Source organism: Ornithodoros turicata, chromosome 1 (genome assembly GCF_037126465.1).
Source record: "Ornithodoros turicata isolate Travis chromosome 1, ASM3712646v1, whole genome shotgun sequence".
Lineage (NCBI taxonomy): Eukaryota > Metazoa > Arthropoda > Arachnida > Ixodida > Argasidae > Ornithodoros > Ornithodoros turicata.
In genome coordinates, this window is record NC_088201.1 from 76,032,247 (window position 1) to 76,176,425 (window position 144,179).

Genomic DNA, 144,179 nt, shown 5'->3' on the forward strand with positions numbered 1-144,179 from the left:
CAATAAATAACACAGACAAGACAACAAGTTGACACCAGGGCTGCTTACTCACAACTAACGGAAGTATTTATTCACCACACACAAGGAAAACAACACCTGTGATGAACAGGTTTAAAAACGGAAAACAACACCTGTGATGAACAGGTCTAAAAACCAGAATCGGCTACACCGTTCCCGTTACTGATATCGCCCATACTTAACAGATAAACCCGCCACAATCAAACATGTGCTTGATTAGATACCAAACGTACTGGTCCGCTTCCGGAGACTATATCATATGCAGATATGCTATCTCATCCAAAGACAGGTCAGTGAAGGCCTGCTTACGTATCCTCGTTTTTTATTAATGTATGTACGTAGTAATTTTTGTTTTGTTTTTATTATTAACTAACTCGGTTGTAAAAATAAACGACGAAAAGGACACAGCACACACATCACCAGATGCACTACGTAATTGTGTATTAACGTATATGTAGGGTGTGATTTTTCGGGTTAAACCCGATTCTCCCGATTATTCCCTCACGAATCAATAAAGGATCAATTCTGGTTAAACTCCATTTATTCCCGAAATCCAATCACGCATCAGGGTTTACCACGTATCACATGCGCTATTTACTGGCAATCTATACGAATGTGTGATGTAGATATTATTTGAATGCAACATTAAGTATGGGAAGCACAGTTGATGCTAGAACATGTGGTGTGTCTCCGTCCCCGACGATTGGTGGCGGCAGCCACTGAACCACTACAGACCAATGGGATTTTCTTATTACTTGCACCATGGTCATTGGATGGCCTCTGCATAGTGATAATGAGGGCGCATCAAACGCGAGCTTGCGAAGCTAGTGGCAGGGACCGCGCTCACGGAGCGCAGCCTATGATACGCGGGGCGACGCACAGGTTGGTTACGAGCTCGCGTGGGTCAGTGATTAGTGTGCTGAGCATGTCACGTCGAGACTGGGAGGTACCCGGTTCGAATCCGGGTGTGCTGTCTGGGGTTTTTCCTGATTTTTCCTCAGACGCGTTCAGACATATGTCGGCACAGTTCCCTTAGAAGTCGGCGCAGGACGCACTTTTCCCAAGGGCGTCAGTCGTGACGTTGCCCACCTCTGTGAGGCAGACAACGGCGAGACCTTTCACCGTCATCACCACCACCAGATTGCGAAGCTAAGTAGTGGTAGGGAACACGCTCCTGGAGCGCGGTCTACGAACGGGGAGCGACGCACAGGTTGGTTACCATGGCAACCCGCACACGCACGCATTGGAACGCAATAGTGTGACCAGGCTTTAACCACTCCGTCGTCCGTTGTTACGCATGCAGTTATTATGGGGTCATCGTACGCGCTACTCCAACCGTCAAGGCTGAGATTTACCATTTTCCCCTGAAATTTGGCCGCACACTTTTCTTCTTCAGTCTCATCTACTTTGTTCAATAACTTCTCGCCGATGTCGTGGACGGTGGTGTGTGTTATGTGACCTGGCCTCGACCACGTGCACGAATTGCAAATTTTCGACAACTCGCAATGACGAGTTCGTGGCAAAAATAAAGCGACCCACTTTCTCGTCCAATGGCTCCTTTTCATTTTTGCTTGTTTTTACCACAAATGAACCTGTTGCGTTGTTAGCCCCAATGGTTCGTGGCTTCTTAGTGGCACATGGCGTGGCATAAAACAACGTCATGGCAGGCGCTCCTTTGCAGACCCTGCAACAGGAAAGTGAAGTGGTACCAGTTCAAGCCGGGCTCTTGGCAACCGGACACTGCGTGATCAAGGTGGACTGGCCATAACTGGACACTGAAATGGTGCCAGTTCAAGCTCGACCAGCTGACATGTTTGGGAGAAGTTTGGGTTACATTCCAGTTGAGCTTGTGCCAGGTGAACTGTGTTCATCGAACCCTACCATTTCGAATGAAACCACTCCAAGTGGCCGAGCTCAATAGTTCGGTTTGCAACGGTCCTGGACCAGTTGCAAACTGGGTTATTGAGCTGGGATCAGTTGAATGGGTTCCATTCGAAGTGGTCCTGTTTGATAATTCAGTTCACCTGGTACCAGTTGCAATCAGTCCCAGTCTCAACTGGTATCGGTTAAAACTGGGACCGGCTGCAAACCTGATTATTGAGCAGGGATCGGTTGAAGTGGTTCCACTTGAAGTGGTCTCTGTTCTGTAACACAGTTCAGCTACACCATTTCATAAAAATTTTGTTTTTCCTCGGATTATATGAGGTAGTGCAAATGAGCTACCAACGAAAGGGAAGTATGAAAGGACAATCGCCTCATTCTTGTCTTTCTCCTGCCCGCTGTCTTTGCCCTGCCCTCCTCCTACTGTATTTTCCTGTCTGATATTTTATCATGGTATATACAGGGTGTTTCACCTAGGGTGATAAAAAATTATAACTGGCTACGTACACGCCGGAGGATTGTCGGACTTTCGACAATTACCTTCGGGAAACTTTTGCCACCATTGAGGAAGGCTTTGGAGAATTTTTAATTGCGGGAAATTTATTTTTTCAATTGAACTTTGAAAATTGTCAAGCGAACCTCACTTTTTTTTACAGAAATATGAAGTCCTCCACAGATAACCACACACCCAACCGAAACTATGCATAGTATCGCAACAGAGATAGTCTTTAAAAAAATTAAAAATTCGGCTTTAGAACCGCCTGCTTGATTGACGCAAAGAAAAGCGCACGGTATTTGCGGGGAGAGGAGGAAATGTTCCCGCCTTTTGTTTTAGCTTTCTTTGCGTCGCGTTGACCTTGATGCTGGTGACAACCGACTTATCACAAAGAAAACAAAACAACCGTCTTATCACAAAGAAGCCAAGACAAATGAAGGCGGAGACACTTTCTCGTCCAGACGCAGATTTCGCGCGCGCTTCTCTGCGAAAATCAAGCAGGCGGGGCTAAAGCGTAATTTTTACCTTTTTTTTTTTTACTATTTCTGTTGCGATACTGGCATAGGTTTTGTTGGGTGGTTCTCCGTGGAGGACATCGTATTTCTGGAAAAAATAAGTGAGGTTCGCTTGGCAATTTTCAAAGTTCAATTGAAAAAAATAAATTTACCGCAATTAAAAATTGTCCAAAGCCTTCCTCAATGATGACAAAAGTTTCCAGAAGGTAAATGCCGAAAGTCCGACAATCCTCCGGCGAGTACGTCGCCAGTTATAATTTTTTATCACCTTAGGTGAAACACTCTGTACATACAGGGTGTCCCAGCTAAATCTGACCATATTTTTCAAAAATATATATCTCACTTTTTCTGAGATGAAATCAATTGCAATATAGCATATGCTGAAGGGCACTCACTAGGAGGGCATTAGCAGACTCCAAAGGCAATGTCTTAATTAACTTTTAATAATTAACTTTTTAATTATAAAAGCTACGAAGTTGTTCCAATGAGAACTTCTGATCTCTTCGGTCACCAGATACCAAAGCCGTTTTCAGAAAGCCGTTCGATAGATCGTCCGCAAAAATTCGTGAAGGAACACCTTTTTTTCTTTATTTTGTTCACTGCGCATCTTCGAAGAAGCGTCTTTCCTTCACCCCCGGTGTGAGAGAGTGAAAGGGCACAGTGCCACCTCATGCGTCGAAGATTAGGTACGTTCAATTAGGCCTGCACTGCCTGAACCAGTTCCGGTGGTGCTGCACTCGCCCGTTCGTTTCGCCAGTGCAGCCAAGCGCCCCCTGCACCGTCTCGTTCGTTTCAAACCAGTGCACGCCAAGTGTAGCCCTAGTGTAAGGAAAGTCTGCACTCCCGCAGGTGTCAGTTCAACGGTAGTGCAGAATAATGGCGGCAATGGCAGCAGACGACACAAGGCAAATACTAGTTAATGTAAATTCTCGAACGTATCCCGAGAGAGCCAGAAGAGACGTTTCGAATTCGAAGTCGAAATAACGATTCACTACAGTTTCGGTGTGCAGTGGTGCACGGTTCCTGTCAGTTCGCAGAAGATTCAACGCTATCACGGTTACCAGGTCGTCGAATTCTTCGTCGTCGCTGTCAGAATCCACAATTTCCATGGCTGTTTGCACAATTGTTGAACAGTTCATTGCGTTCGAAATTAAAATGCAGCAATGCACATGTGATTGAAATGTCACACGCGTTCTTACAATCCGTAGTGGTGTTAAGACTCGCGGAGAGCAGAAGGCCTGCACTAGCGCTGCACTTCGATATTCGCTTCGCGGAGGCACTATAGTGTTGCACCGTTGAACTGGAGCTGGCCCTGTGCTGCGCTAGCTCAGAACTGGCCCTGCACTGCCCGGAACTGGTTATGGGATTGCAGGCCTAATCGAACGTACCTACTCGCTTTAACTTGCGGAAACAAAACAAAAACAAATGTATCGGTTGTCTCTATCGCAACTACATTTATCTTGGGCTGCATTTTCTGTTTTCTTTTAATCTTTTTCTAGGACACAAGAGGCGATAGTGTGCTCTTTCATCCTCTCGTATTGGGGATGAAGGAAAGACGCGTCTCTAGAGATGCGCAATGAATAAAGTAAAGAAAAAAATTGTGTTCCTTCACGATTTTTTTGTGAACGATCTATCGAACGGAATTTTGTTCTGAAAACGGCTTTGGTATCTGGTGACCGAAGAGATCAGATGTTCTCATTGGAACAACTTCGTAGCTTTTATAATTAAAAAGTTAATTATTGAAAGTTAATTAAGACATTGACTTAGGAGTCTGCTAGTGCCCTCCTAGGGAGTGCCCTTCAGCATATGCTATATTGCAATTGATTTCATCTCGTAAAAAGTGATAGATATACCTTTAAAAACATGGTCACATTTAGCTGGGACACCCTGTATACCTGCGTATTTATTCATGGATTGTCATCGTACTTCATGGTCGAATACGTGAGGCTGGTTTAAATCACTTCCATCCCTATTGTGAATGGGTTCATTATTTCACTCCCCACATCACCACCAGCAATGGGGTAGAGTATCTCAAAATAAAGATGTTGTTGTTCGATACCCAAAAACGTAGACAAACAAGAATCTCCAACCTGCGACGTTAGACACAGAAACAAGGTAGTTGAATGTACTGAAGAGGTAGTTTACTCTATTCCGCTTCCATGTAGGAGGGCATATACAGCACTCTTAAAAATGAACTTCACAACATAGCACACTCCTATCCAACCGTCAAACCCAGGAACATTGTTCTTTCCCCAGATTTGTTGAAAACGGGAGGCGTACGCCTTTTTTGTGACACCTATGCAGTTCATAATTGTCACAGAGATAGGGTACGCCCCCTTTTTCATCAAATGAAGGGAGGGAACGTTTTCATTCGGGATGATGATTGGCTAGGAACGTGTTATGCGGTGAAGCTCTGTTTTTAGAGTGAGGAGCAACGGGGAGGTGCTTGAATGAGGGACTGAGAGAGCACCAGGGAAAGCTTCAAAACGGAGATGTGCTCGGTTCCCATTTAGTGGCGGATGTACACTTCTGTCCGGTTGCGAACCAATGCACAAAAACACGGAAACTGTGCGCAGATGGAAAGGCTTACACTTGAGCCACACGTACACGTACGCGTTGTTGAAACGACGATGATAAAACAGCAAGAACAAGAATGTATCAGCAAGGCTACGGCAGCTCTCACTGAAAAATAGGTGTCTCTTACCGCCAATTCAGGGTGGTCCGGATAACGCGTTGAAAAATTAAAATTTATACCAGCCAATAGAAAGGAGGGAAGATAATTACATTGCAGTGTACGTGGAAGGACTGTATTGTGTATTATTCATCATTTCTGTGTGATGTTAAGGAAATCAAGTTTGAAGGATACGGTAGTCCTTGTGTCTGTTCTTTTGCTTCATGTCACCGCCTTCGCAAAAGTATAAGAAAGAGCGTTTGACGTCACGTCGCAGGTAATCCTAAAGTATTCAGTGGGAGTCCATCGTCTTCTTTCTGAAACATGTCAGTTCTCTCTAGTTGGAGAACAGCATCCTCAACTTGGTGGTAGTTCCAAGGTGATGCTGAAACTGGACAGTGGTAACGTTGAATCTTACTACCGGATGGGCTGCCTGAGATTTTCCAGGGTCTTGCGATTTTCCAGACGGATGTCGATACAGCTAGTACCCAGTGAAGTCAACCCAGGACGCATACTATCCCACGCCGCTCTCCCACTTTTTCAGTTTTCTTTTCTACATCTGTCCACGTCGGCATACTGCCCATAGCCACAGACGCTGTTTGATGCTAACATCGAATGAAAAAAAAAAAAAAAAGTCGTTTTACACGAAAACAACTGGTATTACAGTCCTAAACGGAGCAAGATGTGCACCTCAATGCCGTGTTCAGTGTCTAGACGCTCTTTAAACACATATTGAAGTATCCCACCGGTCTCGATCCCGGTTTTCTTTAGGTTCTGTCGACGTGCGATGTGACAGCAATCGTTTCGCGAAAGCTCTATCGCCGACTTCATGTCGACACACAAGGCACACGTTGGAGTCATGAGGTTGCATAATCGTTCCGGCAAGCAGTACTTGCGCGAAACGTGAAAATTTTGTGTTCGATAGGTGACTAGGGACACTTTCCTGCCTCTACGCCGCTCGCCAAGAACACGGCGGCAATTTGTCGGTAGTTGACGTGCTTAGACGATGGTGTCTGTTTCTTGACTCTGTCGTGTGGTCACCACAGGATGCACTTATGCTTTGGATTCATCGGGGAATCTTCGGGGCAGTTGAATGCCTTGGCGAACTCCCCAAAATTTGCCACGGGAACATTCACTCTGCGGGAGGAAACAAAGCAGAGAAAATTAAATAAGAGGAAGGAGGGAAAGCAGGAGCTTAACGATCTCGAGGTTCTCGTGAAAACTAACCAACCTCTTGCAGTCTAACGAGGGGCGCGGCTCACGTCAAGAAGGGCACGTGATACCGAACGTGCACGGCGCTTTTCGCGTGATACGTGAAGGGCGCGCAACTTATACATCACGAGCACTGTGTCACCTGCCAGTTTTCATGAATTTCCCTTCCTCGTTAGACCTGTAAGCGATTAACCCCCTGAGGCTAATTACCTCAACGTCATGAACGATGGGCTGGAAGTGGCTTCTTGGGGTATCTACGTGTATTCCTATGTTCCGCAGTGCATGTACTGCCATCGACCAGTAATTGAAATAAATCGTGCGCATGATGCAATGGTTTGGTATCAGTGAGATTCGTGTTCCTTTTCTTTGTATATATCGTATACATTTAAATATGGTATTAACGAAACCGACCCACGTCCTTGGGGAATGTTGCGCATCCGTGCATATCAATGGTAACAAGGGAGGGGGGGATGTAGGGGAAAGGTGCGGTCAGCCTTCTCTGTACTGGTGGCTCGGTGCACCCAGGCGGGGGAGAAGAGGCGAGGGTGAAAGAGGGGGGGGGAGAGGTGATAGTGGTACTGGACAGGGAGGGGTGTGCTTACCCTCTTACTCTAAGATTGGGTAGTCCGAGAGAAATACCCACCACAGAAAACATTCGAGCATCCCTCAGAAGTCTTCATTCGGATGCTCCCTGTACCACGGTAACCACCAGGATTATTGGCGAAGTTACCCCAAGATGGTAACAAGAATTGGCTTTTGGAATACCTTAGAGTTCCAAGAGGGAGTTGTAGAGGAGATTGTACTACAAAGGAAACTGGTACGAAAAGAAAGGGCTCGAAAATCACTATAATGCTGTGGACGTACTCCTACTCCATAGGCGAGACGCATGTTTTACGCACGAGAACCTGCACGTGAAATACTGAACACCGATTATTCCCACTGTTCCGTGCCTTAGCAGCGGCTTCGCTTCATTGCAAGTAATGGGGGTTTCGTTTGCGATATCCTCTCGTGGTTAACTGCATGGTTACGTGGTGTTAGGAGCCGTCACTAACGTTTATTCTTGGAAGAGCAACTTTTGCTCTGTAAAAGGAAGACAAATTTGTTGGCGTTAACGCAGTATGATATGGCTCTCAGTCAAAACTACGACAGAAGGTCAGTTCATTGAATACTTTGTACGTATTCAATGAATGAATTCAATTCAATTCAATTCAATGAATCAATTTTGCTCCGCTGCAGTTTCGCACCGGTGGCTATTCTTCCTGATGGCAGTCGGAAGTCGTTGGTGGCTGAGCAAATATGAACCTAACAAAATACTTTCGCAATCAATTTTCCAGAAGGCTCATATGGAACGTCATTCTTGTGCCACCTGTCACGCGTTCGGCTGCTTTGCACAATAAGCAATAGCCTACCCTGATGATAGGCGTTTCGTTTGAGCGATTACTGAACGTTTCAATATGGTTTTATTTCCAGTGAAATTGATCATATTAGTTTAGAATCTAGGTCTGCCATTTTCTTAGCACTACGTCAAGCTTCAGGACGAAAGCCTTCCTTGGTGAACATCACTATACAGGGTGCCCCACCGAAAAAGGGCCAGGGGCTAAAAAAAAGACGGAGTGCTGGACACAAATGGAACCAATTGTACGTGTTGAGCAGTAGTGTGGTCTATCCAAAAATATTTTTTCATCGCCCCTTGTTAATTAATTAGCGGTAGTTAATTTTCTAACTTTTCAATTATAAAAGCTACGAAGTTGTCTCAATGAGAACATCTGATCTCTTCGGTCGCCTGATACCAAAGCCGTTTTCAGAACAAAAATCCGTTCGATAGATCGTTCACAAAAAAATCGTGAAGGAACTGTTACACTGTAACCCCAGGGTTCAGCAACAAGAGAGCAGGCAAGTCGAAGCTGACGGTAAAGGCCGCCGAGGTTTAATGATAAGAGAATGTGAACACGAGACGTGCGGTGGTATGCGGTAGAAGCGCGTGAACACAAAACGAAACTGAAAGTAGACAACATATTGTCCATCTTTAACACTCCCCCTCGAGATGATGTCTACACGCCTTTTCGAAGGCCCAGGGAGTCGCATAGTCTACGAGTCCTCTCCCCGTTTAAAGCCTTCGTCGGAATATCTGCTGTATTCTCCGATGTCCTGACGTACTGCAACTGTATTTTCCCTTCTTCGACCTTTTCCCGAAGGAAGAAATGCCGCAGCTCGATGTGTTTGTTCCGCTCAGACGTTACCTGATTGGTCGCTACTGCGATGGCGCCTTGATTGTCAACGTGTAGTAGATGCGGTTCCTGGACGAATTGAAGTGCACCGAGCTCCTGAGCAAAATGTTGAAGCCACAACACTTCTTTGGCCGCTTCGCACATCGCCAGATACTCGGCCTCCACAGTGGATAGTGCAGTTGATTTTTGCTTCCTGCTGCTCCAGGAGATCGCCGCGCCCGCAAAAATGAACGTGTAGCCACTAAAAGAGCGCCTATCAACCTTGTTGCTCGCCCAATCTGAGTCACTGAAGGCCTGCACGACTTTCCCTGTCTTCGTGTACGTCAAGGCATACTCTTTTTCTGCTTGACGTACCGTAGGACGTGCTTTGCTCCATTCCAGTGCTCTGTTGTAGGGTGTTCGCTAAATTGACTTAAGTAGGAAGCAGAGGAAGCCAGGTCCGGTCTCGTGCCTCCCGCAAGGTAAAGCAAGCCACCTACTGCTTGACGGTACTTGAGGGACAAGTCTTCTGAAGGATGGGCCTCTTGAGATGCTCTCTGTAACTTCATCCCTGGATCCAGTGGTGTGGAGGCTCCCCTTGAGTCTCTCATTCCAAAGAGGTCCACAATCTCTTCGGCATACCTAGTCTCATCCAGAGTCAAGCTCCCATCACCATGACGTCGGATCCCCATAGAGAGAATATGATGCGCTTCCCCGAGATCCTTGACCTCGAATTCAGCTCCTATGCTTCCCTTGAACGTGTTTATGCCCTCTTCACTTTTCGCAGCAATAAGGATGTCGTCCACGTAGACACCAACGATGATGCCTCTTTCGTTGTCGAAATAGACGCACGGGTCTGCCTTCGACCTCGTCAAACCATCCCTCTTTAGAAATTCGTCAAGCCTCACGTTCCATTGTCTTCCGGACTGCCGCAGACCGTAGAGGCTCTTCTTTAATAGGCAGACGTCATCCCTGCTTCCCTCATGGAACAAAGCTGGTTGTTCCATGAAGATAGTTTCTTCTAGTGACCCATTGAGATAAGCAGCTGTGATGTCGATTTGATGAACCGGCCAGCTTCTCTCGACAGCAAGTGCCAGTACTATACGAAGTGACTTCAGCTTTATCACCGGCGAGAAAGTCTCCTTGAAGTCAATCCCTTCCACCTGGGAATACCCTCAAGCAACCAAACGGGCCTTGTACCTCTCTAGATCGCCGTTTTGCTTTTACTTCTTGCGGAGTACCCATTTGCATTTCACAACACGGCGACCTGCGGGCCGAGGAACTATCTCCCAAGTGCCATTTCTCTTCAAGTTGGTCAGCTCCTCCTGTATTGCCTCTCGCCATTTGTGTCCGTCTGGCGCTGAATGCGCTTCTTCTACAGTCTTGGGGTCGGGGGGAAAATCTGTCCTTTTAACGACACAACACGGGTAGTTCGGCCTTGGCTTGGAGGCTAACCTCTCGGAACGCCTGAGTAGGGGTGCGGCATCCTGCACTGGCTGTTCACGTCCGGAACTTACTGCTTCGGGGTAGTCATCCGAGGGATCCACGTCGCCCCCTTTTGGCGTGTCCTCCGGTTCGTTTTCGTCGACCAGGTCGTCAAAGCTCAATGCGATACCTTGGTCATGCTGTCCGGAACCCTTCCGTGCGTAGTTTCCAGCTTGTCGACTGGGTGGGCGTTTCGGTATGGAAAGCTGTTCTCGTCAAAAACTACGTCGCGACTGACGAAGAACCTGTTGTTTTCCTTATCCCAGAGCTTATAACCTTTTACACCCTCTGGGTACCCGACGAAAACGCACTCCACAGGTTATGGGCCCAGGACGTCACGACGACTAGCACTGCATCAGCAAGGCAAGTACCCGTGGTTACGCCGTCAGCCAGTAAGACATTTGTACTCGAACGCAGTGGAAGCGTGCTGGGCCCATAACCTGTTACACTGTAACCCCAGGGTTCAGCAACAAGAGAGCAGGCAAGTCGAAGCTGACAGTAAAGGCCGCCGAGGTTTAATGATAAGAGAATGTGAACACGAGACGTTTTTTTTTTTTTTTTTGTTCATTGCGCATCCTCGAAGACGCGTATTTCCTTCATTCCCAACGGGAGAGGGGGAAGGAGCACAGTGCCGCCTCATGCGTCGAAGATGAGTTTTAACTTGCGGAAACAAAACAAAAAGAAATGTATGGGGTGACTCTATCGCAACTGCCCTTATCTTGGGTTGCTATTTCTGTTTTCTTTTAATCTTTTTCCAGGACGCAAGAGGCGATAGTGTGCTCTTTCGTCGTCTCGTTTTTTGGGGGTGAAGGAAAGACGCGCCTCTAGAGATGCGCAACGAACAAAATAAAGAAAAAAATGGTGTTCCTTCACGAATTTTTTGTGAACGATCTATCGAACGGATTTTTGTTCTGAAAACGGCTTTGGTATCAGGCGACCGAAGAGATCAGATGTTCTCATTGAGACAACTTCGTAGCTTTCATAATTGAAAAGTTAGAAAATTAATTACCGCTAATTAATTAACAAGGGGCGATGAAAAAAATATTTTTGGATAGACCACACAACTGCCAAACACGTTCAATTGGTTCCGTTTGTGTCCAGCACTCCGTCTTTTTTTTAGCCCCTGGCCCTTTTTCGGTGGGACACCCTGTATGTATTGTCGTATTGGCATGCCGAACTTACAAAGGTTTCGCTTAGCTCCTTACTCTCGAGTATATTGTTGCCTCTTGTGCTCCATTGATAAGTCATATAAAAGAACCGTGTAAATTGCCATCTTGGTGAATTTCCACGAGAATAGCACCTCTAATGGTAAAAATTATCGGCTGCACTGCCTTGTGGCGCATGTCGCCAAATACAAATGTCTTGTTGCTTACATATAAAACTAGACCATATTATAAGCGGCCAAGGCAAAACATGTACAAACTGTAGCATGATGATAGATCATCGCTCCTGACAGTCACAATATGACAGAATGACAAAGCAGTAGCGAAGACGGACAAGGCGTAGAATACTCTACCGATATTTGGCAGGACTGTGATCGTCGTACTGTATCAGCTCCCTCAGCTTTTCGGTTCGTGTGTTCGTACACCACGTCTGAAATGCACATGGAATACAAGTGAAAAAGGACAGAAATAAAAGAGACTGTCCCTCTCTCTCTCTCTAGCTGAGCTCTGAGCTCTCTCTCTATCTGCCATGAGCACATACAGGGTGCTACACCGAAAAAGGGTCAGGGGCTAAAAAAAAACGGGGTGCTCTACACAAATGGAACCAACTGTACGTGCTTGGCAGTTGTGTGGTCTATCCAAAATATTTTTTTCATTGCCCCTTGTCAATTAATTAGAGATAATTAATTTTCTAACTTTTTAATTATCGATTTTAGCTCTCAGATGTCAATGAGGAAGTTGTAGTACATGTCGAAAAAGACAAAACTGAAGGGGTTCGAGGTCGCTGTGGCTTGTGGTTTCGTTTTTTCCCGGGTTTAAAAGTTGGTTTCAGATGCCGGGCGGACCGCAGATCGCTACCCACAATCTGGCACCCGCACGCGACGATTCCAACGCCCACCGGCGTACATTGACCTTGAGATTGGCGCTTGGAGACCATCCTTGGGCCACGTCACACAAGAGGAAGATATTTCACCTGTTTCACGGCACACCTATCAGAGCGCACCGCAATCGTCCCGCGCGGGCGCCGAATTATGGGGAGCGCTCTGTGGTGCGCGCGGCTACTAAAACCAATTTTTAAACCCAGGAGAAAACGAAACCACAAGCCATAGCAACCTCGAACCCTTCAGTTGCGTCTTTTTCGGCATGTACTACAACTTCCTCATTGACATCTGAGAGCTAAAACCGATAATGAAAAAGTTAGAAAATTAATTACCGCTAATTAATTGACAAGGAGCGATGAAAAAAATATTTTTGGATAAACCACACAACTGCCAAGCACGTACAGTTGGTTGCATTTGTGTAGAGCACTCCGTTTTTTCTTTAACCCCTGACCCTTTTTCGGTGGGGCACCCTGTATACGTATCAAGCAGAGGACGCTGGGCGCTCCTGAACTACTGAGCTCCTCAACTCCTCTCACTTCATACCGTTCTAACCAGGCACCCGTATGAATTCATGGAGCTATTACACTCATCCAGAACGACACCTCCCCCATTACACATACCTTTCTACAATGACCCACGCGTGAATGTACATGAATAATAGAACAGAAAGAGCGAAACAGGGGGGTTCTGTTGAATTAAAAACTGCAGCCACTTTGTATTCCAGGAACGGTTGGCAAGTTGTGGACCTTATGATGTTAGGTGGCGGCTTGTCACGGGCTCCAAAGGGTTGGGATTAATTGCGACATACACGTAGTGGTCTTATTTATGTATGTACGAAACGTCCTCCGAATTCCGTGTGCCGTCGAAAGACGGAAGTAGGCAGCACCGCGACCCAACCAAAACAGCAGACCCTTATCAACATATCCCGCACATTACCTGGGCCATAGCAATGAAGAACATCTGTTCAGCGGAGTATTTCTTCAGGCCTGGCAATGTCCTAACTGGCTTGTTTTCTTTATGCCGCTGGGCAATCTGGTGAGCCTACAAATATAGAACTGTTCCTCTTAATGCTAAATAAACGTAATGTTCTGCCGGACCAACGGTGCCGAACGAATCGGAACTGTTCATTTATGTACCCAATGGACACCTATAGCGTAGAATCTGTTCACGGTGTTCTCCACCATGTGCGAGAGATATCATTGGGCACACACAGTAAAAATAATAAACGAAAAGTATGACTACAAATAGCTTTTAAAGCAATAACTGTGTCCAAGTTACAAACTTAGAGGGGTTGTGACATTTGCATAGATGTGGTTCATTACATCGTGTACGCATTGTGCTACACTACAGAATACTGAGGTAAAAGCAGGGAAGGGTAACGGACGTACTTTCGTTACCGTTTCCATTTTGCGTTACTGCTATATTTTTGTTTCTGTTATCCGTTTCTGATACCAGCTTTTCAATTTCGTTTCTGTTACGTTTCCCTTACCGTTTCCGGTACTGTAAAAACTGTTACAGAGCTGCGGGAGGACTGCTCGTTCGGCTCTGTCAGCAGCCTGTTTTGCTCAAGTGTTGCTTCGGTGTCACGCGTACACACTACAAAAGTAATTTTACGTCATTGGGATGCGTGCATCTTTTCATACCTAAGACACACGGCACGCTCTAAGGGCCTTTCTGCAAAACGGGTGCTGAAAATCGCACGTGGCTCTAGTTATCGTTTGATAAGCGAACCATGAAAACAGCATTCCATTTTGCCGTTATCAGAGGGTTCGCTTGCCAGACGATAACGGGCGCAACGAGCGATTTTCGGCACTCCTTTTGTGAAGAGGCCTTTGGAGCGGCCGTGTGTCTTAGGTATAAGATATTCTTAAAAATGTAGGAAGATGTCTTCCGTCATCAGCCACTCCGGGTCCAGCAACTCAAAATGGGCGTAACCTGCATCCAATGTTACATTCATTGGCCGACACTCTAGTTGTAACCAATACTGTCAGAGCCACGGTCAAATGAAACAAAGTAAAAAAACGAGAAATAAATAAATACAAATCGTAGACTGTCATCCTCGTACTATGGTGGAGTAGAGTGGGTGGGGCCTGTTTCTCACGTGTTGATGTCATGAAGTTATGAGGGCTGCAACGAGTAGGTAAGCGAGGGATGCACTCTCGAGATTCAATATTGCGCTTTGTTTCCATGCTCACGCATAGTATTTAGAGCGTGTGGCAACCACATCGCACTGGTTCCACCGACTGATAGCGACACCGGAGGGAACCGGTCGGGATTGTGGGGGCGTTCCCTGATGGATTAAAAAGCGGGGCGAAAAGGGAAGAGGGGCAGTTGGTTTTGCTGGATGGAAGCCGAAGGTCTGGTTATGTCAAAAGCACAATAAACCTAAACCATGTTGCTTGTTTGAATCTCTGTTGTGCTGCTTGTTCCTTCGCGTGCGGAACGGACGGGCTGATGCCCCGAAGTTGTGGGAACTGAGGTTTCCACAACTGGCGCCCAACGTTTGGAGTCCGAGCTCGTCTGTTCCGTGCGGGGAACACGCGGCACTGTTTGTAGTTCTTGCGTAGTGTACAGTAGTTGTTGTACTTTGTAGTTCATTGCTGTCTGTTTTTGTGTGTGCTTGCATGTGTGTTTTTGTGTTTTTGTTTGAGTTTTTCCAGCTCCCACACGGTGGACGAGCCCTCGGAGCTGATGGCTGACAAGGCGAAGGCGCCCACGCCGCAGTCTGACGCCATTGCAACGGCAGAACTCCTGTCACGCATGACGGAGTTGTGTGCGTTAGTGGTGCAACGCCTGGATGCAGGGTCGGTTTCACCGCCGCAGGCACAAGCGCCTCTACGACTCAACTTACCGGTGTCTACCTTCTCCGGTTACACCGATAAGAAGTCTGTTGCCGATTTCCTGGACGACCTTACCGCCTATCAGACGGGTATGGGAATTTCGGACGAAGTTCTAATCCAACGCATCCTGCAGGTTGCGTTGGTCGGAGATGCCGCCCGCTGGCTTCGGTTGCAATCGGAGTTTAAGTCCCATCAGGACTTCCAGAAGGGGTTCAAAAACGAATTTCTTCCCCCGGATTACGAATACCGTGTCCTAGAGGAATAACACCAGCGAACTCAACATCCTGAGGAAAGCTTATCTGAATTCGTTCGGGCATAGCAAGATCTGTATAGCAGAGCGGATCCCACTGCTACGGAAGAGCAACGCGTCGCACGGGCTATCCGTCAGTGCCACTCGCGCTTCCGGCCCTACTTAAGAGCCCATCGCGTCACTACCCTTGAGGTGTTGGCCCAGGAGGCTCGTTCAATACAAGGCGACCTCCTGGCACAGCTCGAATACCGGTCCCCTCCACCCCCGGAGCTAGCATTGGAACCGCGCTGCGCGTGGTCGGGAGCCGCCTCGGTCGAACGCCTGCATGCAACAGGTTTGGGTGACAATCCCCGTAATTCCTACAATGCGGAGTCATCCCACCGAGCCCTAGATCCATTAGTCTATGACCAGAGGACGATCCCTGCAGGAACGAGCCTTAAAAACCCGTCCCGCTCCGAAGTCGCGGTCAACCTGGCCTTTCAGCTAGCGAAACCCCACGGCAGCGGGAGCGGCATCATCCTGCGCCCCCGCAGCCACGAGCGCCCAACGGCTGTTGGAATTGCGGCAGCCCTGACCATTTTCGTCGGGAATGCCCGCGACAACGACCAAACACCCGTAATGTGCCATCGGGAAACGGTCGCAGCCGGCGTCCATGAATGCTCGCTCAACGACGTCGGCAAGTTGCGAAGAAAACGAGCAAACAGTTACTATCCGTGGCCTTGATCAGTCAAAAACTAGCTTTCCAAGCGGTAAGATAACGCGAAGAGATGCTTTGGCTCCATCCCAAGCAGCACAATGTACTGAAAGTCGAGTGCAATAGGGGTGGACGGGTAGGTGGAAGGCCTTGAACACGCTCTTGCAACTAAAGAACATTGATAAGACACATACCGTCCACCCCTATTGCACTCGACTTTCGGTACATTGTGCTGCTTGGGATGCTTTTTCTGTCAGAGGATAAGGAACCAAACACCGCCGTCCGAATTTTGGGTAGAGATTACATCGCCCTTATCGACACGGGAGCTATACGCTTTCCCTTATCGGGGACAGTGTTTATGAACATTGCGTATCACGGCATGTGGAATTGCAATCTACAGATGTCACTCTTCGTCTTGCTTCCAATGACTCCGTTCCAGCACAGGCTGCAGTTGTGCACTGGATACGTTTTGATGGGAGAGGACGAAGGCAGCGCTTCGTGCACCTTCCTGGCCTGGCAGTTCCTGTTATCCTGAGCAGAGACTTCATCATCCGGCAGAAGTTGGTGCTGGACCTGCCCAATGGAGGATAAGTGTACCACGGCTCGTCAGGATTTTTCCGCTTCGCCGCAGCACGGGAACACAGCACAGCAAGCTGTGGCAGCGTCCGTTGAAATGTCTGGGCTGCGGTCTGTCCTGGGGTCATTCCATGGTCCCGAGGAGCAACGCAGTCAGCTTGAACAAGTACTGCGGCAGTTTGACGGAATCTTTACAGAAAAACCGGCTAAGTCGTCTGTGTTACAGCATAGCATAGACACCGGTAACGCTAGACCATGGCGTTGTAATCCACGACAATGAGTGTTCATAAGCGTGCCTTGTTAGACGCTGCACTTGACGAAATGCTCCAAACCGGTGCACTTCAAAGGTCCCAGAGCCCTTGGGCCTTTCCTGTTGTTCTGGCTCCGAACCGTGATGGTATGTACGGCATGGTTATGCGTCAACTACCGTCGACTTAACGCAGTAACTGTAAGGGACTCTTACCCCTTCCCGTCCATTGAGTCAATCTTGTATTCCCTGGGCAACGCAACTGTGTTTTCAACGCTTGATTGTAGTAGAAGATTTTTGCAAATCCAAGTTGCACCGGAGGTTGTCCCAAAAATAGCCTTTACGTGTCATAGAGGTTTGTTCGAATTTGTACGAATGCCTATCGGTCTGTCCAATTCACCCGCCAGTTTCCAGCGGTTGATGGATACAGTGTTGGGAGATGCGAAGTACAATTTCGCAATGGCATACATGGATGATGTCGTAGTGTTTTCTAGAAATTTTCAGGAGCACTTGGATCACCTTTCAATCGTCCTTGCAAGGATGAACGAAGTGGGCATAACGATCAACCCCCGCAAGGTGCAGTTGGCATCGTCTAGGATCAGCCTTCTCGGCTTCGTGGTGGACGGAGGTACCCTTCGTCCTAACGACGACAAGCTAGAGGCGATCACGGAGTTTCCGGTTCCCGGTAACGTCAAAGTCTTGCAACGCTTCCTAGCTATGGTTGGTTTTTACAGACAATTCATTCCTAATTGTGCCGAGCTAACGCAGCCGCTTAACCAGTTGTTGCGCAAGGACACGCGCTAGAATTGGGGAGAAGAGCAGGAACGATCATTTCGAGCTCTATCACGAGCAATCGCTGATACGGCTAGGCTTTATCTGCCCGACCTCAACAAACCATTTGTTGTGCAAACAGATGCAAGCGATTATGGTGTTGACGCAGTTCTCTTGCAGGAGCATGACGCTATTCTTTGTTCAGTGGCTTTTGCAAGTCGCACGCTGAATCCGGCAGAACGGAATTACTCCGTCACGGAAAATGAATGCTTATCGATCATATTCGCTTTCAGGAAGTTCGACCTCTACCTGGACGGCAGTACCTTCACTGTCCAGACTGACCACCAGGCACTTTTTTGGCTGCAGCGACTCGATAACCCGCCTGGACGACTTGCCAGGTGGACCCTGACGCTACAAGGGTACTCCTTCAACGTGGAGTACAGGCGGGGCTCGACGAACGTCGTAGCAGACACGCTCTCCCGTGCGCCTCTACCGGAGGGGGAAGAGAGAGGCACCGAGGCGCCTTCTCAACTTCTGGAAACAGCACTGGTGGCACGACACGTATCTTCGTCTTGGGGCACGGTCGTGAGCAGAGAGCAGCTCCTAGACGCTCAGAGAGCGGACGGACTTTGTCAGCGGGTGTCGCAGTGGATAGCTGAGCAAGACTCTGCGGACACCGGAACGACTGACGGACAGCACGACTCCTATCTGCTGTGCGAGGATGGCATCCTGTTCAGATACAGTTACGGTACTCCAGGCGGATGAGGACGAAGGCTCATCCCCGTTCAGAGTCGTGGTGGCACGGAAGTTACGCAAGTCTTTCATACGTTACTTTCATGACTCTGCCTCGGCAGGTCACAGCAGCGGCAGGAAAACTTATGAAAAGTTGTGTCGTGTTGCGACATGGCCAGGAAGGAGGCAGGATGCAACAAAGTATGTTCGTACTTGTTTCCTATGCCAGAGAGCAAAACCTCGTGGTGGTTTACCCCCTGGGCGCTTACAGCCTGTTCAAAGCAATAGACCCTGGTAGATAGTGGCTTGTGATGTGATGGGACCATTTCCCCGTAGTCCTAGAGGTAACCAGTATTTGTTGGTGGTTACTGATCATATCACTAAATGGGTTGTGCTGTTTCCTCTCAGGACACTGACATCCCAGAGAGTCTGGGAAAGACTACTCGACACCTTTTGCCGGTTTGGGTTTCCCGCACAGCTAATCACCGACACCGCAACCTACTTTACAAATAAGGTGTTCTCAGATTCTTGCGCTGTCTTAGGCATTGAGCATAAGAAGACTTCCCTGTATCACCCTCAGGCTAACAGTAACGAACGTGTTAATCGGAACGTGAAAATGATGTTGGTTGCTTTTACTGGTCAGCACCACCGTGATTGGGATCTTCGCCTGGCTGAGCTGGCGTTCGCTACACGGACGACGGTCAACAGATCAACAGGCTTCACCCCGGCGTTCCTGAACTTGGGACGAGAGGTTCCTTTTCCAGTGGAGAATGCTCTGGGCCTCCGGGATGGTGCTACCCGACCTCCTTATTCAAGGATTGCTGAGGACCCCTTCATCAAGCTCGTACCGGGGCCGCCCGCACCGCTGGTGATCTAAATTCTGCCCTGGCCACAATCAGGCGTCTCAAACCAGAACTTCTTGCTGAGTCGGGGCCCTCCCGACCACCCGTCCCACCTCAGACAGCGCAGGCACCTCTTACCACTGGAGACATCCTACTTGACTTCCCCGAGGACCTGATGTCTGTGTAAGCTAGAGGGGGGGAGTGTGGCAACCACATCGCACTGGTTCCACCGACTGATAGCGACACCGGAGGGAACCGGTCGGGACTGTGGGAGCGTTCCCTGATGGATTAAAAAGCGGGGCGAAAAGGGAAGTGGGGCAGTTGGTTTTGCTGGATGCAAGCCGAAGGTCTGGTTCTGTCAAAAGTACAATAAACCATGTTGTTTGTTTGAATAGCTGTTGTGCTGCTTGTTCCTTCGCGTGCGGAACGGACGGGCTGACGCCCCGAGGCTGGGAACTGAGGTTTCCACAAGCATTAATGGGAATGGAGTCAACAAAATACAAAAACTAAATCAGACGTCACTCAAGTGTCCTCGTACACCAGGAATAGCCATTACCCGAATTCAATACCGGACGATAATTTTCGTTTCCGTTTCTGTTTCCGGTAATAGAGGGCCGTGGTATGCGTTTCCGCTTCCGTTATAGTTACCATCTCCCGTTTCGGTAATGTACCGTTTCTGTTTCCGTCAGTGGTTTATCCAAAATCCCAAGCATGGAGGGCTGTGGAAAGAAATGGGTGGGGGGGTCACTATTATAGTTATGTCATTACAGCTTAACATATCATTATCGACATATGTCTAAAGCTCATATCGCAAGGGCACCCCCTGTAGGGGGTACACAGCTGAAAAAGTTAGGGGGTGTCACTGAGCATTTCGGGGTGTTACAGGGGTGTAGGGGAGTCTGGATAAATCACTGGTTTCCGTCACCATTACCGTTACCCTTTCCTGGGTAAAAGGATTATCTATTCATTTACGTGTCGTATGTCGCGAGATACAAAGCCTCGAACACACGCTCGAGTGAAGCACAGACGTCAGAGGCATCAGCGCTCCCATTGGTGTGCCGTTAGCACGTGACCTTTCTCGCGCTACGTCACTGGCGGTGACACGTGCTGTGGTGGCGGAGTTTCGATTTTCGCGGTGCCGATTTTCTGCGCCTCTGTCACCATCTTCGTTGTAAAACTTGGAACGCAACTTCGCATCGTTCAAAAAAAAAAAAAAAAGGAAGAAAAAAAAACGTCTTTTATTTTTACGTGAGATGACGTGTCGCGACGCCTCCAAAGCTTCTGCTTCTACACTGTAAAACACAGAACACCGGCCTCGGTGGCTCAGTCGGTAGCGTGTTCGCCTTCTGATCCCGAGATCGCGGGCTCGAACCCGGCCGAGGACGCCAGCAACTTGGTAGCAGTGTACAAGTTGCTTAGACACGCCGTCTTCCGCGAGGGACGTTAAATACTGGGTGCCGTGTGATGAGCTTTCATCGTACGTTAAAGAACCCTCAGGTGGGCAAATGCAATCCACAGACCGACTTCTGTGGCGTCGCTCATGATCTCAGTTGTCTTGCGACGTAAACACCCAATTATTATTCAACCACAGAACTTCACCACATAACACTACCATTAATGAATCGTCCTTCAGAAAGATATCATCCGGTCTCCGGTCTTGTTCCAAATGAGATGGGAGTTACGGAAGCCTGCACAATAGCAACTGAGCTAGAGCTACTCCTTTTTAGATGTAACTACTTACAGCTAGAGTTACCACATTAAAGTAACTAAGTTATTTGCACTTCTAAAAACCTGAATAAACCTAAGTAAAAAAAAAGCGTTCTTTTAGCACTTGTACAGCGCAAGCGTTAGTTATAACACCGTACTATAAACAAAGGATATCCTATGGGCCAGTCTCAGACCAAGGGAGATAGTCTAAGATCATCCTGGCCACGTATGAGAGAAGAAAATTCCTGGATTTCCTGGTTGGCAAAAATGGCAGAGCAAGGACTCGCGAAAATGACGCTAGAGAACTGACAGGAGGAACGTATTACAGTTCCTGACCGCAGTTACAGATACGTTTCACAGTTATACCCAGAGTTCGAGGTAACTCGTTACAAGTAACTCGTTACTGTAACTAAGTTCCTTTTTTTGGTAACTTGTAACTTAACTCGGTACTTTTGCGCCGTGGTAACTTTCAGAGGAACTCGTTGCTTTTTCAGGTAACTTTGCCAAAGTAACTTAAGTTAAGTTCCAAGTTACTTTTAACACGCTTTTCACTCACGTCCACATATTTTCTTGCTGTCTCTCCGGTTCCCTCATGGCATTTTTTGCCATAAAACGTGACATTGAATCACTCAATGGCAGTATTTGTTCAGGAAGTAAGAACCGCTGCCATTGAAATGAAGCTGAACCATTGTGCGCCCACGGGGAGTAAGATGCAAAGCGTTCGAATAGACCTCTACCAGAGAAACGTCATTGGTAGGCACACTGAAACCGAAACAAATCCGAAGGAGAGGGCTGGTTTCCACGAACGGGCACTTGTTCGCTGCCTTCCATTGAAAGAAAAGCAGGACCGAGGGTCGCGTCCCTTTAAGGGACCATATCGTAATCCCCTCAAGACCGTGGCTTTCAGGGGCGACCTTGTTCACCTCTAGCGTCGAGCGTAGTTCAATTCTACCAAATTTGTGGCGCCGTCGAACACTATGACGTTATTTGTTTACAAACAGGGAGATGCCTATTGTTGGACATAAACGAAAACGATCTAAGCGTGTTGCACTCCTCCGCAGGCAACTCAAGGTCTAACACAAATGCTCACGCACGCTGCCCCTGCGTAATGTTATTTTGTGTCCGAAGTAACTTGGAAGTAACTCGTTCTTTTTGTTAAGTAACTCAGTAACTACGAGTTACATTTCAGGCTGAGGAACTTCGTTATTAACTTAGTTACATTTTGCACACGGTAACTTAACTTGTAACGAGTTCTTTTTGACGGGTAACTACTCAATCTATGGTTATACCCTAGTCAGATGTCAAACCTACACTGTTAAAAGACAACTTCACCACATAGCACGCTCCTAGCCAGCCGTCATTCCGAATGATATCCTTCTGTGTCCTCATTTGCTGAAAATGGGAGGAGGTGCCTATCTGGGGCGCATAATGCTTGTCCCAGATAGGCTCCTCCCCTGTTTTGAACGAATCATGACACATAATGATATAATTCGGAACGACGGTTGGCTAGGAGCGTGCTATGTCGCGAAGTTCAGTTTTAACAGTGTAAGGCCTTTAGCAGAACGGCGGCTATTTCATCTATTGTCTAACCATCAGTTCGAATGACATCGTTCTCTGCCCTGACTTGTTGAAAAGCAGGAGGCGTACGCCTTTTTGTGGCAATTATGAACTGCATAATTGCCCCATTTTCAACAAATCAATGCAGAGAACGATGTCATTCGAAATGACGGTTGGACAACAGGTGAAGTAACCGCCGTTCCGCTAACGGCCTTAGCTTTGCCGTCTGACTCGATTCCGAACGATATCATTCAGTGTCCTGGTTTGTCGAAAGTGGGAGGAGGCGCCTATCTGGAACACATTATGCATGTCTCAGATAGGCGCCTGCCCCTGTTTTGAACAAATCAGGGCAGAATGATATCATCCGGCTAGGAGTGTGCTATGTGGTGCAGTTCTGTTTTAACGGTGTAGGTGCAGTTCTGTTTTAACGGTGTAGTTACAGTTACAGGTTCCTTGTAACTTCGTTACTACCCAAGGCTGGGTGGATCCGCCTTGTTTGGACACTTTTCATTTTGTATAACGTGCCCAAAATAGGCGGATTGGGCTGATATTTAACAAATCGGGAGAGAGAATGGTGGCATTCGGTGATGGTGCCTACACTCTGAGGGAAAAAAAAAAGGAGTAGCTGGGGGGTAGCTCCCCATTGTTACTCCGTTTTCACTCCCCCCTCAGTCGCTTATTCCGTCTTTCCTTCTGCATTTGCCGTGTAACTCCATCTTGTCGTCCAAATTTTAACCAACAACCGTTATGTGGCGTCATCCTCCACCTCGTACGCTGACTTTCCAGTTATAAACTTGTGTACTACAGCGCAGTCATCCATGTGTTGCATCATTTTTGTTATATGTTTTGTATGTCAAGGGTTTTTGTATGTCATGGTTTTGTATTAACACTCTCAGTTGGCTAAGCTTTCACCCTCACGTGCGTGCATATCGTGAAATGCGACCTTTTGAGACATTATGTCGAATACTTATCCCGTACTTTACCGCATTCGCGGGCGTTTCTCAATGAAGGTTGCTGAGGGAGGCTCGGATGTCTTTTCTTGAGAGTAGTTCCGTGGGACTACCCAAATCTCTTAGAAGGCATCGCACCCCCCCCCCCCTTACCTCTTGTAAAGCACCACAACACTTCCCTTCCTCTTTTTCTGCGACGACTTTGACGACGGAGCAGTTGACCTTCGGCTTCGAATTGCTTACAAGCGGATACGGACATATTTCAAAGTCGAAAATTCCATAAAAGATTTCGAAGCATCTGCAGAGGTACTGGCATAAACCTGTCTCATGGCGTCAGCATGATTCCTGTAACTGGTGTTATGATTACTCTTGCGAAATGGAGTAAAGTGGAACTCCCTTTCAGAGGGTGTAAGGTTTACTACGAAAGGGAGTGTTCTAAGGTTCAAGTTACTTATTCCCCCAAGTGAGTTGTGGCGGCCCCATTTTTTCTCCGAGTGTAGGCTAACGGCGTGGCGTGTTATGCGGTGAATTCGTGTTTTGCAAACAGTGGGCAGAATACCCCTGACGGATCCATCATCATCATCACCACCACCAACAACAATAACAACAACATCATCATCAAACCATCTTCTCATTTCCCCTCTCATACTGAGATCCCATGTCGAACCTTTTTCACTGTTTTGCAAAAAAACATATCATATGTGACGATAGTGACAACTACGGGGGCGTTCCTTGATATCGACAGACGGTAACGGCTGTCGACGATAACGGCTAGCCTGATGACATTAACTGTATTGCTTACATGCTTTAAAGTGGTGAGCCTATGGCTGCGACGTCGTGCGTGACTTGTCGAAGGATCGATGGATGGAAGTATCAGAGAACGAAGGTAAATATTACGCCACCCGGTAAACACTACAAGTTGTTCAAGCGTTGTCTGACGGTCTCTTATTTAGTAGGAAGCGCCGATACATTTCAAATATAGTTATATTCAATAGTCATCTCACACACCTTGAATGCCACTCTGATCCCGACGCAATCAGCTACGTTGTCATCCAGTGTGTTTATGCCTTCTAACTGTAAAAACAAGTCTTCCCTTAGACGATCAAATCCACACACACACAAAGGAAAAAAAAAACGACGACATGGACATTTCGAGCTTACCGTCATATTGGTCTCCTCGTCCCTTATATCGCTGTATTGATGGATGAAGCATTGAGCCTTTTCCTCATAGTGTGCCCGCGTTGCATTGGTCCACCAATTACGAAGGTTCCCTTCCGAGTCCAAGCGCGAACCTAGTGGTGAAAGCCATTCCATGAAGTAGTTGGCGAATATCGTGGGAATAGCGGCTTAACACCAGAAGCGAACAACGCAAATGTCTGAGCGTTTTAGAGAATCGTAAGCGTAACCCGACTAGGACTAGGTTCCTTCGTTTTAGTGCGAAAGACGCCGACTATGCGACGATTTATGCGACGATGTCTATGGTACGAGTTCGGCTGTGCCGTCGTGGCCTACCGCGTCACGCGTGTGGCTGCCGTCGTTGTGGTGTAACTGCTTGCCGTAGTCGGCCTCGCAAGGCGGGCAACGTCACGACTAACGCAAGTTCGAAAAAAAAAACGAAAATAGAGATTCTATATCGCGATCTGCTTTACCTCGTATCTACGCGTTTAGCTTCTATCAACTTGTAGCGCACCGTCGACAACGACGATGATGGACACGCGCCTGGAGCACCCGCTCCTCAGTTCTACCGGCACTGTCCTAGTGTAAGGCCACGCACATCTGCCCGCTGGGACATTCCATCATCGCCGGTCAGGACCCGTGTGATGACCAAGATGACCAGGATGACCATCGTCCTCTACATTTGGCGACCCGAACTATGAACGCCACGTTCGGTGTAATTCAGCCTCTTCAACCATCCCAAATTTTGCAACACCTTCACCGGCATGGTGCCCAGCATCATATCCTGGACGCCTCCCAACCCAAAGACGCCCTTGCGTTCACGCAACGACCCGACCATTCAGCTGCGACTCAACTCCTTCGAAACGTCTCATTCACATGCCACGACCTGGTCACATTTCGAAAGGCTTCCTCTGCTCGGCAAGACCACAGCGGTACTGTAGACGCCATATTGCGAAGCACATTCCTCCGGCACACATGTGCTTCACAGCTGCATCCGCCTTCACTCCTGCCGCGCCCCGGCACTCTTCACCGCACTCTTTGGCTCTTTCACGGCCGGCCGCGACACGCGAGCCTCGCGCTAACCTGCCGGTTGCAGCAGTAGCGGCACCGGACGCCACGGCACGTTTCAGCCGGCATCTTGGTATCTCACCACGGCTTTCGGCATCTCTCAGCGTCGCCTCAATCACTTAGCCTTGGACTCTTAGAGCTTCGGCTCCCGTGCTGGTCGCGGCACCCCAGGACAACGACAACGACAGCGCCTCACTCTGTTCTCCGCTCTTCTCGGGCTAACGCATCGTTGTTCCCGTTCGTCACCAGCTGTGATTGTTCGCCAACGTGTGCCGTACCATGCACCTGTTCAACCGTGCACGTCATCCACGGTCGGCCTCGCTGTCCTCCGCCAGTAAACTCGTGGGTTTCTCTCATTTATCGCCGCTCCGCGTCTGAGGGAGGGGGGGGGGGGGGGGGAGTGATGTAGCGCACCGTCGACAACGACGATGACGGACACGCGCCTGGAGCACCCGTCTCCTCAGTTCTACCGGCACCGTTCTAGTGTGAGGCCAAGCACATCTGCCGCCAGTGAAGATTACGCATTTCCACGAATTCTCGCAAAGGCCCGCAAAACTTCATATAGTTTCAGAGTCGCCATGAGTAGTTGACGTCATCGAGAGCTCGAACGTGCATCTCATAGCGACAGCGCCCGTATCTTCCAGGTCTGTGCTATCCGTCCAACGTTGGAATCCTGCCAGCAGCTGTGGTGCAGAAACGAAACTCGAACTTCGAGTAGCAATGTTGCCTGATGCGCGTTGCAGAATGCGCATCTCATGATGTCATACTTCTCAAACGCTCAAAATTAATGGGCCGCCTTCACAATGCTTCTGCGCGTGCTCTGTGTCGTCACTGGGTGCTAATGCACCGCAGAGCGCTATTCAAAGATACCGTGAGGTCTATACCCCTATGGAAGCCATGCAATGGGAGAGTTTGCCCTATTCAGATACTTTTCAAGCAGTCTATGAATATCCTATTACTCTAATTGCTGTTTGCGGGTATCTGAATATGTTTGCGAGTATATAAAGGCACCAACTAAACGAACGAGAGAACGAGGTACTAAACATAAAGAATTGAGAGCGCTGCAGTCGCCTGCCTCGTGTAAACATAGGCAACGGTTAATTTTCTTCCCCATGGATCACTGTCCAAGTGGTCGCTTGGTTGAGCTTGTTTATTTGGATGGGCGTGTGAGGAACAAAGGGAAAGAGGAAGAACTAGCAATCTGTGTGGGAGATAGATATGACAATACATTCTCACCCATGTCGTCGAAACCGTGTGTGATCTCATGTCCGATGACGACACCAATCGCACCCATGTTTACTGCACTGTTGAAAAGAAAATGAACTGTAAACGTCAGCATCTGTAAACGTGGTCCAGTGTGCAAAATGTACACTTGTCGGTTGCTGTGTAGTTAGGGGTGGTCATGCGCCGATTAGGACGCATCGCATATACTTTTGTTTTACGCTTTTAACAAGAAGGTACGGCATCCACGTATATATATATATAATATATTTTTACAGTTGTGGCGCTGGAATGTTTTCAGATTGAATTGGTTCCTACAACATTATGCTACCAGCTCCCGTGGTATAGTGGTTAGGATGATCGCTTTCCACGCCGAGACTGCGAGGTGACACGGGTTCGAATCCTGTCACCGGCTGTGCTGTCTGAGGTTTCCCTGGCTTTTCCGAAGACTTTCCAGCGCAGAGTTCCCCCTGAAGTCGGCCCAGGAAGCATACTAACCCCACTCCCTGCTGTGCTCTCTCCATCTGTCCGCGTCTTTACGCCGCTCATAGCCACAGTTGCTTCGCGGCGCTAACACGGAATTAAAAAAAAAACATTATGCTACACTCTATGTTCTTTTGAACGTCACAAATATCCGTCTCTCAATTTTTAATCACTGTGCTCTTAAGTACTCCACTGGATAGAAGGTCCTCATTTCATGGTCATGTGACAATGTGGCAAAAAATTTCAATAAAAGAGCACGGAACTGTGCTGTCTGAAATTACTAATCCAACGAGGGACACTTACATGGGTAAACCTAGTGCATAGAATGGAATCTGCAATATTCCTGCTGGAAAATCTGTGGGAAATACAAAATTGCATTAATACGAACTCATTTCAGGTCAGTCGTAGTAAGAGACGACTGCTTGCTGTTACAGTACGAGCTCGTAGCAGTTTATTGCTAGCACGTATGAAGCAGGCAGAGATTCATTCCAATAATATTTAGAGATTAGAACGTTCAGCTGCACAAAGACACTTCTGGTTTTTACTTGTGTCATGAAGTATTATTATTATTCATCTACCGTTCCGCAAAGTATATCACCGGAACCCTGTCAGTTTAAATTGTTGCTGTGACCTACACGGACACTACCTCTGGCGAGAGGGGAGCATACGTCTGCCGATTTTAAGGAGCCGGAAACTGTAACTTAGAGGCTTTTGAACTTGCCCAAATAGTGGTCCTCCGAGATTACAACCACTCCCCTTATTACAAAATGCACCTCTTGAACTTAACACCCCAAATTGACAAAGAGAGACACTGCGAGCCTCTAGAGTATTTTATAAGCTAGACATTTGAGTATCTGGTTTACCGTTTTGCTATACTTCAGTTGACGTTGTTTCAGCGCAGCCTTGTATAATACCCGCTTACCGTCAGTACGGCGTTGATGGGGGACCATAACGTACAGGGTTCGTGTAAAGAAAGTATAATGTCGCATATGACGCTTCTTTGCAAGCAGATGAACACGTCTCTGGAGGGCGGCACACGGGCTCGCGCAAATTTTGAAAATAGTTGACGCTTCAGATAAGATGCTGCAATCGGAATTTGTATTTTCAGAACTGGTTCTACAGGTTAACAGCATAGGGTCATTCCACATGAAACGATTCAATCGCGTTGCTCAACCACCACGGGCCTTGCTTTTTGTTTGTTTGTTTTTTGTTGTTGTTTTTTTACTGGTCGACGCCGTAGAGAAACCATTGTGAATTATGCAGAATTTGAGAAATTAGCTAGATTGTTAGCCGAAAAAACTCGATGTGCCCAAATAGATACAAGCATTCTGTGAACGCTAAAAGGATGGTGAATGTGTCCTCTTGAACATACAAAAAATGGGAGGGTACTTCCTCATTTTTAGCCAATATGTTTTGAAAGTGTGTTAGTATTTCATTCGTCACTTTTCCGTTCCGCATGCCGGTTTATGGCACCAATAGCGCGACAACGCTCAACAAATCAACATTACATCTCATACATCGCGTTTAAGGTGTCCTATGGACTTCCTGGAGGTAAATTTCAGTACCTGTTTGCAACAAATAGACTCAGTATACAGGGTGTCCCACCGAAAAAGGGCCAAGGGTTAAAAAAAAAACGGAGTGATCTATACAAATGGGACCAACTGTACGTGCTTGGCAGTTGTGTGGCCTATCCAAAAATATTTTTTATTCGCCACTTGTCAATTAATTAGCGGTAATTAATTTTCTAACTGTTTAATTATCGGTTTGAGCTCTGAGATGTCAATGAGGAAGTTGTAGTACTTGTCAAAAAAGACACAGCGGAAGTGGTTCGAGGACGCTAGGGCTTGTGGTTTCGTTTTTTTTTCCGAGTTCACAAATTGGTTTCAGAAACCGCACGCACCGCATAGCGCTCCCCATAATTCGGCGCCCGCGCGCGACGACTGCAGTGCACTCTGATAGATGTACCGTGAAGCAGGTGAAATATCTTCCTCTTGTGTGACGTGGCCCAAGGATGGTCTCGAAGCGCTAACCTCAAGGTCAATGTAAACATGCCATGGTCATGGAGTCATGGAGGCAACATGCCCCCCATCTGATCACGATAAGCGGCGAACGAAAGCAGACACATGAAGATATGTTTATTTTTTTACAAAGAAGCGCTGTCTTTGCAACCAAGAAAGACGAGGCAAACAATAAAAACGTTGCGACAGAAAAACTCTCTTGTGCGGAGTTTCCCAAACAAAGACAAACTCTCGGGCTCCACGACTGTTCGTTGTTCGGGTTACTTGTTGAAAACCTTGATTTATTTTCTTTCTCTTCCTTGTGACTACAAGGTGTGCTCGAACACGTCACCCGCCGCCGCGATGCAATACTGACATCTTTTCACTGTTGCCCGTCTGATCACGAACTCAGGAACATCGCTGCAGACCTGGGTTATTTTCTCTTTTAGCTCGTCTGGTGTTGTGGTCTCCCTGTCGTACACACGGTCTTTTATGTATCCCCACAGAAAGAAATCAAGTGGGGTCAGGTCAGGGGACCTTGCGGGCCATGGTACTGGTCCGTGCCTCCCAATCCACTGTTCCTTGAAAATCCTGTTGAGCCAGGCGCTGGACCGACCGCTGCTATGTGCTGAAGCGCCGTCGTGCTGGTACCAGACACGAGGAAGACGAGCCAGTGGAACATCACAAGTGAACTGGTCCACAGGGCCTTCCAATATGCTGTTCAAATATCGATCCGCTGTCAGCGTCTGGTCATAAAAAACTGGACCAATGATGCGACCATCAAAAATGCCGCACCAGACGCTAAACGCCCACTGATACTGGTGCCTTGACCAGGCAGCCCAGTGTGGATTTTTCTCGCTCCAGTAATGGGCGTTCTCTCCCATTCTCTAAAAATTAGCTTCGTCTGTCCAGAGTACGTTGCTGAGAAAGTCCTTCTCTTCATCACATTTTATCAGAAGCCAGTTTGCAAAGTCAAGTCTTTGAGCCCTGAGCACTCACGTCACGAGTGCTTGCGTGAGGGTTAGCTACCATGAACGCCAGGACGTCTGTCTCCACGTCTTCATTTATCTTGGTGGCTGAGTGCCGCTTCCTCTTGAAGGCGCCCGTCTCACGCAGATTGCTGTACAGTCTTATTATTGTACTTGGTGACAGCTTTTTCCCAGGATGCCATTGTCGAAATATTCTGGCAGCTTTTCTTCTGTTGCCATTGGCCGCGCCCAAGGCGAGGATCATATCCGCCTTTTCCTCGTTGGTAAAGGCCATCCTTAGACCAATAGTCAAGTCAAGGTCAACACCGAGGGCGATATCCGTCGGCGGCTGAGTCGAAATTAAAAATGTAAATTTGCAAGGAATATCGAGAAGTCAGGCTGACTTCCCAAGCAGCACAATGTACTGAAAGTCGAGTGCAATAGGGGTGGACGGTATGTGTCTTATCGATGTTCCTTAGTTTAACGAGTCTGTTCAAGGCCTTCCACCTACCCGTCCACCCCTATTGCACCCTATTTTCAGTACATTTTGCTGCTTGGGAATTGGTATGGAAGCTAGTGTTCACAACAAACGAAGAAAGTCTGCACACTTCCCGGCGAGCAGCACTGCCTCTCACTCTTTTTTTTTTTTTTTTTTGAACAAAACAAATGAAATCGCAACCAATCTGATACTGTTATCGCGCAAGGAATTCCACCGCTCTTTCCATGCTCGATGAACAATTCGTGTACACGACCGGAATAACCTTGGATAACCCCGGCATCATTCGTCCAGAGTACGCCGGAGGGCGCTGGAACCTTTGCGCGCGGGTGCCGGATCGTGCGCAGCGATCTGCGCTCCGCCGAGCATCTAAAACCAACTTTTAAACCCGAGAAAAAACGAAACCACAAGGCCTAGCGACCTCGAACCACTTCAGCTGTGTCTTTTTCGACAAGTACTACAACTTCCTCATTGACATCTCAGAGCTCAAACCGATAATTAAAAAGTTAGAAAATTACTTACCGCTAATTAATTGACAAGTGGCGAATAAAAGATATTTTTGGATAGGCCACACAACTGCCAAGCACGTGCAGTTGGTCCCATTTGTGTAGATCACTCCTTTTTTTTTTTTTTAACCCTTGGCCCTTTTTCGGTGGGACACCCTGTAGATACCGGCGGTTTAATGCAGTTATGACTGCATTTGGGCTAACCCCCATATCAGGAAGCTGCATTATATTTTCCATGATGGTGCTCCACAATACATCCGGTCTACATCCGTTCAAAATTGGCTCGCATATTGTTCACGTGATCAGACGTAACATAGTCGAGGACTCTGGTGTATCCTCCTCCTGCGCCTTGGCTACACGGAGTGCAGGGCAGGAGAACAAACTGGCCGGAGGGAGGAACAAGCTCCCAGTCGATAAGAATTATCTCGAGTAAACAGACGAAGGGTCAAGGTTCAATAACAACGGAGTGGAAGACTGGTATAACAAGTAAGTGTTAGAATGCATCATATTAATGTTACATTATATAACATAGTGCCATTTCATTTGCCAGGTCATAATTATTTGGGTCCCGGTACAGAGGATTTCAACGCGACTCCAATCGATGAAGACGATCGCATTGCATTCGTAGAATTCGCGGTCACCCCCCCGTCGGCACGCTCCACCGCTATACCAAACTGCTTTGCGGGAAGCGACCTTACAGGACAGGAATACAATAAGAAATTGCGTTTATGCCAATTAACACCAAAACTGAATACAAATTTGAAGATGTCATCGTCTAAGAAGTAAGAACAACATGTAAAGAACTCCTGGAAACAAGAATGGCAGTAGCAGAATGCATATCTAGTGCACCCAGGTCAAATGAATTTTAATGCATTGCGCCTATGGGGATTTCGTCGATTTTTGCACAGGGCCCATTTTTGGACTATAATTTTTCGACAAAGAAAGTAAAATTTTTGAAATGTCATCGCCTATTTTGAATCAGTACATCCTCCAGGCCACATATCAACCACCGCACGGTGTGTGAGTGTTAACTCTGATGCACCCTGGGCTTTTAAAGATGCGTCCCAGACAAAAATCCGTTCTTAGGCGTCCCGCGCACTAAGTTGCGTTACTTACTCACAAACTTACTCACACATTATCGTAATACGTCTGCATAGGTAATACGTAATACGCATGCGTCTAAACTCGGAAAGAGTTCGAACGGCGAAGGGCTATTCCTTCCGGATATCCAAAGGGCACACCCGGGGTGCAACAGGGGAACGAGACCCGGGTGCGATACTCTGGGATATTAATTAATAATATCACGGTCCCTCAATACCCTTTCTGGTCAGGAAACTCCCGCGAAAAGTTCGCTTAGGGCGCCCCGACGACACGTGGCGGCGCATCGTCGCTCGGGAGGAGACTTTCGTGTCCGCCGCTGCCTGCGCGTATCGATTGCATGTGTTTCTGCGGGTGTTTGGAAGTGAGAACTTTTTTCTTTTTTGGTGATTGCATTTTGCGTGCGTAAACAGAGGTTCATTTTTTTTAAATATCCTTGAAATTTACTGCAATCTTTGCACTCTGTTCGTGTGTAAGAATGATCTACACAGATGAAGGAGACTGATACGAGCACGCATCATTTTGGAATGACTATATTCCTCGGAGCCTTAACTTTACGAGAAGTGAATGAAAGTATTTTTTCTTTGTCTACTAAACAGCGATGACTTGGTATACGGGAATAAATACAAACCATTCGCTAATAGCCTTATTGGAGGTGTACTGCGATGAGCGTGATTTGTGGAGCATCACACACTATAAGAACCGTAAAATTTTCAAATGATAGGTCTTTCAACATGATGTCAATACAATAACATTTCTTATGGTACAACTTGCGAGGAAAGATGCAGCAGTAAACGAAGTTAGCCAATACCCGTTTACTCGTTTACGCACCCGTTTACATACCAGCTTATATATTCGTTTTTGCTGAATCGGAAGCGGAGAGAGGGAGGGATGATGTTTTCAGCCCCCCCCCCTTTTTACCTTTTCATTTTTCTTTTTCCTTTCTGATCTGCAATACGTGAAATTTTTCTGCGGCCTATACACTACAGACGCTAAAGCTCATTCATGGCCGTGTATCGTGCTACAAAATATCGTTTCTTTGGCTTCATCATTGCTTTCAAGCGAAAGACTGACTCATTAAATTTTCTGCATTTCTCCTTACTTATCTCTTTCCGGTATATTTATTTGTCACCAGATACCGCAACGTTCTTCTTGTAAATATAGTTCTTGGCCAGTCCTAAAATTTATTTCCGAGCTATGAGAACAGTGGCCGCTCCCACATAAAACTTCATTCTGTAGCAGCACACGCCGCTACAATTTTATCATTTTAAATAGTTTGTTCATTGGAACGTCCTGGAACTGACCTGACTGATACACCGAGGCTATCTCCAACGCGATGAATTTGACACCTGAATCTCGTCAGCCAATTTCTATAGCTGAAAAGTGCTATTAGGGCCACACTTCAGTAAGCAGAAATTATATCATGTTAATTTAGTAACCCAGCTTCAATCATGTTGGAATCTCCTTATTACAACTGGTTGGTCAGTTAGTCCAAGCCGCAAAAATAGTAGGAATACTTCAGAAATATTATCATGGGATGATCATGTGCGTTATGTTTAAAGGGAACGCATGAGAGCCATTGCTACCTTAAGTCGATACATTTTCCCAAAGTGTGTAATAAGATATCTACAATACGTTAATAGTGTAATATAGATCAGTTATTGTCAACCACATCGAAAAACAACATAAGTTCATTTCTTCTGAAGTCTTATCTGTCTTCTCTGAAATAGAATCACCTCGTAATTTTATCTCTGCTGAGATTACAACAAACTGCATGCTACGAGGAAACCACGCGTTTGGAAAGTTTCGCCCTCACGAAATAACTACCGAAAGCGGCATTACTTTATAACACATCACTAGTTTGTGTGATTGTGTAACAGAATGAATTAATATGTTTCTCAACCTTCATTGAGAGATATGAGTGAGAGTAAAATCAATACTTTCCGTGTCAGAAAAAGACAACAACGAAAGTTGCAATCTACGCGGAAGAGATCTGCAAATTTACGCTAACTGAACTAAAATGTGCGGGCTGAACTCATGAACCTATTCGAGAATTATTTCTGCTCTAAACCCGAAATGAACTTTAAAAAGTAGCTGATCAAATCTTCCCTAAAAACACGCAGCGCTATGGAAACGTCGTCTGCTCCACGAGGGTGTCTCCTCCCGAACGACGCGATCGCCCCATGCGGGAGCAATTGTCCCTAAGTGACCTTGTCTATTGTATTCGAGCGGAGTTTCCAGACCAGAAAGAGTATTGAGGGACCGCAATAATATACAGACTAAATAATTAGATTATGACATCTCTGAGATCAATTTTATATCAAGTGTTATTATCAATCAAAGTTGATCAAAATGTCCTTTTGGCGTCTGGGACGGCCGTCTGGACGAGGATTTGAGCAAACGCGCCGACTGTGGGTGCAACAGGGGAACGAGACCCGGGTCCGATACTCTGGGATATTAATTAATAATACACAGACTAAATAATTAGATGATGACATCTCTGACATCAATTTTATATCAAGTGTTATTATCAATCAAAGTTGATCAAAATGTCCTTTTGGCGTCTGGGACCTCCGTCTGGACGAAGATTTGAGCAAACGCGCCGACCGTGGGTGCAACAGGGGAACGAGACCCGGTTCCGATACTCTGGGATATTAATTAATAATATACAGACTAAATAATTAGATTATGACATCTCTGATATCAATTTTATATCAAGTGCTATTATCAATCAAAGTTGATCAAAATGTCCTTTTGGCGTCTGGGACGGCCGTCTGGACGAGGATTTGAGCAAACGCGCCGACTGTGGGTGCAACAGGGGAACGAGACCCGGTTCCGATACTCTGGGATATTAATTAATAATATACAGACTAAATAATTAGATGATGACATCTCTGATATCAATTTTATATCAACTGTTATTACAGTCTACCCCGTTTATCCGGACGGTGCCGTTCCCGGCGAAATCGTCCGGATACCGGGGCATCCGGATAAATGAAACGGCCGAATAGAAACGTCCTACAGAGCAAGGTTTAATTAAAACACAGAAATCTCGTCAATGACAGCTGTTCCATAGTAGTGTAGGCACTCTATCCCTGCAAACTTTCGCAAATTGCATGGAGTTGAGCCACGCTGTTGCGCTGCTCGAAGAATGTCAGTGCGGACGCAAAGTGTCAATGCCGGAGCCTTGTTTCTCACTGGCGTCACCGGCACCGTCTTGCTGCACATCATCGGAGGCAACAGCAGCAATCACACCGTCATCAGTCATAGCTGCACACGCGTCATCATCCTTATCAACGTCAACGTAGTCAGAAACCGCAGCACCATCTACGGCAGTCGCAGTGAGCCTCTGCATCAGGGATCGCAGCTCAGCTAGGGGAATGTCTTCATCGGCCAACGGGCCGTAAGCAGCAGGCCCTCGTGTTGGAGTTTTCCCCTCTAGAACCGGAGAGTTGCTTGAGATATTTCCAAATGACTCGACTGGTCAACGTGACCCAACGCACAAAAATAGAAAAGGGGGTCATCGTGCACGGTTGTCTCCCCTACGGAGGAATGTAGGTCCCTGACGTGTGACGGGAATAACCCCAACACAGCGAAAAGGGTGACGAAGTGGGGTCAGCGTCTCCTCTTACTCACGGTAGTCCGGATAACTGAAGCTGGATTACAAGAATTTTCGACTTTCGTTCCCTGGAATTCTTGTCCGAGTCCGGAAGCTGAAGTCCGGATAAACGAGAACAAAATACATGGAGGAAAATCCGTTCCCGTGCCTTTTGTCCGGATACCGCGGGATCCGGATAAATGAAGTCCAGATAAACGGGGGTCAACTGTATCAATCAAAGTAGATCAAAATGTCATTTTGGCGTCTCGGACGGCCGTCTGGACGAGGATTTGAGCAAACGCGCCGACCATGGGTGCAACAGGGGAACGAGACCCGGGTCCGATACTCTGGGATATTAATTAATAATATACAGACTAAATAATTAGATCATGACATATCTGATATCGATTTTATATCAACTGTTACTATCAATCAAAGTTGATCAAAATGTCATTTTGGCGTCTCAGACGTAATCTCTTGCAAGAGATTACGATATTTCATATAGCAACGCAAAAACAGAAGAAGATACTCGTGGAGCTGATCGATCTGCTATAAGGAGCTTCTATAAAGAAGGCTCTTTACATTCTGGAATTGGAGCACTGAGACTTGGTATCAAGTACGGAATTGGAAGTGTAATAGGAGTGCAATATCCAAAGACGCCACCACTAACAACTCCCGCAAAAAAAGAAACGAAATGTTGATGGACTTTATTGATATGATCAATCTCCAAGCATTTAAGCGAGTGAAGTTCAACAACCTCAACCTGGATCATCTATGCCTGGAGGGACTGGTGCGGATGTGATGGCAACTATAATTGGTGATCCACGTATAAGCAAAGCTACTTTAACGCTTCGTAAAACATTTCGAGTATACGTGTACTGCAGGTCCACCTGCGGATGCAGTGTCATGCGAGTATGCGAGGAGAAGTTACGAAAGAAGGATGCAATGTAGAGTAGGACCCGCTGATTGTGGCAAAATGTGAGTCTTCGATCCCTTATGAAAAAAAAACTATTGACAGTCTATAAAAATTCTGTTGACAAATGTCAATAAGTGTATAGAGAAACACGGTAGGTTGTCTATAGAAATTCTATTGACTTCCTATTCCAAATTGGCCACCGTGTATGCATTGAGAAGTGTCAATAGACATTAAAGACTCCATTCAAAGATGCGAAAAAGCCCTTTAGGCAGCTGCCATTCGCTAGACCCTAGCATGGTTTGGTTTATGTGTGTGCGATCATGCAAGACACGTAAGCTACAGGTATATAGGGACTCTTAGTTTGCTTTATGGCACGTTCCACGATGCAGCGTAGCTGCAGATCAGTTTCAGAACATACCCTCTACGGCGAACGGGATGTCCGCGGGAGCAAGACATTTCTGCATTGTTTTGATCATAGGACATCACATGTCCTTTTCTGTTTCTCTACGTTTGTTTCCGGCACTTCCCGTATCGAACAATAAGCACGGCAGCTGAAAAACGAAACAGAGAAATATAGAGACAACCAAGAATCCCAAAATGCTCACTGCGAAAGAAATTCTTTCCCAGGGCCACTAGTACAAGCAGTACTGCTCCGCGACTTCAAAAGGTACTGGCACTCCCTTCCTATTAGAAAACAGGTGCTATATATAAGGTTTTTCCCGCAAGCTTCTGCAAATTCGAGAGTCCTGCTCGCCTATGACTCATAAAGAAGGGTGAGCTGTCTGTGTCTAATTCGATTAAGCACAACAACAGCAGTCAAGCGAGGAATTGTTTGGAGTATTAACTCTCAATCAGCGTAACGTCTGTGTTTCTCAGTCTGTGGCACGTACAGGTACGTGCCACGGGAAGACTGAATGACATTTGTCAGAAGCAAAGGGCGATCCTGTGTAAGATTTCCCTCCCCCAAAATGGTGACTGCCTATGTTACATGCGACAGAAATGCGCGATTGTAGCACTGCTTAAGTTTGGGTTTCGATGGACCTACTCAATGAAAACCTACAAACGAAAGGCAATAAGAAACACAGACGTTATAGGTTGATTGAGAGTTAATACTCCCAACAATTTTTCGCTTGAATGTTGTTGGTGTGCGTAATCGAATTCGACTTACACAGCTCACCCTTCTTTTCGAGTCAGAGGCGAGCAAGACTCTGAAATTAGCGGATCGAAACTCGCGTGACAGATGGGGTAGCTTCGCCGATGATCCTTGTGGTTACCGTGGTAGAGGGAGCATCCCAACGAAGACTACTGAGGGATGCTCGCATGTTATCTCTCCCCTCCCTCTTTCACCCTCCCCTGGGTGCACCGAGCCGCCACTCCAGAGCAGGCTGACAGCACCTTCCCCCTATATCACTCCCCCTCGCGTGGCAAATAATACGTAGTACCCGTTTTCTCTTAGGAAGGGCAGTACTGGGAAGAATTTTAATAATCTTTCGAAGTGGCTTTTTCGGACATGTTGGTTCTCTCTATATGTCTCGCACTATATTTTTCTCTGTTTAGTTTTTAAGCTTCCGTAAACCATGTGCCCTCATTGTGCATTATGAGAAGTGCAGGAAACGAACAAAGAGAAGCACAAAAGCAAATGTGTGGTGGACGAGGTTCAAAACAATGACGAAATGTCTTACTTCCACGGACCCCCGTTCACCGTGGCGGGTACGTCCTGAAAGTGCTCTGCGGCTACGCTGCATTGTGGAACGTGCAATAAGACAAAGTAAAAATAACTATACAGCTGTAGCTTTTGTGTTTTGCATCACACACACACAAGATAAATCATGCCAGGGTGTAGCGAATGGAAGCTGCCGAACCCGCTTTTTGGTATTTTTGTATAGAGTCTCTATTGCGTAGTGTCTATTGACACTTAACACATACACGGTGGCCATTTGGAATAGGGTGTCAATAGAATTTCAATGGCCCATGTATATACAATAGTACATACATAGAAAATCAATATGAATGACATCAACATTCTATTTACAGAAGTCAATAAACTGATAAATGCAATAGGATGTCAATATATAATACACAGACTTAAAATAAAGAGTCAATACGGAGTCAATGCTCATTTCTGTAAGGGTGGTTTGAGCCTTTTATATAAATGTGGGACGTGCTGCAAATATGATTCGTGTAGAACATTTTCCGCTTAATGATTGTATACCACGTATAATTATTATGTGGAATGAACTCAGTATAATGCCATCAGCGCACGATAGCGTTAAGATGCTCGCAGGTGGTGATCCGTGTCCGGCCAATGTGAAGTATCGAGACTATTCTGTTATCATCCGTACTACTGTCATATTTACTGGAAATAGGTTCGTGTTTCCCGGGATAAGCATATGGACAACAAGAATGTACAAAGAATGTTGAAACGTTGCTTCTTTATTGAAAGACATTCAACAATATCCAGCTCCTCGTTGCCTTCCCTTTCTGTGCAATAATTATGTAACCAAGGTATGAGCAAAACGTTGTTTATGTCCTTTTCGTCTTCTTCATATTGTCAGTCTCAGCTGCAACGTTACGTCTTATTGGTCTTAACTTATATATTTGTCCAAGTTAATTCTTGTCTGAAGACTTTCCAGTACTACAAGAACTTCCATCGGAATGAGGTTTGGTCCAAGCGACTGCTTGAGTGATGGGATTATTAAAATTAGTCGACCAACCCGATTTACGTCTTCCGCAAATGTATGGCATGCTACGTTGTGCATTAAGTAAATCATTATTTAAAGGAATAGAACAGTAACTAGGATCGAACCCTTGTACAACAGGAATTTAAAATCCTGGATAGACGCTATTTAAGTTATTTTCGAAAATCATTTATATTTCGATTTGCCATTGAACAATTACGTTCACGAATGTACGAATTGGTACTAATGCAGCCTTACTTTGCCCTGGGATAACTTCGAAACATATATTGGAGGCGCATCGGTCGTAAATGAATTACACTTATTTCTTTGCATGATGTTGGACTTCTCAACGCAAGTATCATAAATAAATTTATTACTTTGGTATGATGCGCGGACGATGTACCAGATATACTGCTAAATTAGGCACTGTACCTTTTGTTTCATTTGTGCCGTATGCACTAGTGCGTTCTGACCAATGAACATTAGTAAAACCTTCAACAATTGGCCTCTGAGTCATATCTCGCATAGCAGCTTGTGGTTATTTTATAATTCCACATTTATAATGGCATTCATAATTAATAACAGGTACTCCTTTACAATCATTCACATTACGAACTGTACAATATTTCATACACTAAATTACTACATACAATAAATTAGGCGTGCAACGAATTTCACGCGGGGAGAGGAGGGGAGTAAGGGACAATGTGGGGTTATATGTGCTCTATGTGCGTTTAATTATTTTGTCAAATTAAATTATGTGTGTTAAATCATCTCAAGGTAGAGATCAATGTGCATGCTGGATACGAGAAGGAACATAAATATTGACAGAATCTAGACACATTCGTCAACCTATGCCTGAGGCAAGGTGTTGCCTATAGAGAATGGTACGGTAGCGGAAAAGTACTTACGTTACTTTTATTTGGTAGCGGTAGTGGTATCGCGTTACTCTAGCGAGGTAGTAGCGATGACTTTTTAAGTTATAGCGACGCTAGTATTGCGCTACATCTTTCTGGAGTAGCAAGTAGCAGTATTTCATTACTTCGTTTTAGTAGCGGGTTCAACACTGGTACACACATGGCTTCTGGCCGAAACCTTTCTTCGTGGTCTGTACCTCTTGGTACTTGGTATGTCTTTTTTACTTTGGGTTATTTCGGCAACACTAGTTAATGGGAATCTAGAAATTCATTCTATGCGTCAATGGCACACGCTCTGTGCAGAAGCCTTGTGATCACAACATAGCATGGAACACAAGATTATACACCTGTCTGGCTTCTCTAGAGCAGCACAACAACCACCATGCCATAGTATATACAATATACTACTACTACTACTACTACTACACTATACTATACTATGCTATATATGTCACTTCCATGCTCCTTTAACCTCATGATGATAAAGTACTGTAAACGTATTTTTATTCGCGATGTATTAATTTTCGCGAATCGCGCATTTCATCACTTGCGAAGTTATTCGCGAGTATTTAATTTCGCGATTCGAGAGTTGTTTCCTTTCGCGGGATAAACGTCAAGCTGTGTTCCCGAGTACAGTTTTTTGCGATTTTTCAGCGGTCGCGAAATTCGCGAAAATCGCGCATAAAAATACGTTTACAGTATTCCACAGAAATGCTGGTAACGGTCACCATAGTGACCCTGACTTACTAACTGTGTTCCCTTCTCTGCTGTAGAAAGCATCTGCAACGGCAGCTTGCATGGGGTCTCTGTAAAAGACAGGCACTCACTCAGCCGTCCGCAATGGTATGGTGTCAAACGTGAGGGCGCTATTCAGAAGTCCACTATTCACATGTTCACTAGAAGTCCACTATTCACAAGTCAACGTAAAAAGTGTTTGACTAAATACTATAGGGTCAATGATATTTATCTTTGGCGAACTTTTGCAATGGCAGGTGAGCATTTTGACCAATCTTCACTCGTGATGGATCAGATTTTCTGAATTGGAATCCAATATCTGCAAACGTAACGCATTTTTTGCCATAAACAAAAAAGCGAATTGGGATTTACCCTAAACTAACCGCAAAATACGTCACCTGCACTCCTGAAAATAATGGTGGTGGTGGTGGTGATGATGGTAATAGGGCTCGCCGTTGTCGCCTTCACATATGTGGGCAACGTCACAACTGACGACCTGGGCCGACTTCTACAGGAACTGTGCCGACATATGTCTGAAAGCGTCTGAGGAAGTTCACCACGTAACACGCTTCTAGCCAACCATCAGCCCGAGTGATGTCGTTCTTTCAACTGATTTGCAGAAAACGGGAGACGTACGTCGTTTTTGTGACATTATACAATTCATAATTGCCGCAAATATGCCGTACGCCCACCGTTTTCATCACATCAAGGGAGAGAACGTTGTCATTCGGGATGACGGGTGGTTAGGAGCGTGCTATGCGGTGAAGCTCTGTTTTGTGCAGTGCAATGTAGAGTGCAGTGGTAGCAATGCACTGTTAAATATAACTTTACCACATATCACGCTTCTAGCCAATTATAATTCCAAGCGATATCATTCTGTGTGACGATTTGTTGAAAATGGGAGTAGGCAACTATATCTGGGACATATTATGCATGTGTTAGATAGGCGCCTCATCCTGTTTTGAACAAATCAGGACACAGAATGATATCATTTGGAATGCTGGCTGGCTGGGAGCATGCTATGTGGTGAAGTTCTCTTTTACAGCGTATGAAAAAATATGCGAAAGCGGGTACACTGACAAGCGGAATCGTTGAGCGCTGCTGCTCAGTTCTCCTTCAAGGGGCGACGCATGGAGGACACGGACATACCCTATAGGCCTCTCGCGTTACTCTCAAATCACTAGTCTCCGTGCGCTCCTTAGCCTCGTTCCCAGCGACGATACAACATCAGGGGCGGACTGCCAAAATCACTCTTCATTGGGATGAATACTGGTAGTCGCCGTCTTCAATGAGCATGAATGACGTAATAACGTAACATTCCATATAACTAGTCACCCGCTAAACACATGAGCAGCGTATCGACGTTCGAAAAATCAAGGAAAAAAACTATTGCTTGCTTCCGCGTACAGTTGTTCACGTGAGGAGTGTCGGCCGATGCGATATCTTTCCTGCACCGGTTACCGAGCGGGAGAAGATGAACGGCCACGAAATGTACACGAACGAACACGAAAATGAACGAAAAACACGTGGGAAAATTAAGGAACTCGGCAAACGGCAGTCCACGCGTGCACAGTTCCTGTGACTACCACGGGATGGCAGCACCAATGGCAGCGCCAATTCCTTGAATCGCGTTTTTGTGTAGAGCGTCATTTTCGATTATTCTGCTTATAACGACAGAAGGTTACAACGCTAGCCTGTGGCCGTTTCCGTGCAGCGCAGTTGAGTGCACCAGTGGCTGTGGACCTAAATAACAGCATCCCAAAACAGCTTCCCAAAATCCCAACTGCAATATAGTCGATTTGGAAATAACATGGCTGACATCTCCTTTTGTGTGAATAAACATATACCCCCGCCCCCCTTCTTTATCTTTATGCTCGCGCGGTAATGACACGTCTTGCAGGTTTCATGGACGTTACAGATCAATATATACGAGTATCAATAGCCACACAATATCCTTCCTAACTTTGTTGGACCCCTCGCTTGTACTTTGTGGCCCTACGTGTGACCTATATCGCTGTCGCACAGCTGCTGTTAACTAGTTCCATCTAGTATTCTATGCATACACTACATGGCTATCCTAGGTTAACCCTACATAACGAATTGATTCCCTTCATACCCACCATAGTCTTCGTCCTGCCCCCATATCATCGAGGACTGTGACCAGTACACGTGGGAACGCCGGGTGTTTCGACACCAATTTGAGCTCCTTGACCATAGACCATTCAGCTTGTCCAAAGTACTTGGCCCATGGAGCTCCCCTGCGCATTAATGCCGGGCTCTTCGCCCCTCTTTGCTTTCATGCAAGTCACTGGACTCCTCGAAGTGCTCTAAAGAGATATCTGACCTGTTGTCGCTTCGCGTTCATCATAATTCGTCCTTATTAACTTCTCTGAAGTGGGGTCCCACCTTGGATCGGACGGGCCCATGAAGAGGCCCGGGGCTCCTCCCTCGGCTGATGCCACCCCCTCCCGCCGGCCCTTGCCATATGCAAGGGAATGACAGAACCAGGTACTTAAAGCGTAGTATAAAACGAAATTTTGGGAAATGTGTTACTTCGCCACAAGGGTTTAGGGAGTTTATTTCGGTACCGTCTTATCTTTAGCATTGTGTCTTTCCAATTCATGTTCAACTGAGACGTTGTTCAAAAACGAGCGGGAATCTGCTATTCCGGTACAGTCGTTTAAGGAATTTATTTTGGAACCGTGTTATTTCGGCACCCACCCTTACCAGTGTCTATTCAGCCTAGAAACGAACGAAAAGCGAACTGAAACACCAATGAAACGCGACGCACGTTGGATTGAAGCGGCCGTGTGACAGACACCCTCGAGCAAGGGCTACTTTTTCTGCACGAAAACAACAAGAAGCCCTATTCTCGTCAAAGTAATCGACCTCGATTACGTTGTGTCTCTCCTGTCATTGGTTGTTACGTGAAGAACGCGTGACGACCAATGACATGCGTGAAACAAAGTTATCGAGGCCGATTACTTTGACGAGAATAGGGCCCCAGCTGAATACGCTATGAAATAATAATGAAAGGGACACAGGGGACGTGTCGAAACCAACGGTTTTTGTTGAGCTATTACCATTGTAGTAGGGAGCGTATTTTGTAATGCAGTGGGGATAAATCCGACATAGCATTTTCCTAAATATACTGAAATCCTCAGAATCTCCTCTGGTTATATCTCTGAGAATTCCATCGAAAACGTATAATGAAAATCAGTGATGGCCAGTAGTTAACTACATGTAGTTAAACTACTAGTTAAACTACCTAATTGTAGTTAAAAAGTAGTTATCAACTACTTGCAGAAATGTAGTGGCAACTACTAGTTAAACTACTATTTTAAGTAGTTAACTACAGTAGTTAGGTTACTGAAGGCGCCAACTACTTCCGATTTTGCCGTAACCTTTACGGCACGATTGTGCTTCCGACTTTTACTTTGTGCTACTTGTTTGACGAGAACGGAGGTGCAGAGCAGTTGTGTCGTGCATGTGTACTAAATCTTCACTTTTAATGCTTTAAAACAGGTTGCTTGAAAAACAATGTTTAAAACTCTGTTCGAAATATCGGCGGCTTCAGTCCTGAGGCAACTCCCTTCCTAATGTTTAAAACAGGTTGTTGAACGTACACCATAACTGATCCGTTCTGTTTCCCACCACTGTACTATCGCACATGCTTTATCTGTTTTTTGTTTTTTTGTCACGTCCGCAGTTTGATTCCAAAACGTAAGGATTTGTGTAGTTTGTTGCAATCCTGTGAATGTGACCCTGTTGCACTTACTGAAACTTGGTTATCGCCAGATATAAGAGAGAGTGAGCTGTTACCAGAGTGTCCTGGCTTTACCTTCTATCGCTGTGATCGCGTAAATAGACGAGGAGGTGGTGTTTGACTCGTCGTTAAAAACTGTTTTAAATCATATGCTGTTCATTGTACATTTCCTATCGAAGTAACGTGGGTATTGATTGACTGTGTCACGTGTAGATTAGTAGTTGGTGCATGCTATCGACCTCCCTCAAGCAATGCATTCATCTCAGAATTACACAAATCACTACATCATATATTTCACAAATTCCCAAATTCAAAGCTATTCTTCTTGGTGATTTCAACTACCCCTCAATTAATTGGAGATCCACCTCAGCCTTTGGCAGTGAAGAACGTTCTTTCATTGATTTGTGTCATGTGTTTGACCTTCATCAGGTGGTTCATGAACCCACCCGTGTAACTCCCACCACGTCAAACATCCTAGACCTAATCCTCACTAACGACCCAGATATAGTAGGTTCTGTATTTTCTCCATGCGCCTTTTGCGATCACAAAGTACTACACTTTACAATATCTGTCCCCAGCGTGCCCCGTCGTTCCTCGTGCAAACGCATAAGATTATACGATAAGGGTAACTACGACCAAATAAATTCTGAATTATCCAATTACTTGGCTAACTTTCTCGCTAATTTTGAAGTACGGACAGTCGAGGAAAACTGGTATTTATACAAATCCAAGATTAATGCACTTATTGAAGCCTATAATACCCTCCATTATCATCAAGACACATTGTCATGCCCCATGGTGCAATCATGAAATCAAACTGCTCGCCCGTAGAAAGAAATGTCTGTACAGGCTTGCTAAGCGCTGTAAGTCTGCATCATCACTGCTAAAATATCAATAGTGCGCCCGGAAATAAAAATCATTGGTGACTTCTTCAAAACGCATGTTCTATAGCGAGGGCCTCGTTAACCTCTTGAAGCACAACCCCAAAGCATTCTACAAAGCTATAAACCCAAAATCTCCATCGGCAAACATCCAACTGAAAGATCGTGATGGTAATTTTGTTAGAGATAACCAATGTTCTCTTATCTTCAATAACGCATTTGCAAGCGTGTTCACCAACGACGACACAACTCCCCCTGCCGCGCCTCCCATATCCATCTTCAATAGCATGTCACCGATAGCGATATCTCCTGCTGGCATTGAAAAGATTATCTCTTCCATCAAGGTTTCCTCCTCTGCTGGTTTCGATAGAATAAACAGCAAAATTCTTAAAAACACAAAGGCTCACTCGAGCAGATTTCTTGCTGCAAAATTCCAACAATCACTTAATAGTTCATAGATTGGTAGAAATCCAGCGAACCGGTACAGATGTAGGAAGGGAGTTGCCTCAGGGCAGAAGCCGCCGATATTCCGAACAGAGACTGTTCTTCTTCAGGGCACCGTCCTCATCATTAGCATGGTTTAAAGGGACAATTCGCATGAACCTTCAAACACGTCACACCTAACCCTTTATATACCATGCCAATGATGAGGACGGTGTCCAGAAAAAGGACAGTCTCTGTTCGAAATATCGGCGGCTTCTCTCCTGAGGCAACTCCCTTCCTACTTAATAGTTCAGTTCTGCCAGAAGACTGGCGTTGGGGAATGATAATACCAGTGCATAAAAGTGGTGTCACTCATTCACCGTTGAACTATAGACCAATCTCCGTTACCAGCGTCCCCTGCAAAATCATGGAACACATTATATATTCGCAGGTAATCAACTTCCCAGAGTCAAATGCTTACTTTTCCCCCTGCCAGCATGGCTTCCGTAAAAATTTCTCACAACTAGCTGGTTTTATCCACGACCTCCACTCAAATATGGACGGTTCTACTCAAACAGATGCCGTGTTCCTGGACTTGGCCTTTGATTCTGTACCGCACGCTAGATTAATGGTTAAACTCTCACAACTAGGCCTTGATGCACATGTTCTCTCCTCGATTCATATGTTCTTAACTGACCGCCTCCAGTCCACTTTCGTGAACAACCATTCCTCGTCCTTTTGTCACGTATCATCTGGTGTCCCCCAGGGTATGGCCTTTGGGGTACGTGAATAAATAAATAAATAATGCTTGTCTAGTGAAGCCTCATTTGCTGTGAAATAATTCTGCAATTTAGTTTATCGCGTAGGCACAAAAAGAATTTCGCCGCAAGCTTTGTATTTGACGATCGTAGAAATGGCTTGAGCCAAAGTTTATCATTGCTTGTGATTCATATTTAGGTGTCCAAGAACACTACAAGGGATTGGTGTTGATGGACAACGTTAAGTAGTTATAGATGTAGTTAAACTACATTGCAGTAGTTAAAGAAGTAGTTTTAACTACTCCCCTGAAAAGTAGTTGAACTACTAGTTAAACTACTCAATCGCAAAGTAGTTAGTAGTTATAAACTACTGTAGAAGTAGTTAGTGGCCATCACTGATGAAAATAATCCTGTCTTTTGCGAAAAAGCGGACACGTTACGTTGATTTGGACAGTTTCGGGGTTTTAATTCATCAAATTCTATTTCCCGCAAAAGAAATTTAATTCTCGTGAGTCCTGACAAAAGTTCGCAGAAGATAAATACCTTCGGCAGCATAGTTCTAGTTCGAACATAATTATATTTTTAAATAACATTTTGCGACCTGTTAGGTGAACAGTTGAGCACCATGTATACAGGAACTTTTAGGCTGGAATGTTCGTCACCCCCTTCGAGTGAACCATGATGCTCATAACTTTCGTGCTATGACATACAGGAATTAATAGTGGCAAATGATGCTGTTCAGAAAACACGGCAACGTTCAGAGAGGGGCGAAGAGCAAGGTAGATCGATGAATAGTTAAAAAATGATGCTATATACGAGGACATCATTTTCAATGACGATGGTTCCCTTTGTATTCTGTTCAATACTGTATGAGGTACATGTATCGGCACCTAAATGCGGTTACACTAAGGTCCGTATACGAACGTCGCCTATAGAAACAGAATGCCTGCTCATGCCTCGTCTCCCTCCTTCGGACATAGACATATAAAGTAAGGATGTCAGCCAGTTGCAGCAGACGATTTCAAACACACCCTTTCTGGGGCTATACCAGTGGATGCAAACGGAGCTGATGGCGGCTTGTGTCCATAGCTACGGCCGCCGAAAGCGTGGCCCTGATTGGCGTGATTGGTTCAAATCCCGGTGCCCGCTGTGCTATGTGGGGTTTTTCCTGGGTTTTCCTCAGACGCTTTCAGACATATGTCGGCACAGTTCCCCTTAGAAGTCGGCCCAAGACGCACATTCCCTAGGGCGTCAGTCGTGACGTTGCCCACTTCTGTGAGGCCGACAACGGCGAGCCCTTTCACCACCACCACCGTTTAAAAAAATGAGGCTTTTTTTCTAGGTGGTGTTGGGCGGGTGTGCATTGCGTCCATCTCTCGAAACTAACGAGAGTTTACGTGCGCGTACCTGCCGATATTTGCATCTCAGGTTTTTTGTTTTTCAATTTCTAGGAGTGGGTAGGTGACACCCGTGCCTTCCGGCATTTCGAGCTTAATAGAACGAAAAACCGAGCGTATAGCAGCGCGTAAAAAGAGAGCGTAGCGTATAGCTCTGGCTTCGGCTTATTTGAAGAGCGAAATTTGGCAATTTATATCTCGATGTACGTTCGCTTCTCATGGACGATGGATTTGAATGATGACTGGTTCTAATTACCATATCTCGCATTGCCCAGAAAACATCTAATCAATAAGCGAATTAGTAACTTTTAGCTAATTAGTTGTCTAGCACTTGCATACGCTGTCCTAGAGGATCTTCGCCAGGCCGTATAACTCACTTGATAAAACGGCATCTATTTTGCTTTATATAAGCTATGAACTGTCCAGCGACAGAAGGAAGTCACTGAAAGAAGGAAGTCGCTGTCCAGCTTTCCGCATGTGCGAACCACTTATAGTATGGGCTTCGTGTATGCCGACTTTTTGGATACGTAGAAGTGTTGTCATGAAAACTTATAACGTTTACACTGCAGCGTCACAACCTTCATGAAGTACACATTCTTGGTCGGACAGCCCAGTTCTCAGCAAGGCATTCTATTATACGATATACCATACCTCGTACTACACACAGGACGATAAAGAAAGTTGGTCAGAGGTTTCTCTGTGTATGAACAGGGAAGAACGCCAAAAACATTTGGAAATATATAGAGGAACGTCAGTTAGCAATAAAGTAGTAATGCGTTCAAGTCTCAAATAATGACTATAGTAAAAGCAACCAGGCATAGCTAGGAGTAGTTAATTTCAAATTCTTTATCTTGTACGTAGTTTGTCCAGCGTAATAATCAAACGAATGAAAGGCAACAAGATGATATTCCCTGAGACCAAGTATCTTTATAATCTTCATTAACCATTTAGACATCGTACAAAATGAACACAGTGAGTAGGACACAGGTAGACAGCAATATAATATAAGAAAAAAAATATGTCAATGAATAATACTCACTCATCAGTCCTATTGTGGGACCTGTGCAGCTTCTTGAGTTCTCTCGTAACCTGGCTGTAGGTAAAGTTGGTGAATACGTCCAGGAAGGAAGTTTCGTTGTTCCATTCGTTTACCTACGTGCAAAGCGGCTCAGTTCATTAGTGAGTTCCCCTCACAGTCGTGTATTACAGGGTTCATGTAACGTTATAGTGGATGGTTTCTTCAACTACTATCATTCAATTATAGGGCCCATGCTAGCTTAAAACTCCAGGGCAGATTTTCTCTTCAGGAGGTAAGGAAGATTTGATTGGCTCTGAAATGAGAGAGGATGGTCACTGACGAAACCTAAATAACAAGAAAATGAGTGCGCTGTTCCAGCCGCCTTCTTATCATAGTCTACCCATCTATCGCGGAATGATAGAGCAGAGTCTTCTCCCCGTATGGAAACATAAAAATGTGCCAGCGACGTGCTCGAATGCATTTCAATTCAGGAAGGGTCTTTTTCCGGCATGTGCACACTCTGAGGTGTCTCCTGTCATTATTTCGGATGAGACTTGTTGTATTGGCCGTACTGGTACAGGCGGATAATGGAACATGCTTTAAAAAAAATAATAAGTGAGAAAGAGCGACACTGGGTGAGACACTTGAGCAAGCAAATAAATGTTGTGATAAGGTGGCTCCTGGGTTCATTTACAGTGTGCTCTTCAGCATTCCCTCTGATGGCAGTGATGAGGCTCCTGGCTAGTCACAATAGGTACGCGATTTCTCATGCATTTCTGTTACCTCAGAATTACCGTTTCGGACAATGACGTATGGGAAGTCGGGGACGGAAAGCACGCGACACAAGCAGCACAAGTTAAATGTGTGCAACGCAGAGATGAAGGCTTAGGAGGGGATGAGTCCCCTAGCCCCGGCCACTTCCCTTCCTGAGTTGCTCAACTTCCCTGTCGCCACATGCGGTTGGTGTTCCGTGTTAGAAAATGTGCTTCACTTATTTCTACACTCCAGCTCAGCTTTCAGGAAAAACAAAAACGTATTCATTTCAGATGTACTACTTCGAACGATAAACATAATAGCAATACGACATCAACACCACCACCATCACCATCATAATTATCATTGTCATCATCTATGGGCAGTACTAACCGACCTACTGAGGTCTTCCCTTTAGTAATTAGTCATTTCTGTGCTTCTCCCACTTCGGTACGGAACAGAGGTAAGAATGCAGTCTCGGTTTGCCTTAGAGGAGACCGAAAAAGAAAAAAAAGGAAGGGAGTCGTTTGCCTCTTGTGTGTTTGCTCTTGTGTATCTCGCGACGTACGTAAACCCCGCATCATTATCCTTTTCTATCTGAGGGATATTGAATATGCATATATATATATATATATATATATATATATATATACAGGGTGCAGCACGAACCATGTCATTTGGGGTTTATAAGAAAACGGTAGGACGGAAAAATATGCGGTCAACGGCTCCCGTGCGGCAATTAAGTTTGCCATCTTCAACGAATACTTTTGTCAAATTTCAGTTGCAATAAATTGAAATTTCTGAATTGAATTCTGAAATTTGCCTAGTCAACATACCATTTTTCTAAATTTTGTTTTAGAGAATCAGGAAGCCCGTGGCGAACTTAGTCGAATACGCCGGAAACCGAAATCTCTAATGCTACAGCGAGTGCAAAAAAAAAGAAATGTGAACATCGGCTTTTTCTGACGCGCGTATTGCAACGGGGTACGAAATCGGCCGCAAAGATGGATGAGAGGAGGACATGCCCCTGTCCAGATGATAGACAGAACACTGCCAAAAACAAGAGGAAAGGGAAAGGAAGACGCATCACGATGATAACCAGTGCAGATCAAACCAGTGCACGCCAAGTGTAGCCCGAGTGTAAGGAAACTCTGCACTCCCGCAGGGGTCAGTTCAACGGCAGTGCAGAGTAATGGCGGCAATGGCAGCAGACGACACAAGGCAAATAATAGTTAATCTAAATTCTCGAACCTATCTCGAAAGAGCCGGAAGAGACGTTTGAAATCGAAGTCGAAATAACGATTCACTACAATTTCGGTGTACATTGGCACACGGTTCCTGTCAGTTCGCAGAAGATTCAACGCTATCACGGTTACGAGGTCGTCGAATTCTTCGTCCTCTCTGTCAGTTCCATGGCTGTTTGCACAGTTGTTGAACAGTTCATTGTGTTCGAAATTAAAAAGCAGCAATGCACATGTGATTGAAATGTCACACGCGTTCTTACAATCCGTAGCGGTGTTAAGACTCGCGGAGAGCAGAAGGCCTGCACTCTTGTATTCGTTTTGTAACGGTGCAGCACTAGTTCTTCACGAGTTCACGGCCGGGCTGCACTTGCTGGATAGAAAGTGGAGCACGAGTGCATGCGGAGCAGACGACACGTCTGTAGCGCTGACGGTTCCTTGATATGTGTGCGATGCAATACCGGTTGCATTGTCACGATAAACATGTGGGCAGCGATAATGCGGTCATATCTGAGACCTACTGAACGGATTATTCGAATTTTTGCCTGCACGGGAAGCATATCACACTTGTCTTTACGGCATTGGAAACAGGCGCAAGCTTTGGAGCGGCCGAGAATAGTTCTCTTTTTCTTTTCTTTTTTTCTCTCAAGAATGTATACAGAGATGAAGAACCGAGTAGGAAAAAGAAGACTCCTATTCGTAGTATCTTCCCACAATGTTCTCGTGATAGCCGGGAACACGAATGCGATCTTCCTTCCCTTCCGCGCCAGCAAATAGAATGCATACGTCGTAAAGTCGTCTTTGCTGTGGGAATCCAGCAGTTCCAAAGTTGCTTACAGGTGCAGAGCCATAACAAACACTTATTCCAGAGACCAGTACAGCGAATGAGGCACAACACACGTAAACAGTATACATGAAGGAAAAGGCAAGCATAAGAACATGACAGTGGCCGCGGTGCTGGCAGCAGACCACTAGCCAGCCTCCTGCACTTGCTTGTTCGTTTTGGAAGCGCTTGTGTTGAACCTACACTAGCACTGCCTCAGTCGGCGGCGCACACTCTGTGCACCACATCTGCACTCCCCTGAACTAGTGCCGGTGGTGCAGGCCAAATCGAAGATACCTTAAACATTTCGCGAACGGATGCGCCAATCGAAGAACTTTCATTTTTACAAGTATCTGTACGATACCACCTACAAGCTGCGCAGTGTGTGAATGGGTAGGATCCGCTCATTATATAAAAATTCAAATGAGTTTCGTAAAAAAAAAACGTAACTTGTAAAGTAGGGCGCCGTCGGTATTAAAATGGGCGCTACCCCTTTTGGGACCTTCAGTGGACACCTTTTAGAGAAAAATCTGCCAACGAAGCGGGTCATTCGTTGCAGTAATTAATTTGTTTCGGTTTACACATTTTTGTCGAGGCTGGTCGCGGCGAAGCGCAAAAGGGCGTAATTCATTGGTGGATAAGTGAGTGGAGAAGCGTCCTCTTGTGCGTATATACAGGGTGTTCAAAATTAAGTTTTCACTAGCACTTTATAAATAGGCGAACAAAAGAAAACTGGTGCTATTTTTTCTGTTCCTTGTGTAAGAAACAGATGCTACATAATTAGCAGCACCTGTTTCTTACACAAGTAGCGTAAAGTTATCATCCGGCTTCCTGTCATCGCTGTGTTTCGTAGCGCTCGTGAAAGCTTAATTTTGAACACCCTGTATACAGGGTGTTTGCTCTAACGTGTCCAGAAATTATATTTAAAGCGACCGATAAAAGAAAAGCAAGTGGTACTTTTCTGCTACTTGAGTAAGAAACAGGTACTGCTTCACTAGTATCACCTGCTTCTTAGTCAAGTAGCTGAAAAGTAGCGCTCGTTTCTCTTTTATCGCTCGCTTTAAATAAAATTTCGGGACACGTTAGAGCAAACACCCTGTATATATATATATATATATTAGGGGTGTGCGAATATTCGAAATATTCGATATTCGTACCGAATAACGGTACCGCGCTATTCGTATTCGAACCGAATAACATTTCATCGAATACTCGAATATATTCAAAATTCCGCAAGCTGGCTTGAACTCATGCCTCCGAGCGTTTGGCGAAGCCTACTTTACAATTCTGCGCCTCAAATATATCCTGCAAGGTGGCTTCACCTCATGCTTCTGAGTGTTAAGTGAAGCTTACTTCACAGTTTCGCGCGTGCGGACGTGATCCTGCAAGTTGGCTTCGCCTCATGTCTCCGAGCATGAGGTGAAGCCTAGTTTACACTTCTGCCAGTGCCGCGGGGTTGTAGGCATGGTTTAAAAGTGCGATTTGAGGGATCACTGAAAATTGCCACTTTTGAGAAATATTTTTTGGCAAATGTTGGCAGGGATGTTTAAGTTAGTTCAATTATTTTGAGCTTTGGCTGGACAGGCTATGACGCCATAGAAAGAGGGATTTAATCAGACAGCCAGCTACGTTATGTCTGGAATTACAATTTTCAGGACAATTCTAGCACAAACGTATTCATCAATGAAATATGTGTATATAGTTCGCAGTCAGTCTCACGAACTACAACTGAGCACAAGGTTACAATGCAAGCTTTTGCTTACTATTCAGTAGTAAGCACATATTTTTGTGTGGTATTCGTCAGTATTCGATTCGCTACTATTCGAAGATTTTACTATTCGATTCGTATTCGATTCGAACCCAAAAATCACTATTCGCACAGCCCTAATATATATAGATATATATTGAGGGATATTGGATTCGCTCAGTGCCTATTCTGTGTATCACTTCGATACTGATCTATGCTTCCGTAGACGCAGAACGAACTTTCAACATGTGCGGTGTATAGTACATGTCAGGAGGTGGAACTTCCCAATCATTATATTAAGATAAATTTGTTGTTTACCAACACGCGGGTCGTACGACCCACATGTACAACCCCTGTCGGAATCTGATTTCAGTGAGGCCTCAGTGCCTATTATTATTCGAAGCACGCACACGGTGAAAATACGCTTTTGTTGTTCCCGATGAAAGTTGAAGCAGAACTGGAGTGTAGAAATAAGTGAATGTGGCCATTTTCTAACACGGGGCACCAACTGCACATGGCGACAAGGAAGTTGAGGAACTCAGGAACGGAATTGGCGGGGACAAAAGACAAAGGCACACATGCCCTCCTAAGCCATCATCCCTGCGTAGCACGCATTTTACTCATGCTGCTTTGTGTCGCGTGCAAGGCCCCAACTTGTAGGGAGTTCCCAGGTAAAAAGTTAGGGGGTCGCCAAACATTTTGGGATGGGTTGGGGGTGCAGGAGGTTCTGCATGAATCACTGGTCCTCGACCGCTCGTAGTTTATGGTCCGAAACAGACATTCTCAGGTAACTAAGCTTCATGGGAAATAGCATGCCTGTTGAGATTAGCGTCATCAATAGCTATCGTAGGGAATGGTAAAGGGCACACCGTGAATGAACCCAGATGTCCCACGGCGGAAGCGGAACCCCACATCGCCTTACTCTTAACTACCCCAGGAATACGCACTAAGGAATTATTTAATAAGGAATAACAAGCCGTCCTTTCTGGCTGACTTTTCCTGTGAAAATAAATAGCCCCCCCCCCCCCCCAGCGGTCCCCCTTAGAAAAGCATATATTTTCTTGCTCAAGCGTCTCATTTAGTGTCGCTCTTTCACATTTATTTTTTAAGCATGTTCCACTCCCCACCCGTACTACGACAACAAGTCCCATCCGAAATAATGATCGGAGGATTCTCGCAATGGACACATGCTGGAAATGGGCCTTTCCTGAACTGAAATGCTTTCAGTCGTTCGAGCGCGTCACTGGTACATTTTTATCTTTCCAGACGGGGAGAATACTCTGCTCTATCATCCGCGATAGATGAGCAGACTTTAACAAGCGCGCTCATTTTCTCATTTTGGTTTCGTCACTGATCATTCTCTCCCATTTCGAAGCAAATCAAATCTTCCTTACCTCCTGAAAAGAAAATCTGGCAAGGGACAACCGCATCCGGTAGCCCATCAATGAACCCGATACCACTGTGTCCGGCATCGGCCGACAACCTACCCGGCTGTTTTTTTTTTTTTTTTTCGTCGGAAAATTGTTCAGATATTAAATACAGAAATATTAAGGATGAGAGCTGCTTCCGCGGCCGTAGTATCTCTAGCGGCGTGACGTAACTTCTTAAAGGCACTATCGCGTCCGGACACATAGGTAGGAAACGGTTACGAGACTGTACGGCACCACTGGATATTCCATTCCGCCATTTTTTTCTGCCGAGAAATGCTCGGGTATCCACTAAACGAGCTTTTTCAATCAGCGCAACCTGTTGGAAAATGAACGATGAACGATTATCGTGGTGCATGAGATAATTCGACCAATCCGAAGGCGGCGCGGTGCTTCCCACTTTCTCTTCGAGCAACGCTCCGAGATATGGAGAAATCGTCTGCGTCGTGCATCGCTTCGTGCATGGCTTCGTGTGTGAAAGAACCCATCTCACTGAAATTGCTGCGAGTTTCGCTCAATAATGAAATTGCGACATGATGTGGAATGTGGGAACGCGGCGTTGTGTTCCTGTCTGCGAAAATCGTCTGCGGCTAAACCAGAATTAACATTTCATGGACCCATGGGCAGGGACACCAGCGAAAACGGGAAGCATCAGTCGCCGGCAGGCTTCCTGCCGAGGCAGAAGGATTGCGCGTTCGGCAGCTTTGTGTACCTCGTATTTTGCCTACGAAGCGTATGTGGAAGCGGATTTATGGCAAATCCGTATGAGGCTGGCTGCAAAAAGAAAGCGGCCAAAGCCCGACTCTGCCCACATTGTTCCAAGAGCGAATGCAAACCAATGACAACATGCAGGTGAGCGTTTTTTTTTTAAGGTGTATCTCGAACCAATACCCTCAAAGCAATATACGACAGTCCGGTACGCCACACTTTACCGCAGGATTTTATTCATTATTCGTGTCTGGAAACAAGAGTGAATGTAGGGCATGCTGGGCACCATCTGGCATTGGTTTATCTACACTCCTCATACCTTCCTACTTCCCCCAAATACTGTGCACGTAGTGGTTTGGGGAGACCCCCCCACCCCTAACGTTTGATTGCAATATTGAAAATAACTGATATGTGTCAAGTGGCTCAAGGAGACGCATACTGCGGTCACCGCGACAAAAGATGGCTGCGTAGCGTAAACCAGCAGAGGCTCCGTCCGCAGACACACGTCAAATACAGCTGACACTAACGGAACTACGGCAAAGGTGTTCGTTTGGTTCCACTCGGGCACAGAAGCATGTTTCAATTTCAAGTGGACAACGGTAAAAACGCTTGACTGAACTGTGCACAATCATACGCGATCAGATGTGAAGCGTACACGAAAGTATCATCAGATGATTCGTTCGCGCCGCCTGCACCTTCACTTGCGACATGATGAAGTGGCAGAGGGTGTATGAAGTAGGGGTCATTATTTAGCACAATTTCACCACTGCTTTACTCCTCCGAATCGCTTGCAAGCGAAGCGACGGCGCGCGTCGCCTTTCCATTCCGACGATCCGACATAACCGGCGCTCGCTGGCTCGCTCGCCTTTTCTACGCCCGCCGGTTACCTGTACGAGAAGACGTGCTCTAATTGGAGCAATTATGCGTGACGCTTTCGGTGTTTTTGCGGAGAGGGACTTCCGCAATCCGTCATCTGCCCTTGCAATGTATTTCATCAGATGGCACAGTACATACGCAACCTATTCACTTCGTGCTTTCACTGTCCCTGTCAGAGATCACCGAGGAATATATCAGGTACTGAAGTTTCGGAATCGACCGAGATGGATGCGATATTCCCTTTATACGGAGGAGTGAGAGTGCGGCGCTCAGAGGAGGAAGGGCGCTGTCCAGACCATAGGTGTGGCATCCAGTGTATAGCTCCTTCTTCGAAAGCGTGCTAGCCCACTTCACAGCAAACGTGACCGCACACGTGACCTTAAAGATGGTCGCGCCCGTGATTGCCAGCTCGCTTGCTATTTAACCACTCTTTCGATGATAAAGGTCACTTTCATGAACTCGATGGCAGCCAACGTGCTGTCAAGAAAAAGAGTAATGGAACGAGCTCGTTATGATTTCTAGGCGGTGATTGATTTCCGATAAATGGAGACTCAGACAGGACAGTGCCTGCAGTGGTGGTATGCTTGTGTTCTCACCCTGGACGCCCACTGTGTATGGTCGGTCTCCTGTAGTCTTCTAACATGCACATGAATAAAAGAAATTATATTTGTATTTGTTTGAATATATATAGTTGGTACAGCACATTGTTCCTGTTTTTTGTGTATATGTACATATATAAGTATTATTAGGTATTATTAGGTGTATAGATAGAATATATTAGACATTATACGGATGTGCTAGAGAATTAAGTCCTGCCTGGTATAAACGCAAACGACGCTGATTAAAATTAAGGGGTGCAAAAGGTGACGAACATAATAAATACACCAGCCGACCGTCACAAATATCGTGGCATTATACCCCTTTCACGCGAAAGCTCTCTTCTCCTTTGTCCCTTGTGACCTAAATATATTAGGTCTAGCATCACCAGTTTTACTCGCCGAGGATGCAGATCAAGGCAGAGGACACCGTTAACCATTTCCACATGTGTTACTAGGCTTGTGACAAAGTATATACATTTTTTTCGCTGACAAACTTGGGGGCAAAGTTGCGTGAATGGCCATTGTGGAATTTTAAGCGCATGCTCATAAAAATTAAGGTATAGGAAAGCATGGGAAACAATGGTGAAGGAGCCTTTTTAAAGCCTGACTGGCTTTTTACTCCTCCTCTCTCCGTTAAGGAAAAATAAACTAGAATTGAAATTGAAACATATAAGACGCCCGCACGGCCGCGGCATTCTTTTTCTCAAGGACGCTGGTTGGTTCTTAGGGAGTGGCGTTTTCCGTTTTTCCAGAGGGGGTATTCCGGCATACTCTCAACATCTGACTGCTATTGTAATGTATCCCATCGAATAACAGTTAAACTACGTCACTATTTCGCGCGGAATTTTCGATACCGCGGTTGGTGATCCAGGAGGAATAAAATGACGCAATATTTTCGAAATCGAAATTAGCTCAAATTCAGCACCAGTTTTGTTTACATAACTGTTTTCATAAGCCTTCAGCAATCAGTCTCCATTCGCTTGCGCGCACAACAATACACTTGTAAAGGTAAAACAAAATTCTACTTGCTTAGCACACTTACCGAGTGAAACTTTCTGTCCAGGTACGTGTTGTTGAGGATCTTGTCCGAGTACGCAATGTTTGCTTCCGTCAATTTCAGCTACAAAGAAATGTCGTTGAGTGAATCTCGCAGGTTCTGATCGAGTGCTGTCCCTTTGCAGGAACAACAGCAGTGGAGTCCAAATTGTTCGTTTTTCGCTTAAATAACCTTGACAAAAGTAATCCCTTCCTGTCTAGTAGTCGAATATCTAGCAGTCGAATGTCGAATATATAGTCTGCATGAGCGCAATACCCCTGGTATACTCCGAGGAAAAAGATAGAGGAGGATAGCGAAGGAGGATTGAAGAGGACTAGATTGGAGAGTAGGTGCATCTTCCGGCCCTTAAAATTACATTTACTCCCCATTTTAGTCCCTGATACTGAAGCTTACTCCATAGGGTTACGGAAAGTCCCTAAACCTTGCATAAACTTCCAGGCCTTTGCTTTCGATAGTGGCTAATAGTTGTGCCATTGTCCTGAGTCCCTAAAATGACACCGTTTTCTCTTAGTTCATGATATATTTGTGAGCGACCTGGGTACGATAAATACTGAGATGTTGGTGCAAGCGTTATGTTAGCCGTCACAACATGCCGCGTCTTCCAACGCGTTACGACTTGTTACAGGCACCGGGGTTTAGAAAACGTAGCCACATAAGAGCCGAAGCGGACGAGTATTGCGCTGCTGAGAGCCGACATCGAAGGATCAAAAAGCGACGTCGCTATGAGAGGAGGCCGTCGTTCTATTCTTCGTCGCCTTGTGACACCCCTGGCTTCCTGCCAATGGACAACCGACATTCTCTCCCCATCTATGCTGAGCAGAGTCGATCCAACGCTCACTTTCCGCATGCCACAAAACACCTCTCGTCAAGATACCGCATTAATTCATCGAAGGCGAATGTGGCTTTTACAGCTTAGTAGCGTTACCGACTGAGACAAGTTGACTCTCCCAGATGCTGTCACTGTGGTGCTCTAGAGGAACTGGAGCACGTTCTTCTTCATTGCCCACACTACCAACCTTCCCGAACCTCACTTTACGCGTCTCTCAGTCAGCTGCAATCTCGCCCTCCCCCCCCCCCTCTCTCAAAATTGCTTCGTGGTTGGCCAAATCCAGCCCACCAATGCTCTGCCCTCAAAGCTCTTTTGACCTTTTTGGACACCATAGGACTTCGATCCTTATTGTGAAGGGGCTCATTATTTCAATCCCCATATCACCACCAGCGATGGGGTAGAGTATCGCCTCTGGCGATGAAACTCCCCATTCGTCATCTGAAAAATAAGGTTGTTGTTTGCCGCGACAAAAAAGAAAAAAAAGAACAGAAAAAGCATCCAGTTTCGCCTGTTTAGACTGAGAGTGGCAAAGCAGACCAGCAGAGCGAAACGAACAACTTGGCATTGTTTCACGTACATGCTGCGTGCGCCTGATGGATTGCGTAATAAAATACTTAAGAAGATTGTTGAACGTAAAAGTAGGATACAAGCGAGCTGGTGATAATCTTGCATCAAGGTGGGTTCGATCCCGGTCGAGGGCGATAGCAATGTGGGGGAGCTAAACATTGTTTCCAGCACCGTGTGTCGGAGATTTCCGGCGCACGTCAAAAGAACCCCAGGTGGTCCAAATTATCCGCAGTCCTACACTGCGGCACGTGCAACATTTCGCCACACTGCGCAGACAAACCTTACGTGTAACATCACAATACTATTACCATTATTGCCATTCCTTGAGATTGAGGGAAGACAACGAAGCACACGTTGCTTCGTGTTCGTCCTTGTCTTCCCTCAATCTCAAGGAATGTCATCTCCAACTCCAGAAGAACAACGGGACGAAACAAGAACGAAACACAGCGAGAAGAAACCAGAGACACCGACACACACTGGTGCTTGTGTCTCCCTTCGTGAGGCATCTTGTTTTGCCGCAGTGGACACCTTGAATATATGGTTGATCACCAGCTAGGTCCAGCTTTTCACTGCTAGGCAACACGGGGTTGGTATTGGTTGATAACGATCGTGTTGCAGTCGAGACACATGGACAAATGTTAAGGCTGGTTTAGAGCCCGACGCAAAGTTTCGCCAATCGCCGGCACGCCGCCCACCAGAGTTCGTCACTTCACGCTTCGCCGTCGTCATTTTGTCATAGTTCGACGGGATACAGGAAAGCGAAGCCACGGCACGATATTACTTGATGCATCCCCACCACATTATTTGTCAATGCGTCACTCGCCTTCAAGTCTTTGACAAACCTGTCCTAAACAGCCTTCCAATACATCTCGCATTCGTCGACTGATGAGACGAAGGAAGGACGATGCACGGATTTACAACGCAATCGAAAGTGCACAGAGCACGGCTATGAAGTTCGCGCTTTTTCTGCACTTCTTCCATTTTTTTTATCTGTAGCATCCACAAGACGTGTTTCGTGCAGATTCTGATGATCGTTTGCGGCTCCGAATGGCAAGCGCACTGGATTGTAGTCGACGCTACCAGCGGCCGTCGCCGGTACAGTGCAGACATGCTCTACTTGTTGGAGGACTGCCGACGCAGTCGCACGTCGCGGTTCTGCCACGCTTCGCCGAACCATAAACTGAACGAGGGCCGTTGGCGCCACGCGCCATTCCACCCGGCTCCGTCGAACTGTAAACCAGCCTTTAGAAAAAAATTGTGCACCATTTTCGTTGTGCTCCAATCGTGGGGCTCGTGTTCCCACTGTATTTACTCTTGCCTTTCCAATTAAAACTTCAGTTGTGAGTATGCAGTGTCGTCGTTTTGATTACGTTTATTCCTAACGCTTGTCCGTGTCTCTCAGCTACAATGCGGTTGTTATGTTCCACTCTGAGTCTCGTAGCGAGAACCCATGTCTTGTCGATCACCTTTCTCAGAGCTTCTTCTTTTGTCTCTGCGTCCATCCATGAACTTTCATTTAGGACCAGCGCAAAGGTTTCTCGCAGGTCCTCTACCAGCTTTGCGACCTGCAAACGCATATACAAACAGATGTTTAGCGTGCCTGTCTTGGAGCAATACGTGACAGTATACACCATTACGTGAAATGTTACGGGTAAAGCGGTACACTAGTCGCAATACACTCGGCAGTGGCCCTTAACTCTATTGACGGAGCAGATTTGCTTGACTATGGACAATGCACGTAGAAATGGAACAGCTCGTGTGCCTCATTTGTTAGCGCGTCATGGCAGTGGTCACGCCGAGACTGGGAGGTACCGAAGTTTGAATACCGGTGGCGGCAGCAGGCTGTGCTGTCTGTGGTTTTTCCTGGGTGTTCCTCACACCCGGGGTGCGGGGGGGGGGGGGGGGGAAGGGGGTCCTGTTAGACTATGTCGGCACAGGACGCACATTCTCGCCAGAGTGGTAGTCGTGACGTTGCCTACCTCTGTCAGGCAGGGACTGAAATTGGAACGGAACCGTAAACTGCTTGGAGACCTCTCCCTCTCTCTCTTTTTTTTTCAAGAACCGTAATCGGAACATAACCGCAATTCCCCATCGGCAATTCACTGAAACCATAACCTAAACCAAAAAATGTGATTTCAGTTACCGGTTCAAGCGTGAACGGGAACAACTTTGGATGCGATGTTAGTATCGCTTTAGAAACCTGATTAGCGGTGTAGTATACGTGCGTCTGTTAAAGTAGATATATTCGTCAAGTGTTTTTCATTCAGAAGTTTCGTAGACAACATAACGTCTCACGCGCTGCTTGGACCCATAATCGGATGACATACGCATCGTATGACACGTATTGCGTACGTCCCTTACACATATTTCATTAAACATCACATCCAAAGTCATAGAGACCGCTGACACAGTCGTCTGTTGAGTGTTTTGCGAATGAGGTTTCGGATAGGCCATAGCTTCCTGCACACACTGTAGTGAACCCCTCTCTGTTCTGCACATACTCATCACACGTTCACGCCACGAAACTCATCGTCAGCATCATTTTAACGAGTTTTATACATATTTTTTTACCTTTTCACCCACCGCTATTGCTTGCAGATGAGGCTATCATCCCTTTTAGCAGAGTTTTTAATTTTTTTAAGAGCCATTGGAATTGTAAACCATTTGCAAATTGTAGTTTTAGACTGGCATTTTATATATTATTTCTCTCCTTATGTTAATCATCGTGCCTATTTTCAGCTAGTCTCATCTTAATCACAGTGCTAGCGCATTATGATCTTTGTTGTTGATGCGCCATTAAAACTCCAATCATCATCATCATCATCAGCGTACGTCCCTTATGAGCAATGAACTGTATTATCGTGATCATTTGAGATACCAAGCGTTGCACGTTGTTTCTTTCCACATGTGTTTTCCGCTGAACGCACGTAGCTTTTCTTGTCTTGTAGCTCGTTACAGCACGAGCGAAATGAATGTGCACGAGATAATAGAGACCGCAACAAATTATTTTACGGAGAATGTCGCAAATGGCAAAAGCGCGTCGAAGAAAGGGTTCACTCTTTCTTCGACCTGACAGATGGCAATGCACCACCCTTTTGGAGCTCAACAGATAAATCAAATACGCTAATTTTTACCCGTTCGCACTTTGTAGCTCACTTTGCGACATACGCGCAGCCTACAGATACATCCTAGAGAGAGAGAGAAAAAAAATACCGGTTCAACAGTTCTGTTGCCGGTAGCCGCAAATATTAAAACGGGGGATCCCGTAACCGTAACCGCTTTCAGTGTTCTGGCACTGAACCGTAACCATAACCGAACCGATATTCGTTTAGGTTTCAGTCCCAGCTGTGAGGCCGCCAACGGCGAGCTGTTTTAGCACTACCACCACCACCACCACCACCAGGTAGAAATGGTTTCACCAGAGCTTCAAGGATGTTTCAATACGTCCGCCCACCCAAATTTCTGCTAGGTCACCAGATAAAAATAAAACAATACACGTGTCGTACTAAAGACTTTTCTTGGTTCTTTCCTTTTTCCCTTTCTGAAACAGGAACGTGACTGTAACGATCTTCTTTCATCGCTGTAAGTCGCCTCTGATTCTCAAGAATTTAGTCGTTATTTTTTTATTTGCCTTAGCTTTGGATCCAATGAATAATACGTTTTATGTATTTTACTATATGTATATTATTGTTTTTGCCATTTTAAGCTATACTGAGCCGTACTGTTAGTGACATATGCTCCCATGCTCCCATGTAATGTCCTGTGTGCTCCCATGTAATGTCCTCCGTAGGACTCGTAATCAAATCAATTAATAAAGCAAAAGTGGATATATACCGGTGCTCATAACGACTCAAGCATTATATCACGTACCACAACCGCAAAACAATGGTGGGTTACGCGACCAGTGTGGGACAAGAATCAGACTGTAGGCTTCTGCAATGCGCATCGCCAAGGGATGGTGCGGTTCACTTCCTCGAGTACCAGGTTGGTTGCGCCTGTGATACTGTCATCCCATTGACATGTCACCTGCCACCAGATTATTTTTCAGTGTACGGCTGGCTGCACAGCATCAACGAGGATCCAGATGTTTACCCGAGATTTCGTCCCAGGGGGTGTGTCGGGCTTCGCAGGGGGCGGGGATGACGTCACAACATGCAAGCTACTCCCATATGTCTTTATGCTCTTTGACGAGATATTGCATAATGTCACAAGATTGTAGGTGATGTCTCCCATATTTTGGGGGGCTAGGGGGTTGAATTGGGAGGGGGGAGGTCTAGATAAATCACTGCCGGATTGTCCCGCATGTAGAATGGAATGTTCTAGCGGGCTTGCCCACACCCTCGCAATAGATGTGGAGAAGCTCGCTTTAGATTGGTTTGCACTCTACAAAGAGAACTTCACAAAACTACGGCAACACAGTACCATACTCACGTCTTCCTTCGCTTGTGCCTTAAACTTGCGCTCTACATAAAGCCTTCCTATTGCGTCCTCAGCCAAGTCGTTGAGGCTGTCAACGCATTTCTTCCACAGGGGAGCCCTGTCTGGAACTCCCTCCGCAACTTGTTCGAAGGCAAAGCGTAGCTCACGGAACACTCTACTTGTTGTTGGAGCTACGTTCCTCAACATGCTCCAAGCCATATAGTTGTACGTCGTTCTCCTGCATAAGTGCATAACATAAGTCTCAGCGTTGTGGTGTTCCTATTGTCCTGGACCGATTCTCAACCATGATACTTGAGGAAGCCGCTCTGGGAGTGTCTCGTTAGGTGAACAGCCATTGGAGACATCGTGAAATGATTTGGAATAGCTAGCTGTTGCGATGTTGGAGCCAACACATTTTTCTTGCCATGCCAAATCTTACCTAACCTCAACAGTACATACACTTCCAGCTGCGTTGTACGTGACCCCACAGAGGGCAATGCATCACACCACGTAAGGTACTGGGGAAAGGTTTGCAAAACAACAGCAGCTGGAATGACATTCACACTCGCTTGTGAATCAGTTTCAAAATCTAACGTCTCTCTCGTGCAATTCGACCTACTGCTAGAAGACGAGACGTTTAAAAGACGCTTGCAGTATTTTCTTAATCGCATTGACTGCCACTCGAGAAAGCCTGAATGCCTGGTCAATATAGATTCAAAACATTGACGAAGCAAAAAGCATGAGCATCGAACGGAATATTGACGCACTCCCAGGCGCAGTCGAGCAAAAACTTGGTTCGAACATTTCTCTGACATTACTGGTATATTTAATTGGGTATTTGTTTATTGTGCTTCTATCTGCCCCTCTTTCTTTATTCATTCTTCAAAAACAGCATTGAAGCTAATTATTCGCTGTTCATCTTTCAACCTTACGCGTATTTTATTTCTGTAGAAAATTTACGAACAAGTTCCCCGACAGCAAATATTTCAACATTCTACCTGCAGGTTATGACAGAATTGTTTAATGTGCCCAAGCTGTTTGAAATTAACATATTTTGCTCGCGTATTATGACAAAAATGAAGCCAAACTAAGTATAGTATATAAATCCAATGCGTACCTATCTGTATTCTTCAGAAGCTGAGCAGCTGACTTGACGAATTCTGGTTCTCTTACTAGGATAAGTTCATCGTCATTCAATGTGACGTTGATATTCTCCAGGACGGTGTTGAGGAATACCTTCCATTGTACCTGTCATTGAACACAAGTAGCACCGATGTGCTTTCAAGGCGAAAGGACATATCACTATCAGCGATTTACACATGCTTACACCTGTCTGTCTGTCTGTGTCTGTGTGTTGTATCATTAGATTCACAGACAAGCAGCGCTTCCAGAATCCATGACATCGTCCTGTAGTGGACACCCGCGCATGCTGGGATTCGTGGAAACTAAGCAGCGACACTATCAGGACACCATCTACCCAGTGCGCGCAGTGTTGGGAATCCTGGGTCATTCTGTCAGTCCTAGGATTTCAGGATTTGGAGCAAAGACAGCGTACATCAGAGTCTTTGACGAGTAACACTTCCCGTATGCCTTTTGTGTGTGTTTCCTCGGCGCGCTCTCCATCCTAATAAAAATATTCGTCACAGCTTATTGCTTTCCATTTTGTTTTAATATGAGACTCTTCTTACGGAAAACCCGACGGTGCGTTTCATTTTATTTTGTTAATTTTGCATTCTCCTCAAAAGAGGCTTAGATTCATTCGCAGTTGTCACGTATGGCGGCCATGCATTCATCATTGCATACTGGAACCAAGGCTCGGGGGGGGGGGGGTGGAGCACTTCACGTGAAAGACCAAAGATTATTCTGCGTGAGCAAGCTCGCAGTCCGCAGATTTCTTCGAGCAAATCCCGGAACTTCGGGAAGTACGAAACAGGTTGATATCCCGGGTCCCAACACTGGTTAGGACTTACTTGTGGCACTTGTTCTTGCAATTCTGCGATACTCATCTTCACGTCTGCGCGCTGTCGCCGCGATTCTGGGGATCGTGTTCTCTGCAGAATAAATCACATTTACTAATGTTAAAAGCTGTGAAGAGTACTGCTGAAAGAATGAACTTGTACTTTGTCGAAGCGTACAAATATCTGTCCTTGAGGCTCTTAATACACGCACAACATATAATTCCTCCAGTAGCCTACTTCCCCAATTGATGAGGCGCAGGTGCATCAAGTGTACTGAACCAGAACCGGAGTTTCAACATTGATCGGCGAAGATTATGTCCACCATTCCGTGGTATGAAGAGCCTCCTCTTTTGCACCTGTTTGAGCTACTTTTTCTCGATAACGTCTCGTTACGGCAGAAGTCTCATTACGACCAACAATCCTTTAATTCCCAAGTGCCTCATGACGACAAAATCTTAGTTCGAACGAAGGTGTCTCATTATGGCGAATTAAAACAACAACAACAACAACAACAGCAACAAAAAGAAAGCATGCGGCTTGTTAGCAACAATCATATTGATAATGGTTTTATTTAGTGCCAAAGAACGGCCCAAGGCCCTTTGTGTTGCCTGACTATCCTAGGTAGATATACAGAAAAGCATATACAATACACAGTATAAAATTACATATTAGATTAGACGCTTGTCTTCATTGCATCCTCTCCATCCCCAGCTCACTGGTCCATCTTCACAGACTCCAAAGCAATTCCAGCAAAGCATTCCAAAGGAACTCCAAAGCAAAACAAGCCATTCTCTACTCTACAGGGTCAGGATGTCTGTCTCCAATTGTGCACGATGTCCTGGAAGTGTACACCTCTGCCGTATCACGGGGTCATGCCATCCAGTTGCAGTGGGTCCCTGGCCATTGCGGTGTCCCCGGAAATGAGGCTGCGGATGCAGCTGCCAGGATTGCCCATCTAGCGCGTGGCGTTCGCACGCACCCCGTCTACTTCACAAGAGGGGATGCAAAGAGCACGATAAACGCAGTAGTGAAGCGTCTGAGCGGGGAACACTGGCGTCGATGCGTCCCAGTTTCCTCAGTACTGCACAAAGGGCATCCGGACCTGCAGTTTTTAATGCCCCCAGCGCTCCCCCGGGCCGTTACCTCCATCATTCACCGGCTGCGTCTCAACGTGCCATATACCGGTCGCCTCCTCTTCAAACTTGGGAAGCTTTCCTCACCGAATTGTTCTGAGTGCGGGGTATTGGAGGACACAGAGCATGTTATCGAGGCCTGCCCTCGATACAGATCGCCTCGTCTTTCCCTTGAGGCGGCATTAGCCTGCCTCGACAATCGTCCTTTCTCCGTTGGGAAGGCTCTAGGCTGCTGGCCTGCCCATCACCAGGTTACGGCATTCTACCCCTTTCATGTTTTTGTTTGTTTGTTCTTCTCTTTTTTTTTTGGCTCTTTTTTTTTTCACCCACAAACGCGTTTTGGAGTAGCCATTTTTGACTGGGTCGGGACTAACCTCTCCATATTTTCATTTCTTTTCCAATCCCAATCCAATCCCAAAATTAGATATGATACGAAACAATAGAGCAACAGAATGACAAGGAAATCTCAACGGAAAGAAAACAGATAAGAGCGACATCAGAAATACAAAACTGAAGAAGAGGGGAACTTGAACACCATGACAGGAAAAGTACAGTACAAAACAAAACAACATATGTAATCCAACGAGCAAAACATAGGCACAGTGCAGTACAATAATTAGAGGAGACAGATTACTTGATGCTGTGGAGGGAATATATGTTATATTCAAGCACTATGGAAAGCTTCAGGCTGGGTGAAGGGGGATATGTTTAATGGTGATAGGAAAAAACAGAAGGGAAAGGCTAGCCGTGATGTAGGCTTGCTATTCCCAAAAGCGAACACAGACAAACAAAAAGTAAGATGCAGAAACAACGACACAGAAAATTAAGAAACACAGAAAAAGGCATCTCCTTCACTAATCATTGTGCAGAAAGTCATGTAGGAGGTCAGAGAGTACCCAAGAGTTTAGCTTCCAGAAGGAATCGTGTCAGCGCAGACGTGACTTCAGCGTGCTCAGTAAGGCCAAGTTGGACCGGGAGGGAAAGCTCTTGGTAGCGTAGATGAGCGAGACGGTACCGTTGACTGGACCAGTGATCTGCGTGGCGCTGGCAGGCAAGGAGTATATGTTGCATGTCTGCTTCTACATGACACGTGGGGCAAAGAGGTGATAGAAGTTGGCTCATATTAAAGAGGAGGAGTGGAGGTCGTGCTACATTCAGCCGCAGCTGATGCGATAAGCAGCGACTCCTTGATGCGCGGGATGCGGCCAGGCACAGCATGTGTCATTAGCAGGTCAATGCATCTAAGCAAAGCATTGGTGCGTATAGCTTCATGCTGAAAGAGCTGCGTGCAGATGGTAATAAAGCGGCGGATTTTCAGCTGGCACATAGACGGCGTAGTGGGAAGGACCGTTTGCTGCTCACTGTCGTTGGTATGCCGTCCGCACGATCATTGCGATAAAGTCCGACATGGCTCGGAATACACTGGAGTATACCACGCTGTGTCCCAGGGATACAAGTTCGGAGTGCAGGGCGATGACGGTGGTGTAGGTGTCATTGATGACTCCAGCAGAGTAAGAGGCCAGCGCCTCTAGAGCCACTTTCGGTCAGCCAGGATCGTCCAGGCCCTGTGCGCCTACGTGGAGACGTGTCTCAAAGTGCCCAGTATTGCGAATGTCTCGGCCTCGGCAGATGACATAAGAGGAAGTTTGAATGCGTGCTCAATTTGGTCAATTCCATCCTCTGGGATACAAAAGGAAGCAGACGACCCAACTAGAGACACTGAAGCATCAGTGTATACTTGGGTTAGATGCCGGTGGTGGCTGTGGCTGTGGTGCAAGGTCAGTTGACAGGCTACAACTGTTGGTACAATATTATTTTTCCTAAGACCCGGATTGGACGTTTGTATAGTGGGGCAGTGAAGTGACCACATGGGTGGCGCATACGAGGTCCGGGCCTAAGCTGAGGGGATGTTGCCCCGCAAGCGAAGAATAGCTTGACCGAATGCACATGCGGGATAACGTTGAGCAATGTCACACAGATACCGGATACCGGGCAAGATAACACGTGTACGCGTGTAAGGCGACACTATCGCGAAGAATAACCACCGATGGTTCCCGTGCCTCCGCCAAAACAGAGAAGGTTTCCGTAGTCTCCGGCACTCCCAAACAAAGGTTGAGGCTTCTGGCCTGAATATTTAGCAGCTCCCGCTCGTGAGTGCTGGAGATCCTATACAGGACAGGCAGGCTATAGCGCATAGCGCCAAGAAGCAACAGGGAACAATGCACACGATGCAGATCAGCACAGGACGGGCCCGAGGTGGATCCGTAGAGGTGCCGGAGCACATTACTGTAGATGCGGGCGCTAGCAGAGAGAGAGTTGATCTGTAGCGGCCATGTCAGTCCCTTATCAATGGTTATCGTGATATGGGCAGAAGAGAAGGGAGGTGTGTCAGAATGACATTAAACAGGAGCGGGCTGAGGACGCTTCCCTGTGGTACTCTACGATGCGCAGTGTAGTTGGCGCTGTCACCCTTTGCTGCGGGTACGAACACAGATATGTCGGAGAGGAAGGCTTGCAACCAGGCAAGGGTACAGCCGCCCACACTAGCTTCTTGAAGCGATGCAACAAGGAATTGCGGAGAGCACCCTCGTATGCTTTCGCCACGTCGAGGAAGACAGCGGCCCGTAGGAGCCCATCACACTTTGCTTGCTGGATACAGGAGACGAGATCGATGACATTGTCAACTGCAGACCGTGCTTGCCGGAAGCTAGCCATGGCCTCAGGAAAGAATCGGGTGCCCTCAAAATATCAGTTCAATCGTGCGGATACCATCCGTTCCATAATCTTTCCCACACAGCTGGTGGAGGACAGCAGGAGACTTGCCTGGCTTCGGGAGCGTCACTATCACCGTATTATTCCATTCTGCTGGGAAAACACAATCCCGCCAGAAATGATTCTAGAGCCTGAGGAGTTCATGTCAGCCATGGAACTGTAGATTTTCGAGTGTCTTGTACGTAATACAGTCAGACCCAGGAGAGGTGTGAGGATGTGATTTCCTTAGGGTAGCCTCTAATTCCATGAAGCAGAACGGAAGAACCAGAGATTGCAGAAGAGAAGAACCATTGCTCCTGTGAGGATTCCAGGACGACCGGGATGGCACAAGCTGACGATCCCTCTGACACCGGGGCCCCCGAAACAACAACAACAACTTTATTTTCGACCTTGGAGAGTGGGGAGTTTCATCGCCACAGGCGATACTCTACCCCATTGCTGGATGGAATGGGGGGAATAAAATAACGAGCCCCTTCACAATAACGATCGAAGTCCGATGGTGTCCAGAAATGTCAGAAGAGCTTTGAGCGCAGAGCGTTGCTGGGCTGGATTGGGCCAGGGACCAAGCAATTTCGAGAGGGAGAAAGGGCGAGAGTCCAGCTGACGAAGAGACTCGGAGAGTGTGGTTCGGGAAGGTTCGTAGTGAGGGCAATGAAGAAGAATGTGCTCCAGGTCCTCAAGAGCACCACAGTGGCAGCAGGTGGGAGAGTCAACTTGCCTCAAGCGGTAACGCCACTGAGCTGTAAAGGCCACATCGAGGCGCATTCGGTGGATTAATGCAGCATCTTGACGATAGGTGTTTCGTGGCGTGCGGAAAGCGAGCGTGGGATCAACTCTGTTCAACATAGAGGGGGGAAGAATGTCGGTTGTCCGTCGGCGGGAAGCCAGGGGTGTCACTAGGCGTCGCAGAATGGAACGGCGGTCTCCTCTCAGCAGAACAATACGGGTCCGTTTCCGATACGAGAGTGCTGCTTCTGCGGCGCTGTCGGCCTGCTCGTTCCCCACGACACCACAGTGGGCTGGAACCCACTGGAGAACTAGCCTGTGGCCTGCGGCGTAGATAGTGTGGTAAGCCATTAGCACGTCTGTGACTAGGGGTGCGGATGGGCCTCGTATGCCGGAATTTTCAATTGCTTGAAGGGCAGATTTGGAGTCTGTAAAGACTGCCCATTCCCGGGGTGGAAAATCAGCGATGTGTTGTAGAAAGAAAAGAATGGCATAGAGTTCCGCAGCTGTGGAGGAGGTTGGATGTGAGAGGCGTCTTCCGTGCACGACACCTTCGGATGGAATGACGAAGGCTGAGGCGGACTTGTTGTTTCGGGATGCGCCATCAGTATATGCTGCCGTAAACGTAGAAAACTTCGCGTCTACCAGAGCATGAAAATGGGCTCGGAGGACTTGAGGGGGGACCTGATCTCTGCTTTCCAGAAGGTTTGGGAGGCGTACAAAAGTGGGCGGTACCGGTAGAGACCAGGGGGCTTCTGGCGGTATAGTGTCCCCCGAAGTTGTCGTTAGACGGGCACAATATTCGTTTGTAACGTCGATTTCCGAACGCTAGCGCGAGCGTTTGCAAAGGGCGCCGTTGAGCAACAGGTGTGGAGAGTGCCCTGAGTATGATCCATATTAGGGAAAGTGGCGTCCGCGGAGACAAGGAACTCGCAAGTCGCCGCCAACGCTTTTCGGCGAGGTTTGTAAGGTGTCTCTGTATGGCCTTCTGAATGCGTCGCGCATCAGCGATGTGACACGAGAGACGAGAACGACGAGCTTTCCGTTCAGTCCGACGCCTAATAGCACACAACCGTTCATACTCTGCGTCAATGGCTGGGAAGGCGATGGGGACACGGCGCACCGTTGTGGAGCGAGTCATCGCATCTGCCACGACTTTAGCAAAGGAGGAAGAAGTCGGATGCTCCAGCTGCTGGTCTCTGAAGGTCGACTCTATGGTGGATCGATAGGAGTTCCAGTCGGAGCTCTCGATGCAGCGTGTAAGCGGAGGGAGCTGCGCACCACCAATATTAATCAGCACAGGGAGATGGTCGCTGCCAAGGAGTTCTACACCAGCTTGCTACGAGAAACGCCACGCTATAGATGAAGACACTGCCGTAAGGTCCAAGCACGAAGACAGGCGCAATGCCTGAATAAATGTTGGGGACCCATCATTGAGGAGGCAGAGATCCAAACGCGCAAACAGAGACGCTACCTCCCTACGTAGGGAGGAGGAAGAGAGTTAAGTATTTTTTCGGACCGTCTGTGTTGAAGGCTGACGCTGATGGCAAGTGTAGAGGTAAACAGTAACGTCCATAGCGGCCAAACGGACTGTTCAGCTGACATACTCTCCTCTGCCTTTCGTTTACGAGGGTCTACGTATGACGGGTATGTCAGAGCGAACGAAAAGGGCTGCAACGCTGGGTGAGGGAATATTGTATAACAGGCGAGAAACTGAAGGAAGTAAGACGAGGGTTCATGGGAGGGTTAAGTGCAGTAGACAAAACTGATTGAATTGAAGTTATATCGACAGATGAACAGAGGCCATAAAGTTTTCGAAGGTAGAAATTGAATAATCACAAATCACATTACAAATATCAGGCAGCGCGGCCACATGATAGTAGGCCACACGATCGTATCAATGAACATGATGTGCCTTTGCAACGACAACCGCGGAGTTCCAAAATTCAACCTGCTCAGTATAAACTGTAGTTGTATGCTCCCCAAAGTTTCCATGAGGCGGGCATGCCCCGTGGTTTGTGCCACAATGGTGCATGCACACAGTACACTCTAAATCGTTTTACACCTTAAAGGGTGTAAATCAAAATGTTCATGGCGCACACCTTTTAAGGTGTATTTTAACACCCTCATGGCAATTGGGGTGTAAAGGGCGTAACGCCGAATAAAACTGCTGGGTTTGTGGCAATAGGCTAGTAACTGTGTATTCACAATTACCAGCATATTGCGTATGATCACATTGAGGTCCATATATGTATGCACATCAAGGTGATTAAATATGTGTGTAAACATGCGCAGCCAATCATGTATGGCATGGCAGCTGTGCATGGCAATGAAGCATGGCAGCTGTATATAGCTTTTCGTGAAACTGTAGACCTTCTCATGAGCAGGCACCTTCCTCATATGCATGTTCATTTCTTAGAACGCTGCATTTATTCGTTTCTTCAAGGCTTTGCTGTGTTGTACCCACAAATATCTAACCCCTGTAAAATGCAACACGTTGTTCATTATCCGTGACTCATCAGGATGTTTTTCCTATCTGTATGGTTGTACACGTTTCGAAGGGAAACACCAGCATTTTAAAGGTGTTGCTAGAAAAACCCGACATTTTAAGAACATAACCCTTTCATTAGCAAGAAGATATCAATTTTATCAAATGTATGTGTGGTCGCAGTCCTTCATCAGAAATGCCACGTCTACTGATGGTTCCAAGGAGATACTACTTCAACATGACCCAGAAGCAATTCAAAGTTACATTCATGACCGTGATATTCACGCAGAATCTACAGTCTATGTGAAAAGTGCAGTTGATAATGATAACACATTTGCTGTTGGCTGTCGTTGCCAAAGAATCTTCAGAGGAGGACTTAACCGTGTTCATTGAGATTGCAGGCATACATGTTATTAACTCTGATACCATCATTTTCTCATACAAACATTAACTACAGTCGAGTATGATGAGCACTATCATGTATTTGTTCTGTTTTGCAATGAAGAGCAACGGGGTTTAAGAAATCTGAGCACTATCTCAACAGATCTTCTAAATCTGCATGCATTACCAGATGGTACACTTGTAAATCCAGGCCATGCACTGTTGTAATGTAACTTCCTGTTCCCTGTTGTTGTATATATTTACTTTTGTTCATGTGAACGAAAACAAACATACTCCCTTTCTACACCCAGGCGACACACTATCACCATATTTCACATGAGGGTGTAGTACACCATCGTTACACCCTCAGGAACTTCCAAAACAAATTTGTAGGGTGTGAAAGGGGTGTGATCTTTGTTAATACACCCATTTTACACCTTTAAAGGTGTGAAATGATTTAGAGTGTACTACGTAAGAGTTCTTGATGCATCTCTCGTGAAAGTGTTTTTATTTGCGTACTGTGTAATAGGATATTTGTATCTCTTCGAAACCCGAGAAAACGTCCCCAGCAAAAAGATCCCTTAAAGGTATCGTCCAAAATGAGTCCCGCGGTATTGTACTTTCTCCGACGTACTCTAATCAGTGACGGTTAGTGCGCGAATTTTCATGTGATTTTTTATTGCTGACATGATCTTGATTGGAAAAGCTCTGTAGAAATGTAGCAAGTGGGTTGAACAAGAAGGAAAAAAGCAGAATGGAGCTTTCAGCAGCCAGCACGAAAAGGGGGAATATCTTGTTGATAGGTCTACCTCGGTGCTCAGGAACGCGACACCATGGAAATTTTCATTATTTTGGCATAAAAGAGTATTTTAGAAATTCGATTATTCGACTTTATTTCAGCGTCGTCTCTCAGATCACACGTATGTTCGCTTCTTAGTTCCGGCTGCTAGCTCTATCCGCTTGCACTTTGGTCGAGCCATACCTGAATAACCTTTCCTTTTTCTTTTTTAATAAACAAATCCCCCATATCTGCCCCGCACGGCTGCACCAGTTTCCAACGACCCCAACCAAGGACACAGCGCTGTCAGGTATTGCCACAGCGAGCATCAAGAGTCATACTGAACTTCGTGGATCTGCTTAGACTTGCGTCACCCGAAACTCACGAGCAGGTCATATTATCGAGGGCAGAATACACATCTTTTTCGTGTATTTGTATGAATAGTTTTGGTAATTCTAATATAAACGAACTGTTATATTAACGAGTATGACGCACGTAGGATTGACGTGGGGATGGAATGATTCTGGGGGAGAATGGCCATAATACGAGGCTGTCAGTTACCAGGTATTCGTTCCCAGTACACAAACCACATGTTGCTCATTCATTCTCTGAGCAAACTGTTGGTGTACAATCTGAAAAAATGTTACGGGGCTGCCTTCTACAATTTATGTCCCTCTGAAATAATAAAAAAAGTACATTAAGTGATATACATCATGACATATGCTCTTGTTCGCTGATGGTATCACAAGCCATGTCGCCCACAATATATACGCCATACTGCATATAGGTGTACATATTGAATACAGCACCTTTTTTTTTTTAAGATATGAACGACCTTTTCAATGACTATTGTATAACACCGACGTCAGAATGTTGCAAGCGTGTGTATCTGGAGCGACAAGGTTTTAGTAATATATCATCTGGTTCGGAAATTCTTAACTACGCATGGAGACAAGATGTAAAATCAGAATTCGTATGTCAGAAAGGAAAGCAAGAAAGGTTACCTGCAGGCTTTATGCTGAAACCTGCGTGCTCAGAACGCTTGCAGAAGTGTGCGACGTCGTTGGTTAAATCGCACACGCGGGACAACTGCGTGGACAATTGAAACGTGGAACGGTAGCCGCTACCTGAAGAATATATACACTTGACGTGAGCCCGTGATACCGAAGACGTGAGCGGTTTACGCTATAAAATTATGGGTTCTATTGTGAAGTGAGAAATTCTGAAGTTGCACCTTTCTAACCTTGGTGCACTACCTGTTTGCTTAGAAAAGAAACTAAAAAAGAAACATACATGTATCGTATGATGATTTGTAATTTTTCATTGCCACTCTTTTTGGATCACTGTTTTATTTCCCTATGCTTTCATGTGAATTAATGAACGAATGAAACTAACCGACGAAGATCTATGTTAGCATAGCATGAGAAAACGAATACGTATCAATGCAGCTCGTACATATTAAAACCAGCCATGTAGAGCCAAATGCATATTTTTAAGCTTGTAGGCTATATTCCCAGCTGTGCTTTGCTTCTTGCAGGTATACTCATTACAGAAACAAGAACTGTACAATTGCAATCTGTCTGGAAATAAATCGAGGTCAGATGAGAAACGTGTTCTTTCTTTGCCAGTAACTGTTAGATGATACCAAAAAAAGTCAGAGCAATGTCTATATTCAGACAACTCTAAGCTCCATATACCGACGTGGTTGACAACAACGCTAACAATACTTCATGATGAACGCATTACACATGCTGCATTGTGCTGTGGTACATTATTAGACTGTTTTTCTCATAAAATATACACATCCCTGCACATATGTGTATGTACAGCCCTGTGCACTCTTAACAGTAACACGACCTCCGTACAATCGGTGGCCCCAGCAGAAAGTGCGCAATTGTTCGCCACAATGCGAGTAGTAAACATGTAAGTCAAAACCTGATCTTCATGTTTGCAACTCGCATTATCGGGAACCCTTGCGCACTTTCTATTGGGGCCACCGATTGTACGGACGTCGTGTTACTGTTAAGAGTGCACAGTGCTGTACTGTGAGCCAGACTGTGCTCTCGGAGCATAATATATGTTGCAGGCCAGTATACGACAGTTTCCTGGAGAGCAGCCATCTTGCTTGACGTCACCTGGTTGCCATTACAGCACTGTGGGGGCGTCATGACCGCGCCCAGTTATATGCGCTGCAACCATTACGGCAGTGTGGGGGCGTCATAGCCGCGCCCACTGATATGCGCCGCAATCAATACCGCAGTTTCCTCGTGAGGAGCTATTTTGCCTGACGTCACCCGGTTGCCATTACAGCACTGTGGGGGCGTCATGGCCGCGCCCAGTTATATGCGCTGCAACCATTACGGCAGTGTGGGGGCGTCATAGCCGCGCCCACTGATATGCGCCGCAACCAATACCGCAGTTTCCTCGAGAGGAGCTATTTTGCCTGACGTCACCCGGTTGCCATTACAGCACTGTGGGGGTGTCATGGCCGCGCCCAGTTATATGCGCTGCAACCATTACGGCAGTGTGGGGGCGTCATAGCCGCGCCCACTGATATGCGCCGCAACCAATACCGCAGTTTCCTCGAGAGGAGCTATTTTGCCTGACGTCACACGGTTGCCATTACAGCACTGTGGGGGCGTCATGGCCGCGCCCAGTGATATTGCGGCGAAATCAATCTATAGATGTGCCCTGTGCATGTGCCCTGTGCATGTGCCCTGTGCAACCATGCAGTGTGGCCTTATGGCTACCCGGGTCACAATAAATGTGATAACATTTTGAGTTTTACTTGAGCCTTTGACCGTAATGAGACACCTTCGGTCGAAGTGATATTTTGGCTGTAATTATACACTTGGGGATTAAAGGACTATTGGCCCTAATGATACTTCGTCTGTAATGAGATAGAATCCTTTTTCTGTTGAGGCTGACAAGTGTTGGTAATCATGATAGAAAACAGCTTTCCTTCTCTCACACACAAAATAAAACGCAAAACCTATCAAGTGAAGCGCACACTATTCAGTCTTGACGAAATACTTCACTTAATAGAGCGCATTTCTTCCGCGAGAAAGTACAACCTTAAGAGCGCACTCACCATCGCCAGTTCTACCTCCAAGCGGAACATGTCCTCAACGATGACGTTTATTTCATCATCTCGGAGGCCTTCTTGGAATACTTTGATGCTTTCCCGCATGAACGTCTTGTACGCATCCACGATAGGCCTATTGTCATCGGCGGTGGCATTTAGAAGTTGATTCCTTCCGATACCAAATGCAGGCTCGCTAACCTGTAAGCAAGATAAAGCCAGAAGAAACATCAGAAACATTATAAATCGTGTTGCATTCCTGCACTCTTAGGAATGAACTTCACCACATAGCCATCGTACCGAGTGACATCCTTCTCTCCCCTGATTTGTTGAAAACGAGAGGCGCACGCCTTTTTGTGACACTTATGAAGAAATATTAATTGTCACAAAAAGGCATACACCCTGCGCTTTCCACAAATCAGGGGTGGTGGTGGCGACGAAAACCGGCTTGTCGTTGTTGGCCTCACGAATGTGTGCTGCGTCACGACTGTAGCCAGGTGAGATGAGATGTTGTGATAACAGAAGAAGGAATGATGACGGCCGAATGTTAAGATCTAGGGCCACAAATCAAGAGTGATAAAAGGATTACTCTGTACAATATTGTACCTCACATAGCACGCCTTAAGCGTGCTATGTGGTGGAGCTTTGTTTTAAGAGTGTGCATGGCGACGCGCTCGCACTGTGTCGCAGTGGGCTAGCCAGAAAAACATTTCGGGAGGTGTATGATAGGGACTGTACACGGGGAGGGGGTTTGGCATTCGATTCCCTCTCCCAAATGCACTACCAAAGATACGATTTCAGTGGTGTGTTCCTCGTACCCCCCCCTCCCCTACTGGCTATGCCACTTCCGTGTCGCACATGCTGTTACGCTGTTACTAAAAGATACGCTGCCGGCGTCAAAATCTCTTGTCAGTTTGTCACAAAGCGGCCTTGAACACGTGCTGGTGGGGATGGTAACAACGCCAACAATGGAAACGATGTCACTCAATGACGTAAAGGGAAGTGCGATGCAGACAAGACGAAGGTAGATGCACACGGGACAAGCGCTAACTTGCAACTGAGGAAAAACTCCACATCGTCAACAAACTTCTCACCGCATACCCTAGGGGTCAACGGAACTACAAAGGCCACGGCCGAGAGGCCGTCAAACGCCCTAATTAACACACATTATCTCCTGCAGGGCCAGTGCTAGGGGTGTGCGGGGCCTGAGGCAAAGGCACATCGCGGGGCCTGTTTCACACGATTAAGTGCATACTTGATATTTAAAAAAAGTAATCCCTCGTTGAGGGCTTCGTGCGCGGGGCCTATGCAAGCGCGGGGCTAAAGGCGGTCGCCCCCCCCCCCCTATCGCCGGCCGTACAATAACGAAATTCCGTAGGGCTACCAGGTACAGTAACATGAACACAGCAAATAGAAAGACTTGCGTACCAAAGTAGGGAGGAAGGGATAAGCGATGACGTTTCGAGCGAATGTCCTTCTTCAAACGAACTGGCATGGTCTTACGTTGGGTACGGTGGCAGAGAGGTGTATGTGAACGAAAATCCAAAGGGCTGCGAGGTACACTAACACGAATACAGAAAATAGAAAGACTGGTGTATCAAATTGGGTAAGAAAGGAGCCCCACTTTTGTACAACAGTCTTTGTAGTTTCAGTGTTACGGGGCAATAAACCAAGTTCTCTTTAGGGCAGGAGAATGGAAGCCACGCTGACGCATGCGACAGCTTCCCACCGAAGAATGTGGGCGGTCTCTAACACCTCCCTTTCTTTCCTCTCCCGAATAAAACCAAGGCCCGTAGCCTGATCTAAGTGAGGTCTACACGAATAAGCCTTACGATGTTCAGGAAGGTGTCCACCATTCCTGGACTTGAGCGAAGCTAAGCGCTGCATGAGACTGCCGTTTAGAATTGTCCCAGTTTGGCCGACAGAAACACGGCCATAACTGAGAGGAAACATGTCGCCTAGGACACATGAGGAAACGTAGGAGACAACACCGGTGGTACAAAAGGGGTGGCATATCTCTTATCGCACTTCGGTCCTTTCTTCTTTTCCTTGTCCGGTCTATAGCACACAGCTTTGATAACTTAGAAGGAGTACGACATATGGATTCGTATGACATAGGAAGGAGTATGTCATACGAGTACTTCGTACTTCTTCGCGATACCTCTGGATTAGATGTGTCGTGTGCGTGGACATACACTCTTAAACCCGTACCCTTTATTGTAACTTTTAGAAACATGTAACTTCTGTATAGACGTAGATTTCGAGATTTCTTATAGGTTACACCACTGTAACGTATACTTAGAGGTTAAAAGCGACCAAGGTCATGTCTTTACAACACGAATAGAAGTTACATCTCGGAAAAAACAAAAACAGCTTGTTGTAACTTATAAATGTACCCTCTACTCCGACACTGTAACTTCTAAGCGAAATCTCCAACGATAATCTCTTTGTTAGTTTCTTATCGTTTGTTTTCCTTTTGTTTTTCAGCATAATGCCGCGTTTCAGCCTCCCATTCGAGACGATAGTTGCGAATCTACGCTGTTATTTTTTATCTGTTTCAGCGTCACCTATACGTCAACTACATGTTATCAATGCTGTATGAACACAGATTATAAGTTCGCAGTCTGAAATACTGATAGTATGTTTCTTTCTAAAGGGTGGAAAACAATTGTCAATGCCGCAACCACCAAGATTTCCCATTTCGCTGCGTAGCCGAGCCTGGTCTAGGTCCATCCACACTGAGAGCGGTTTCCTTGAAACGCTTAACGCTCGTCGTCCGTCCGTTAGCAAGTGTAATCTGTTTTAATCAGTGGTTTTCCTCGCGTTTATCATAGTATCGTCAGGAACAACGGAAAAGCTAGATGTCGCTAGCAAACAAGTATATTTTCGGTGTTCTCAGGGGAAAGTGTAGTGAGTGCGAAGATTGCAAAGAATATATAACCGAAAACGAACGTCACCACCGCAGCCCTAATTCACACACTTCATACACTGGGTAAGTGTACATTTTGTGCTAGGTACGTGCGTTATCTTGATAGCAAGAGCTCTTAGCGCAGGTTTGTTGTGATTATGGCAAGCGTTTTGCGGTCCTGCATATGAACGCCACTTACGCTTGCTACTTTTCTGCTCTTACTTGGTCGCCAAGTCAATACACCGGCGTGCATTTTGCGAGCTGCGGATATATGCATCGAGATATATAATTCGCAGCTTCCTACTTGTTGTATTCTTACGATATTCTAAGACTCAATCGCGGAGTGAACGCCTTCCCGCATTTATGCTGCTTTGTACCTTGTGCTTTGTACGGATTTGAATGGTTCCGTAAATGTTACTCTCATTGCCCAAACTTTTGTTCCCAGGATCCCACATGCAGGTTCACATACCGTCACCAGCGCAATGCAGTACCTCACAAACTCGTCCCAGAGCGCCTCCAACGCTGATAACGCAGTAATGTAGTGTCTCCTGCGTTACTGTACACTCATATTCCTCAAGGTTGTGTGCGTTTTATGTAATACTGTATTGCCATTTGCGCTCGCCTCTGCAACGAATGTGGAATAAATTTTTTTCTGCTGCAGTTCTCCATTTCGTTGGGTGTGTTCAGCTTAGCAAACATAGGTCAGTTGTTTTGACTCGCTAGCTTCCTCGCACTTTTAGGCATTGCTTCTCACTTAGAAGATAGTTCTTTTTTCCACATACATGGTAAAGCGACCATGGTTTCTCCTCACACCAGAATCGCACTTGTGCACAATGTGTCACCTCTCGACAGACTTCTGTTTTTGTAATATACATATGTTCAAGATCTCCTTTTCTGCTGGTTCACTTTGGTACCTTGGTGTGTTCTGTAAATGTCTGTCCATATCCCACGCACAGGGTGTTTGTTTTTATTCGCATCACACCAGCGCTCATTTGACAGGTGGGTTATGTTAATTTTCGCAAATTAACCCATCCGTAGTTACAAACATTTCCGACATTTCCTGACGCATGTGTTTGTAACTACGGATCGACTAATTAGCAAAGATTCACATAACCCACCTGCCAAATGAGCGCTACTCTGTTGCGAATAAAAATGAACATCCTGTATAAAAAGCCGCACGTTGGCGTAACCTTTACGGGCAGGTGCTGGATTGAAGGCCGTAACCTCTAATTAGTGGGTTTCCTTGTAACTTTTATAAAAGGTGTCACTCAGAGGGTACCTGGTAGCTTCTGAAATAGAGGGTAAAATATTGCGATTTTTTACCCTTTACTAAAGGGTACGGAGTTAAGAGTGTAGGGCAGTACCTCGACCTCTTCAGGGTGCATCTGTCTAGTCTCACCACTCGGCCGCTTCATCTCCTGGAGAAAACACTCAGCAATAGCCCGAGGAGGTCCGGTGGGTATCCGGCCTGAGGCAGTCGTGTCGCTTGTACATCAAAGTTATGTGACGCCATGTGAAGGTACCAATTCTGTAGCGCTGATCTGAAGTAAGAAGAAGCGCATGACAAGTTTGGAGTTTGACGAATCATAAGCGAGGACGGCCCTGGTGGAACGCGGAGAGTACTGCCAACAAATATGTCCTGCGTTATTAAAGAAGAACTGCAGGCCCAGGAACTGCAGTGTGCCTTCTTTCGGCAACTCAGAGGTGAGAGGCAGGGAAGAAGGGCATTTGGCGAAACTATCAACTACTTCAACCGCAAGAGAGGGAACAGACAGGTCACGCTCGGGGCAGACAGTGACGAGAAAATCGTCCATATATCTGAATGCTTTCAGAACACGTTCACGTGCCAAGGTGTGTTCCAGCCTGCGGTCAGTCAAGTCCAGGGATCCAATCTTGAGCTCTCACATAGCAAGCGTTATCGTTCAAGCTGGCGCCCTCAAAATCACGTGACGGCACGACAGAATTGCCTTGTGGAGGGTACAACCAAACGTGACGATTGGCCTCCGAGTGGGAGCTCGTGGCGGATTACGGACGAAATGATCCATTTGATGCGTGTTGCGTAGTATCGACACGTTTTAGATGTGGGCCCAAGAAGATGTCATCGTTGGATTGTTCCTGCCTGCTGGATCGTTCACTGCACCTGGTTAGTTTTGCAGCGCTATTTTGATACTGATTAGCCTCTTCCATATAGTCAATTGAACTTTTTTTACCACCTAAGCAACCGTCTTGGCTCTGAACCCACAAGACGTCCCATTATATTTTCTTTTCTACTCACTTTAAACATCCCTTGCTCTATCAAACTAGATGAGGCCAATGTAGAGAGCAATGTCAATCGTATTTGCTCTAGAAGTTCATTCACGCGTGGGCGAATACTTTGTCGCGATAAATATATCACCTTCCCTGGAATCACGAGAAGTTTTATTAAGCGAGGTACATTGTGGCTTGGCAGTTCTAGCGAGCTGTTGCATCGAAGACTAGTACCGAAGCCATGTCGTAAATATAGCGTTCTAGCAATATTAAAGGCAGGTGTAAAGGGCGAGACACATGTACGACAAAATGCGCGACGGGTCGTCCGACGCATCACAACGCAAAGCATCCTGGGACGGATTCGGGCGAAATTGGTCGTCGCAGCAGCTCTCTACGACACGTCGCAGCGCGACAAAACTGCTTGGATATCTCCGCTTCCGTGCGGATGTGGTGACGTCACGAACCAAGCAGCCAGTGATGCTGCTTTTCTATTAGATGTTGTGGGTTTGAGAAGAAAAAAATGGCGGACAGCGAGCGTTCTGAATGCAACGAGTGGGTGATTTTGTCGTGTTGCGCATTGAAAGACAAATGAAATAAGAAACTAATTGTTCTTGTTTACTGTGTTGTCTGAACAAATTTCGTTACGGTAAATGTAAAGTGTAATAGACTGTATCTCTGGCCGTGCTGTTCTAGCAACACGGCGGTCAATTGTGTTAAAATTGGGTAGTTGGTATCGGGTAGCCATAATGAAGTTCAAGCTGCAAGTCTCAGTGGAAGTCAAAGTAGAAGTGGCAAGTCAAGTGGAAGGCAAATCCAGAGTAACATGTCGTAGGGATGTTGCCGTCCATGTGTCTGCGAATGCAGCATGCGACAGGCCGTGACGCGAAACTGCGACTCGTCGCACGACGTGTCGTGCATTTTGTCGTACATGTGTCTCACCCTTTACGCACGTTCCCTGTATCGCATTCGTAATGCTTAGAGCGCACAATCTTCAAAAAGCTCAATTTCCGGAAGTGCCGCCAGGTATCGGAGCCGCCTCGGGATACGGCAAGAACATCTCGTCCAACTATCCAAGCTATGAAGCGTCGAAATGCGGTTGTATGTAATAAACAGTAGAAATGTGAAGATATAACGTAAATCGCACTCACGATAACGACGTATTGAGTTACGTTCCAGGAGTCTTGATCCACAAACAGATTTATCACAGAGCTACTACTTGCGTAGCCAGTTTGGAGAAGTATTTTTGCGAAGCAGTCGTAGCAGAATACGTCGCTTTCACCCAAAGAAGGAGCGCCCCATAGAGGCCAGCCGCTGATGCCAACGAAAGAGAGCAGGTGTTTCAAGGCTTGCGCTTCATCTGTAGCTGACACATCTGCACAAAACGAATCATGGACGGCAAATATTTTTTCTTACAAGCAAACAAACATCCTATTCTTTTTTCTTTTTTTCTTACAATGCGTCAACCCAGGAAGCTAGTAGAGCTATCTTCTTTCCAATATGACGGCATGTTGCGCAGGGGTCGCGTTTCGGCCTCCTGGGTTGAGTTCACAGGGAATACCGACATTTGCCTTGTAGCGTGCGAGGAAATATCGGTGCAACTCTGTGAAGTCGACCCAGAAGGTCGTACGACGGAATCGTAACCTGGTCGTACGATGAAGTTATGACGAAGTCTATATTCACGAAGGGCGCGCGTCGCAATATCCTCGCAACTTACGGCGGAATTTTGGGAAAACTCCCGAGCGATCTTAGGAGGAAATATGGCGGCGTATTTGGCAGCGATGGATTTGGAGACGGCGAACAGAGACTCCGAATACGCGCCCAGGCATTGTACTTTGCCACAGACCCTTAGGAACCATCCTCCTCAGCGTCAATGGCGCACTTGTTTGCTTGATGACCTCCAACAAGTGCTTCAATTTCGCTATCCGTAAAATTGGGTCGTCGAACGTGTTTCGTCTGTGATTGCATGGCATCTATTAGGGAGTGTTAGCAAGTCGTTTGTGCGCGAACCAAACGACCGATTGTGCCGATTCGAAAAGCGAATGGGGAGCGACCTACAGAGACTTTTAGAACATCAGAAGAATCGTTCACCTCCAAATGTATTCCAGATGGATTTGAGTAACAACTGGATCATTCGCGTCTTTTCTTGTAGTAAACACGACGTATCGCAGTGCACTTTCAGGTTTTCCTTATGCAGAAGGCTGCAGTTGAGGCGAACTACGTCGGTCACCGTGTTGTCAACGCGCTGTCAAGCAGACGCCGGCACAGTTGGGAGTCTCGATCTCAAGTTGATGGAATCGCGATGATCTTGGAAGCAGTTTTGCTTTGAAAATGGTTATTGACCCGTGTGCGAGTCTCTCTCGATAGTTAGACCAAATAGGGGACGCGCACTTTGCATAGCTTTCATGCGTCTTGCACATACACACAAACTTTCTCACACGGACTACATGTTCTGACGCCACAAGCCAGAAATGCTCGCTGATGCGTGTGAAACGCATAGGAAGACTAGGGAACGTACTTGGCGCGCCGTCAATGGGACTCTCCTATCCCCGAGAGTGACCGCAGGGGCGCAGCCACCCGTTGGTCATGGACAGTGTTAGTGGACGAATTTCTGCCCCCCAATTCCAGCGGAGCTGTTCCGTTTGTTGCCAACCCTGCGCAGTCACGTGGGATAACAAACGGGGAAACGAGCCGGTGGAGGCATATATGCTGGAGGGAACGGCGTTCAGCGAAGGAAGCAAGGCAAGCTGTACGAACCTTTTGAATGAGTGCATAATTGAGTACTGCTATCGGTATCACAAGATAAACGTTGTCATATCAAACGTGAATCTTATTTTATCTGGGAGATTACCTGCGACACTGTCAACGCTTTGCTCTCCACCAACACGGATGAACATGTTTACCGCCTGTGACGTGTTGAAGTGGCGTATGTATGCTTTGCGAGCGAAATCAATAAGTCGTTATCCATCGTAACGAATGTAGGCATTTCCGAAGACAACAGTAATCCGAAATACAGACACAGCTAACCGTCATCTTCATGCTGCTCTGCAAACCAACGGGGACCGGAAATGGCAAAAACGAAATCACCGACCATTCGCCATTCCATGCCCCTGGTCTGTCGAGTTTCGTGATAATAAAGTGACGAACGAACGACAGCACACAAGCAGCTGAAAATATTCACAGCTGATTTGTTTAACAAATACATATCAGATACGCACATAGTACACCGAATTTAGATAGCAAGTGATGAATTTAGGAAAACGAGCGCGTCAAGTTTAGCGAAATGAAGCAGTCAACGGAATGCAACGCCTTCCAATGACCAACGGATGGGAGCTCCCACGTGATCACGCTTCCCTAAGCGCGTCAGACCCTCCTGCTCTAATGAATACGTCGTTGCATAAAATAACTTACCCAGAGGATATACGCTCGTACATCGTTGGCACCAGTAAACATCACGCAGTCCCATTGCAGCTCCGCTACTGTAAACAACAGTCGCCATCTTGCTTCGCGATGTCAATCGATCATGCTCGCCGAATACAAGGAAACGACTCAGCGCGAGTGGGTCGTTCGTACGAAACCGCGCTCCCCAGAGAAACGTTCACGTATTCGTAATGCGCATGCGCGACACTCGAATCGGTGGTTTTGTTCATGCGAAAATGACTCGCTAAAACTCCCTATCAAGCTTGGCTACCGAAAAGCCGAGAGCACGTGTCTTCTAACTTTTCGTGTCTTCTTCTTCTACCGGGACGACTCTTATTGGTACGATTGCAGATTTTCGTCATCGTCACCACAGTGAAAATGTAGTCTCGCACCCGTTGGCTGCTTCTCTCCGAGTTGCATGTGAGAAGAAATGAGCAATTCTCTCTTCCTCGGCAGAGGAGGTACCCTGTCCACTACGATGGCTTTGTGAATCGTGCTAACGACTGCTTAAGACGCCGTCGTACGCGCGTCGCAGGCTGCGATGTCTTAGGCGCATTTTATCTTGCTTACGATCTTGTTTGTGAATCCGACACCAGATGACGTCATACTGCTAAAGTGGAACATCGTCACACCACCGTTTCCACGACAACCAGTAGTTCAAATTGATATATTTCTGTCTCCTGATTCACTGAATATGGGATATAAACGCCGTTTTTTCGGCATTTTACATTTTGCATAAACTGTCCAAAAGACGCGTATGTCACTTGGGTTCAGTAAGTCAGGAATACCATTACGATACCACTCTGAATTACGGGTGGCACCAGGCGGCGTTATATGGCCAAGTTTTGTTATAAAACAGCGAAGGACAGCGAAGAACTGAAGCTATAAGTAACATCAAGGAGGCGGAACGTTCCCACTATTTTATGCCATAAGAAATGATAGGTTGCAAATCCTCTTGAGATATTTCGTGTTCGTGAGATTACGTATATGGTTGATGACTGTGTTTGCATTGAGCACTCAATAATGCATGTTTTAGCACACAGCATTAGTTGCCGAATATACAGGGTGTTCAAAATTAAGCTTTCACCAGCACATTATAAATAGGCGAACAAAAGAAAACGGGTGCTACTTTTTCTATTCCTTGAGTAAGGAACAGGTGCTACATAATTAGCAGCACCTGTTTCTTACACAAGTAGCGTAAAGTTATGATCCGGTTTCCTGTCATCGCTGTGTTTGCGTAACGGTCGTGAAAGCTTAATTTTGAACACCCTGTATATATGTGACGAAGGAGACAAGAGACGAGGAGTCACTACACTGTTAAAACAGCACTTCACCACATAGCACGCTCCTAGCCAACCATCATTCCGAATAATATCATTCTGTGTCCTGACTTGTTCAAAACAGGGGGAGGCGCCTATCTGGGACAAGATAATCTGTCCCAGAGAGGAGCCTCCTCCCATTTTCAACAAATCAATATACAGAATGATATCATTCGGAATGATGGTTGGCTATGAACGTGCTATGCGGTGAAGTTCTGTTTTAACAGTGTAGGAGAATACGTGTTTATTCTCTCGCACTCAAGAAGAAACTGCTCTTGCCATCTGTTCTTGGGATCCCCGAGCTTCAGTATATGACCCTGTCCCCCTTCGGGGTTAGACGGGGTGCAGGAGGGGCGACCCAGTCGGCCAGCACATCTGGACGGGATCCTCAGGCGTTAAATATATACAGGGTGTCCACGCTAAGTGTGAACAGATTTTAAAAAGATATATATAACACTTTTTCCAAGATGAAATCAGTTGCAATATAGCATATGCTGAAGGGCACTCCCTAGCAGGGCATTAGCAAAGTCCAAAAGCAATGTCTTAATTAACTTTCATTAATTAACTTTATAAAAGCTACAAAGTTGTCCCAATGAGAGCATCTGTTCCTTTCGGTCACCTGATATCGTAGCCGTTTTCAGAACAAAAATCCGTTCGATAGATCGCCCGCAAAAAATTCGTGAAGGAACGCCATTTTTTTCTTTATTTTGTTCATTGCGATTCTTAGAAGACGCGTATTTCCTTCATCCCCAACGGGAGAGGGGGAAGGAGCACAGTGCCGCCTCATGCGTCGAAGATGAGCTTTAACTTGCGGAAACAAAACAAAAACAAATGTATCGGGTGACTCTATCGGAACTGGCCTTATCTTGGGTTGCATTTTCTCTTTCCTTTTAATCTTTTTCCAGGACGCGAGAGGCGATAGTGTGCTCTTTCTCCCTCTCACATTGGGGGTGAAAGAAAGACGCGTCATCTAAGAAGCGCAATGAACAAAATAAAGAAAAAAATGGCGTTCCTTCACGAATTTTTTGCGGGCGATCTATCGAACGGATTTTTGTTCTGAAAACGGCTCCAGGGTGTCGAACCGCAAAAAATACGGGTTCGGTTCGGGTTCGGGTTCACGTTGTTTTGATTTCGTTCCGGTTCGGTTCCGGTTCGGCCACGCCAAGAATCGAACCGGTTCGCAAACCGGTTCGCAGCCCCGAACCGGTTCGCGAACCGGTTCAACGCTTCCGTTTTATATGTTCCATAAAACAGCTTTTATCAGGAAATCCGTGGCTAATAGCTTACTGCTGTTGTCTGCATTGACGTCTCTAGCGGTGAGGTAGCCCTTTAGCGAGAGAAATGAGGAATGGATGAACACTTATTGCAAATAGAGTCCACGCTGTTGAAGCGGTGTAGTCCTGCTACTTTCTGTTCCCAAAATCTCTTTTTTCACACGCACAGTGCCAGCAAGATACACTTAAAGGAAGCCTAATAAGATGGACAGCGTAACATAGACGACAGTACCAGCCGGCACACTGCCTTCGCAACGTGAATCGATCTGAAACCGTACTGAAGCATGTCGAAAATAAGCCTGCCAGCATTACTCTGTCCGAGCTCACAGCAGTGTACTAGTTAATCCACAACACAAAGGCAATATGTCACGACACAACTGCACTACCAATAAGCAGAACCACATTTACTTTTCAAGCCACGACCAATCAAACAGGCACCGTTCTGCGTACGCTCCTTCTCCACTTCTCATGTTTCTGACTTGTTTAATTTGTACTGCTCACGTGTAACGGGAAATCTTGGGCGCTTATTTGATCGCATATTCGGCTTGTAGAGCTACATAACTGGCCTACTCCATTCCTGTTTCATTCGTCCGCGTGGCACCTCGTCTCTGAAGGGTAGATGCCGCACCGCGTGCGTGGGGCGCTAGCGGCGGCGCTCACAAGGACAACTGCGCTTCAACATGTTAAAAAGACGCTGAAAGTATACTTACTATACGTCGTCGTCTCACTGTTAGGTGAAAATTTCTGAAATTCATGATATAGGCGCGTGATGATGATACCAATGTGTCTTCGTTCGGGGATAGAGAGGAACTCTTATGCTGACTTCTTTTATGTCCGAACCGTTTTGTTGCGAACCGGTTACCACTATTATTTTTTACGGTTCTGCTCCGGTTCGGGTTCAACAGTGTCATGAAAATTTCGGTTCGGGTTCGGTTCGACACCCTGGCTACGACATCAGGTGACCGAAAGGAACAGATGTTCTCATTGGGACAACTTTGTAGCTTTGATAATTAAAAAGTTAATTAAGACATTGCCTTTGGACTTTGCTAATGCCCTGCTAGGGAGTGCCCTTTAGCATATGCTATATTGCAATTGATTTCATCTTGGAAAAAGTATTATATATATTTTTAAAAAATCTGTTCACACTTATCGTGGACACCCTGTATATATATATATATATATATATCTCAGCGACTCAGCGAGCGAGTGACCCCTGGTTTGCCAATTCGGAACGATGCGCAGCTACCCTGGGCCGACGAGCCGCAAACACGGCGAAACACGTGTCCTCTGGTGCTGCCGCATCGTTCCATGAGTATCTGTTTTTCTGCGTGCAGCCATAGAAGCCATGTTAACCTGTAAGTTTGAATTACAAACACATCTAGTATCATTTATTTGTTCCTTTAGTGGCTTTTTTCCCTGCATTATATATATATATATATATTTGATGATGGGAGAAGAGGTGTTGAAAATACTTTAGAAGCGGCTCAGAAAGGGACATCCGTTCCCAGTTCATAGCACGTTTTTCGGAACATGGCAATGCGAAAGCATCAGAGTCCCCCAAGAGGGCGGAGATGTCGTTTGTGGTGGGTGTGTGAAGCGCATTTTGAAGAAGGCTTATATACACTTACTGTCATTCTTGCATAGATGATAGGCCATCACCACCTTGTCGGTGACATTCTGCCCGGATGTCTTGTACGGTGTTTCTTCTAGGATATCTGGGTAGGAAAAACATGTGAATACCAGCCGAGGCAACAAATCTCTTGCAGCAGTAGAGATGGCAATGTTATCGTCATTTCGCTAAACAATAATGTGCCTTTACTAAGGTTACTCTTAAAGTCCTGCTGCGCTGATACGCAGCGGGTGCGCTGAAATGGTCTTTCCTATATGTTACTTATGTTACTATATGGTCATCTTATGAGCCCAGGAGCTGGGAGTTCGTAAGGAGAAAACCCAGGGTGATCTGCCAAGGACCTGGCGTGGTCGGGGACATGACCGGCGATCTGGGGAACCCGCGGGCTCCCCATCCAGGTCAGGTCACCACGTCATAGAATCACATGGAATGTAGCAGGCCAAAAATTCGGCCGATCACTCTCATCTCATACAAAGAAGAAGAAGAAGAATGTCGACATACTTCACAATGTCGTTCCTTTGAAGATGAAGTGGAAATGAAAAACACACAACAACTTTATCCTTGAACTCGGGATAGCGGGTTACCAACTTTTAACGAAATCTGTTACTATATAGTTAAATGTTTTCTACAGTAACTATGTCGTTATCCCGTTGCCAAAAAAAGTAACTGAGTAACGGAGTTACATATATAAATCTGTTCTGTCGTTGTACTATTGAGAGACCCCTGGGCACCCTAGCTGCTGTGTTGAGCACCCCTTACCAGAGGCTCTGTCTCTTACACGATGACAGCGCCCTCCCTAGAAAACTTTGCAGCCCTGCAAACCAACTCATGCAAGTGGTTATCGTTCCTTTTGACAGGTGGCACCGGTTTCAAAGATAACTTTTTGCGTGCTGCAAGAGCGAGCTCAACAAAGGAGAGACACCAAGAGGAGAAGGGCAATCTGTTCCTTCCGCAATCGCGCGAGTATCCCTATACGTAGTATATTTTTTACGGCTCCGAGAATATTCGGGTTTTTCGAATACTGAAGAAGGGAATAATTGCGCATTCTAATTTACCGTGGTGCTCCAAGGGCCTTACGGCATTACACGGAGAAAGCATAACTCGGTAACAATGAAACAGATAACAGAACGGCAACAACAACAAACAAACAAAACAAAAACAGGAAATGCATTAACACGGGATAAAGTAATAGAGTATCATATACAACTAGTTACCTAAGATGCCAACAAGGCCAAAAACGGCAAGCCTGTTTTCGACATCCATCAGTACACTTTGAAACACCGTAATAGGACGGCGTTTACCAACAAAAATTTGTGCTCCATAACTTTGCCGAAGCTGCGCAAGAGGTATTAAAAATCGTCATAAATCCACTATTAGTATCGCCTATCGGCTTTCGGGGCGACCTTGTTCGCCGCTAGCTTCGAGCGTATATAGTTCAACTCTACTAAATTGGTGGCGCTGTCGAACACTATGACGTCATTTGTTTACAAACGGCGGCAGGCCTATTAGCGAAGGGGACGAAGGTCGTAACCAGTTTCAAAAAGTGCTGGACGCTATCTCCGCATAATTATTCTATTGTAGGATAATTTATTAGAGGTCCATAACTGTCTATAGTCACCAACTAGAGTCTGCAGACTCTAGTTGGTGACTATAGACAGGGTGACTAAGAACCAGGACATTAGACCATGGCTTCACTTTGACGTACTAAAAGCACTCACTGAATCGACGCAATCCAGTTACCTCTTATATCCTGGAGGAGTTCGGCATTGAGCTTAGTAGCCGCGTCGTAAGTGGACAGGTCCCCTGGGATGGGGTTATTCAGCTGCCAGCTGCGACAGGAGAAGCTGTAGAAGTCTTCGCACGGGTCAATGGACGTGTCCAGCGACGACGTGATCCAAGCACCTGCGAGTGAACAACAAAGCACAGCTCCAGTGGTATTTAATGTTCTCAACGAGCAATACGTGATAGCTGAGAGTTCTCATTCGCCTTTTCTTCTTCTTCTTCTTTTTTTTTCTATCAGCATTAAACGTATCCCCCCCCCCCCCCCTATTCACACGTGAAACATAACCATAACACTTTAGATCGTCGTCGTTGCGTATTCGTTGTTGTCGTTGTTGTTTATTCACACATAGATTGCTGCCCTGAAGAAAACGCATGAGCGGACAGTTTTTTCGTGGTACACTCTAAATCTTTTCACACCTTTAAAGGTGTAACAACGTGCATGGCGCACGCCTTTTTAGGTGTAATTTTGGTAACATCATAATGGAGCACGGTTTCGCACAAATTTTCTTTACTCGAGTGTTGTCTGTCCTCCAAAAATTCAGTCTTGCAACATCTCAAGATTGTTCAACAGTATTGTAGACACTTGCGCGTGCTCGATTATCGATAGCGATGCATATATGCATTAGCTCGTACCTACGATATCCAAGACATAATGAAAGCAAGATTTGCACTGACACTTGATCTTTAGTAATGCTTTCCAAATTTTGTAAAATATCATCCTTGAGATGCAATGTTACTCAACCAGGTTGAATGTTCATAGCGCACACCTTTAAAGGTGTGAAAAAGTTTACAGTGTAGGTGGAACTTTATTACCGGGCGATCGGTCTGCTGGTGTGGCGGCATGTATGTTGCACTCGGGGATTGCATGTCCTATAGGCCGAATTCACAAGGAACCGTACCGTCATTTGCCTTACAGTGTCTGAAGAACGCCCTGGGAAACTCCTGGACAGCATAGCTGTGGCCCGGAGTCAAATCCGGGTCCCCTCTCAGTCACGGCACGGGAAGCGTTTTCTTTTTCCTTTTTTTTTTCTCCGGAACCTGCGGGTTTGCGATTGATACTTGGGCAATCCTGTCCGTCAACACGTCACTTCTTCGGAAGTCGTGGTCGGCGTGGCCGGAGGTAGCTCATTGTCCCATCCGAGATAGCTAATGCCACCCAGTCCGCCGCAATAATCTGGTGCAGTTCACATCCCGGAACCGGTCTAACGTTGGCAATTCGTCTCGTGCGTTACACATTGGTGTATCAGTTTGAATTATGAAATATGCTGTCACAAACAGCTGTCAAAGTCCATGCGTGTTGGAGCCAGCCAGTGTGTTCAAAAGCCTGATTCTTTGCCCGGTTCTGTATGGTTCACTGTGGAAGCTTATCTTCCAGTCCTTTCGACGCCCGACTCAGCAGCATAGGTCTACAGCCGTGTTCAACTTAAGAAGGAAGAGAAACCTAGTCCGTCAGCTCTCGATGTCTGGACATGGAGATGTCACGCTGCCCTCCTGTGCCAGATAATGTAACCGATCATGCTTACTCTGCTTCCGTATTGGCTGTTAAGGCTAGCCGCATGACACTACGCTGCAGCAGAAAGTGCGCTCCCCTACTGCTGGCACTTCAGTATTTCTCCTGGCGCGCTATTGTGTCTCCTTATCTCCAACGGCGTATCTAGTTCACGAACTAGATTTCTTTTCCTTCTTAAGTTGAACACGACTATAGCGATCTAGCTTTAGAGGCCCGAGAGAAGATACGGATGATACGCGACCACGGTGGTGCACCCAAGTCACAATTTCTAATCACATTTTAACCATTTGAAGGATACGGGCGCACCGGTGCGTCGGGAGCGACCGTACCGCTGCGAATACGGGTGCACCATTACGTCCCAAGGTCTTGGTTTCAATTTTCGCACCCTCAGCTTTCGGTGCTGCAGCGGTACTTTGGTACAACTTTGGGAGTGTTGTTGGCTGCTTGAGACTTCTCCGGGGAACCGTGGCGCCATCCGTGGGCATATTCTTACAAGTATACTGGTAATATCGCTGGACGTGAGCATCGCAGGTACTTCAGAGGGCAGCGCAGGAGAGTCGGACGCGCAGGAGGCGGTTTGCCTGCGCCAACAGGCAACGCCGCACGCTCAGCTACTGCAAGACACCGAATTTATATGCGTTGTGTGGGACAAAGGGCTCTGCGTATAGCCAAGTAGCACTACAGTCTCGCAAACCTCTGCAGACATGTAGAAAAACACAAAACATGTTCTGTTTTATACATAACCAAGAGCAAATGTATATGCATTATGACTATAAAAGGCTTAACGCATATTCATAGCACTATTCACTAAATAACTTTCCACAATTCATCAGGTGTGTACGTTGTTTATGAAGCCATCTTGGCTAAAGTGGCCATATTCCTCAAGCCACCCGCCCTGGCGTGTGGTTGCTGTCCCGCGGGAGTCAGCAAAGCAGATAATTTCACTTTGCCAATTCCCAGTGATGTCATGCTGCTTCCGCTTATTTCAATCTGTATTACTTTTTGACGTGTTTGATTGTTTTTATAGTAACTTTTGAAGCGTGTCTAGCTGAACACTAACGAGACGGATGCTATGGGCCTATTGCAGTAAAGTTTCGCCCGGGACCGACGGCCCCAGCAGCCGTCCTCTATGCGGAGCGTCCTTACTAGACGGTCGTGTCCTGTATGTTCCCTGCCTTAGCGCCATACGGGGAACGTCATCTCTTTTGTGGTAATGCGTGTATTATATGTGCTTTATATACGTGGGCTCTCCGTATTCTACGGCATGCAGACATTCTGCGCATTATGTATATACTTTCTGTATACTACCTATGCAGATATTCTGGGTATATTATACGTAGACTTTCTCTATATACTACGTGTGCAGATATCCTGTGCATTATATGTAGACTCTTATATGTACTTTTTATATGTAGACTTTCTGTAGACTACGCATGCAGATATTCTGTGCATTATGTATAGACTTTCTGTATACTATCTATGCAAGCACTCTGTGTATCATATGTAGATTTTCTGTGTACTACACATGCCGATATCTCCCCCGCCGATATAGTAACTCCACAGGAATATCATTGACAAGGGTTGCGAGATTCAGAACATTTAATTCTAATGTTAGCAAATATAACATTATAACACTAGCATATTACATAAGTTCAACACTGTTCTCTCCGCAGCCGGAGCAGCCAGCAGGAGTCGAAACGAAACAAGCCGGCGCCGTGACTACGTACTTAATGTATTATGAACAAACACATAAAAGAAGTCGGATCGAACACTATAAAAACAAGACAGGTCTGTTCTGCGATTATATTCTCTAAACAAAATATCAAATATCAAATCAATTTTGCAAAAGTTATGCATTTAATTCCTTCTTTTGTGCGGAAAAAAAGGGGGAAGGCCTCGGTAGCTTAGTCGGTAATGTGTTGGGTTGCTGAGTTCAAGATTGTAGGCTGAAACCCGGTCGAGGAGGGTACCAGTGGGAGGTAAACATTGCTTCTGTCGGGACATTTACCTGCCGCGCTGCACGGAAGACGACGACGTGCACGAGCACGAGACTGGAACAGGACATTCTGACGTGTGCCTAGAACGGAACAGGTCACATGGGTGACGTGGCCTTTTGTTAAAGTTTTGTGTGAGTAAAGGGTTTTCCTACCATACCCATCTGGAGTGATCTGTACATGGTGGCAGCGATGCTCTAACCATGTACCTACCGGACATCCAAGGAACGATTCGTTCACCAAGTCAGTCAACAACACAAGCTGACAACCGAAGATGGCCGAAGTGGATCCTTCAAGCAATAAGCCACGCACAGAGGCGACACGGACACCGTACTTCAACCCTCTGTCCGTCCAGTTCCCAGATAGCTTCGACTTCAGACATCCACAAACATGGAGCAACTGGTTCCGACGATGGCAAAGGTACCGCATCATTACAGACCTGCATCTTCGCCCTCAGGAAACGCAAGTAAACACATTCCTATACGCAATGGGTCGCGTGAGTGAAGGTATTCTTGGCACACTTAAATTTCACCTAGGAACAAAGTAAGAGCTATGGAGCAGTTACGGCAGCATTTCAGAAGCACTTCGTCCCTCGCACAAACGTCATTTACGAACGAGTCAAGTTTGATCAACGACGACAGGAATCACATGAAAGCGTAGAATCTTTCATAACGGACCTTCACAGGATGGCAGAAGGGTGCCAGTTCGGCGAACTCAAAGAGGAACTCATACGGGACCGTCTCGTCGTAGGACTTGCAGATATGGACCTTCCCGAGCGACTTCAGCTTAACCCAGACCTCGCTGTAACAGCTGCAAGAAACACAGATACGATAAAGCAGCAGCAGCAGCAGAGAGATTTGCGCTCGTGCGGCAATGCAGAGGAAAGGGTCGAACAGCTATGAACGACCCAGGCACGACAACGTGATCGCAAGAAAGCAAAAAATTCGCCACAGAATCGACGACTATGCCGATGGTGCGGTGCAGCACAGACGCACAAAAGGGATGTGTGGCCAGCGTCCGGTAAACAATGCAACAACTGCGGGAAAACTGCACATTTTGCTTCTGTTTGTAAGTCGCAACCACAGCGGACGACACCAGTAGGCGCCAGACAGCAGCGCAGCGCAACCATTGAGGAAGCCTACATAGGACAGATATATAGTACTCGGTACGGGAACAGAGCCGTGGACGGTGAAAACAACGGTTGACGGGACTGAAGTCACATTCAAAGTAGACACAGGTGCCGATGTGTCAGTCCTTCCAGCACATCTCTATGACGGTACCAGAATGACTCAAATGAAGCCGCCATCAAAAGTCCTCCTGGGACCTGGCGAAACACCCATCAAGACCCTGGCAGAAGCTTGCATGACGATCAAATGGCATGAACACACTACGAAGGACAATGTGTTCATCCTTGAAAGATTACGAGAACCACTTCTGGGAAGGCCAACGATCAGGGCGTTGCATATTCTAGCGTATCTTCACGAGATCACAACCTCACAGAAGAGCCAAGCAGAGCGCAGCATCCTCGACGAGTACCCCAAACTACTGTCACGACTAGGGCTCATGAAAACGCCGTACAGAATTGCACTAATTCCAGGTGCCAAGCCACACGCAGTGACATACCCAAGAAAGGTACCGATTCCACTTCTGCCGCTAGTCCACAAGGAACTACAGCGGATGGAAACATTATGAGTGATCCGGTGCTTCACCAAGGCAACCCAATGGTGTGCACCAATGGTTGTGGCAAAGAAACAAAACGGCGAACTGTTCATCTGTGTGGACTACTGTGAACTCAACAAACAAGTAGTCCGCGAACGAATTGAAATGCCCACCATAGAAGAGTGTCTCGCAAAGCTGGCGGGAGCCAAGATATTCAGCAAGCTGGATGCCAGATCAGGATACTGGTAAGCGCCATTGACCGAAGATTCGCAGGAATATACTACATTCCTTACGCCTTTCGGACATTTCCAATTCCTCAGACTGCCTTTCGGAATTTCAACAGCGCCGGAATTCTTCCAGCGTGAAATGCTCAGAGTACTGGAGGGGCTTCCTGGCCTAGCATGTCTCCTTGACGACGTTATCGTTTTCGGGAAAAAGCCACAAGAGCATGACGATAACCTCGAGCGAGTACTAGAACGTCTGCAGAATGCAGGTATCACACTGAATGCAAGCAAATGCACATTTCGGAAATCCGAAGTGAAAATCTTGGGCCAGGTTGTTTCAGCTCAGGAAGTAAGTGCGGATCCCACAAAAGCTCACGGCCATTACAAGCATGCAGACACCGGAAAACGTAGCAGCAGAACTACGATCGTGCCTGGGGATGATCAACCACTTCGCAAAGTTCTTACCTGGACTGGCGGAACAAAGCCACTTAGAGACCTTCTACGACAGGACGCAAACTGGATATGTGGAGAAGCCCAAAGCCAAGCCTACCAGCGTATCAAACGGGCGCTCACTACCACTCCAGTCTTAGCACACTACGATCCACGAGCCAACCATACATTGTCAGTCGCTGCATCTGCGTATGGTTTAGGCTCTGTACTTCTGCAGGAAACCAACGGGCATCGACGCCCAGTAGCATACGCATCAAAAACACTATCGGAAACGGAACAGCGCTATGCACAGATTGAAAAGGAGGCGCCGGCACTCACTTGGGCGGCCGAACATTTCCGAACGTGTCTTCTCGGTCTGCGGTTCCACATCGAGACAGACCACAAACCCCTCGTACCACTACTCACCACAAAACGGCTAGACGACTTGAGCCCTACGCTTCCGTATGCGCCTTCTGGAGTTCGACTATACTATGAGTCATGTTCCAGGAAAGGACATCCACACAGCAGACGTGCTATCTCGTAAGCCACTGGCGAAACCGAGCACATAAGCCCATTACTTCGGCGAGACAGTAAAAGAATATGAGGTACTTACGTTGGAACTACTTTCGGCATCAGAATGCATTGAGTGAAGGAAAAATGGGTAGGAACACTTTATTACAATTAAGATTAACAAGGCTTTCGTGCAGAGTCTGCACTTCATCAGGTTAAAGAGTAGCCATACAACCGGACGTATATATACCAGTGGAAAGGGAGGGAGAAAGGGAAATAGACAAGGAAAAACACAATCGAAGACACTTATCTAGCTGAGGGAGTTGAAAAAACAATAAGTAAAATAAGTAAAAAGCGAAGCAGACCGGACACGACCAAAAAATACAGCCCAGGGTCCTGTGTCACAGACACATAACAGGGGAAAGTTCGCAGCGCGGACGGCCGAAAAACACAAGGCGACCCTTCCGATGCTCCCTGTAACAAGGAGTTTCGGGGAAGGCTCAAGGTCGCTCCGCGGTCCCCAGCCCGCCGCGCTGCCACCCCCCCCCCCCCCCCCCCCGGCCGGCGAACACATCCACCGCGAACATCCATATGTTTAACCCATGTGGCTGAAGGGAGCAAAATTTAGAGATCAGGTAGGATTCGCGATTTTTTCGTTTTATGTCATTTATATATCCGGATTCAAGGAGTACAATTGATAGATGAGTATTAAAGTCATGTCCCGATGCATTAAAGTGTACAGAGTCAGGGGTGGGGCGATTATTAATTATGTCAGATTTGTGGCCATAAAATCTTTCTCGCATGGAATTTGATGTTTCACCAATATATTGGACGTTGCATTTTTTGCACATAATCAAATAGCATAAATTAAATGAATTGCAATGTAAAGAGTGTCGTATCTTGAATGTAAAGGAATTAGCGTTACTATATAGAGATAGATGTACATGGGTTTATGAAATGACGTGTTTGACAGCGTGTTTTATAGCAAGGAGAGCAACCGGGTTGCTGTCGCACTAAGCGGGAGGAGGTGAGGATGTTGCGAATACTGCGAGATCTGCGGAAAGTTACAACTGGAGCAGTTGGGAAAATACCTTTAAGTTTTTCATCGCTGTGCAGCATGTTCGATGACGTTCAAAAATGGATCTAGCGTTGTTCAATGTTTTGTTGTAGACGGTGACGAAAGTGATATCATCGCGCTGTTTAATAAGCTGATGGGAGAGCAATGTATCTCTCTGCAAAAAACTACATTTTAAAAGGGCGTTCTCTATCAGATTCTTCGGCGGATAATTGCGTTTCTGAATGTCAACTGACACTTCTCTAGCGGGTTCAAGAAAATCGTTGTCGTTACAGCATATGCGCTTAGGGCGTGTAAATTGGCCGTACGGTATATTCCTTTTTTGGAAATTTGGGTGGTGGCTTTGGAAGTGTAGGTATTGACGTTTATCAGTTGGCTTCTTGTAGTGGTCGGTAATAAGTTTGCCAGATTGTATAGATATATTAACATCCAGGAAATTTACCGAGGTGTTAGAGTGGTTACAAGAGAATTTGATTGTATCGTGAACAGAGCTAAAATGTTCAAAAAACGAGCGCAGTGAATCTTCATCGCTAGACCAAATAACAAAAATGTCATCGATGTATTAAAGAAAAACTGGAGGTTTCGTCGGGGAAGAGTCCAGTGCTTTCTGTTCGAATTGCCCCATAAAAATATTTGTATAGTTCGGGGATACACGTGATCCCATAGCTGCACCTTGCACTTGGACAAAATGGTTGTCATTAAAAGTAAAGTTATTATATTGGAGAACGAGTTGAAGAAGGTGAATAATGGCGGAAGTTTGGAGGTTCTCAGAAGGGAAGGAAGAGAGGTAAGATTCCACGGCGCTAAGACTTCGTTACCGTGAAAGAATGTTCGTAGGTGCATTCTTCTGCCTAAATTTTGTAGATCGTTAAGAATATCAAACTCGTCAATTGGTGGCGGGGTAGGGACGAAGCTTAATCCTTTAGAGAGTACATTGATTTCCGTTTGGTCTAAGGTGGAACTAGACAGATTGAACACAACGTCCTTAGCGTTGGCAATAGGAGCGGATGGAGATTCAAACAAGACACTGGATATGTTAATACTGCTGATATTTGTTAGATTAATGTGGTCACGTTGGGCTTTCTTATGCTTAACATGTTGTAATTCAGACAATTTGTGAGATGCGAACAATTCAAGTGCTTCAGTCTTGCTGGCTGTTAGGGAATGAGCAAGTTGTCGAAGCTGGTTGTCAATATCCTTAAAGGTCAGCTACGCCGATTTCCCGATGTGTTGAAACGGTTGTGATATTCAGAACGAGCACATCCAACTGCCCCCGAAACGCACCTTCGTTTCTCAATTTTGTCTTCCTATTACGAAGATTAATTCATCAAAGAAACCAAAACAAGCCATGGGCGCAGCCATTTTTGTGACGTAGATGGGATAAACCTGCTCCATCTACGTAGATAGAGAATCGTGCGTCTGATTGGATGAAAGCTGAGGCTTTCTCTGACTTCCCTGGCGTCTTCTCCCGTTTGCGAGGAAATCCAGTTATGGCCGCCGGCTACGATGAGCGTTTCGTCCGAGGTAATCCCGAGAACTATTGAACGATGGAAACAACAACGGCGAACTCACCTCAACATCATTTTCGGCGTGCCATTCACGTCAACCCGTTCGCTGCTTTTACTACACGTGCAGGAATGGCAGCGATTGAGCAACAACGTGAGACTTGGTGATCGTTTGAGCATATACCTGCAGAGGACTGGTCTTCAAAGAAAGAAGGCCGTATTTCTGCCCATGCACATCGTGCGATTGCTAGGCTTGTTATACGAGATACATATATTGTGCAGCATCATAGCGCGACTGCAATGAACGACGTAGGAATGTATCGTGACCACTCGAACTGCACTCGTTGAACCATTCGTGGGTTATATGAAAGTGCTCAATAGAGTTGCCCCGCACAAATAGTGTTGGATGTAGTTTTGTAGTGTGTTGTTTATCTCGTAGAGCGCATCGCGGCATGTAGGTCGAGAGCCCTTATACGTATTTTTTGCATGTTTACTTGAGTGTGCGCATTGTTCTATACCACACAGGCCATATTTCATTCATAATAGTTTCGCAAATAAACACGTACGGGTCGATCTTATATTGCTTTTGAGTTAGGCATAGTGTCTTCAGATCAGGGTATGTGTATCCTGTTTGCTGGGCCCAACAGATGTTATTAAGGGTAGTGCAACATTTCCCACTTCTTGAACCATGCTAACATTGCCAGGATAAGGAACATTACACTGTGCTGTGTATTCCACACTCAGGTGTCTCGTGACGTAAACCCCCAACTATTATATTGGGTACTCCACATGTTCAACCAGTCAGCACTTCCCATATCCTATTTTTTTTAAACATGTGCTTAAAATTCCACAACTGCCACTCAAGTAACTTTGCCACCAAATTAGTCAGTGACAAAAGGTATATGTACTTTATCACAAATTTAATAACCTTGGTGGAAATGGTTGATGGTGTCCTCTGCCTTGTACGGTGCACTTAATAGCAAAATACACAATAGTCCAAATTTTTCCTTGTCCACAAATGCCCTGTCAAAGCTGAAAGACTCTTATCAAAATGGGGAAGCGGGCTTGCTTGTCCAGAGAAACAAATATGAAACTGCAGTGCTCAACGTAAATAACTGCATGCTCAGCAACTAAGGCTGGTGATGCCGAAGACCTAATATTTCTATGTTAAAAGGAACAAAAGAGAAAAGACCACTGCGGCCTATTAATGTTGTTTCAAAAGTATAACACCACAAAATTTGTGAGAGTCAGTTGGTGTATTTAGTTATGTTGGTCACCTCCTGCACCAATTTTTAATAAGATTCAAATGCGTTGCTACCAACCAGGACCTAAGCCTGACCTATGATCTAATAATAATAATAATAGTATCTATCTATGACCTATATGGACCCTCACCACTAGTTTGGTCCAGGTTTCACACGTGGCTTCTAGTGAAGTTCGAAGCTGCTTTGTAGGGCTGACAGGAGACTTGCAGAGTAGAGAATTTTTTATTTATATTTTCCATAGAACATGTAAAAAACAATGTGCTGTACCAACTGTATTCAAAGAAATACAAATATACTTTGTTTTAGCTATGTGCATACTAGCAGATTACAGGTGACCGATGACACACAATGGGCGTCAAGGGTGAGAACACAAGAATACTACCACTGCAGGCACTGTCCTGAAATTCTAAGTCACCATTTGTCAGAAAGCAATGACCACGCACAGCCTAAGGATCATATTTAGCTCCTTCCATTATTCTTTTTATTGACAGCATGTTGGCTGCCATCCAGTCCATGAAAGTGACCATTATCGTTGAAAGAACGGTTCAACAGCAAGCGAGCTGGTGATAGTGTCCATGATGGCGAAACCTGAAGAGGAGATACAAGAAGGGACATAAACACGCTATGTTGAGACATTGTGTATGTCCCTTCCTATCCCTCGTCTCGGGGTTTTTCACTATGGACCTTCATGATGTTTCCTTCCGGAAACTTGACATATTTTTATGTAGAATTGTGAAGGTACAGCTAGGTGCTGTTAGCAAATCACACAGTACTTTTCTTGAAACAAGAATCCATAGAAGGTACACAATCATCTTCAGCATTGCACACATCTATGGGACATGTTAATCACTTTGGAATGTCACAGACAGGTCATGGAGGCCGGCACATGATTAGTGGTGTTGAACAGACAACTATTTGTCATATTTTAGGCACAAAAAGCAGTTTTGGCACCTGCATGTTGAGACAGATGTATCTCTACATACTTTGCCATGACACAAATATATGAAGCAACAAATGTACTCTCTAGTTCATTATGGTTTTTAGTCAACACTGCCAAGAATGTGGGAACACAGTCTTCTACCACCTACACTCTTCAAAATGACCTTCACACACGACACATTGTAGGTCAACGAGACTCCAGAATAATGTCCTCTCCCTCCCCATTAGCTGAAAACATTTTTCTACAACCTTGCATAAGGGGAAGTTAGTAAGAAACGCACACATTCCTTTTTTCAGCAAATTAGTATTCAGAGCGTTACCATACTGTGGTAGGCCTGCAGTGCATTACGTGGTACAGCACACACTGTTAAAAATTTCACCGTAGAACATGTCCCCCATTCTAATGACAGTCTTCTCCAGTTTTTCAAACTGCCATTTCCCATAGTGCTTTATGGTATGACACAGTATTTCTAAATCTGTACTGTAGTTTACTGGTTGTAGCAGAAAAAAGACATCACTGTTCTCGATCACAGGACGCAAGCCATAAATGCTATACGGAAACAGTACATGCTGCTCTCTAGCAGTTGTTCGTGTTTGGACATGGTATGGTGCATGCAGGGTAAATTCCATGGTTAAAATATCCAAACGTGAACAACTGTTAGATTACATGATGTAGAATGCTCTATAGTACAGTAAAACCTCCAAAGTCTGACACCTCCCTACCTCGGACAACTCCCCACGATTTCATTGCACGGGCAGGCTCCCATTGAAACTACGTGGGGACGAAATTCTCTATGTTGGACACCTCCCTATCTTGGAAGTAGGATAGGGTTTTCCCTGCAAAGTCGGACAAAACCCTGACCAAATTACCTCAATATAGGCCCATCTTTGCACCAAAAAGACCCAAAATGAGCCAGTGGCCTTGACTTTTGCCCGTTTTTTCCCTATACTGGTCACAGCATTTTGTTGCTTTAGTTTTTAGAGTCCAAAAACAAGTGCTGTCAGTCTACATTGTAATTCTTTATGTGAGCACTTGTCTTCAGTTTGTCTAGAGCCTTTGAACGAGCACTGCACCAAAGCTATCAGAAGTGGGCTGACGCTTCAGAGACAAGTCCTTGCTGCTCGAAAAGCTCCAGAGGTAATGCCATTGAGTAGAATCTGAACGGAATTGAATATACTAAAATCAGTAATAATTATCAGTGAAGAGTGGGTAGAGGTACCACTACCAGGTACCACTACCAGGCACCACCACCAGGTACCACTAAGGACCTTAAATTGAAGGGGGACATTTCTCACAGCTGTGATCTCTTCCATTCTTTGTTGCCGTCATATTCTGTAACTCGGACACGCTTCGGCTGCACCGCGGGTGTACAAAATAGGAAGGTTTCACTTTACGGTCTTTACTTGACTTTACTATCCCTGTGTCAGTTGTTTCATGTTGTAATTGCGTAGCAGCTGGCCTGTACCTGAGAATAGGTTTGATGCATTGTACACGCACCATACACATGCAGTATGTGGTGTGTTGTGATAGTAATGCCACTGCCAATTGAAGAATAATGCTCCAGGTGGATTGTTTCGGTACAATCTTGAACTATGCATACCAAGGGGTAGGGCATCTGCGTGACAGGTTTACCTGGAAGTAAGAAAGTAAATGTTAGCTGAAGTCATTGAATAATTAACATTATCAATATACTGCTGCAGATGATACAAACAATAGCACACATGATGCTCCGATATGTTCTGCAGGAATGTCTCTGTACTCACAATATTAGTGCAGCAGCTACAGAAAGGCATAAAACAAGTTTTTGTATACATGATACCACTTGAATGCTACACAAGCTTCTGCTGCACTGCCAGAACACCACGGCGGACAGATTTACCTTACTTCACCTCAGAAAAAGTATGCACTGTTGCACACATGATGCTGTTTGAATGTCTCGAAAAACATAATTTATGACCAAAAGACATCAACTGGAAGATTTCGATTTACCTTAGTCAAAACTGAGAAAAAGTATGTGCTGTTGCACACATGAAACTGCTTGAACTGCCCTCGAGCGCTCTGGAAAAACACCTTATGACCAAAATACAACAGCTGAGCCAACATTGAATTTATACCTTACTCAAAATACACAAGATTTGCTGCCGTGCATATGATACGATGATACTGCTTAAATGTACTCTGAAAGCGCTGCCACCTCAGGCGTGGTTGCTCTAAGCTAGCGAGCAACAGCAAGGGTATACGAACACAAGAAGTCGAGCACAAGTGATGGAATGCACTTGATTAATCAGAAAATGAAATGTCTCAGTACCAGGTGTCACTGTTCCATCAACAAAAACAGATGAACTTTGAAGGGGCGTCTGGTTGGCACTGGTGACAGCCTTCAGCTTGAAACCCAGACGGTGATTGTTGAGACGTGGAGTGCAAGCTTTTCAGTGGTGCCAGCATGCCTGCAGCATTTAACAAATAAGGCAATTCCAAATCTGTACTGAGAATACACCCGCTGGGGCGCAATCTCTAAAGGATGAAGCAGTAACCGACAGATAGCGTATTTTTCTCTTCTACGTGATGCAATTTGCACCGCATGACTGACTTGTCTAACATATTACGCGTCTTACCTTTATCTGGTGCCTAGTCCTGCCCCTGCAATCTCCTGCTGCAGATAAGGTTGGCACAGGATCCCGGACGAGACATCTTCGGCTTCTTGTGAAACAAGTTGCGCATTGCTTCCGTAACATTCGTATGAGCCAGATGAACAGATCAAATCGCTCCTTTCGAAGGTGGCACCCAGTCGGAGTTGTAACCGATTGTTGCAGTCAATAGATTTCTCTTTCGCCTTTCGGAAGATTGTGGTTTGCAACATTGGAACTGCATGCTGAAGTGTTCTCGCAGACGGGAGCAAAACGCTCACACATTCTCGGCACGCAGCACAGAACACGAATCACACCAGGAAGTCTGTACTGGCCTAGCAAATGCTTTGCAGTCGAAGGAAACAAAACTCACGTTCCTCGTGGGTTTAGTGAAGTCCAGAAATATACTGGCTCCCTAATAGCGAACTGTTCATCACTTCTCCAATGTGAATCTGCGCAGCAGACGGCTCGGCAGAAGAAACTGGCCGGCTTGGCGGAAGAAACCAAGCCAAAAGTCATGCCAAGCCGGAGCGCGGGCAGACCACGAATGTGTCGTCGACACAGGGTTTGCGAGCCACAAGACGGGATGTCAGTGAAACTAAAAATTCACTTTTTCGGAAAACCGCGAGGAGTTTGGGATAACTATTTTGCATACATAATCAGTGTTCCCTTATGAACACATCGTGTGAGTACCATTCCATTCTGTGACACTCGAAAATCGGCGTAGCTGAGCTTTAATTTTTAGGGAACTCTCTGATCGCAGAATTCTGATTAGGTCTATAGACGCACTTGTCAAAGTATCACACCATCTTCTAGAGCTTCCGAGGGGAATGGAAATCAAAAGCAGTGAACAGTTGAAGCCTTAGGCCCCTGGGAACAACTTTTTGCGCAATGCAATCAGAGTAGAAATGGAAATTTGACATAAACCTAGCCTTTTTATCAAACAACTTACGGGCCTTGAGAAACACAGAAGACGGGGTACAGTCCGGTGGTTGTCAGCAAGAGTCTGTCTTACGCTTCTTTTGATGCTTGCGTAGTTTGTTGGTCCTGACGGTCGAAGCATAAGTAACAGGGGTAGCGGAATGGACAGTCCGGTGCGGGGTTGCAGACTTCGGCCTGGAAGTTGAGTCGACCGAAGCTCTGGGCGAGGCCACGGAAGAGTCACGTGGTGCGACGTTGGTGGATCGTAGAGGGGGTGATGCTTACGTGAACGACGAGAGGAAACGGCGCTTGCTGACGCCGAGGATACAGGTGGACTAGGATGGGCGGGTCTGTGTGTGACCTGGGTCACATGTGCCGAAGAGGTGGAAGACTGGTCCAAAGGTGGGAAATCCTGGGGATTAACGTTAAAAGATGGAGTGCTCTTTACGGGGAAAGATGCAGGCGGGAAGTGCAGCCTAATGCAACTTCTGTAGTGGGAAGCGAGGACTTTGGCTCCTTGAAAGTTGAGATGATAGCCATCCAAAGCGAGGAATTCAAACGGGCACTGCTCAAAACGGTTATGGCGGATAGACTCAATCCGTTCGTTCACGATTGAAAGATACCAGAAGTGTTGGTTAATTAGTCGAATCTTGAGGTTGGTCTCTCCGATGAAAGCTCGTTGGTTCACGGGGACGTACACGGAGGGAAGACGAGGCGGGATACTTGACAAGACCACAAAAACATGTGGGCGGGAAGAATGAATGTGAGACAAGAGCACGTCGAAGCGTTCCAAACACGTGAAGATCGAGGTATCACCGACATCAATAGTTCTCGTTACCATGGACGTTGCATCACTATACACCAATATACCACATGACGAAGGTCTTAGCGCCGTGGAATCTTACCTCTCTTCCTGCCCTTCTGAGATCCTCCAAACTTCCGCCATTATTCACCTTCTTCAACTCGTTCTCCAATATAATAACTTTACCTTTAATGACAACCATTTTGTCCAAGTGCAAGGTGCAGCTATGGGATCACGTGTATCCCCGAACTATGCAAATATTTTTATGGGGCAATTCGAACAGAAAGCACTGGACTCTTTCCCGACGAAACCTCTAGTTTTTCTTAGATACATCGATGACATTTTTGTTATTTGGTCTAGTGATGAAGATTCACTGCGCTCGTTTTTTGAACATTTTAACTCTGTTCACGATACAATCAAATTCTCTTGTAACCATTCTAACACCTCGGTAAATTTCCTCGATGTTAATATATCTATACAATCTGGCAAACCTATTACCGACCTCTACAAGAAGCGCCAACTGATAAACGTCAATACCTACACTTCCAAAGTCACCACCCAAATTTCCAAAAAAGGAATATACCGTAAGGACCCATTTTTGAACGTCATCTGAACATACTGCACAGCGATGAAAAACTTAAAGGTATTTTCCCAACTGCTCCAGTTGTAACTTTCCGCAGATCTCGCAGTATTTGCAACATCCCCACCTCCTCCCGCTTAGTGCGACCGCAACCCGGTTGCTCTCCTTGCAATAAAACACGCTGTCAAACATGTCATTTCATAAACCCATGTACATCTATCTCTACACTCTTAAAAATGAACTTCGCCTCATAGCACGCTCCTAGCCAACCATTATCTTGAATGATATCGTTATCTGCCCTGATTTGTTGAAAACGAGAGGCGTACGCCTTTTTTGTGACAATTATGAACAGCATAAGTGTCACAAAAAAGGCGTACGCCTCCCATTTTCAACAAATCAGAGCAGATAGCGATATCATTCGAGACAATGGTTGGCTAGGAGCGTGCTATGCGGTGAAGTTCATTTTTAAGAGTGTAGTAACGCTAATTCCTTTATATTCAAGATACGACACTCTTTACATTGCAATTCATTTAATTTATGCTATTTGATTATGTGCAAAAAATGCAACGTCCAATATATTGGTGAAACATGAAATTCCATGCGAGAAAGATTTTATGGCCACAAATCTCACATAATTAATAACCGCCCCACCACTGTCTCTGTACACTTTAATGCATCGGGACATGAGTTTAATACTCATCTATCAATTGTACTCCTTGAATCCGGATATACAAATGACATAAAACGAAAAGATCGCGAATCCTACCTGATCTCTAAATTTTGCTCCCTTCAGCCACATGGGTTAAACATATACGCTGGCCCGCTACAGTTGTTCAACTTTTGATTATGCTTCAAGTGGGTCGTCCTTCCGTTATCCAAGAAGTGTGGATGTTGGGGGTGGATGTGTTCGCCGGCTGGGGGGGGGAGGGGGGGGGATGCAGCGCTGTCGGAGCGGAGCGACCTTGAACCTTCCCCGAAACTCATTGTTACAGGGAGCATCGGAAGTGTCGCCTTGCGTTTTTCGGCTGTCCGCGCTGTGAACTTTCCCCTGTTATGTGTCTGTGACACAGGACCCTGGGCTGTATTTTTTGGTCTTGTCCGGTCTGCTTCGCTTTTTACTTATTTTACTTATTGTTTTTTCAACTCTCTCAGCTAGATAAGTGTGTTTTTGCTTGTCTATTACCCTTTCTCCCTCCCTTTCCACTGGTATATATACGTCCGGTTGTATGGCTACTCTTTAACCTGATGAAGTGCAGACTCTGCACGAAAGCCTTGTTCATCTTAATTGTAATAAAGTGTTCCTACCCGTTTTTCTTTCACTCAATGCATTCTAATGCTGAAAGTAGTTCCAATGTAAGTACCTCATATTCTTTTACTGTCTCGCCGAAGTCATAGGCGGATGTGCTCGGTTTCGCCAGTGGCTTACGAGATAGCACGTCTGCTGTGTGGATGTCCATTTCGGGAACATGACTCACAGTATAGTCGAACTCCGGAAGGCGCATACGGAAGCGTAGGGCTCAACTCGTCTAGCCGTTTTGTGGTGAGTAGTGGTACGGGGTGTTTGTGGTATGTCTCGATGTGGAACGGCAGACCGAGAAGATACGTTCGGAAATGTTCGGCCGCCTAAGTGAGTGCTGGCGCCTCCTTTTCAATCTGTCCATAGCGCTGTTCCGTTTCCGATAGTGTTTTTGATGCGTATGCTACCGGACGTCGATGCCCATTGGTTTCCTGAAGAAGTACAGCGCCTAAACCATAGGCAGATGCATCGACTGACAATGTATGGTTTGCTCGTGGATCGTAGTGTGCTTAAACTGGAGTGGTAGTGAGCGCCCGTTTGATACGCTGGTAGGCTTGGCTTTGGGCTTCTCCCCATATCCAGTCTGCGTCCTGTCGTATAAGGTCTCTAGGTGGCTTTGTTCCGCCAGTCCAGGTATTTTTTTGTCTTTTTGGTCCGCCAGGCCTGTATTTTTTGGTCTTGTCCGGTCTGCTTCGCTTTTTACTTATTTTAGTTATTGTTTTTTCAACTCCCTCAGCTAGATAAGTGTCTTCGATTGTGTTTTTCCTTGTCTATTTCCCTTTCTTCCTCCCTTTCTACTGGTATACCGGGTGTTTCAGTTAAATCCCCGGGCTAAATATTTCGCGAACGGGTGCACCAATCGAATAACTTTCTTTTTTACAAGTATCTGTCCAATACCGCCAATACCGCACGCTTGTAATCGCCAGATACAACGAGCTCCTGGCTTCCGGTCACAGCGTACGGCTCCAGTGGGTACCCAGTCACGTCGGGTTGCCCGCAAATACCCGTGCCGACATTGCTGCGAAACGTGCCCATACCACGGCTGCCTTGAGTCTCAGCATCCCGCTTTCAATGTCTGCCTGCCTGTTCCAAATATGTCGCTTGCGCTGTCGCTGTGTCCAAGATTTCATAGAACGTGCCATCTCGCCCAATACATTTCTGCACTCCATGGACCCAAAAATGCAATACGTCCCTCCCCCAAACATCACGAGGAGGGAGGCGTCCGTTATCCACGGTCTGCGGTTAAGCGTGGCTCGAACGCCAGCACAGCTCTTCCAACTCAGCACGCTTGACACCCCTACATGTGCAGCCTGCTCTACCGAGGGCAACACTTCCCACCTACTCCTCCACTGTCGCCTATTCGCCGCTCCCCGTGCCACTCTGATGGAGCAGCTAGCTGCCCTAGGGCTGAGGGAGGTCACGCTGGCAACGCTACTGGGCCCTCTGCAACGCCCCATTCAGTGGTGCGTCGGAAGGGAACTCGTACGCTTCCTTACTGACACAGGGCTCGCGCTGAGCCTGTGACTGCGCCTCTTCTTTCGCTCTTTTCGTTTTGTCTTTGTCTTTTGTCTTTCTTTTTCTTCGTTTTATTTTTCCTTTTTTGTAAGCAGGAATAGCAAGTCGGCTTCTGGAGCCAGGCTAACCTTTCCCCTCTTTCGTGTTTTTTTTTTTTTGTTTTGTTTTCCAATAAACCTATATCCCCCCCCCCTCCCCCGCCTACAAGATGCGCACCACATGAATGAGCGGGAGGCGCTCATTATTTAAATTAAATTCAAATGAGTTTCGTGAAAAAAAGCTAACTTCTAAAGCAGGGCGCCGTCGGCATTAAAATGGGTACTACCCCTTTTGGGACCTTCAGTGTACACCTTTCAGAGAAAAATCTGCCACCGTAGCGGGTCATTTGTTGCTGTGATTAATTGGTTTCGGTTTACGTATTTTTGTCGCGGCGAAGCGCAAAAGGACGTAATTCATTGATGGACATGAGAGTGAAAGAGCGTCCTTTTGCGCTTCACCGCGACCAGCTGCGACAAAAATATGTAAACCGAAACCAATTCATTACTGCAACAAATGACCCGCTTCGGTTGCAGATTTTTCTCTAAAAGGTATCTACTGAAGGTCCCAGAAGGGGTAGTACCCATTTTAATGCCGACGGCGCCCTGCTTTAGAAGTTAGCTTTTTTCACGAAACTCATTTGAATTTTTATTTAAATAATGAGCGCCTTCGGCTCATTCACGCGGTGCGCATCTTGTAGGCGGTATTGGACAGATACTTGTAAAAACGAAAGTTATTCGATTGGTGCACCGGTTCGCAAATTATTTAGCCCGGGGATTTAACTGAAACACCCGGTATACGTCCGGTTGTACGGCTACTCTTTAACCTGATGAAGTGCAGACTCTGCACGAAAGCCTTGTTCATCTTAATTGTAATAAAGCGTTCCTACCCGTTTCTCCTTCACTCAGTGTGATCACAGTTAATTGGACTTTGGCGTTGCTTTTTACTTTGTATTGTATTGTCATCAGAATGCATGACAAACCGCATCAGGAGGCAGACTAAGAACGACTACACATCATCCAGAGTAATGCACTACATTACAACGGAATGGCCCAGGGAAGGAACGCTTCCTCCAGAACCTCCTATGAAATGGTAAAGGAGGAACTCTCCCTAGTTCAGGGTCTCCTTTTCAAAGGGAGCCAGTTAGTCATACCACCTAGCCTTCGCAACGAGGTGCTCAGTAACATCCACACAGGACATCAAGGAGTCACTAGATGTAGAGCCAGAGCAAGGGAATCGGTGCGGTGACCAAACATTGGACGACATGTTGAGCAGCTTGTACAAGGTTGTCCCACATACCAGGAGAACAAGAAGCCGAACACAGCCCCACTCCTGCAGACTCCACTGCCACAGAGACCATGGCATGTCATATGAACTGACTTGTTCTGCCTCAATCTAGGGGTTGTGGATTACTTCTCACGATTCTTCGACCTAGTGAAGCTCCACAAAACGACAATAAAAGACATTGTCTGTGGACTGAAACGGATCTTTGCAAGATTTGGGACCCCAGATCTTATCAGGTCAAACAATAGGCCCCAATTCACCTCCCAGGAGTTCAAGACATTGACAAAACAGTGGGACATAACCCACATCACTTCAAGTCCGTACTACGCACAGAGCAACGGCGCTGCCGAACGGACGGTTCAAACGGCGAAGCAACTCATCAAGAAATCTAGCGACATACATACGGCTCTCTTAAGGCTGATTCACTCTGCTGCGTTTACGGCGCCCTTGCGTGTTACGTCCGCTGATCGCGAATCGTTGCAAAGGAACATCCTTCCGGATGGAACGAAGGTACACGTAAGACGCTGTACGCAGCCGTAAACGCAGAAATGTGAATCAGCCTTTAGCCCACAGGGCAACGCCAGGAAAGGAGGGGTACTCCCCAACGGAGCTATTGATGGGCCATAGGCTGAAGACGAACGTACCTATGGTACCAGCCAAGTTGCAGCCGATGTGCGATGACAAGGATTATAGGAGACGTCTAGAAGTACAAAAGACCAAGGATGCTCATTACTACAACAAGCGCCGTCGAGTAAAGGAGTACGAACCGCTGATGCCCAATACGCGCGTGAAGATGTTAACCGGGGCAGCAGCGCACGGGACAGGGGTGTCAGTCGCATCAGCACCACGGTCTTATGTCATTTGGACCGAAACTGGAACTACCAGACCGACACGGAGCCATCTACAACCAAGAGCCAGCGTACGCAGGAACGCCCCGGAGTCGGACGTCCCATCAGTGACACTGACCAGTAGTGGGCGACTTGTCAAACCTCCCGATCGCTTACAGCTCTAAGTTAGTGACATGGTGCTCAAAGAAAGGGGGGCGTCGGGACATTTACCTGCCGCGCTGCACGGAAGACGACGACGTGCACGAGCACGAGATTGCAACAGGACATTCTGACGTGTGCCTAGAACGGAACAGGTCACATGGGTGACGTGGCCTTTTGTTAGGGTATTGTGTGAGTAAAGGGTTTTCCTACCATACGCGTCTGGAGTCATCTCTACAGCTTCCAGCACTGTGTGTCGAAGATTTCCGGAACGTCAAAAGAACGCAAAGTAGTCGAAATTTTCTGCAATCCTATCCTGCGGCACGTGCGAACAGACCTCACGTGTAACATAAGACCACTGAATAAAGTACCAATTTGGGCCTGTTGGCCACACATGGTAAAATCGCTAAAACAGTGCTAAAAACAATGAGGACGACACAGGATGGACGTACTAAGACCACGCCGCCTACTAGGCGTAGGTGGCTTTAACGGCTAAAGATCCAGTCCTATGGATGGATGGATTCGCGCTTGAATGGTGGCAGCCAGATTTCCTCACACAGTATATATAATTATGTTATACTAACAGTTGAACTGTTTTGAGTACAACTGTTGTATAAGTAGAAACGCTGTATAGTTTCTGGCTATTTTCTTTGACTACCGTGTAGAAATGCTGTATAGCTTCTGGTTACCTTCTGTAGCCTCCGGTCACTTGTTGTTTACAGACTTTTTACAGAAAGATGTGTACCAATTGCCTACAGAAAGGACGCCGAGGGTGACAGAAAGGATACAGAAAGTGTGTGTAAATTCTGTGGAGCAGGGTATCAGGAGGTATACAGACTTTCTGCAGAAAATGCACAGTTTCTTTTTTTTCTTTTTTTTCGGTATGCTCGTCTTTCTTGCTCGAACGAGCAGAAACGAGCAGAAAGGGGCTCCAGAAATATGCAAAATCAGGGACAGTATGTAGAAAGTAGGATTACAACCTCTGGCATGCATAATCGCACAAAAGGGTACGGGTGAAACGCGTGATCCCTGTGCGCAAGAGAGCTTTCAATCTCACCGGTCACAACGACAGCTCCTTCCTTCGGCTACGCCAACTTGTATTTGCGCAGGGGAGAGGGCAAAACTTGAGAGGGCATTCTAGACCGGGAAGCGTGCTCCTCACCTTAATCTGCTACTTGGGAGCGGGACGGTCGGGAAACAGGGAAGGGAGGGCAACCGGGGAGACAGTTGACCCATACGTGGGTAGCGTATAGGGAGGCGAGCACATTTCCTTTCTTTCTGTCTTTGTCTTCGCAGTTGTAATTGACGTCACACACACTCCTAGAAAAAGGGGTGGGGCAGTTACACCTTTTAGGAGATAATAGTTGTCGCGTATGTTGTGCCTAAAGCGTATACACTCTAAGAAAAAAAGGTTGAAAACGGGTAGAAGCGCAACAGTTCTCCCCGACCTATTTTCTCTCTACCGACTGCAGGTTGAAGTTGTGCTGTTTCTACCCTTTTACTCAACTCTCTCCCATAACGGTAGAACCACTGTGGTAATCTTGTCACTATTAGGGTTCAAGTGACTCTTTTTTCTTTTTGTGTGTTTCGTAGCAGGGTCACTAATGGAAGTGTAAATGGAGTCACCCAAGCGACGAGAATAGTTGAGGTTTACTAATCCTGCGCACAAAGGCGTTTGGTCCAGCTTCGAGGTCACTGTTCAAGAGATTAGCCAGAGCGACCAAACACAGGGTGTCTGCGCTTGCGCGGAATCGCTGATTGTGTAAAAGGGGTCAGTATAGAGACGAACGCTGGAAGTGACAGACTGTCGGTTTGCACGTGGACATTGCTGCACCGAAGGCCATGCGTGCGGCCTAATGGCTATGCTGAGTCGGGTATTCGCATCTCCGTGGTGGAAGGTGTTATCGGTTCAGCTGCAATGGTATGAACATAAGCAAGGTGGAGTTAGGACAGAATCAGGTGAGTAATTTTGATATTCAAGATTTTTCATCCCGAGCGTCTTATATGCAGTGATCAGATGTGTTTTGCGCATTGCGTGTTCGGGTTGATCGGCATGTCGTCTGACACTTTTTCAGGATCCTATGAAACTGCAACATGAGCAAATGCGTTTGTGTAATACACGCAGGTCACCATGACAACTTTAGCAGGGTACCTTATCAGCGCCCGCCGGATGCGATTACAGGATCCACTTCGAAAATGAAGAAACGGAGCCATAACACACGGTGAGCCACTGTTTGATGGGAGAAGGCAGTCATCGCTCGAGTCATGGGTTTTTAGATGTGCTCTGTGTTATTTATTTATTTTTTTATTGGCTTTTGTCCACTGCCGGGATAGCCTTCTTCTTTTTGCATGCTTATTTCTGAGGGAATCACACATGCAAACATATTTCTGAGGAGTGAAACATGTACCGTCGTTATTATTTATCGCTTATCTTAAATGTTCTATTAATGCCATTTACATTTCAGTTGAGATCATCCGTCCTGCCACGTGTTCCTCCGGGCAGATATTACACACCGAGCGAAGATTCGTGTGTATTTAGAGCGACACGGTAGTGTGAAATGTCAAGCCCTCAGAAGTTATCCCGATGCCCTTGTTATGGTGCATGCATGTGGAATTTATGTGCAAGACAGTCTATGCAAGTGCTGTGCAGTCTGATGGATGCAACAATGGAGTCGTCTGTGTTGTGTCGTGTTTTCTTTCGTGTCTCCGTGCTCAGGCTTCGTCAATATGGATGTACCTTTCGCATTGGTAAGCGCAAGTGTACGATTCCAATTGTGACGTGGTAATAAAATGCTGTGACCAGTAAGAGTTGTCTACGTATATATTCTATCTCATCCACGCAATATGTCAAGTTCTTCTCAAAAGGGCAGACGTCCTTCATGAAAGGCGGAGTAAATATTTCCCTACAAGGTCTAAATGCCCCGTCATTACGGGTAGAGATATGCCACCGGTAGGCACAGCACGAATAATAGAAGAGATTCTTACCATTTCGGGTAAACAATTACCTTCCAATAAGGGAGAACAGTTCTACTCACGGTAGAACTGTCTTTCCGGGAAGGGTTGAATATTTAGCGTCAAGATGGGCAGATATTTCTCATCCTTGGGGTAGAGGTGTCTTCCATATGGAGAGAAAAGATAGACCCCCCCCAGAGGAATAACAGTCAACCATGTAGGGGCAGAATTTTGCCACTAACAGGGTAGAATTCTCTTCACACTCAGGGGTAGAACTGTTCCACCAGTGTGGTAGAAATGAAGGGGTAGAAGTGTTTCTACCCCTCACTTTCTACCCCAAAAGGGTTGAGAATCTGTAACAACACGTTTCTACCCCAAAAGGTAGAAAATTACACCCTTTTCTTAGAGTGTAGCAACCCAAGCAGCACAATGTACTGAAAGTCGAGTGCAATGGGGGTGGACGGGTAGGTGGAAGGCCTTGAACAGACCCGTGAAACTAAAAACCATTGATAACACACATACCGTCCACCCCTATTGCACTCGACTTTCAGTACATTTTGCTGCTTGGGAAAGTTCTACCTGCACCTTCACACCCTCACTCTCAAAACAGAACTTCGCCGCAAAGCACACTGTGCGTTGCCACGAATGATAGGTTTATCGCGTCTGATTCGAGGAGAGAGAGGGGCGTACGCCTTTTTCTGGCGCCTCCGTCTCTCTTCGAATCAGACGTGATAATTGTATCATTCGTGGCAGTGGTTGGCGCAGAGCGTGCTTTGCGGTGAAGTTCTGTTCTTAGAGTGTACGAATATACGGTAAGCGGGGGGGGGGGGGTACGCTTTTTGTAGCAATTTGGATATATGATAATCGGTTTTACCACCTTTTTACACCCTTTTTCAGACGCTATGTTGACCTACACTCTTCAAAATGAACTTCACCATATAGCACGCTCCTGGCCAACAATCATCCCGAGTGACATCGTTCTCTCCCCTTGTTTGTTGAAAACGGGAGGCGTACGCCTTTTTGTGACACTTATGTAGAAATGTTAATTGTCACAAAAAGGCGGACGCCTCCCGTTTTCAACAAATCAGGGGAGAGAACGATGTCACTCGGGATGATGGTTGGCTAGGAGCGTGCTATGTGGTGAAGTTCATTTTTAAGAGTGTACGTGGTAGCTGTGAAAGTTACCACCTTATCACACCCTTTTTTCTTAGAGTGCATCTCGCGTCTGACAGAGAGCAGTCGACCGATCGCCTTGCTCCCTCGCCACAGCAGACGATTCTCGGCAGCCAATGAATATGCTCGACGATCTCACGCCACAGCACGACAAAAGTAACTGGGAGAGATCGCCGCCGCTGCACACACCCTTGTAATCTAATTTTCCCCGGAAATGCGCGCTTTCCAGAAGAAATATTTTTCATAACACTTCCTGAAGGTTGATCATTTATACCACGCGGTAAACACATCTACAGGGTGTTTCAGTAAAGACGTCAAAAGCACTCGTATTTTCTAGTGGAACGCAGTAAATATGACATATGCTTCCTGTTTCTGACGAGGTTGACGTTGCAAGTTTCATAGTTATATTGGAGGAGTTATATTTACACGAAAATTCGATGAACTTCTCTTTTCTCTTACTTACTTACAACTTATTAACACTTACTTAAAATTTATCGTCGCGGAATGAAAGCTGGTGTTACCTTGACTCGAACACAAAAGGAACGGCGGTTATCTGTTGCGTCGTTCCTGATATATGAGCGAGAGAAACCGCAACGTACGCAATCCCTCTCTCTCCCTCCTTAAAAAGGTCGATAACGCAGAGCGCACTCTCATTGGTATTGGAAAACGGTTTGTGCAATCATCGCGGAAGATACTTTGAGGGGTCCTATCCGAGGCCCCTTCGCATTGTCGGGCTTCTTGAGAAGCACAGGGAACGCGTACATGACGGTTTATTTCGCTCATGAACAACGAACGACGCAACGAATGATTCGCGTTCCTCTTGTTTTGGTGTCAAGGTAACGCCATCTTTCATTCGAGCAGGAGGAATAAATGAGGCAAGGTTGAGAGTGGCAGTGCCTTTGTGACTATTTTCTAACGGCGCGGCATTTCTGCAGTATTGCCTTATGTCTTCGTGTACACAAGATAGGGTAAAAGACTTGCCTATTTCTTTGCATGCTGGTGAGTTGCATACGCTGGTCCCTTGATAACGTGTGATAGCCTCTTGAGTGCCTGGAATGCAAAGAAGGGAGCTAACCCATGCCTGATATCACTTGGGTTGTGTACGTATAGTATCAGACGAATCCCAGCCTCACTGAGCCATCGTGTTAAAGGTTCATTTTCGAACCTCAACATATTGGTGAAGGCGCAAGCGATTCTTCTTCCCCAACAAACATCAATTAACTTGGAATTGAGAAGCTGCCGACATCCTTCAGTGGATATATAGTACTAGCCCAACTGCTATTCACAATGGGATCCCCCCCGCTGTCACCGGCGATGCCATCGGTTGTTCCTGCCCTGGTTGTGTGGAATCGGAATACCGCCCCACACTCTAACAACACAACTTCACCGCATAGCACGTTGTGCCTCAACCATTGCCACGCAGGTAGAAGGTATCCTAATCACGTTGCTGTGTGAGATGGTGCGCAATTAATCTGCAAAAATTTAGAGTTTCATACTATCTCAGTCCCCGTTGCGTATACGATATACGTGCAGTAGTGCCAATATATGCGTTTGCGCGGGCTCTTAACTAACGCTGTGGTTTTGCGAAGTCGGTTGAGCCAAGCTAATGCTGAGCCACTGCTGAGTACAGTACGCTTACCGTATTCGAATATGGCGATTACAGCCATGCCAGCAAGGAACAGAACACCTGCCGATGCAACAGTGAAGGTCACCATGACTGTGCCTGTAATGGGAATATATAGTACACGCAGACTTCTCGAGTTATAGTTTACTGAACAGTTCTACTGAACTGAGCTAAGGCAAGTACGGTCACTGTAGTTCTGGCACCATTAGGTTCGGTTTCCCCTACGACTCAACACGATTGGATTTGATTATCTACTTTGTTCGGAAAAACAGCATTCATGAACTGAATTAGGGGAGCCACATGAAGAGACCGGAGACCACATTTTCTCCATGACACGTGAACTAGATTCTGGACTGACGGGCCAATCATCCTCAGAATCCATGTACAAGGACACGGTCAACAACAACAACAACAAAAAAAAAGAGAGAGAGAGAGGAAAAAGAAAAAATCGAGCTCGTTTATCTGTTGCGAGAAGAGATAGCGCAACGTGAAACAAACAATATTGTTTCTTTCAAGTTGCGCTATCGCACAGCAGCAGCCTCCCAAGCAGCACAATGTACTGAAAGTCCAGTGGAATAGGGGTGGACGGTATGTGTCTTATCAATGTTCTTGAGTTTCACGAGTCTGTTCAAGGCCTTCCACCTACCCGTCCACCTCTATTGCACTGGACTTTCAGTACATTGTGCTGCTTGGGAATGTATAGAGCAACGACGAAACAAATACCAAAAGAGAAAACGAAGCTGGGCATGCGCGGTTAGGTCCCCGTGGGGGAGGTATCAACGGTAATAAACTGTTTACCTTGCCGCCTTGTCTCTTGTTCAGTGTGTGCAACGAAACCGTACGATACCACTGCTCTATAGTTCTCACTCTGCGGGGAGAACCCCGTTGCGTAACACTGGGGGAAGGTTGGCACACGAGCCAACTCTGCCACATGGTAAGCTTCGGTGCAAGGTGCGAAGTTCCAAAAAAAGAACGCGTCAACGAAGCGAAGGCTTCGAGACACTTTTGTACAGCAGTCAAAGCAAATTAAAAAAAAAAAAGAACTGAACAAGAGGAGGGGTGGCTTTTTTTTTTTCTGGGTGCGTCACCAAGCGCCGAGCAGCGGCTAAAAAAAGTACGACAAAAGTCACACACTCTAGTTGTCTGCTAAGCACAGACATAATCTGGTCGACAACAGGTTGCTGCGTCTAAACGATGTGCGCTACTAAAGTTTCTTTAAGTGTCACTAGAAGCAATACTATTAACCTGGAGTAGTTGTGACTACAATTCCGCACGCAAATATGCAGTGGCCATAATGAGCATCCTACCAGGTGGGGATATTTGGGTAACGATAACTCCAACTACATTGCGGACGTTTCGTTATTGTTGCGAGTCATGTTGCCGAATTGCATTCTCGTGTTGGTGTTGATGTTGGTTGCAGTTGTTGGTTGTTGTTGTTGTTGTTGGTTGGTTCGATGCAGACAACTTGCCACTCCTAACACGCCAAAAACGAATCAATCAACCGTCCAGTACAACTGCAGACACCCCTCAAAATCCGCTTATCAGAATCCGCTTACTTGCCTAACAGGAGAGCTCGATACCCGCCCGGCGTTGTACAGGTAACCTGCCAAGGGCATCCGTACTGGCGGGTTGCCCGCGCAAAACTTCGCCATTGAGCACGCTCCAGCCAACCATCATCCCGAGTGACATCGTTATTTCCGCTTATTTGCTGTATGCTGCAAACAGGAGGCAATTTTCTGCCAATTACGAACTGCGTAATGCCACAAAAATGGCGTACACGCCCGTTTTCATCTAATCAAGGAACAGAACGCTGTCATTCGGGATTATGGTTAGCTAGGAGCGTGCTGTGCGGTGAAGCTGTATTTTAATAGTTTAAACGGCTGTCCAGTGAACTACTCTTCGCTTTTAGGGCGAGGGCAGAATTTTTTTTTTTAATGCGATGTGGATAAGCAGTACGTCTTGTCCCATCCTACATTTGGCATACTGTAAATTGAACATACCGCAAGGTCTAATGCAAGGTAATTGTGACCGAAAAGTTCATAAAACATCTCTCAGGGGAGCAAGCAAAACGTATATAAGTACCGTTACCATGAAATAGCGAGAATGGCTATATTCTGGAAAAAGAACTTCACAAGACCATACCACAATTGCGAACAATATGGACAACCATAGTTCAGAATGGCGTCGTTGTCTATCCGTTTAAGCCTTTACGTTAAAACTTACATTTATGCTGATTGTTACAAAAGGGGCGTATGCCCTGCTCTCTTCGTAAGTCAATATTGATAACGATGTCATTCTGCACCGTGGTTGGCCTTGAGCATGTTATTTGGCAATGTTCTGTTTCAAGAATGTCCCAAGCAGCACAATGCAGTGCATGCTGCAAGTCGAGTGCAGTGGGGGTGGACGGGCAGGTGGAAGGCCTGGAACAGACCCGTGAAACTAAGGAACATATATAGATAAGACACATACCGTCCACCCCTATTGCACTTGACTTTCAGTACATTGTGCTGCTTGGGGTACGTCCAACGTCCTTGTAACGTGGCCACTACAACCCGAAGCTTCAACGTGCCGTTTACCGAGCTGTGAATTTTAATGATAACCTTTATGCGCTTACAATGTCTCCTGTATGTTTCACCTGTGCGCCCTAAAACAGGACTTGGTCGCATAACAAAACTCAAGGCCAACCTGCATTCAAAATGATATAGCTGTATCCACGCTGATGACGAAAGGTCTCTACTTTTCAACAACCACAAGAGGGAACGATATTATTCTGAATAACATTGAGCATGTTATACGGTGAAGTTCTATTTTAGAGCGCCCCCATCCTAGTAACGCCACGGTCTCTTTACACTCCCTCTGGTCACGAAACTCCCCAAAAATGTTGGCTTAGGGACCATGGCGGCCGCGCGGTGGCGCGCGGTGTATAGTAGAAGCAATGTCGTGTACAAAACATACATAATACATGGCACTCACACTGAGAAAAAATTCTCAGTTGTTTTAACAGGAAAGTGCTGAAAAAAATAGTCCAGGAGTCCTGTTAATATTTACATAGGCCTGTTTGAATAAATTTACAGGGACTGTTGATATAACCGGTATTGTCTGTTGTAGCAACGGGCTTTCCTGTTGTTGCATTAGAACAGGTTGATGTAAATTTTACACGGCCCGAGTTACATATTACATGCTAGTTTTGTAGCTATATCAAAATTACAGCACTATGTCCGCTGCCTTGGAAGGATTTCTTTCTACAGGTAAGAAACTCTGCAAGAAACGTGGTGAAGTCCATGACAAAACACTGAGTTCTAGAACTGCTCATCTTTATTGAGGATTTTCCTGTAGTTTCATACACTTGCAATCATACATTAACTCTTCTCATGTGCAGAGGGGCTACTCTGAGGGTCAATTCAACAGTGATGGCCACTAACTTCTTCTACAGTAGCTTAACTATAACTATCTTCGTGATGGAGTAGTTTAACTAGTAGTTTAACTACTTTTCAGGGGAGTAGTTAAAACGACTTCTTTAACTACTGCAATGTAGTCTAACTACATCTACAGGGTGTCCCAGAAAACGTGTCATTGAATTATAATAAAAAAAACTACACCACCTAGAGTCATGCGGTCAATGACATTTGTTCTTACTCGGTTTTTGCCACCTCCTCATGTGAATGTCGTGTAACGTAAGTTTAATTATGTAAATTTTTGCGAGCTTAAGTCGGAAATTTGATTAGTAAAGGTCACTTTTTTGCCCCACCAACGTGAAGAGCGTGTCTAATTTAGTCAAATTAATGATAATTGACAGGAATATTCAGGAGCTATCCCATCGGGAAAAATAGCCGAACATCATGGTCTACGGAGGTCGCACAGAATAGCGCACGATGAATTTTTCAGCGCAATCTTTGTCAGTCCGACGAAAAGAGGTTGGAAACCCAGCCCTCCCCGACATCGCAGAAAGAGATAAAACAGGCACGGCTTATCACGTCCGACTTTCGCTGGGATAATGCTTTCGCTCTCCCAATTTTAGGAACTGTTACTTTTTCTACTATCACTCCGTGGGCTGGCGTCGGAACCTCCTTTCGTCGCACGGAGAGCGATTGCACTCAAAAAGTCATTGCGCGCTATTCTCCGGTGCTCCGAAAAGCATGATATTCGGCTATTTTTCCCGATGGGATAGCTCGTGAATATCACTGTGAATTATCATGAATTCGAGTGAATTCGGCACGCTCTTCATATTGGTGGGGTAAAAAAGTGACCTTTACTTGGCAAATTTCCGAGTTCAGTTCGCAAATATTTACATAGTTAAACTTGGAGTACATGACATTCACATTAGGAGGTGGCAAAAACCTAATAAGAACAAATGCTGTTGACCGCATGATTCTAGGTGGCGTAGTTTTTTTATTATAATTCAATGACACGTTTTCTGGGACACCCTGTATAACTACATAGCGAGCGTTGTCCATCAACACCAATCCCTTGTAGTGTTCTTGGACACCTAAATATGAATCACAAGCAATAATAAACTTTGGCTCAAGCCATTGCTACGATCATCAAATACAAAGCTTGTGGCGGGATTCTTTCTGTGCCTACGCGATAAACTAAGTTGCAGAATTATTTCACAGCAAATGAGGCTTCACTGGACAAGCATTAAAAGTGATGATTTAGTACACATGCACGACACAATTGCTCTGCTCCTCCGTTTTTATCAAACAAGTAGCTCAAGGTAAAAGTCGGAAGCACAATCGTGCCGTAAAGCTTGCGGTAAAATCGGAAGTAGTTGGCACCTTCAATAACCTAACTACTGTAGTTAACTACTTAAAATAGTAGTTGCCACTACATTTCTGCAAATAGTTGGTAACTACTTTTTAACTACAATCTGGTAGTTTAACTAGTAGTTTAACTACATGTAGTAAACTACTGGCCATCACTGCTATTCAAGCATTTGTTTGATGCTGCTTGATACCCCAAGAAGAAAACCTTCACTGTACTCGAACAATGGTTCTTGTGCCTTCATATAGCACCGGTTGATAGATCTCAAGGAAGCGTCTGAAATGTATACCCCATCCGAAATACAGTATTCGCAAGAGCAAGTAGCACAAATGACAGCGCAGCTGTACAACTGTAATTGCGGGAGTAGGTACATAAGATGGACATTGTTCTGTCAGCATATGTTTGAGGGCTGTATAGTCCAGGGCACTCAAACCATATGTGCAGTTTGTCATTTGGGAAAACTTTTGTATTTTGTCCGTTATAGTTAGCAGGAAAAAGATAATGTCTGCGCAAGTTACACATTGGAGGAAACTATTTGTATGAATGTTTCTCAGCACGTTCATGATCTCTCCTATGCTTTTCCTGAAGTTTTTGCATGGGAGCGGAGCGAGACTTACCAGTTCATAATATACTGGCGTGGGTGGAAGAGAGACATCCTGCAGTGGTTCGCCTACCTGAAACGCAAGGTGCACTACTACAATGTGCTTCATAATGCAGCAAAGCACTCCTGGCTTCAACAACACGATCTCAGCACATAACTTACCAATTTCTACTATGACTAGCATGGATGGAACAGAGAAGTCCTGGATTGGTTGTCCTGCCTGGAGAGCAACGTGCACTAGTATAATGTGGTTTATAATGCTGCAAGCACACATGGTTCCATTCACGTAATATCAGCACAAAGCTTACCAACAGGAGAAAATTAGGACTTGTATCCTCTGTTATTCTGTCGGTACCTGCAGTTCTTCAAGAAGGAATGATTCAGTCTCCTCCATACTGGAAATCGTTGCAGCCGGCAGTTGTTCCTTTTTAGAACCACGATTGAGAAGAGAAAACGGTATGTGAAGAAAACGCTTCGCATTGCATCTAGACGCAAAACATGGAAACTTATACTTGCTGACATTAAGATGTTTCCTTTGATGCCTAATGGAACTAACTCGTACACCGTCTCGTAAGACATCGATGTTGCAGCTTACATTTGTACGTCATCTGTGAAAAAAGAAACAAAACAAGAACGTATAAATTACATCTACCGACATGAACAATTATGGTGCCCTCTATAAAAGGCATGAATATCATATTCCGCGCACAACAACAACAAAAATAACAAGAATCACGAGCACAACGCAATGCCAACTGCATGAACGCAACATTGGTTTTGCTGCCATGCCTGACGTACCAATTAAATGGTTTTAGTAACGAAATTTACGAACACCAGTGACAGCGTCTGCTTTTCACATGCAGGGTGACAAGTAGGAAACACGATTTCCCTATTCTAAGCAACTTATGCGAAGAAGCCCAAACTATCACTCCATTACCGGGGCTATTAGCCGCAACAGATTCCTAGCACTACAAGAACAGAAATTGCAGTGTACATGCCAACGCTTCAACAGGACCGCGAGGCAGGCGAAGATAAAGGCGAATGACGGTTGCCACGGCGTCCGTCGGCACTTTCAAACGCTCTTGCGCTGTTCCTTCTTCAAAGCAATAACGGTGTGGACGAACTGTCGAGTTGGGCGAGTCCTGCTTCCTACTTCTGTATCCAGGTTCTTCTGCGGGGCTACCTGAGTGCTGCAAAACATGCTCCGACTCTCCGCAGCGGAGACCGCCCAAGCGACCATTTTTATTTCATGTTACCGGGCAGCCCTGTTAAAGCAGGTCTACAAATGGTTCTGTAAAATTTTACATCAACGGTTCATGTAAATACGTCTGTTTTTAAACGAAATTTCTTAGAGTGCAGTAAAAGGGGTAAACCAGCGCGCGCGGTACACGTAGGTATTTAGAATCAGGTGGTTGTTCTGCCTACATGAAACCATCCCGAGCTTGTAAAGGGCATAGTTAAATACTTATTCTTTGATGACATCCACGGTTTAGGCGCTGCACGCAACTCTCCGAGGCAATTTGACCAGGAACGCAAAAATTGCAGGTGAGGACGCCGTGCGAGCACGAAAGGGCCTCCCGTGGATGCGACGTACTCCAGCTTCACAGACATTTGAAGCAGACTGCATTTCCCAGGCGGGCATTAGGCTGCTTTCAGCAGATAATGCGGAAAAATGCTGACACCTTCAGTGCACTGAGACATCTCCTAGGCTATTTGCTCCTCCAGAGCAACACAGAAAAAGGGACAAGGCTGACACGCGTCATCTTGCTTGTGTGTATGCGACTCTGTCGTGCAAATCCATGCTCACTTGAAAAACGTTGCTTCTTATGCGACTTGCCGCAGCTGACTTGAATCCAATCACTGGATGTGCTTCCAGGTGATTGTTCCTGGGTCCTCTCCAGACACTTTCCAACAATTGCTGGCGGGAGCCCATTAGTGTTTACTATTCGTGCTTCCACTCAAACATATTTAGTATTTTTTTCACCTCCTTCAGTATGTGGAAAATATCAGGATCAAAGCCAAAATATGCCTTTAGGCTCCACAAGTATGCCTGAACGGTCCGGTGGTCATGGAGTGGTAGAGAGTTTTCCACAAGGAAAGTGTACACAGCTGTTGATCTTCAGGATGTGGCGGCCGTGGATCCATTCGATGCTGCACCCAGCAACTATGGAAATTCCAACAGATTAAAATGGCAAGCTGCGACACGCGACTATGATCATGCAGTTCAGAGTGCTCGTTTAGTAATATTATATTGTCTTCGACGATTTTGCTCCTTCCTTCGTCATCATCTGATGCAACACCAGCTTCTGTCAATGAGTAAGCACGTCTGACGGCTGCTTCTTGTGTTTGGACAATATGATGCACGACACAGAGCACATATTTATGCCACGCAGTGCACTGATCTTTCGCTATGTATTCCACTCTCTTTTGTGTGTGTGCTCCAGCAATACTTTCATGCAGATTTCTCCGTCAGTCCGGGAGAATTTCTTGTCAAAAGGATCGCCGCAGGGTAGAAAGGAATTATGTTTACATGCGGCTTACTCTGTGCTGCTAAACACCAATACACACAAATTTCATTGGTGTTATGACATGGTTCAATTGCTGTTTCAAAAACTGCACGGCTTCACCTCTTCGCTGTCGACGTTTGTCGTGATGGATGCCAATGAACAGCAGTTCGCGGTGACACAGCTTGTACGTTTTCTCTTTGGGGTGGACTTCGTGGCGTAACGACTCCGTTATCCACCACGCCTTTTCGGCCTTCGTGGTGCTCAGGCACTGTGAGCACCCCTCAGACGTTCGCGGTACCGCAGCTTCGGTCTATGGTGAGGCATTGCGACGTTTTCTCCGTACCCTTGTTGTGGTGTGCTTTCACCTGCCGCCTTGTGATTCACGAGAAATTCCTCTGCTCTGATTATGTCTGACGGGTCGAAATGTCTCACATACACACACTGGTGTCCAATTCCAGTCCAAAATGAAACGCGAATCTTCCTTGCAAGGGAGAATACAGGACGTTTCACTTATTTTAGTCGGGTCGGTCCGCGACGAGAACAACGACAGCACTCGCCTGATGTCTGGTATTTCGGGCAACACACCTGAATACAGCACGTTTGTGGCAAAGCGGCAGTATCCGACATGCAACGATTACCTGAATAAGTTGCTGGATTAGAAACCACGGGCCTCCACACAAGGAAAACCACACGGTCCTCGTTTCGTATCGGCCAGCGACTTCCCCCGTCTAGCGATGCGGTCGCCCCCTCTCGGTGGAAGTTGGCCCTACGCCAAGCTCTCTTTCGTTATGGGGCCGAGTTTGTTAGGTGGCGGGTTGAGTTAGGTGGCGCCACGACAATAACAGTATAGAAGTGAAGTCAAAGAAAAGGTCAAAGAAACGAACGAAGTGGAAGTAGTAAACGAAGATGCGACTAGTCTTTGAAACTATAGAGATGAGCAGGGTATTCTAAAGCAACTAGCTAGAGAATAGAAAATAGAAAATATTTCGTGGCTGTCTAATTTCAGAGACACATATCTTTGGTATATCTGGTATTCATAATGAAAATTGTTTCTGATGAAGAGTTACTAATATGAGTCACTGGTTAACTGCTGAGTAAGTTACTTCCTAAGACTGGTACAGAGTACCCCCCAAAGTCCTACGCTTCCCACTTCGAAACAAGGAAAGATATCATTCTAAATTATGGTTGCCCAGAAGCGCGTTATCTGTGGGAAGTGTGTGTTTTCGAGAACTTGTGGACGTCAACAAACCATTTCTTTCTGTTTGTTCAGGTATGGCTAATAGGAACTTCACTGCATGAGCAACCAGCCGATGACACGTATCGCCAACAATGTTTCTAGGATGGAATTAAAAACAATTAAAAAACCCCAGTGCTGGGTAGGACAAGGACAGAAGTTAAAAGGACAAGGACCGGCACTGAACTGCAACCAAGTGAAGTTTATTTTTCGAGCAAACCAGTGACACCCCTCTCACCCCGCAAAAACCAACCAAAAGGGAGCGCTACACACTAGAAACAAGTTCTTCCAAATCTGCTTGCCTATCTGTTGTTTTGTGCGTTGATAAATTCTTCTATTTTCTTGGTGAAATCAACCCAAGCAGCACAATGTACTGAAAGTCGAGTGCAATAGGGGTGGACGGGTATAAGTGGAAGACCTTGAACAGACTCTTGAAACTAAGAAACATTGATAAGACACATACCGTCCACCCCTATTGCACTCGACTTTCAGTACATTGTGCTGCTTGGGAATGGATGCCATACTAACACAATTATCCCCTTCCTCTCGAATGTACCTAGCCTCCTGATAAAGAAGCTTCCCTCTTCCATGCCCGTGAAAAAGAATTTGCGTTCCGCGATAATCTGGGGGCTGTTTTTTGCAACCATCGCAATCTTTTAGGTGATCTTCTAAAGTTGAATATTGAGAGCTCGGCCTGGCATGCTCCTGCAACCTGACGTTGACGCATCTCTGCGTTTGCCCAATGTAAAATTTCTTGCAACCTAAAGGAATTTTTTACACGACATTCCGTTTGCAGCCGGTGAACCTAGTTTTGTGTTTTATTGTACATTCCGGTTCTTCTGGATTATTGACTTTCCTCGGCAGTGATGCCAGCGCGCCCCCTTTCCTGAAAACCACGTTGACCTACCCAGCACTGGGGGTTTTTAATTGTTTTTAATTCAATATGAACCAACCAGCCCAAACGCTTGCTCTGTTTCTAGGATGCTTCCGCCGACAACACGTCGATACAGTACAGCCTAGGCGAACGCCCCTATCCTGCAACCTTTCTGGACTCATTGAAGGCACGTGGCTCATTGCTACCGGATCATCGAGCAACACTGTCTGCTGGATTATCTTTTAAAACCGTGAACAGCAATGCGTTCTTCAGTGGGCTTTGTGGCTCCGTGATGTAGACATCACCAAACCATATTTTTCTGTTTGTTCGGGTGAGAAACGACGTTTCCTTGTCTGCTTCAAAAACCAGTAACAGATGCCTCTTGCAGCTGCATTGCACCCGCTTTGTGTGCTCTTCTGTGCGTCATCTTGTTCAGATGTGTCAGAGTGTTGTTGAACATCTGCATTCTACACACTACTTGCTACTCCTCTCGGGAGATATTGAAACGAACCTAAACAGCTAGATACAATACTTCAAATCCTACAAGAGCTTAACGCCCGTTTTGCAACGCTTGAGACGCGCACGGCTACTTCCGACAACGGTCAGTCCGAAATAGACCTATACCCGAGAAACGTCACCATGACGTTGGCAGACAGACTGAAACCGAAACGAATCGGAAGTGGAGGGCTGGGTTCCACGAATGGACACCTGTTCGCTGCCACCTATTGAAAGAAAAGTAGGACCGAAGGTCGCGTCCCTTGCAGGGATCATCGTCCCTTCAAGACCGTGGCACGTATATGCGACCTTGTTCGCCTCTAGCTTCGAGCGTAGTTCATCTCCACCAAATTGGTGGCGCTGTCGAATACCATGACGTCATTTGTTTACAGACAGGAAGAGGTCTGTATGAGCCAGATGGGCACAGGGGTGGCATCCAATGCATTGCTCCGTAGACGAAAGTGTGCTGGGCGAGCGCAATGCATCCTGGACATGTCCTGGTCGCACGTCACAGCAAACGTCAAGGCATACGTGACCTTAGAGATTGCGGCGCCCATGATCGAAGGCCAAACCATTTGTAAACAATGCGGTTGTTGTTTCTGTGCAACGTTTTGAATGTCTTTCGATCACGGTAATTATTTTTATCCAATAATCTCGTGATAAAACGCGCAGTTTTGCACATAAGGCCTCGTACTGTTGACGACTTCCAGAGATGTGATGGCGACCGCGCGCTAAGACTTACTGAGCCGATGCCATGATGCGGAAGAAGCACCGCATAGTTTACGGTGGCAAAATACGTCCATCTCTTGGCGTGATGACGACGGAAATATGTCGGTATGCGGCAAAACGACATGTAAACAAGGTCACATGACCTCAAAATGACGTTTTCTATGACGTGTGACCAGGACAAGATGGCGGTTTTGCTAAAAGCACCCGCTTGAGGGTAGTTACAACAATGGCGGGTTTGTGTCACCCTGTGCAAATGGGTCAAAGTCGCCATCTTGCCGTGTATTTCGGCCCATTCCCCGCGTAAAACAACGGGGATCGCCATCTTGTGGGACGGTTGTTGCCAACATCGCAGAATCTGCCACCTAGATTTGTACCGAAGTAGAAATTATCTGCAAACAATGTGCAGCGAGCATGCTATTTCTCAAGATAGCCACTTCAATCCGTATCCAATCCAGCGTGAGTTATGGCTGCCGTCGGTCCTCAATCGGTGTGTCGATGAGTTCACGGTATTTCCAATCACTGCGGACGTACGATCCGCTGTGCGTTCTGTCCAGTTGTCTCTGTGGACTCTGATGTTCGTTAAATATTGTGATGCTCGCCAGCCAGCTGAGGCTGCTTTGGATGATGTAGAAGAAGGTGCCCAGCGTAATTCTACGACGACATTGTGCGAAAAAGTGACTACATTTGTACATTTATACCCGTCATCCAGCGCATGTTCTCTAAAACACTTCTTCGTTAGTGCGCAGATTATGTTTTGTGATTGCCAATGAACGACAGCACTTGAAGTAGGCAGCTTCGTTTTCGCTTTCGCAAGTGAAGAATGTTTTCTATCACAAGTGCTTCATGAAACAATTTTCTCCTGCAACGACCCTGAAAACTATGTTGCGAAGGTTTACCAGTGGAAATTGTTTCAAACGCTATTCATAACTGCAAATATTTTTGGGACTGCACTCTTAGAAATGAACTTCACCGCATAGCACGCTCCTAGCCAACCATTATCTCGAATGATATCGTTATCTGCCCTGATTTGTTGAAAACGGGGGGCGTACGCCATTTCTGTGACACTTATGCTGTTCATAATTGTCACAGAAAAGGCGTACGCCCCCTGTTTTCAACAAATCAGGGTAGATAACGATATCATTCGAGATAATGGTTGGCTAGGAGCGTGCTATGCGGTGAAGTTCATTTTTAAGAGTGTGGGTTGTGGAATAATAACACACACTATATGACAGTGGTAGACTGGACGCTGTGTGTTCAGCTCTATCATAAAATACCTTTTCCACCGTCCAGTCTGCTGATATTTATATTCACACGTAGCATATACCTTTGAGTTCTCCTCATATGAAAGCATACTGACGTAACATGAAAAAGGATTGGTTGGTGCTTCATATGAATTAACAGAAAGCCTGATTGACTAGATATAACATGAAAAACGGTTAAAACTTGGCCTGGTTGGTGACGACGGGGAAATTTGCAGAACGCCATATTCGTATAGTTTACTCTATACCATTAAAGTGTGATAAGGTATATATCAGGCAATCATCAAGGTGCATAAATACTCATCACCGATAAATACCCCGATTTGTTGAAAACGAGAGGCGGAGCCTTTTTTGTGTGGTACAAAATAGGCTCCGCCTCTCGTTTTCAACGAATCGGGGGCGAGAACGTTGTCATTCGGAATGATGGCTGGCTAGGAGCGTGCTATGCGGTGAAGTTCATTTTTAAGAGTGCACATGTTAGCAGTGATGCCATCGAACGTGCGCACAGAACTGGATCACTTAAACATGGAAAAACGCGCCCCCGGTTGTTGTTAAGTTCAATTCATTCAAGACACGAGCGCTGGTTCCAATGCAAAAAAAAAGAAAGAAAAGCGGTATGACTATATCGCAAGACTTCTCTGAGCGTACAAGACTCATTCGAAAGAAGCTAGTGGAGTTTGGCCGCAATTCTAGCGCTCAGTTTAGTGTCAGGTACGACAAGTTGTACATGAATAATAAGGTTCTGTGGACGTGAGGTAAGGTGGGCGTGACTTCTCAAGTAGTCCCGTTCAAGAATATGCGAGACCGAATGTGCCAGAAAATATCAGCGACATAGGGGTAACTCCCAGTGCCACATCTAGTTCCGCGAACGGTTCTTTCCTGTTAAAGGGGCACTAAAATGCGAAACGAACTTGCTCTCAAATGAAAGTCCGTGTTTCAATTAGTATAATCCAAGCAAAATTAGTTCACACAGCGCTACCGTTTAGAAGAAAACGCAATGAAAACAAAGTCGTCTTTGGCGGCAACGAATGGTATCCCCAGGAGGCAAATATTGGCGGCATCCAATGAGACAGCAGGAGGAGCGCGCGTATACCTATCGTGGGCCTGTGGATTTGGAACGGGTCCGATCGTAGTGTTCCGTATATGCCCGGCATGATGCGCACTGCTGCATTTTTCAATACTGATTCACTGAATTGCAGCCCACAACGGTTCTCGCGAATGTTCCACTGACAACATTTATCTTCACGTCCTTCGAACAGCGACGCCAATCCGCTTCGCAACGCGCACTATGGTATGTTTTTCACCGGCACTGCTCCATGGCGTGGCACGCGAGTGCAGGCGCACGATGAGCTAAAAACACCGACGCACGAGCTGAAACGACGTTTACTGCTTAGCGCCGAAGCGAGAAAGAGTCCGGTATAATTTTGATTGTAGCTCCGTAACGGAATCAAAGTTTTGAATTATGATAACAAGTACGAAATTAACATAGCATGTAACGTAATTTGAAGTGAACTTGTATTTGCATTTTAGTGCCCCTTTAATGGCAAATAGTTCATCATCGCTATCTCGCAAAACAGCAAGCTGTTTAGCGACTAAAAAAGTTTCCATATTCGTAGTGTAACTAACTAGGCATCGCGACCACCTGTCATCGATCATTGATTCTTGTGAGGCAGATTCTGCTGACGGAAATATTGTTATCTGCCTGCGTACAGAATAAATGTTCCAGTGTCAAATGTCATACGACATATACCGCACAGACAAGGGACAAAGAACAGGGGGAGGTGTATTTATTGCTGTATCTAATCGCATCCAGTCGTCAGTTATAAGTATTCCAACCGAGCTTGAGTTGTTTTTAGTTGCGGTCAGCAGCCCTGCAGTGCCTAGAGAGCAGGGGTGCACGAGATACATTAGCTCCAATTGTCACGGACATCCTCAGCGACGCTCAGCGTCTCTGCGACGTAGGTCACTCCATCACTTTTCAGTGGATCCCAGGTCACTGTGGACTAAGCGGAAATGAAGAGGCTGACAGAGTGGCTGCTGCTGCCAGACAATGCCAGGCGGTGATACCGAATATGGTGACCCGTGGTGACAGGAGGGCATCCTTGTCGGCGATGATCGAACCAATGGCGTCCCAAGAATATCACCAGGACATTACAGACATGTCCTTGTTCCATGCCGTCGATCCAACTTTGTCGTCTTCCCTCCCTGGCCGTTTGTCCCGCTGTCTCACCTCCCTTCGGCATCGACTTCGCCTCAATGTGGCCTTCACCCCGCAATTCAGACACAGACTAGGGCATGCTTCAACCAGCTCGTGTTCCAACTGCGGCATGGTGGCAAGCGTTCAACACGTCCTCATGGACTGCCCACTATACAGTTCGGAAAGAGCGATGCTCCAGTGCCAAATGAGACCCGTATCAACAATAAGCCGCTAAGTCTAGCAGCAATCTTGGTTCCTTGTTCTAACCCTGTGCAGCACCGTCAATGCCTGCACTCATTCTGTCTGTTCTTGAAGCCTACTAGCCTGCTTGAACTCCTGTGACCTCAAAGCGTTTGCCATGAATGCGGAGATGTGATCTTCACAACATTATATCTCCCCTGGCTGACCGGATGAGCTGCTATCCCCATCTGGTACGACGCACCTGCGTGTGTGATATCTCATTTGCGTGTGTCGTGTGTGTGCGAATGTGTATGCCTCATCTTTTTCATCGTCGTCCCGCTCATCTATTAACCCACATGCACTGAGGTATGGCACCGAAAATATTGCGGTGAATCACTTCATCCCATCGCCATTCATGTTGTTGTTGTCCCTTAACACTGAACTCTCAGTTTTTGTTGACAGTTATCTTGCTGACTTTCTTTCGCGTTCCGTAAATGATAACTGGCAGCTGTTTAAGTCTGAACTCCATGATCTGATCGCAAAGTATGATCGCCAAGTTAAGCGTTAAATTCAAGTAAAATGACCGTTGATCTCGATTCAAATGTTAAACGGCGTTGGTGAAACCGGACCGACCGTTTAGCTTAATCATAGCTTTATTGAAGCATAATTGTTTCTCCTATTCCCAAGAAATAGGGACAAAACGTAAAGCGTGCTTCACCTAGTACATCCGTGTGTTGGGTGAAACCCACCCCTACACGGCCCGTAGGCGCGATGCAGTTTGATCGCTTTTTCTTGAATAACTCAATTCTACTTGCATAAATTGCAATGTTCATTAGGGTGTATAGAATATTTATGAAACAAATATATTCACGCAGTTTGAACCATCTACGAATAATTTCCGTGGTTCCACGGATGTATTCGTAAAATACAAGGGCTCTATGGGAAAATGGGTGAAAACGCGCGAGCGCAGGGAACCGACAGTTTTTTACCCAGAAAGGGATATTTTGGAAGACTGATGCAACTATACACCTAGTATTTATATCTCAGACAGCATTTTGATTAACAAAAGCAGTTCCGAGTTAGCGGTCATGGAAGCAGTTACGAAAGTTGCTCGCCTTGCCCGCGACAAGTGAAAATTTGGGCAAGCGCGCTGGCACAGGGAACCGACAGTTTTGGTAGAAGTAGTAAGTACTGACCACGTTTATCCGGAAACACACAACTTGGCCTAAACTCGATTTAATTAGCAATTAGAGCTAATTGGGACCCCCACATTAATCAGCACCCTCCAGGAAGTCACCACACTAATTGGGGAGCATGTAACTCGTGTCCAGACCAGTTGTGTGTTTCAGGATAATCGGGGTAATAAAAAAGAAAAAAGAAATACGTAGAAATAGAGTGGAGAGAAGGAGTTTAGTTTGAGATCAACGACGCCATCTTGAAGAGAGCGGTCTGGAACGGCCGCTGACCATTGCTGGGCGACGGAGCACAGAGGCAGGTGACTACCTAGTTGCAAAGCATCACATCAGGTGGCGCTACCATCCTTCTTGTGACCACAAGCTCTAGACATCCTGTGACATCATCATGGCATGTCTGGGCAGCTTAGGACAGCTCTGAACATGCAAGGAGAGAAACACTCATAATACAGAGGATTGCAAACTGCTGTGAAAGCAAGAGTAAATATGCTAACCATCGATAGCTAACAACAAAAAGAATCAGGCACAGAAGCAAAACAGTCCACCACAACAGCAGTCATGGGGAGCGCAGAACGATGCGACTGCTCCATCCGACAGCCAGGCACAGAACTGAGTCGTAATGCTTTTTTTCTCCTCTATAAAGTCGCGCATCTGCACTCCCATAGCGGCTACTTTCTCAACTAATTTCATGACAAAATTATTAAAAATCATGCCAGGGCTACTCTCGTACCCAAGGCAGCTGTTGCGGAAGATAGAAAATGGTGGGGATGCCCTTACAGGTACAACAGCAACCAGTGGCCGACATGCACGGACATGAAAATCGCAAACAAAGCGGAGACAAATTATCACGTGCGAAAGAATTAGTTACTCAACAAATCAGCCCACCACAACGGCAGTCACGAGGAGCGCTGAACGACGTGTCCATTCCATCCGACAGCCAGCCGCAGAACTGAATCGTAATGCTTTTTTCTCCTCTATAAAGTGATGCATCTGTCCCTCTTGTGGTTACTTTCTGAACTAATTTAATCTCAAAATTATAAAGAATCGTTCTAGCACTATTCCCATTCAGGGCAGCACTAGCGTCATCATCAAGACAAGAATGATCAACACGAATCTTTCCCGTCCAAAAAAGAAAAAATACAAAGCTAGATGTGTCAACAAAGGAAAGCATGCAGGTCGGGGCATGTCAGGACATTAGTCAACGAGCGCTGTTACACGAGGAAAAATCACACGATTGATGGGCAGCAGAGGAAGGCAAACACAGAGAAACACTTGAACAGAGTGAAAAAGACACTCACCATCATCGGAGTATTTTCACATACACTGCATTCCCTCCTTGTAAATCCACTCAACACAAAATCCTCCTGAATCGTCGCTCACGATTCACCATGACAAACCACACATCCGTACCCCGTCAGAGGCAAACTGAATCCCACCCAAGCTACACTTTTCACTAACAGCCAACACAATTGCTAAGAACAGAATTAACACGTCCACACTGGCATTTGTCCAAGAGAAGTGAATCCTCGCGCCCTCTGCAGGTCTTGCTAATCGGTCGTGGCGTCATCCTATTGTCTTAGGGCAACACTGTCTTTTCCCACTAATGCTCAAACCAACTGCCCTGGACAAGGTCCACCTGAAACAATAGAGCCGTGGCATGACATCATCACCCAGGCATGCAGCTGCATGGTTCAAGCACATGTATGCTGTAGACAGGGGACCTGTTATTTATTGAATCACTATCCCAAGATTGTTTCCTTTATTCTACTATAATGATTGCTTAGGAAACAGAAAAACTATTGCAGAAAAGCACCACATATGAAAGGTGATTGTAGGAATTAAGCATTTCAATCCCAAAGTCTTACTAAATGAGACTTACGAATACAAGAAAGAACAAAATATCCTAACAAGTAACACCATCAATGGCTAAATATGACAAGCTCAGTGAGACATGTCCATCTCATCCAAGAGCCAGGCACATAAATAAATAATGACACTTTGTTCCTCCTGAATAAACAAACCATGTTCAGTGCCTCCGGTGACAAAACGAGAAAAAGTTCTGCGGAAGACGTTCAAGGTGCCGAATTTCATTTACTTTCTCTCATTCTATCCACTCACGCCCATTTCTTCATGTTCTCTCTTGGCCATCCACTGCGCTCATTCGCTGAATCATCTTGGTAGGGCTGTCACCATATTGTTTCATAACATGCAACGAAGAAAAATGGCACAATAGCGGAAGCGACTTTTTTAGCGACTTTCAGTTTCAATTTTAACGACTTTTAGCTACTTTTCGGAGCGCCACTAGCGACTTCCTGTGAACGAGATTTGGCAACACTGCGCCACTCTGTCGACACAGTGCGGATGGGGTGCGCACTGTGTCCACAGGGTGATGTACGTGGGATGTCTGCTGCTGTATACCCATTGGAGCATCCCAATGAACGCGTCCCGGTGGAGTTCAATGGATGTTCATCCTAGGCTGCGGATGCTCGAACCCTTTCGGCTGTCCACGGGTGGTTACTAGTTTTGTGGGCTGTAACCTTCTCTGGTACCTGCCATCGGGCTTGTAATTTGCTCAGTGTCCGCGGATCCAAGACCAACACACTGTTTCCCACACGGAACGTTTTAGCGCGGGCCCTCACGTTATAGCGGTCAACATAACCCTTCTGCATACGTCCGCTCCGTTCTGTAACGGCGGCGAATAGTGTCTAGGTATTGAGCTGTCCACTCTCCAGATCATGATTTTCGGAGAATGTCCAACGGCCCGTGTGATGTCCGACCGAACATCAACTCGCAAGGTGGCGGTAAGGCGGCGGTAAGGTGGTAAGGTGGTCTGCTATCTCATGCGGAACATCGCGATATGCCCATAGGATGCAGGGAATCTCGCGATCCCGGTCGCGTGAACCATCCGCGACAACATGCCGTAACGTGCTCTACCATCCCGTTGAAGCGTTCCTGCCTTCGTCCTCGTTACCTCGCCACAAGCCATCACCGACACCACCGCCTTGTCGTCGTTGCTGTCTACAGAGGCTGTCGACGTGACTTGGGGGGGGGGGTCGCGAAGCGATACCGATTGTCGAGGCTAGGAGGCAAAGAGCAAAGAGCTCGGGTTCGTGCCAGAAGCTCGACTGTTTATTCTGCACTGGCGCGCTATGCTCGAGATGAACGGGATGGTCGATGACAATGACGGTGCCGCTACATGGACCACCCCCTAGCGAAGCGATATCAGTGGTGAGTGGTGCTGAGGGGACGAGCCCAATGAACACGGCGACGGCGAACTTGCTGCGTGGTGTCTTGTGGGAGAAATTGATGCGGAGGCAAACTGGGAGGCGTGGTGGCAGGAGGCACGTCAACGGGGCTTTCGATGAAGGCCGGCTTCAGCCTGTCAATAGATACAGTGTCCTGGCGGCCAGCGAGCTGAAGCGTGAAATGTTTCGGTGACCGCTGCAGAACCTTGTAGGGACCGTCATATGTGGGCTGCAAAGGCTTTCGGGGCGCGTCATGGCGAATGAAGACGTGAGAAGCCGTTTCAAGAAGGGGGTGGCGATAGGTGAAGGGCTGCGCAGGTGAGCGGGGTCGGACGGCTGGTAGGGCTTGCATGACCGTGCGCAGGCGTTCAGGGTAGGTTGTCGGGTCGGTATGGACGATTGGCGAGGGATGCGCAAAGAATTCGCCAGGCAGGCGTAAAGTAGTCCCGTAAACCATCTGGGCGGGTGAGCACTGCAGGTCCTCCTTGACGGTGGCCCTAAGGGACAGCAGGATGAGGGGGAGGGCGTCGGTCCAGGAAGCGGGGGATACAGACTTGAGGGCTGTTTTAATCCGGCGGTGTAAGCGTTCAACCATCCCGTTGGCTGCAGGGTGGTAAGCCGTTGTTCTTGTACGGGATGTGCCAAGCAAGTTTGTCAGTTGAGTGAAAAGGGCGGACTCAAATTGCCGTCGGCGGTCCGTTGTGACGACTGAGGGGACGCCAAAGCGGGCGACCCAAGCTTGTACGAAGGAAACGGCTACGGTGGCGGCTGTGATGTCGGGGAGGCAGACGACTTCGGGCCAGCGCGTAAAGCGATCGATCATTGTGAGGAGGTATCGATGGCCGTTAGATGAAGGCAGGGGACCGACAATGTCCAGGTGGATATGGTCAAAGCGAGAGTCTGGTGGTAGGAACTGAGCTGGTGCGGTCTTGGTGTGCCTGGAAACTTTGCATCGCTGGCACGGTATGCAGGAACGGACCCAACGCTTGATATCAGCTTGCATACGTGGCCACACATACCGCGAAGAGATCAACTTCTGGGTGGCGCGGATCCCGGGGTGTGCCATGGAGTGCAGCTGATCAAATACGGGTCGGCGAGCGGCCCGAGGAAGAAATGGGCGTGGGCTGCCGGTTGACAAGTCGCAGCAAATGGTACCTCCAGCCCCTGGGAGAGGAATGTCTTGGAGTTGAAGGCTGGTCTGAGAAGAGGAACGGTAAAACTGGAACTCGTCGTCCGTGTGCTGCAGGTCAGCTATGGCGGCGAAGGTTAACGGTGCGCACGAATCGCGGTTCAGTCCGGCAATACTGACACGGCTGAGGGCGTCAGCAACAGGGTTCCGAATGCCGGGTAGATGTCTGATGTCCGTTGTAAATTCAGACACGAATGAGAGGTGCCGCTGCTCTCTTGATGAATGATTCGTGCTCGTAGATTGGAAAGCGTAGACGAGCGGCTTGTGATCTGTGAAGATCGTGAAAGTTCGTCCTTCCAGAAAATGGCGAAAATGCTTCGTGCTCAGGTAGATGGCAAGCAGCTCACGGCCAAAAGTGCTGTAGCGCGTTTCAGGGGGTCTCAATTTCTGGGAAAAGAAGCCAATGGGTTGCCAATCGGTATGGTCATCAGACATGTTCTGCTGCAGGACGGCTCCAACTGCGGTTGAAGATGCGTCCACCATAAGACAGGTTGGCGCATCTGGGCGGGGGTGGGCGAGGAGCGTGGCGTTAGCTAAAGCTTGCTTAATGTTGTCGAAAGCTGCTATGGCGTCATCCGTCCAAGTTAGAGGTCGAGAAGATTGCGGTTTGGTCGAGAGGAACTTCTCGAGGGGCAGGATGATCTCAGCACAGCGTGGGACAAATCGCCGGTAGAAGTTAACGAGTCCGAGAAAATTGCGGAGCTTGTGAGAGAAGCAGGACGGGGAAAATCGGAAATGACCTGGACTTTGGATGGAAGAGGCTTGACGCCTTGAGAAGAGATATGGTGGCCCAGGAACTCAAGCGACGGAGCGCCAAATTGACTCTTGCTGGCGTTGATGATAATGCCATGGGCGGAAAGCCTGGAGAACAGTGCACGTAGGTGATCGGCGTGTTCCTCGATGGATGAGCTGGCGACAAGAATGTCATCGATGTAAGCATACGCGAAAGGTAGACCACGGATGACCGAATCAATGAAGCGCTGAAAGGATTGTGCGGCATTTCGCAGCCCAAACGGCATCCTGAGAAACTCGAATAGACCAAATGGGGTGGTAATGGCCGTTTTGGGTATATCCTCCTCAGCGACGGGTACCTGATGATAAGCCCGGACTAGGTCTACCTTCGAAAAGATGGTGGCGCCATGAAGGAAGGCTGTAAAGTCGTGGACGTGGGGCGCCGGGTATTGGTCGGGGATGGTTAACTCGATTGAGAGCCCGATAGTCCCCACAGGGACGTCAATCACCTGTCTTCTTCGGCACCATGTGTAGCGCCGATGCCCAGCTGCTAGAAGAGGGACGAATAATTCCCATGTCAAGCATGTGGTTAAATTCTTCACGAGCGATCTTCAGCTTTTCCGGGGGCAGTCGGCGTGGTCGAGTAAACACAGGTGCTCCTTTAGTCTCGATGTGATGGAGTACACGATGCATTTCTGGCTTCGACCAGTCAGGTGGCCGGGTGAGTTCGGGGAAGTCCTTAAGAATGGCGCTGAAGGCATTGCTGGTGTCGTGGTAAAAGGCAACACGTAAAGATAAGGAAGAACGTATGCCAGTGACAGCTAGGTTAGTATTGGAGTCAATGAGCTTGCGAGTGCGGATGTCGACCAAGAGGTGGTAGTTGGTCAAGAAGTCCGCGCCCAAAATTGGTTGGTTGACGTGGGCGACCAGAAACATCCAGCGGAATTCGCGCCGGAGACCCAAGTTCAGCGTTAAAGAGCGCTGCGCGAATACGGGGATCTTCGAACCGTTGACGGCAGTAAGGTGGTACAGGGGGGATTGCCGACGGTCAGTGCTGGTCGCTGGAATAACGCTGACCTCTGCGCCGGTATCAACTAGGAAACGTCGGGTGGAGTTACGGTCGCGGATGTAGAAGAGGCGACTGGATGAGGGGCTTGGACCATTTGTCGCCATTAATGGTCCGCCGGAGAGTTTTCCGCATTCCATGAGCACGGCAAGAGACAGTGGTACGCGTCTGCGCCGAACCGACGATGGTACCAGCAAATGGACGAGACTGGGCTCCGGTCTCTGCTGGGCGACCGGCCGTTAGAAGGGCGACGTGAACTACTGCTTGGTCTTCGGCGTTGGGAGGCGCGGGGTTGACGAGGCTGTGCATGGGAAGCGGCAATAATGCTCGCGAGGCTCCGAAATTCGCGGCAGAGGTCGTCAATCTGAGAATGGGAGGTGATTGGCGCGCTCTGCGCAGCAGCATTGTTGTGGCTGGGGACAGAAGGTGGAAACTGTGACACTGCGGATATGGCGGGAGATGGACTCGCCACCTCAACAACAGCATCAGCGAGTGTAGCCAATTGGTCCAGTGTCATGTTGGAAGCTGTGGCCAGGACCATCTGCACATTTTGTGGCAGGCGTTGAAGAAAAAGCTCACGGAGCAGGGTGTCGTCCATGGACGCAGAATTGTCTCCGAGCAATTGCCGCATGCGCCGTAAAAGCTGGGTGGGGCGTCGATCTCCCAGCTCCTCGGCCGAGAGGAGCTGTTGTAAACGGGAGCGGCTGGAAGCTGTTGTGCGCTGGAGGAGGGCTTTCTTGAGTTGGTCGTACGGCGTTGTAGGGGACGGGTTAGCCAGAACGTCATATACCTCGTCTGCTGCGGTTGGAGTAAGGGCAGAGATGACGTGGTAGAATTTTGTTTGCTGGGATGTGACGCCGGCGAGGCTGAATTGGGCTTCCGCCTGGATGAACCATACCCCGGGGTTTCGGTCGAAGTATTGCGGAAGTTTGACAGCAACAGCGGAGAGCGAAGGCTGTGGGACTGAACTGGCTGAGGGTTCGTCGCGGGACATGGCTTCGCAAGGTTGGCGAACGTAGAAGTTCGGGTCACCAGATTGTCGAGGCTAGGAGGCAAAGAGCAGACAAGAGCTCGGGTTCGTGCCAGAAGCTCGACTGTTTATTCTGCACCGGCGCGCTATGCTCGAGATGAACGGGATGGTCGATGACAATGACGGTGCCGCTACACTTATATTTTCGATGGGTCGCAGGGTAGCTGAGTTTGGGAACCATTGGTGTAGACTAAGGGTGTGTATACAATTCATTACTGAAAAACACCACTGGACACACCAACAGAAATAGCCGCGTTTCCAAGTGGGGGTACTAAACTATGAAAAACGATTCCAGAAATAAATACGTAGTTTTTCGCAAGCGATTATAACATTGTTTTGGAGCACTGAAATTACTCGTATTTACAAACTGTATTGTCGCATTTGTGTACAGTTTCGACCTCGAAGAAGAAATAGAAAAATCGCAAAGAAACAGCGGACTGAACTTTACTGACAATAGGTGGCTTCGAGTTTCCCAGTTTATTGTAACTCCCTAAAAACTTCAAATGCAATGACTTTTGTGTGATTTTTTGTGATTTTTCCCTTCTTCTCTACCTCCCTCTGTTCCTTTCTCATTTCCCGCAGACGACACCCGGAGAGGTTGTTTCTTCTATAAGCTTGCAAACTAAGTGTGATGTATGATGATCCCGTCTTAATCCTCACTTTGTTTACAGTGTTCGGTTACCAACGTGCACGCGAAGACCTGGTTGCTGTGAAAGTAACTCCTTGTTCAGGTTCATGAATCACATGAAGTGCTCACATACGTTGCCGGAAAAACCTCGCACTCGGGAGCTCCAAACCCTTCGCCGGTGGCCCGAAAGGAAAGAGGCAAAGCCATTGAAAACCTACAACAAACAAGGTTTATTACCTTCCGCCCCCAAACGATACACGAGGAGTCCTGAAATCCCTGCCACGAAGAGTGCAGCCGCCCGATCGCTTCTGCAGTCAGCCACCAAACGCTGCCCGAAACCTTCTCCCTTTTCGTGCCTCTGCAGATGCCTCTTATCTGTCCTCGTCGTCCTCTTCCCACACCTTCATCGCCACCTCGTCGTCGTTGCCGACCTTCCCCCGCATCCAAGAGTAGGTAGCGGGTGGTTACAGAATGCCATCGGACATGTCAATAACTATGTCCGGTGGGTCCGGGGAACGCGGACGGCGCACAGTGAGGAGATCAGGACGCAGACGACGAAGCGTGGCCAATGCAGACTCCACTGACTGTGCCCTAAGCAGTCTCTCGTCTCGTTCA

At 46.4% G+C, this 144,179-nt stretch overlaps 3 protein-coding genes and 2 long non-coding RNA genes across 5 annotated transcripts in view; all 5 read right to left on the minus strand.

Annotated features, from left to right (window-relative positions):
• Positions 1 to 5,643: 5,643 nt before the first annotated feature.
• Positions 5,644 to 92,962, minus strand: LOC135378408 (neprilysin-1-like). Its single transcript, XM_064611438.1, has 18 exons — positions 92,695 to 92,962; positions 90,953 to 91,039; positions 84,463 to 84,686; positions 78,169 to 78,360; positions 66,812 to 66,892; positions 65,959 to 66,089; positions 64,854 to 65,079; positions 61,889 to 61,987; positions 59,012 to 59,089; positions 49,817 to 49,929; positions 41,565 to 41,623; positions 27,947 to 27,998; positions 27,176 to 27,243; positions 24,857 to 24,987; positions 24,704 to 24,769; positions 13,466 to 13,570; positions 12,002 to 12,078; positions 5,644 to 6,718 (listed from the first exon to the last, which is right to left on the minus strand). Exons 2-18 carry the CDS (start codon positions 90,978 to 90,980, stop codon positions 6,619 to 6,621), a joined length of 1,830 nt encoding a protein of 609 aa, XP_064467508.1. The 5' UTR covers positions 90,981 to 91,039; positions 92,695 to 92,962; the 3' UTR covers positions 5,644 to 6,618.
• A 26,050-nt stretch (positions 92,963 to 119,012) lies between these two features.
• Positions 119,013 to 120,499, minus strand: LOC135401096 (uncharacterized). Its single transcript, XR_010424718.1, has 3 exons — positions 120,443 to 120,499; positions 119,660 to 119,743; positions 119,013 to 119,070 (listed from the first exon to the last, which is right to left on the minus strand). It is a non-coding gene; the product is annotated as an uncharacterized LOC135401096 (long non-coding RNA).
• A 20,842-nt stretch (positions 120,500 to 141,341) lies between these two features.
• Positions 141,342 to 142,013, minus strand: LOC135376091 (uncharacterized). Its single transcript, XM_064608689.1, has one exon. The coding sequence runs from the start codon at positions 142,011 to 142,013 to the stop codon at positions 141,342 to 141,344; it is 672 nt and encodes a 223-aa protein (XP_064464759.1).
• On the minus strand, positions 142,013 to 142,900 carry LOC135376156 (uncharacterized). Its single transcript, XM_064608785.1, has one exon. It carries the CDS (start codon positions 142,898 to 142,900, stop codon positions 142,013 to 142,015), a length of 888 nt encoding a protein of 295 aa, XP_064464855.1.
• Positions 142,901 to 143,776: 876 nt separating this feature from the next.
• LOC135401101 (uncharacterized) overlaps positions 143,777 to 144,179 on the minus strand; it is a 5,582-nt gene continuing 5,179 nt past the window's right edge. The window contains exon 3 of the long non-coding RNA XR_010424720.1: positions 143,777 to 144,179. This exon is cut by the window's right edge and continues 664 nt beyond it. This is a non-coding gene — a long non-coding RNA (uncharacterized LOC135401101).

Bases quoted from the DNA above. Each gene is read 5' to 3' on its own strand.
- LOC135378408 (XM_064611438.1), bottom strand. From the start codon at position 90,980: ATGGCCTATCATCTATGCAAGAATGACA. The intron at 66,090-66,811 runs GTAAGTCCTAAC...GTTCAATGACAG, and splicing joins TGCAAGAACAAGTGCCACAA to GTACAATGGAAGGTATTCCT. The intron at 6,719-12,001 runs GTAGAGTATTCT...TTCCTCCCGCAG, and splicing joins CACAGTCCTGCCAAATATCG to AGTGAATGTTCCCGTGGCAA.
- LOC135376091 (XM_064608689.1), bottom strand. From the start codon at position 142,013: ATGGCGACAAATGGTCCAAGCCCCTCATCCAGTCGCCTCTTCTACATC.
- LOC135376156 (XM_064608785.1), bottom strand. From the start codon at position 142,900: ATGTCCCGCGACGAACCCTCAGCCAGTTCAGTCCCACAGCCTTCGCTC.